Source organism: Psittacula echo, assembly GCF_963264785.1.
Source record: "Psittacula echo genome assembly, chromosome: 17".
Lineage (NCBI taxonomy): Eukaryota > Metazoa > Chordata > Aves > Psittaciformes > Psittacidae > Psittacula > Psittacula echo.
The window spans coordinates 8,271,763-8,415,264 of record NC_137753.1 but is presented as its reverse complement, the minus strand read 5'-3'; the positions used below and the strand labels follow the sequence as shown (position 1 = coordinate 8,415,264).

Below are 143,502 nucleotides of genomic sequence, written 5' to 3'. Positions count from 1 at the left end.
GCTGGGTGGGAGCATCCCTGCTCCGGGAGGGTGGGAAAGATGAACACACACACACACACTGTTGTCTGTGGGACCAGTCTTCTGCTTGTCTAGCATCGCATCTGCAGCACAGTGAGGGTGCAACAATGCAAGCAAAGCTGGTCCCAGCCTGATGCCTACCTAAAAGCCCGTGGTGGGGTCTGGGGGCTGGTAGGCAACAGGATTTGTTTGATTTTGGGTTCCCAGATTTGCTGCGTCAAAATGTTCCTGAGCTTCAGAGGGTGCAGCCTGGTTCTTAGGCCATGGCTGGTGCTCTGATGAGGTCTCTCATCAGGCTGGATGCAGTGAATGCATCTATAGCTGGTTCCATATTCCCTTCCTGCAGGGAATCTCTTCTCACACAGGGATGTGTGGGCATAGAATCCCAGCCTGGTTTGTGTTGAAGGGACCTTAAAGCTCCTCCAGCTCCAACCCCTGCCACAGGCAGGGACCCCTTCCACTAGAGCAGCTTGCTCCAAGCCCCTGTGTCCAACCTGGCCTTGAACACTGCCAGGGATGGGGCAGCCACAGCTTCTCTGGGCACCCTGGGCCAGCACCTCAGCACCCTCACAGGGAAGAGCTTCTGCCTAAGAGCTCATCTCAGTCTCCCCTCTGGCAGGTTAAAGCCATCCCCCCTTGGTGCATGGCAGTGTTGCCATCCCATTTAGTGAATGGGGACGCTGAGGCACAGCATCAAGAAACAACAAAGCAGCAGCAGGCTTCCCACTTGCCTGCTCCCACCATCGGCCAGTGTTAGGCATGTGAGAGGACCCTGAGAAGGGAGCAAAAGCGAAAAAGCTGGGGTGCGATAGCACTGATGGCACCCTCCCTTCCCGCTTGCATGTCCCTGTGTCTGCACCCCCTGCTCCTCTGCACCCAGACAAACTCCTCTTGGTCCCATAGTGGAGCAAGTTCAGGGGGCCATGGTGTTGGTTGCGGGGGGCACATGGCTTCAACCCCGCACATCAACCCACAGGGGATGCAGAGGCAGGAGAGCAGCGCCGCACTGACGCCCGTCCCCTGGAATGCGGGTCCCCCCCCGCTCCTCCCATCCTGCCTGGCCCTAATCCAGAGGTGGCAGCGGGATGCCTGGAGACAGCTGTGTCTGCCCCCCTGCCCTGACATCACCCACTGGCTATGGAGCCGCTTGCCTTGGCCAAGGGCTCCTTCTCCAAGTGTTTGCAGGAGAAGGGGGGGTAAGAGACCCCCGTGCGCCCCTTAACCCTCTGCTTGCAGAGTGGATCCAGGCAGTGCTTGGCTCCCAAGAAGAAAAGATTTCACAAGTGTGCAAAGCAGGGAGGCTCCTGCATGCAAATCACTGCTGGGACAGAGGCAGTATGACACCAGGCTGCTGCAAACACCCAGTGCTGCTGCATCCACCCAGTGCTGCTGCAACCACCCAGTGCTGCTGCATCCACCCAGTGCTGCTGCAACCACCCAGCGCTGCTGCAACCACCCAGCGCTGCCGCATCCATCCAGTGCTGCTGCCACCATCCATCCAGTGCTGCTGCATCCACCCAGTGCTGCTGCATCCACCCAGTGCTGCTGCAACCACCCAGCGCTGCTGCATCCATCCAGTGCTGCTGCCACCATCCAGTGCTGCTGCCACCATCCAGTGCTGCTGCAACCACCCAGTGGTGTCATCTCTACACACACACAAAGAAAAGGCCTCAACCTACTGGTATCATGGAGTAGCCCCAATGTTCCCCCCACTGAATCCAGCTGTGAGCTTTGTTTCCTCAGCCCCAAGTCCCTGCTGCTGGTGCCTCAAAGCAGGGAACTGAACTAAACTAGCCTGAAGGAGGGGAGGGTGCAAGCAAGGTCCTGCACCAGAGCAAGACCCAGAAATGGGCCTGCTCCCCCTGTCTCTGTTTCCTTTGCAGCTCTTACCTCTGTGGTTGCTGCTGCTTCGGGGTTATGCATCAATATTGTATGGTGAAATGAGGCCAGGGTGGTCTGGCTATGCGTAAAAAGGATGCTGGCAGCAAGGGAGGTGTGCTAGCATCCTCTGCTTCATCTAACAGCTAACTCCCCTGCTCCTGGTAACTCATAGAGGCTTCTATGTCAGCATCTCTGCAGCGGGTTACCTTCAGCTTTTTCCTGTGCACTGGATGGGTTTGCTAGAAAGGGCTTTTTTAGACTACACACCACAGTGCAGCTACCCAGAGAGATACTAGGAACACCACTGAGATGGTCCTGGGGTTAAACAGGAAGGCAGCTTTCCATAGCAGGCTGACTGGCACCCTGAATTTGCTGCAGTGTAAGGAGGTTTCCTTTAGTATTTCCTATGAGCCAGGGCTGGAACAGCACAAAACCTGCCCCTAAGCTGCTGGCTCGAGGCTGACCAGAAGAAGAGACCCACCCGGGCATGGTCTTCAAACGCTAGAGAGATGCTGTTTTGTCCTGTCCCTGACTGGGTAACAAGTGGGGCAACACAACTGGTCCCAGCTTGCTGCTGGGCCTGCAAAGAGGGATATAGGATGTCAGGCGGCTGCGCCCTTGAGAACGTGATCCCCTCTGGGCCGATCTGCCTGATGTGTTCACTGGAACCATCAATCAGTGCAGGAGACACGATCATATTTTATAGCCAGGATTGCTTGTGAAACTCAAGCTCACCATGGCAGCCACTGCTCTGCTTGCTCGGAAGGGGAAGACGAAGCCTGGACCCAGCTTTAACCCCTTGTGATGGGTCCTTTGAGCTCAGCTCTGCAGCAGCCTCAGCTATTCTGCTTGTGCGGCTCTTTCCATCCTCTATCCTCAGCATCTGGTGCTGCAGATGCAGCTCGGGGTGTTAATGAGACTGCAACCTCTCTTTATGCTCCTGAGAAGCTCTGCACAAGCAGGAGACACGCAGAGAATCACAGATGCACAGATATCCTCCTTCCCACACTATTTACAGCTACACATGCCCCCAGACTTGCTAAAACCAGATAACAGCATAAAACACAAGCAGGTCTGCGTGTTCTCCTCAACTCCCACAATACCCCGCCCTGCTTCAGGTCCCAGGATATTCCCAATGCATTTACAGACTTGCAGCTAGACTAGATATTGCACAAGTTGCTCCTTCTTTGTGCACAAACACAAGCAAATCTCTACCCTGGAAATGCTGCTCTGTGAAATCCCTATCAGGAATGCTGCTGGTATTGAGCTCAAATCAAAGCAACGCTCTGGTTGTACAGCCCTGGCTGTACTGGAAGTTTATCCCGGGGTCCCAAACCCTTTGTTTCCCCTCTCCTTGAGGAGCTTGTTCCTGGCCATGGTCCCACTGTGCAATGCTGTTCTCTGGGAACTGCTCTGGTGGCTTCGGTTACGCTTGCCCAGGAACAAAGCGGCTCTCCCCGACGGGCAAGCATCCTCCCCGCAGGGCAAGAGGAGCCTTGCTATTGAGACAGGGCCATTGGAGAGGCCTCGAGGATGTTTTTACAGACCAGCCATGCCAGGCTGATGGATTGCTGTTTGGAAATTACATTTCCAAAGCTGGAAGCAGTCATAAGGGCTGGAGAAACGACGGCTCCCACAGGGAATGAATGCAGCAAGGGCAGGACGTGGCTGAGGTGGAGACACGTTGCTGGGAATGACCTGGGGCAGGCACATGCGGAGATGCTGCATGGTGCAGGGTCTCTGCATCCCGGAGGCAGAGGGATACAATACGTGATTGCTTGATGTTCCACCCAGGACACTGTCTGTTTAGTGCAAGAACACAGAGCAGCTACAGTGACCTTAAAGCAGAGCCCAAAGCATACACATCTGGAGAAGAGAAGGCTCCTGAAGGGGAGACCTGAGAGCAGCTCCAGTGCCTAAAGGGGCTGCAGGAAACCTGGAGAGGGGCTTGGGACAAGGGCCTGTAGGGACAGGCCAAGGGGAATGGCTTGAACCTGCCCGAGGGGAGACTGAGATGAGCTCTTAGGCAGAAGCTCTTCCCTGTGAGGGTGCTGAGGCGCTGGCACAGGGTGCCCAGAGAAGCTGTGGCTGCCCCATCCCTGGCAGTGTTCAAGGCCAGGTTGGACACAGGGGCTTGGAGCAAGCTGCTCTAGTGGAAGGTGTCCCTGCCCGTGGCAGGGGTTGGAGCTGGAGGAGCTTTAAGGTCCCTTCAACACAAACCAGGCTGGGGTTCTGGGATCCTATGAAATACCCTCCCTGTAGCAGGAAAAGCCACTTTTGGCTGTATTCATCATGAGCTCTCCCCAGCAAATGGTGGATTAGAACTGAATACATCTGTCAGAGGCAGCAGTGGAACGCACACCGCAGGGCTGAGCTGGAAGCGGTTTCCACGCTCTCAAAAATAGGAACTGATTAAATCAGGTCTGATTCCCAAGAAGCTGACTCCAGGACCCTGCAGCCTCGTGCCCAAACCTGCCATGGCCTTGCAAAGTCACAAGCTTGTGGCTTGAGTTGCTGAGGGGAGAAGTGGTTGGGAACCAGCTAAAGGATGGGGAAGCAGCTAAAACCCCAACACCAACCAGTGCTGGCCCAGAGGAGCTGAGAACCAAGGGGTTTGGTTTACACCTACAGTAAAATATTGTCACCTACATCCAAACTGCTGCTCTCTGCCTGCTCCATAGCCTTTGGGTGCCATCCTGCTTGTTGTGCTACCTCCCACAGGGCTGAAGGGAAGGGTTTAACATCAAGTGCGATGGTGCTTGGAGCAGGATTTCTTGTTCCCTGTTCAGGGTGAAAGACTAACTGAATATGGAAGGGGAAAAGAGGGAAGAAGGAGGCAAAATCATTGTCTTTTCCTTCTGCTTTGGTTACTAAAATGGGACCTGGCTGGCTGTTTTTCCACAGCTGGTGTGTTTTGAGCCTCTCAAAGGACATCAGTGCCCACCAAGCCCTTGAATCCCAACTAGGATGTGATCTACGTCAAGCACCGCAGCTTGGGATCTGCTTCTTAAGCCCATTCCTGGATCTGCTGGCTCCGAGCATCCTCATCCCTTAACGACGTGGTAGCAAGGCTGATTTACTACTGCGGGGAAGGCGCTAAGTCCTGGGGCACACCTGCATTTACAGCCCGGGGCTGCCTCCCTCCCTTGTCAGCTCCTTTTAACCGCAGATGATAACTTGTCAGAGGCTCCTGCCGTTGTGCTCTCCCCCGGCTGGGCAATGTGAGGAGCAGCTGCCCGCGGGGAAGGGTCTCATCTTTCTGCTGGGATGCCGTAACCTCCGTACCTCCCGTTTCCATTAGGAGCGCTAAGACTTTGGCACCGCTTCAGACCCTCCCTCCTGCCCCGGGTGAGGGGAAGGCAGCTGCGATGCCTCCTCGCAGCCTGGGAAAATAGTTGAGGGCTCTGCTTTTCCCCGAGAGCCCTGAAATCCAAGCGGCCCCCTCGCTCCTTTGCTTTTCCCTCCCCTCTCCGCACCCTGACCTACACAGCCCTTGTTTCAAATCAAGTACTCTTTCTCCCTCATTACGGGCAGATCAGGCCACCCGTCCCATCCCCTACAAGGACCCTCAGTGCCCATCCATCACACACCCATTTTCCCCAGAAATATTAACCCATTCCTTCCCCTTCCCTATATTTGGGGATGGGAATTCCAGTCATTCCAAGATAGATGTTAATTATACTCTCCTTTTCCCTCTCACTGCAACCATTACCTGTATGATGAGGTTGAGGACATCACTGCTGCTGGGCGTATGTTTCTATACCTCTTAGGGGTTGCAGCTCCCAGACAAAGACCCCACATCTGTGAGCCTCCGGGACCTCCCTGTTAAGCGTTAAGTCTATCAGTGCATCTCAGTCTTAAGTATTACCATGCTGTTGCCCCATGACAGATGAAAGTTGGATTTATCCCTGTTTTATAGATAAGGAATTGAGGAGCAAAGGGATTTCACAGGTTCTCAGTACAATAGAGTAGGGCCACTGGCCATGATCCTCATTCCTACAGCTACCCAGGACTGCTATTTCAGTAAGCTTATCCCTGATTTGCTACTGAGGAACTCTACCAAAGCATCACAGACAGTGATTCCTGTAGTTCGGGTGTGAAACCATGGTGCAAAGCCACCTATTTCCTGAAAGGGGAGCCAAGGGACAGCCAGAGCTGCTGGTTTCAAACTGGATTCCCCAGTTCTGCAGATGTTTGGATGCTTGTGGCCAAAATAGGTCCTGCAAATGGACTGTGCACACAGTAAAGACCTTTGGAATATCTGTCAGCACCTCCAGTCAATGCCCTTCTTTGTGTGGAATAATACTTTAATGCTACTTGGCAAACAAAGCCCCAGCTCTCTCCCAAGGCTATTGATACTCCTGCAGAATGCCACCGGATCGGGGTTTAATGGTTTAGGCTCATTTTGTACTACAGAAAGCTGCAGCACAAGATGCAGCCAATAACCAGTGTATGGAAATGGAGCCTCTACATGCAGACACCACAGTAATTCCTGTCCAGGGTGCACTTAACATCAAGAAAGAAGGGTGGCTGCATCCCACCAGTGCAGGCAGTTGGAACAGTGTACAGCTCGGGAAGGAAACACGAGTGTTAACACACGCTTTACCAAGATAACCCACCTCTTCCTCATCCTGTGGTCCCCTTTTCTGTTCTACAAGAGGGAAATAGCTGCTTGGGAGGCCAGAGGATCTCTCCAGGTCTGAACAAAGGTCAGCCCAGCAGGGACTGCTGGTGGAAGCTTTGGATCCCAATCCTATGCAGTGGATGATTTGGATTAGTGATTTGTCACAACCCCCTCAACTCATCGGGTTTCAAGGATGGGAAAGGCACACAGATGTAAAGTCTCACTGGTCTGGCTTTGATTCGAGGTTGGATTGACAACCGCATGGAGCCTGGGGTTTGACTCAGGTTTAGACACAGCTGAGAGCTGTTATCCCAGAATTGGGACCCACACAATCAATACGTTTGGTGGTGGGGACAGAAACGGGCAGAAAGGTTTTCAGCCCAGGAAATCCAAAAGTCAGGACAAAGCCTGAGCTCCTTGGGAAGCCCCATCTTCATTTGCCAACCATTACTGAGACCAAAGTCACCTGAAGTTTGGCCAAGAGAGATGCTTGCAAGAGGCACGGTACAGATGTTGCAGTGAAGCTGGTTTCTGTTCTCTCCCCTGCCTGCACTCACAGGAGCTTCAGGGATCTGGGGAATCTTGTACCTTTTCCTCCAAAGGGAGGATGCCAACGCTTCCAAAGCCCCCACCTGGGATGGATGCCTCCTTCTCCCACCTCCTGGCAGGGCAGCAGGGGTGGTCGCTCGCCGGGATTCTGCCTCATCACTGCAGTAGGAGGAGGCAGCTTTTGGCAGCTGTGGAATGCTGCAGGGATGGGAGCAGTGATGCTCTCACCAGCTCCCTTCTTCCACCCTGACACAAGTCACTGATTTATTCACTTCTCCCCTCACCTTCCTTCTGTCCGGTGCCAGGGAGAGGCAGAAAGGGGATGAGACCAAGGGGGTTGGATGCCACCAAACCACCCCAGGAAGGAGGAATCCACTTGCAATGTTTGCCATGTGCAACACACAAAACCCATCTGATCCAGTTTATCCCCTCCTTTCCCTTCCACAACTTACTGTCTAGGGAGGCACAGAGAAGGTAGCAGGATGCTGTGAAGGCTGAGCTTGGCTTGGGAAAGGTGGGTTGGAGAAGGTTACAATACACACCATTTCATTTAATTGCATTCACATCACAGCAGCAGCAGAGATGGAAGCAGCTGATGGTGATCGGAAGCCCATCCCCTGCTCTTGTTAGAGAAGTCTTTACACTGGGCACAGGGAGAAGGGATGGTTTTCCCAGAGGGGTCCTCAGTGGTGGAGATGATTTTTTCCCTCCCTTCTCCCTGCAGACAAGGGAGAGATGTTGGGTTAGAAAAGGGAAATATCCAGTTTGGGGAGGTAGAACCAAAGGGTCACGCTTGTGACTTGCAAAGAGTCTTAGAGCAAATGTCCCTGTTTCTCAGAAGGTCTGATTGGAAGGGGTGTCCAGACCCTTCATTCAGCCAATGGCTTTCCCCAGCTGAGTCCTGGTTGCTCACATTGAGGAGCACCCAGCTGCTCATTTTGGGTTGACCTGCCAGACATGGAGGGACACAAACAGGGGGCTTAGCTCCCACGGCGACCCTATGAACATGGGGCAAGTTTGCTTTTAACAGTGAGACCTTGGGGTCCCATATTCCCCTCTTTTACACCCATTTCATTTCAGGCCCACTCCATCGCTATTACACGTTAACCTCAAGGGAGACAGAAATCAGGCCATCCTGCAGCCCTCTCCCTGTGTACCTGGGTGCAGCTTGGTCTCCCCATCCCAAGCAGTGCTTTCCCAGCCCTGTGCACCTGGAACAGCGAGGATGGAGTTAGGAGGCGATGGGAAAGATGACAAACAAAGCAGAACAGCACATCTGACACCCTGTGAATTAATCAGAGCAGGGCCAGCATGCTGGGCAAACAAGACCTGGAATTGCATCTCTAACCTTGATTAAATTAGAAAGCTCTCCAACTAATACAAACGCCCCTCGGTAAACAAGGGAACGGGGGCTAATGAAGTGGATAAGAAGCAACTTGACAAGTGACGGGGCTGATGAGGCAGAGGCAGGGAGGGAATAAGGCAGGGCCAGAGATTTAGAGAGGAGAAAAGGGAGGAGGAGGTACAGAGAGCCAGAAATGGGCAGAAGGGAGGGATGGAGAGGAAAAAGGGAAGGTGATTTCCTCCAAAACCATTTTCCTAAGCCACAAAGAATGTGTCTGTTTTCTGTTAGAGAGATGCAGACACTGAAGAGTCAAAATCCACCAGCAAAGGCACAGGATTATGGCACTACCAGAGCCCCTTCCCCCTGTAATAACACCCATTTAAAGGAGCAAGAAAGCCTCAGGTCTGTGATACAGTCAGAATCCAAACCAGCTCTAGACTGACCTTCGTTTTAGCAGGGTCTAAGCCAGCATCAACAAACTGCACTTGACTGAGATGCTGATTCAACCTCAGGAGCTGCAATGGTGCAAACAGGCAGGTGGTTTTGTCCTGCCAATGCCAGGCTCCCCCCCATTGCACACCCCATTGACAGACTCCTGCCACCCCATCCCTTATATCTATACCCTCCTTACCCCCTCTTCAAACTGTGCATCTCATTCAGTTCATTCATATGAAAATCATGGGACCAGCTCTGGGATACCTCAGGAATGACCTGACTGAAGGCACTGGAGATGCAGCAGCACCAAGGGATGCCAGAACAGAACCCAAGAAGCCCCTTCACCTTCCATTTGGGAGCATTCACCCTCCACACCCAGACTTAAGGAATAATGCAATCACTGCGGAGACCCTTGTCCCTCCCCACACCTCCCCCGGGGACCAGCTCAACCCATGGCTGAACAAGTACCATGCAGCTATGATGAAACCTTGCAGAAAGCCCCAGAGAGAGCTGGGAGCGGGAAAAGGAGCAGCCGGGCTGGGGAAAGAAGAGGCAAAGTAGTTTGGGGTTAGCTTGGGTCAAGTTTAGCTCCGTGCTGGGTGCATGGCAGAGGTCGGCTGAAGGGATGAGGAGTTTTCTATGGGTGATGCTGAAGCACGATGGCTCCAAATACACATCACCAGCCACAGAGCACAGCCAATGCTGAGCAGGCATCCCATAAACTGGCTGGGAAAGGGATCTGGGGCAAGATAAGAGAAAGCAGTTTCTTTCCTAACACCTTGTCTAGCGCCAGGAGAGCCGGGGCAGAGACAACATCCACCAAGGGCTGTGAACCGATGCAGAACTGTGTCCGCTCGCATTTATCCCTGTCTTCCACCCCTTCCCGCTCCCGCATCCTCCACCTTTCCCTGCTGGCTGCTTGAAGAGAGTTCAGCCTTGGGGGTTTTCCATTCTTTTCCTTCTTTCTTTCCCTCTTCCTTCAGTGGCAAAGCAGGAGGCAGAGCGAGGCGATTCCCACCCCTCCCCACCTCCACTATGGCAGCGAATTCCCAATTTTCAGCTAATCTCAAGGTCGCGACAAGCAGCGCAGAGGCCCTGGTAGGACATAATGGCAGAAGAATTGTAAATGTTGCTTTTAGTGAATGCAGAATGAGGAAGGGCCAAGGAGGGGAAATTTTCCATTCAGCGCCGGCCTCGGAGCAGCGAATACATTTTCTCCTCCAGTGTGTCACATTAGATTTCCAGAGGTGCTCGGCACCAGGTACATGTCATTAGTAACAGTTTGCGTGGTAATGAATCCTTTTATTTCTCTTCCACACAGCTCATGAATACATAAAGAGGTTGGGTTTAGGCGCATCTGGTTCAGCTGCAGGAGCCTCACATAACTTAATTTCGCAGGCTCTTCAGGGCGGTTGCAAACCCAGCTGGGGCCAGCCTTAAAGGCACAGGGAGGATTTCCAAAAACCCAAGTGAAAATCTGGGCTCGGAGGTGAGGGTTTGCTCGGAGATGCCTCAAAGCTTGCTCTGGTCCCTGGTGGCCTTCCTAGAGATGGAGCATCCTTTGTTTTAACAGAGAGGAAGGGATGAGCTTGAGTTTGGCTGAAAGTTTGCCTGCTTGGGGACATCATAGAAAGGTTTGGGATGAAGGGACCTTAAAGCTCCTCCAGCTCCAACCCCTGCCACGGGCAGGGACACCTTCCACTGGAGCAGCTTGCTCCAAGCCCCTGTGTCCAACCTGGCCTTGAACACTGCCAGGGATGGGGCAGCCACAGCTTCTCTGGGCACCCTGGGCCAGCGCCTCAGCACCCTCACAGGGAAGAGCTTCTGCCTTATCTCCAACCTGAACTTCCCCTGTTTCAGTCTGAGCCCATCACCCCTTGTCCTATCACTACAGTCCCTGATGAAGAGCCCCTCTCCAGCATCCTTGTAGCCCCTTCAGACACTGGAAGCTGCTCTGAGGTCTCCATGCAGCTTCTCTTCTCCAGGCTGAACAGCCCCAATGTTCTCAGCCTGTCTCCATACAGGAGCTGCTCCAGCCCCTGATCAAGAAGGGACGGAGGAGTTGCCATCACTGCAGGTAGCTGGGTCCTTCCTGAAGTTAAGACTTGCAGCCAGGAATTACAGCAGCAGTAACACCCTTGTTCTGCAGGCAAGGAGCTGCTGCCAGCACCCATCAGCGTCACTGCTGTGCTTCCCCTTCTGGAGCGCTATCATTCTTAATTACCATTAATTGCTATGCCATTTTAATAAGAACAATAATAAACCCCTCTTGCCTTTGGCTCCTTGTACCCTCCAGGGCCACGCTGCCGGAGCTGCTGGCGGTGGCAGCAAGAAGTGGCTGCAAGGGAAGGATTCCCCTGCCAAGCAAAGGTGCCTGTGGAGCATGGCTGGAGAACAAATGGAGCCCAAAGCCCCTCAAGCACCCAGCAAACCCCATCGAGGCCAGACCTGCCCCATGTCTCACTCACAAAGAACCTCACTCACCTTCCGCCAGGCCCAGATGATAACAGGGCTCAAGAGCATTGCTTCTGAGCTATTGGAGCCATCTGGTCTAGGGAAAGGTGTCCCTGTCTTTGGCTTGGGGCTGGAACTGGAGGAGCTTTACTCTGTACCAAGAAAACTACTTTATATGTATGTTTTCCATTGCTTTTCAGCCCAAATGAAGCCAACACATGTCTATGGATAGACATCCTGGGAAGCCAATGGGCACCTGGTGATGAGGGTGCAGGAAAAGCAGGTCCACATCCAGCTCCAGATGCTGGCAGAAGCAGTCATTCATCACCAGAGATGTCATCGTCCAGCCAGATTTTCACACACCCAACCTGCGTCTTGGCCCTACCCTGCCACAGGAAGCTGACACCTCTTCAGAGCTCAGCTCTTGGTTTAAAGGCAACTTCCCAGCCCAGCATCGGAGCTGCTCTCAGCTCACCCTTCAGCTCACTCCTGTTGTAGGTTCCTGGACATCTGGATGTCCAATCTCACCCCAGCATCTTATTTCTAGCTAGAGTGCACCCACACTGCAGGCAGAACCTTGTGAGAGAAACAGGATCAGCTTCCCAGCTTTCCTGCTCGTTTCCACTGAAGTCAGGTATAGAACGGTTTGGTTTTACCTGGAAAGTCCATAGGAGCTCAGAGCCTGCCTGTTCCTCATACATGAGGTGACAGACAAGGGGATATTGTGGCTGGGACACAGTGGAGATGAGCTGCAGGCACACAAACTCAGTTCAGTGGTGATCTCAGCAGGACAAACCCCAGCCCATAGGAGCTACTGCAAATGATGTCCTCAGTGTAAAACAACCAGGTCTAACTACTGTTAAAACACTTTTCCTCACCTAATTTAGAATCATTTCTCAGCTGAAGTTATTGATGACGCTAAAACCAGTGCTCAGCACTTTTCTGCTTGGGGTAACAGCTTGTGATTCGGCCTTGGGCAGCGTGGTCTAGTGGTGGGCATCCCTGCCCATGGAGGGGGTTGGAGCTGGATGATCTGAAGGTCCTTTCCAACCCTAACTATTGTATGATTCTATAATGGAGGCAGGGAATTATTTCCTGGCCAATTCTAGTGTCACCACATTGCTCCTGCCAGATGTAACTGGGCAACAAGAACTCACAGTTCTCCACGTCTCCTTATTCATGAGCACCCAAAACACCAAATACCCTGATTTCCTCATGGATAACTTAGATGATTCCAAACTTGCCCAAATACCCCACTTGGATAATTCAGGAGCTGTTGGCAGTCTCAGATTGCCCAAGCCCCCCATGGTAGGACATGAGAAGCTACAGAGGATGCTCACCTCTGCCATCTGTGGCACTTGGAGACATGGTTTAGTGTTGGATTTGGCAGTGCTAGGTTAATGGTTGCACTTGATGATCTTAAAGGTCATTTCCAACCTAAAGATTCTATGATTCTTTGCCATAAAATCATCTGAATTTACCAACTGATAGGAGATTATTGGACATTATTCCCAGCTCCTTCCTTCCTGACACACCATTGTGCTGAACACGGACCACAGAGTGGGAATGTTCAATAAGAAACTGTGGTGCTTGTGAATTTGGGATTAAAAATAGCTCAGAAACACGAATCAAGGTCAATAAACCTTGGAGCATCAAAGGCTGGAACTACGGCAGCAGGATCCCCATTGCCTATAGAGGTGCTACAGCAGAGACACAGTTGTGGAGAGAGGAAGGGGTGGATATCACAAATGAAAGTTACTCTGTTAAACCCAAAGCAATAGTTATGGGCTGCAGAGTGATCAGGAAGAAACCTGCCTGCACCAGAGCCTGGCTATGGAATGCTGCTGGGACTGACCAGGGGAGGGCTGAGGAGGAAGGACTGGAGCCAGGCTGAGAGAGCTGGGCTGGGTCAGCCTGGACAAGAGAAGGCTCCTGAAGGGGAGACCTGAGAGCAGCTCCAGTGCCTAAAGGGGCTGCAGGAAACCTGGAGAGGGGCTTGGGACAAGGGCCTGTAGGGACAGGCCAAGGGGAATGGCTTGAACCTGCCCGAGGGGAGACTGAGATGAGCTCTTAGGCAGAAGCTCTTCCCTGTGAGGGTGCTGAGGCGCTGGCCCAGGGTGCCCAGAGAAGCTGTGGCTGCCCCATCCCTGGCAGTGTTCAAGGCCAGGTTGGACACAGGGGCTTGGAGCAAGCTGCTCTAGTGGAAGGTGTCCCTGCCCGTGGCAGGGGTTGGAGCTGGAGGAGCTTTAAGGTCCTTTCAACCCAAACCGTGCTGGGATTCTGTGATGAAATTCTACCCCAAGTGTTTGCTTTACGCTTTCAGAACCACGCGCCCAGGTCCTGCTTGGTCCTCACAGGAGGTTTCCTTGCCTGGAGGGTGGGAAGAAGAAATCCCAGCATCACCTTGGCACAGCAAGTGGGTAAATCCAGCTGAAGCAAAGCAGCAGAGCTCCTCTGCACCCGAGCAGCCACCCAGCTCCTGCCGACTTCCCTGTTCTTGTTCCTTCCCTTCTGCCTCCCCTTCCTGCCGTGGGTCACCATTTCTCTGAGTTTTGCAGCTCCCGCTATAAAAAAAAGAGAAAATAATGGCAAAACAATTAAAAAAATAAAAGAAAGGAATAAACCCCCCATCATTTTAAGGGAGAAGGGGGGGGAGGCGCTGGCAGATAACCAGCAGATGTGATTTTTGCAGATAAGCGTAGTAATTTAGATAAATCTGGAGGCTTTGGAGCCTTTCGCTTGCATCCCTTTTCTTTCTCTCTGATTCTTCTTTCAATTTTATCTCATGAGTCAAGAGCAAGGCGGGGGGGGGGGGAGGGAAGCTTCATCTTTGTGTACTTTCTCTTCTCTTTTTCATGCGTTTTTCCCCAGAAGGTGGGGATGCAGCTGCCCCCCCAACACCAGCGCGCGCGGAGGAGCCGGGTTTGTGTATTTGAAAAGCAGCGGCCCCAAAATCAAAATATTTGAAAATGTATTTCATGGTAATTATGTCATATTTCATGGCCCGATGCCACTACTGAAAGAGCGCCTCAATGCCTTAATTTGTATAGAAATTGTAATCATTTGTTCATTTCAAGGTGAAAATTGCATTTTTTAATTTAAATTGTATCCTGCGTGATAGTCTATTATCTAGTAAAATTGTCTCCATGTCTGAATGCCTCCTCTGCAGCTGCAATGCTTGTTACAAATCCACTTAGACTCATAAAAGCTTTGCTGATGTCTCGGGAAATGGGAACACTTTCTGTGGGCTCCTTCTCGCTCTTTTCTCCCTTTTCCCCCCTCTTCCCTCCCATTCCCGTCCTCCCTCCCCTTCCCCCTCACTCTTTTCTTTGCTTCCCAGTTGAAATAAACCCAGATCTGCCATTAATAATAATTAGCCTGGGTAGATACAAAAGACGTGCAGAAAGCAGTCAGGAGTCCGCCTTCTTTATGTCTTCGGGAGCGAGCCACCTCGAGGTTGCTTATTGCTGGGGAATAAAGGATGAAGGAAGGGAAAGGACAAGATAAAGGAAGGGAGAGGTTTTGAGCTGCAGCTCCTGTAAATAAACCTCATCCCAAAGGATGGCGCGGGCAGGGATGAGGACAGACTGGCACTGACTGAGATTTAAGGCACCGAGTGTCAGAGATTTGAGGAAGGGAGGTACAAGGTCACTTTGCTTCCACCCCCTGGTTTTGGGATGTCTTATCCGACAGGGAGTCGCAGTCTTGTCTCTTCTGGCATCTGCTTTGATCCCTGGTGTGATTTAGGGATGCCCAGGGTCTGCAGGAGGGGAAATTGAGTCCAAGGAAGTAAGTGTGGAGTCCAAGGTCTGGGAACAGCCCAGATCTCCTCATTTCCTGTCTTTTCCTGTGCTCACTCTATATGCGAGCCCCCTTTGCAAGAGGGAACTTGGATGGAGGGAATCACAGCCACCCTCTGGGCCACTCAGCTGCATCACACAGCCCTCCATGGCCAGCGATCCTTCCCCCTTGGGCTGCCTTTTCCTGGGAAGGCACAGATGGAAGTGCCCGCATCCAGCCTCCTCGCCTTCCACTCCTGCTTCAGCCCCAGAGCTGAGGACACTGCCAGCACCCAGCTTTTGTGGGAAAACAGCCCCCAGAAAGTCGGCTCGGAGGAGAAACGCTGGGAATACTGACCCAAGGATGCGCAGCGTGAAGGGAGGGCTGTCAGGAATGCTGCAGGAATGCGGGATGAGCTCAGTGCTCAGCGTAAATCAGCACAAGCAGTTAACATTCCAGGCTGGTTCGCACCGGGTGAGGACGTGGCCTGCCCGGGACAGGATATTAATTATATTAATCCTTAAAAAAGAAAGAAATCGGCCTCCGAAGGAAATCCTTTTTTAGTCATTTAATTCCCTTTCATACACCTCTCCCTGCTCAGAATACCCTGATTTGATGCAGGTCCACAGCCCATTACCATAAACTTCTCTACACCTATTCTGAAAAGCAATTGCTCATGAAATGCTGTGAAGCTGAAGGCTGCTGAGCCAAATTCACCAGCACAGCCACTGCCTGGCAGGAGCTGTGACCACTGAGATGAGCAACAAGGGATCTAAACACAGCTCATGGGGTGGGTCCGGCCTCTCAGCCAAGCAAACACCCCCCAAGGGCTAAGACTTGGGAATGGGGGGAGCAGAACGCTGTTGGCATGGAAGGGCTGCACGTGTGGGTATTGCAGGCTCTCTGCAGCTGCCTTTGTAATCTCTCTGGTGCATCAGAGGGATTTGGTAGGTGTGAATACCTGAAATACCTGGGAATTCAATAGCTGGGATACAAGGTGAACCCTGCATCCCAAGGGACATTGCAGGGCAGAAGGTACTGCTTGTGATAAGGGATGGAACTGGGAAGAAGCGAGTACAACACAGAGCATGGAGGAACTGTCCTCCCGAAAGAGATGTGTCAATGCACCCATAGCCCCTCCGCCTTGCTGTCCAACAGCTTGCCTCTGCTATGAACAGGAATTCATTTCACCAGGGACTTGGATTTGGAAGGGAAAGGCTGAGATTTCCCAGTGATCCGGATTCCTGCTGTAAGCAGGACCCAACGTGCACAGGATGATGCCAACCAGAGCTGAGCGAAAACCACGAGCAGGTTTTAGAGGTCTTGGTGTGATGCTTAAAGAGCAGGGACTGGTGCCTGGGAATATCTTCCAGCTTTCCCCTGGGACTCTCCCAAAGTAGGCCTCACCTGCACACTTCCATGGTCCCAGGATCATCCTTGCAATGTGTTTTCAGCATCAATACAAACCAGAGTGGTAAACCCCAGGGAAAGCTCTCCCAGCATTGCCACCTTGCAGGGCTCTTCTCTCACCTTTAGCACACCCCAGTTTCTGTAAAAGGCACATTTCCCAATTATTGTAATTATTCCATTTCTAATAAAGAGAAAGGAAGAAAATTTGCAGTTTCTTTCGTTTCAGCTAAATAAAAAGGGTTTAAATCTCTGTTTAGAAAGGCAAAACCGTTTTGGTTTGCATCCAGGTTGATCTCTTCTCCTTCACGCTTTGAAAATGAAAAAGGGAAAAGCAGAAACAACCCCAACAGTTAAAACGTTTGGATCTATTCCTCGTATTTCCTCTGTGCAAAATATTGATGGGAAAGTCTGGAAAATACTGTAAATCCATCCAACTTCTTCTTTTTGGAGTAATTCAGAAGAAAAGGATCAGTTACCCTGAGAGGTGCTTCTGCTCTCCAAACCCACAGAGCACTGAGATGTACAGATACAGATGTATCTATCAATGGATACAGGTTTTATAGATATGTATTATATAGATATAGATATATATTCTATATAGATTGTATAGAGATGTAAATTATATTATATTTATATTGTATCTATATCTAGATTTAGATTTATATCTATATTTAGATTTATAGATATAAATATGTAGGTATATAGATATATGGATATGTGGATATATGGATATATAGATATGTGGATATACAGATATAGATGAAGATGTAGATATATAGAGATAGAGCAGGGATGGAGACAGAGGATAGAGACAGAGATAGAGATAGAGATAGAGATAGAGATAGAGATAGATACAGACACATGCTCTGTGTCTCTGCTCACTTGGAGTCACACTGTCCTGTGCTTTCTCCAGCAGCTAACTGCAGAGCCCCAGAGGAAGATGCAGTGGGGGGCTCAGGGGGGCTGCAGTAAGAGCATGGGTTATGGTTTAGATGGCATTGGGCTATGAGGGGTTTGCTGGAAGCCAGAGGGAGTAGGTGTGAAACCACAGTTAAAGAAATAAACCCCAAAGTGAAGAGCAGAGATGGAACCGTGCACATTAAGCCCCACTGGGATGGAGGAGCAGCCGCTTCCTGCCAAGTGCAGGAGGCCGTATGCACCACCTCAGGTCAAGTCCAATGACATGGGACCAGCACGGATGTGATGCAGCGAGCGAGGTCAGCCCCAGCATGCAGGATGCAGAAGTTAGCAGCTGGTGTCAGATTGACTTGAATTTGATTTATCACGTTCTTATCAGCAGATTAAAGTTGATGACAGCTTAGAGCCATAATTGACCAGTGATGCTTGTAGCAGGAGCTCTAGCAGGCTGAGCAGCTCCCTCGTGGGCTTGCTTGCGCCCTTGATGTCTTTCAGAGGGCAACGGACCGGCTCTGGCAAGGCCTGGGAAATATCCTGCGCTCCTCAGATAAGGTTTGAGCCGTTAGGAGGGAGGACGAGGAGCTCAGGGAACGGTTGAGGGCAGTGTTGAAGCGCTTGCAACTGCAGGGCTGGCAGCGCGGAGCCGGGCCGTGACCACTGCTGGAGCAAAGTCATTGCGGGCAGGGCTGGTGGGGAAGCACGAAGCCGGTACCTTCCATAAGCGGGTTAGGACGCGTTTAAAAGCAGGGATGTGATGGGAATGACGTTGTCCTGGTTTAGTGCTCCTGGAAAGTGATGGTCCCTTCCTCTAGAACCCCTCCAGGTGTGAGCACGCTGCGGCTTGGCCACGACCAAACACACCGGCTCTGGGGTGAAAATGCGGTGCTGCTGCTGAGTGCAGAACCAAGGTGGGATTGGGGGCTTCCGCGTGGGTTAAATTTGCAGGTGCCAAATGTAATTCCCTCGGGACACAGCGAAGAAGCTGGGCTAACGCTCCTGCTCTGAGGGCTGAAGTTGGTTACAGCTCCTACACGAAGAGAGATTCCCCATTCCATAACTATCACCAAGAAAGGGGGTTCTGACAGCACAGCGCCCTCGGCACGGTGCGGGAGCTGAGCTTCCCAGCCTTTCCCTGATGCAGGAGCTGAGCTTCCCAGCCTTTCCCTGATGCAGGAGCTGTGCTTCCCAGCCTTTCCCTGATGCAGGAGCTGAGCTTCCCAACCTTTCCCTGATGCAGGAGCTGAGCTTCCCAACCTTTCCCTGATGCAGGAGCTGAGCTTCCCAGCCTTTCTCTGATGCAGGAGCTGCGCTTCCCAGCCTTTTCCTGATGCAGGACCTCCGCTTCCCAGCCTTTCCCTACCTGGAGACCTGGAACATTTCCTAAGGATACCCCTCAGAGCAATCAAAGCTTCTGCCTGGGCAGCCCCTGCATGCCCAGCACTGCCCCAGCCCCGAGCCAGGCACCCGCAGCACCCGGCTCTGGGTTTCTATATCCCACCCAACCTGAAGGCAGCTTTGCTGGGCACTAAGAACGGCTTCTGAGTCCTGCTGGGCCCAGGGGACTGCAGAGGACACTGCACAACTTCCAGTGAAGGTCCCTGCCTAAACCCAGGGCTCCAGGCACTGGCTCAGGATTGCTTCAAAGTCATAGAGCCAAGGGGAGCAGGGCAAACGTGGCAGACTGGGAACACTGGGGCTGTTGAGCCTGGGGAAGAGAAGCTGCGTGGAGACCTCAGAGCAGCTTCCAGTGTCTGAAAGGGACTACAAGGATGCTGCAGAGGGACTCTTCATCAGGGACTGTAGTGATAGGACAAGGGGTGATGGGTTCAAACTGAAACAGGGGAAGTTCAGGTTGGAGATAAGGCAGAAGCTCTTCCCTGTGAGGGTGCTGAGGCGCTGGCCCAGGGTGCCCAGAGAAGCTGTGGCTGCCCCATCCCTGGCAGTGTTCAAGGCCAGGTCGGACACAGGGGCTTGGAGCAAGCTGCTCTAGTGGAAGGTGTCCCTGCCCGTGGCAGGGGTTGGAACTGTGTGATCTTAAGGTGCTTTCCAACCCAAACCATTCTATGATTCTATGAAAGATCTCAGCCAGTGCTTGATAAAGGCCTAACTCTGAAGCTCACCATGGCCAGCGGAGTGCACGTGACGTGCAGGACACTGGAATGAGCAGAGTTTGCAATACCAAAGCCCCTATACCCCGCTGAGCCTTCTTGTGCTGGTGGGATCCTCCAGGCAGGCAGGACGCTGCCTCCTCTGCAGCAATGGGACATCATCTCACTGTGTGTCTTATCTAAGGGTGATCTCAGCTGGGTCTGGGCAGCCGGTTAGCTCCCATGGACCGGTCCCTCTGCTCAGAGGCAACCAGAAAACAAAACCCCAGCATCTAATTAGTTTCTGCATGCGGATATTCATCCAGCACGACTTGGCTGAAGATCAACTTATTTTACAGAGAGCCAAAATGTCTTCAGATGGGAACTTCAGCTTTTGAATTCAGGGCTTTGTTTCAAGGCAGAATGCTTTATTCCCGATCCCTGGAGCCCGGAGCCATGTATTCCTCTGTGGAGTTTCAAACCAGTTTGCCGCGCTCTGGCGTGTAACGAAAGCCAGGTGCCCACCGAGCTGGAGTTACCGTGCGGTACCAGCCCGGCCCATGCATAAAGAACCAGTTGTGCTTGGAACAGGCCAGGAGATTGTTCTCCCCTTGTCAAAAGTCACAGGGAAATTGAATGTTGGGTTTATTTATGTGGCTTTTCCACGTTTTTGGTCAGGATTGGAGCATGCAGATTTGCTTCTTTAGCAAAACCATCTGGTGTTTGTATGTGCGTGTGAACAGTTTGGATTCCCCGGCTTCCTCCTGTGCTCTTGGCACGCTGCAGAGCGAGTTAAAGCAAGCAAAGCACCCAAAGGCACTTTTAAGCCTTTTTTTTTTCTTCTCTTTTAATGTATAACAGTTATGCCTGAGTTACAGAGAGACACCTACAGGCAGCAGGTAGTTAAAGCAAAACCAGTTTCTCTTCCTACTAAGACTACTCCATATAGCTGAATAAATTATGGTGCGATTATATATATACACACGCACGCACGCAGGCACACACACACAGGCTCACACACAGGCATACACATGGAGCAAAATGGCTATGAGTCAAACACAGAAGCAACATATCCGCAGTTACTAGGAATAAGGAATGTCCTATAGTGCTATGTAGATACTCCCCAGGTGGGTATATGGAGGTGTTAGGGATGACGAGTTAGAAGCATTAAATACACAAAGTCTCTGAGCGACAGGAGCCAATCTGCTGAGTTACTGGACACAGTGAGGAGACGTCCGTTGGGAGGCCTCAGGATGGTGCTGAGAGGTGAGGGCAGGGGCACGGGGAGGTAAAAGGAACACACTCGGAGCTCTTCCTGTCCCCCAGGGATGCCAGTTCTCATCTGCAGGCATGGAAGAAATGTCAACCTGAGAGAAGGTCTCTGGAGCACGTCCCTTCCCTTGGTGGTTCTTTTGGATGAGGTCCAGAAGGATTGCAGGGTTCCCAGGCACCCTTCGAGCCACCAGTAGTTATCTGCTCAGTCCCCATTTGGTCTGCTTTGCATCCACATGTTCTTCAGGGTCCTGCTGTCCAACACTTGTCCACTGCTGACTGTTTCACCTTCAAGGCACCTCCCTCTGTTCTGTCCCCCCTCTCCCCACCCCACCCTACCCCCCAAGTTTGTCTCTTGTCAGCAGAGCCGAGGCTGGCAATCCATAAACCAAACCAAACCCACTCGAAAAATACTTTGACTTTCATACATGAACATCCCTTAAAACCAAACAAAGAAACAACCAAAGAATCCTCAAATCAAACCCATCCCACCCCAAAGACTCTGGAATGTATTTTGAAAACACACGATAGGCAAATGTCTACAGTTCCTCCCCTCCCTCCCCCTTATTTTTGTATCTTTTTTTATAACTAGCACGGCACTCACTGTGGGTTTTAGTATAAAAAATGTCAACTTCCTATAAACATACAGCACATGACCAAAGTTCCAACTAATGTACAAAGTGCGATCACGAGGGAAAGGTCAGAGAACAGCTATTTGCGCTAGCACGGGGCAGTTTCCATAGTCCTCTAAGAACTCTATTTACAGCAGTGCCTGGGTGGTCACGGACTTCCTGGTGAAGGTAATTGGCAAACAGGTTTCTACAGAGCTCCCTCTTTTTAATGCTTTTTCACTTTTGGGGTCCTGCACTCAGCGCTGAGCTCAGCTCAAGTTCTCCTCGATAACGCGCTCACGGTGCGGACCAGGTATCCACTGTTGAGGGATGCTTGGGAGATGTGCGTGCACACAGAGGAGGATGGATGAGAGTGATATCAGCACGGAGAAGGGAGCAGGTGCAGCAGATAAGCAGTTCTCAAGACAAACTGAGCTTTCCTTCTAGTTCAGCAGGCAGCTAGGAATGCATTTGGTCAGAAGTTTCAGTATGAAGAAGAAAAGATTGCAACTGTCTGGGGTAGATACGGGGTCAACACTCACCATCTACCACCTCCCTCTTCCAGTGGTAAGGGGAATGTAGATCTGAAGGTGCTCCCAGATGGGGTGATTATGGGCATTTGGCCTCTTAAATACTATTAAAAGTGGCACACAAGAAAATTGTGTGCTGCAGAATGAGATTGAGAGACAGGAGCAAATTCAAACAGGTACTTCAGTCATTAACCCTTAATTTCACCCTCGATCCCTCAGTTCAGGTGTGGCTGAAGGTTACTGGTATTGGGAATGACATTTAAGCCAGTACTGGAATTCAACAGCAATTTCTTCCTTAGATCAGCTCTTGCTTGCTGCGATCTCAAACTGGCACAAAGCAGGGAGAGCGCTTCACGGAATGTGACCGGTCTGAGACATTTCAGCTCTTCCGCCACCTCAGCAAACCAGTACCTTCGGCCTCACCCAGCTGTAGGTGCTACATATTGCCCTGAGAAAGGATGTGAAGAATCCAAGCTTCAAGTGCTCCAAAAGCTTCATGGTCCAAGAAAAGTCTCACAACTAAGAAGGAAGCTGTATGTGTGATAGAGCTGGGCAAGCAGAGGCTGAACTGGGATCTCTGGGGCATAAAGGATGGCAATACAGCCTCTAGATGCCCACATTGCCCTGCACAGAGCTCCTGCACAGAAACATGTGAGAGGCCAAGCTGGTGTATTAACATGCTTTAGGAATGTCGAGCAGGCTCTGTCACAGCCATAAAGCACAGCTGATGGAAGCCAGATGTGTCTCTGTTTGAATGCTGAGCTACGTAAGCAGCAAACCTCTGCTTTGGTCAGAACAGGTACTTGCCCATATGGCTCAAGAGAAAGTGGCTTGGCAGCTCATGATAAATGCTGTTGGGGAAAGGCAGGGGAGAGTTCCCCAGAAAAATGTTGTTTCAGCTGCAAAACCAAGAGGAGATTGTATGAGAGGAACAGAAGAAGAAGCAGCAACAGAAGAGAGCACAAGGGAAGCGTCTCCTTTAACAACCCAGGAGCATACTCTAGACCATAACACGTGGTCCCCCATTATCACCAGTAGACAAAAGTAGACATTCATTATCCTAAAGCAGACATATAAAATAAGTGTAGTATAAACCCTTACAGTCTGTAGATGACTTTAAGTACTGCCTGTTGACATTGGACTTCACACATCAGCTCCTGGCTGGCACAGATTCTCTGCATCAGGCTGTCACATCAGGGGCAGCTTTCTTTGCCTTCTCCAGGTCACATTTTAGCATGTTCTTGAAGTCTCTCAACACAGGAAGGTGAGGAGGGAAAAGTCTGTATTAGACATCATCTGCTCAAGAATCATCAAGGATCATCACCACATGCAAAAGGGAAGCTATTTCGAAACTCATGTGGGTCAGGCCTTAGCAATAACCTCTTATTGTTGGCTGCTTTTATCTGAGCACTGTGCTGAGCAGATTTGTGAGGCGATACAAAAGCGAGAGCACCGGCTGCTACAGGGAAGTGGGGTGATAAATCCAGAGAATAAGATCTGGCTTAGAGAGAGAGAAATGCTCCACCACCCAAGTGAAAAGCAGAAGGAAGGGAGAGACTGAGTTGTATGGAACAGTACACGGAATGAGAGTGGCAGGGGAAGAGCTGGGAGGATGGACAGGGGCACACATTTCTCCTGCTGTTGGTACAGTAAATCCTTCCCTGTAGTACAGATAGAGGCAATGCTGCAGCTGAGAGCACCTTTCCCTCCTAGCTTGTGTTAGAAAGACTTTTCAGACATCTCCTCTCTGACTCCACAGTCACATTCATCCCTCAGTGAGAGGCAGCTGTGCGAAAGCACCTCCAGAATAAGCCCCATTTTCTTTCGGGTGGCCCTTTACTTGTAGAAGAACCTGGCACTGTGCACTGACCCCTCCAAGCAGGCAGCTAACAAACACCTCTGACTCTTCCCTCATCTTTGTTCTCATGGCCAGCTTCTCTCCTGCTGAGTGAAGGAAGGGTCACTGACAGTCCTCGCCCTTCTCAACTGGATGGGCAGAAGCTCCAATGTGATCGGGTGTATCTGATGCCCTTCCTCTGTGTGTGCAAGGCCAGTGTTCACTATCGCATCCCCTGCTGCTGTCTGATGCCAGTGTCTTTTCAGTGATAGTCATAAATTGGTCCCTAAGAAGAAAAGTAAATGTCATCTCATGCCTGTGCCCATAATCTCCAGTCCTCATGCAGCAATTTACATTTACACTTTCCAAAGGTCCCAGGCTGGACGGACTTACACCCTGCCCCTGCGTAGCAGCAATATGGCCTTGTTTAGCCCTGCTTTGGGAAGCCATCAGTGAGAACAGAAGGGTAGCGGTGGAGGGGGGGAATTTGCTGTCACTTTAACATATGTTTTATGGTTTTCATTTGTCTTTATGGTGTCTTGTTTTGTTTTTAAACAAGTTCTTATGTTTGGTCCATTGGTCTTCTGTGGTCCCGAATTACATCACCCTTAGTGATCAGCTTGGTTATTCTTTCCTATACAACATTCACCAAATTTACAGCAATGGAAAGAAAAGGAAACAAAAGGAAACATTTCATTTTTACAAAGAAAAAAAGATCATTTTGGCTTTGACTATGCCAACTACCTAGATCAATGGAAAGTCCTTAAGCGTGGGCAAAATGCCATGGCCAGATAGGTTAGAGGGAGGGCATGAGCTTGGGGTTAATAAATGTACCCAACCCATTGTCTCTGGCCATGGAGGAGTCAGGTCACAGAGGCCACGCTTGCCTCTGGAATGAGGAGGAGCTGGAGACTTGGAGAGCCTTTCCCCTCTTTCCCGTCTCCTTCACAGCTCAAGTTGGTGCAAGGTGGAAGGGAATTGGGAAGGAGCAGGGTCTGGGTACAGGTAGATCCCTGGAAGGCTGGTGGTGTTTCTCCAGTGCTACCAAGTTGCTGGAGTGGGTTGTTGGCACAGTCGGACTCTTCAGTAAGCTTGGCCTGTCTCTACTGGTAGGAGGCCCAGAACGGCTGAATGTTCTCCCAGCTTCATCCTGCGCTGTGTGGACAGACTCACGTTCTTGGCCAAATAATCAACAGCAGCTGAAGAGGAGGGGAAAGAAGAGGAGGGTGAGAAAACAGCACAACGTTAGCATGCGGTGGAAGGAGGTTTTCAGCATCAAACGGTGTGTAACCAACAGAGCTTGCAAATAGATTCATACTAAGAGGCTCAGTGCACTGGTTATCACAGACATGAGGGTCCTGCAAATGGGTGATGACCCTGCCAGAAATACCGGATGGGACAGATGCTGCTGGGGTTAAGCTGATGTGCAGAATGCCCTCTGTGTGTGCTGCTGCAGCCCCTCGAATCTCTCCGTGAAAAGAGCTAAAACTCTACTTCTGCCATTGAAAATGGTGTTTCCAAGGGAGCTGCCTGAAGATGAGCCTGAGCAGAAAGCCAGTGGGATAAGCCTTCCAACCTCACCTCCCTGTATCATCTCACAGTGGCAAAGCCAACTCCTGCGCTAGGTGTAAATGACTCCAGAGATTCCAATGGAAGCTCAGAAAGGCTGGACAGGGCTTGAATCTGACTCGCTGCTTCGTGCTGACTCATCTCTGCAAGCTCTGCTGCTTGCCTCCATCCACCCTTCCTAAGGGAAAGCGCTTTGCTTGTCTGCATCTGGGTGAGAAACAGCAGCCATAACTCCTGAGTTGCTGCTTAACCTGTACCCCAGCTCACCTGATTGCCCCATGGTCTGAGGGGCAAGAGGACCAGGGGCAGGATGGTGACATTGCTCATTAGCTGAGCTTCAGTCAAAGTCTTTCCCTTTCACTAGCTTTAATGTCTCAAATTAGATTAATAAGGAGCTGGCAGGAGATGTACAATCGGTGCCAATGAGTAAACAAATTTCAGCCATCAACGTCTTGTCAGGCGCCTGCCCCAGAGGAGGTCCCTTCCAGGCACAAATTCTTATTAGAGTTGTCATATCTATTAGAATTCCTTTCACGCTTCTGCGTTCCATCACCGGCATCATTAACACAGCTCCGGCCTTTGGGAACTGAGAGGACCACATTAATCTGGCATCCCTGCTCCTCACCGGCTGGGACAGCGCAGGCTTGGCTCAGGTTGAGTTCTGTGGGGCTGAAGGGAGGTGGGCTGGGGAGTTTCTGCAGGCAGCAGGGTCTGAAGGAGCTCAGTGAGGCAAGTGGAGCTGGTTCTTCCCATGGACCAGGGTCCTGGGGCAGCTCAACTCGGGTGCTGGGCTCTGTAATGTTGTGTTATGGTGCCTCCAGTTTCAAGGGTGGGGTGTACACAGGATTAGACCCCAAGCTATGGCTCTCATCCAGACCTTGGTCCCCTGATATGTCAGGTAACCACATTAAATGTCTTTGAGAGGGTGCAGGTGAAGAGGAAATTCACTCCTCGGCCACACTGTGGGTGGGGTTTGGCCTCTGTTGCTGTTGTCACCTGTGCTCTGGGTTGAATTCAGATGGGTGTTTGGGAAGAGAAGGACATAAACAGCCAGAGCTCTGGGGAAAATGGGAATTTGATGGCAATCCCACCCTTCTATAACAAACCTGCTAACCTCCCAATAATTGCTTTTTGTGAGAAGAGCTGAAAGGCACCAGGGTATCCCCCACCAGAAGTCAAAATACAGTTTGTTGGTTTAATACAGTGGAAGCCAAAATAAAACCAGAAACCCACCAGAAGTACTCTGGGTGTTTATTTGCTTATGTGAGAGAGAAAGTGTGTCTGGGTTCGGGTTTCTAAAACAGAGAATGAGGCGAGAAGTGGGGGGAGAGACTCCCTGCAGGTCAGTTCCAAAGCCTATCAAAGCTACAGAGCTCTTATTTACCAGACCTGGTTACGTCCTCTGTCATACAGAGCCTACCCCCAAATTATAGCACACCCCCCCCGTTTTTATTGTATCAGTGTCCATTAAAAAGAGTTCTGATACTTGTTTGCTGCATCATAAAAGGAAGAAACGTATGATTTGAACTGAACATCAATAATGGTCTTGTGGAGGTCATCTCCCATGGATCAGCATTGAAACAGCATTTGAAAAGAAGCAGAGAAGAATCAAAAAGCAGGAAGAATTGAAGTATCTGCTGAACACAACATGCACCAAGACAAGGAAAAGTGTTGTTATATCAAGGGCATCTTCATGTAAGTGATTGCTCTGACAGGACTCATTACCAATGAAAACTGTTTCCACGCACAGAGATTATTGTAAATGGGACTCATTATAAGAAAGTTTATAGGAGCAGACTTACCTATTGCCCTTGCAGAGCTGTAAATGCAAATATCTATAGGCAGATGTGCTCACGTGTGGGATTTCACAATAATCTAGTTCTCACCTCAGAACAGCCACTGCTGGTTTGTGCTGCACCTGCAGTGCAGTGTGGCTCTGGCTTTGGCCACTGTGCTGGGGGGGACCCCAGCTCCTGGCACTGGGAAGCAGTGGCACCATGGATGGTGTGTGATGGTTTCTCACCTACCTTCCTTGCCCCAGCAGGAAGAACTCCATCACTTGTGACCTGCATGTCTCTAAGCACGGGACATGGCTGGACTAACACTGTCAACCACACAAGGCTTGCTGCTGGGCTCTCCTGCCTATTAATAGGAAAACATTCTTGTTCCAGACTGAGCCCAGTGGGTTCTGAACTGGACTGGCAAATAGAATGGTGTCCAGCAGATAAAAGGGAGTGCTGGGACAGCAATCAGGCAAGTGGGGCAAATAACACCGTAAATAGGGCTGCTGAGCAGTTGTTCATCAGCACAAGGAGAGGCCCAAGTGAAAATTCCTGCAGCAAAGCAAGACAAACCCTTCTTTCTCTTTCCTCCTCCTTTGCTGGAGAAGGAAAACGTCGCTTGTCCTCCTTACTTTATTTTTTACACACATGGGTGTGACTAACGTCTTGCCCAGGGGAATCTTTATTGGAAATCCATGGTATTGGAATTTGTTTAAGATTTTTATCAATAGCACGTGTGTCCAGCCTCACATCCAGAAGCGAGGGGAAGGTCAAGGGGTCACAGATCAAACTCCCGAAAACCAAAAAGAGGGGGGCTGTGGGGAAGCAGCTATTGATCCCGTCTGCTGCCACAGCCGGTTCTCATTTAGCTGGAGAAGTTAAAGACATTAAAGGGCTGTGACGGAGAGGGGAATAAAAAGCCACAGCCAAATGGAAGGAAAGGTCACTGAGGACAAGCTATGGGCAAAGCAGGAGTGCTCCCGGAGGAAGAGGATGCACCTTTAACCCTCCATGGATCACTCTCTCACACCACCACACTTATTATTAGTTTAACACCAGCAGGTGAGCCCTTTGCCAGGCTCGCTGGTGTTTGCATGACCCAAGCATTCAGGAGCAGAAACAGACCCTCCCCGGGTCTCTCTGCCTTTCAGGGCTGAGGTTTAGCTTCAGGATTACAATTCCAGGCTCACTTCAGCTTTTGCAGAAGCACAGCCCATTGACAGGCATTGCCTTGATGTGTTTTGGAGCAAAACCTTGAGGTACGGGCAGGGGAGGAAGAGATACATACACTAAGGGATGGCATTAAAATCCCAGCGTTCCTTTGGCTGAGCAGGGTAAACACATTGTAGGGCTTTTGGAGAAGCAAGAATTGGAGATGGAAGGAGACAGGTCTGGAAGTTGTCTTTTTCTAATAGAAATGTTGTACCTTAAATATTTCAGTGAGGACTTTTGAATCGGACTGTGAGGGTGTTGGGGAGGCTCTGTGGAGCAATCTCTATCTGTGTCTGATGAGCACATTCCCTTTTTCTCTCTAGATTAACAGATTTCTTTACTGGTCTTTACCGTGAGGGTGGGGAGGCACTGGAACAGGCTGCCCAAAGAAGTGGTAAATGCTCCATCCCTGGCAGTGTTCAAGGCCAGGTTGGACAGGTCTAGTCTGAGATGCCCCTGTCCATGGCAGGGGGTTGGAACTAGATGATCTTAAGGTCCTTTCCAAACCAAACCATTCTATGATTTCTATAGAAAACCCTTCCAATACAATATCTATACCTTCTTACATTCCCCACGTCTCTTCTCCTGCTCCTGTGCAGGGGGAATGAAATCACAGCACTTACTTTGTCCATACTGTCCATACTGGTAGCCAGCCACTGGATCCACGCTGTAACTGGTGGTGCTGTAGGTGGGAGGACAGTAGGACTGGGAAGTTGGGAGGCTGTCCACGGACTTGATGGAGTCGCTTCGCTGGCTGCAGCTGGCAGAGATGGAGTTGGTGGTGTCCAAGCCACCGTGAAGGGGAGAGATGGAGAAGTCAGCCTGCGGTTGTGGAGGAACCCCGCTGGGGTTGCTCAGGATGCTCATCACCTGCAGAAACACAGGAGACAACATGTCAGTGTCTGGAGGAGAAAGGGGGGTTGTGCAGCTGCCTTCATGCATACTAGGGAGCAAGAGTGCACATACGATGGTGCTCTATCATTATAAGAGACAGTATCAAAATAGGTTTGGCCAGGCTTCAGAATGAAGGTCTGCTTCCATCAAAACCAACACACAGACCCCAGAGCTGGCTCTAATGCTTAGTCCTTAGGACTAATGAAAGTCCTTAACAGGGATAACTGAGAAGCTCCTTCAAGGCACACTCAATCTTTGGTCTTTGCTCACCTGCCAACAATGTTAGCTGTTGTGTTAGTCCTTTTACAGTGTTAGTGCTGTTCAGAATGAACACCAGAGAAAGGAAGAAACTTGGGCCAAACCTGTTTAGCACATACTGCCATGAACTGAGGACAAGCATCCCCTCCCTTCCTAAGCACTGCCCTGAGGGACACAGAAGACAGGGAGCAAAAATCCCTATTTTCCAAAAGGGACACTGAAGACAGCTCCTTTCTTTGGAAGTCTTTGGGGCTTGGTTTGCAAAGGTCCCCAACCAAACCAGATGCAACCCCTTTCTGGCTTTGATGCAGATTCAGCTTCAGGAACTAAAAAGTCAAAGTTCTCTTTCCCCTCCAATGTTTAAGGATAACAGGTCCTGGTTCGGCTCATTTCAGTGGAGTGCTTGCTTGGGAAATGTAATTAAATTTGCACACAAACGCTCTTCCTGCTTTGAGACCTGAAAACAGATGAACTTTTTTCCTCTTTTGCAACAAAAAATGCCAGATTTGTTCCTGCAGGTGACTTTGGGGTAAGCTGCTGCCCACTGGCCTTCACACAAGGACCCTGATCCGCCAGCGCTCTAATGCAATTGCCTTCTGCAATCAGCCAAATTACCCCCGGGCTGCCAAGTTAAAAGTGGAAAGAGTTTGCAGGAGCGGGGCTGTGGCGAGGGGAGGAAGGGAATTCCTGGTGCCTCTTGGTTGATCTTGCTGGAGTTGTGCTGGGGAAGGAGGGGGGGAGCAGGGACAGGCCCTCACCTCAGGGGGCCAGGCCCGCGCTCAGATGCCGAGCGGCTGAACCCCTCCGAATTGAGCATAACCTTATTGACATCAATTAAAGTGGCAAATTGGAAATATTTGGAGCCTGGCAAGTGGTAAAAAGAGCCCTTTATCCCCCACCAGAGGCCTGGTGAGCTATTGTGCAGAGGATACATTCTCTGGAAGGACACAAGCGGGGTTGTATAGAGCCGCGTCTCCCCTTCCTGCTCACCCCGACACCTTCCCCATTCCCTCCTCCCTTACCTTCCTGCCAGAGCTGGGGCTTAGCCTGAATAACCAGCTACGTGCTGGCCTTTGCTTTCTAAAGCTTCTCCTCCCCCCGGAAGGACTCAGGAGTCCTGCAAAGATGCTTTCCCTTGATGTGATGCCACCTCCCGACTTGGCCGGCCTGAGATCCTTCTCAGGCATTTGTCTGGGAGGGGAATTGGGGAGCAGGGGTGGCTGGATCCCCATGGAGGGGGAGGCAGTGAGGAGGTTCTGGGGAGGGCGTTAGTTGAAAAGCCTGGAAAATCAATCTAACGCTGACCACTGGGGTTGTCTGCAACGTGGTACAGAGACAAGGAACAAGCTTGGCACCAGCAGCGCAGTGCCAGCAGTGGGAAGCTCAGAGGGCTCATTTCACCTCTCCTCCTTCAGGGTTTTCAGCCTGCATTGAGCTCAGAGTTTGTTGATGGTCCCCAGAAGTTACAACTGGCTGAGCTGCCTCTACCCTGCAGGGCAGATACGTTCCAGATACAGCCTAAGCTACTTCCAGCTCTCCAGGCCCTCTGGCACAGCTTCTCAATCACAGTGACTAAGCCTGGAGGTATCTAATGAGGCTGTTTAGCCATAGCACTGTGCAAAACATGCCCATGGAACTCCCTGCCCCATGAGAGCCCAAAGACTGGAAGGGGTGAAGAAAGGACATTGCATTTAAATATGTAAGACAGAGTGGATTAATATGAGAATAGGGCTGTCCTGCTCTTCTGTGGGGATGTAAGGCAAACCTCCCTGCCCCAAGGCTTCTGCAGCAGGGCAACCATGCGAGTGCAGCCTGAAGTGGGGGGTTCCAGCTGCAGAGTTATTTGTAGCCTTCCACTCAAGCCAGGTCATGGACTTTGATCTGGGTCCACCATGAATCCCCTCGAATGCCCCTCAATCCCACTGGCTGCAGACCTCAAAGCTTCAGCATCGCCTCAGCTGTAGGTGCTACACTCTGCACTGCTTTTCCTGATGGACAACCAGGACACTCACACATACAGGAGCCACGGACATTATTGGATTTTGTTCACAAGCAGAATCAGATGTTTAAAACAATAAACATCCTTCTGGAAAACACAGACATACAAATGATGTGTTATTGTTGGAAAGGTCCAGCTTGGGAAGCACAAAGGTTTCTCCTCCCTTCCAGAGCTGTCCAGGTCTGGCAGTGCTGCCTGACTGCGGATGTGCTGAAAGAAATCCTGCTCCATCAAATGAAGGGCAACTGGAACCATTCACAGAGCAGAGGGGTTTCTAGTACTCTCCCTTCTGGCTGTCTCCCCAGAAGAGTCAGCTGCTTTATATTACTCAGGGAAAAGAAAAGGCTCTTAAAGCAAGCAGAAGTCGTATTAACACTTCCGCTACGGCCCTGCTAAAAAGAACAGAGGATGTAAAGCAACGCTGGTAAATGAAACCCAGATTCACACGCTGCAGATTCAGACAAGACACTTGCACAAATCCTACTAAAGACAGTAATTGGCTTTAATCAGTCAGAATCAGGACTGATTTCTAATCCCAGCTCTGCCACTGACTCACCAGGGCTTGTGCAAGTCCCTTAAGCTAGGACTCAACTCAACTAACCTTAGCCATGGGAAGTTAAGTTTCTGGTCAGTGCTAATCCTTTAGAATCCCTCTACAGAGAGACTGACACCTCTGAAGGACTATTCAACCCATCCTAAGACCCCTTTCTGGACAAGACAGGCTGAATTTCCCTCTGGGAATCCATGGTGAAATACAAGGATGTCAATCTTTCATCATGGCGATGCCATGGTGGGGAATGGATACGTAACTGTATGGAGGCTGGAGAGGGGAGATGCTGGAAGGTGACTACAAGAGGAACACCCCTGCTGGATGCTCCCACGGAAGTAAGGTGGAGGAGTCTTGCAGAGGAATCCTGAGGGTGGCTGTGGGGTTCCAAAATCACCATTCCCTCCAGCAACACTGACCACGGGAATGCCTTTTCCAGGCAATGTAAGGCTGAGCCCTCCTGAGATGCTGTTTGCACAGGTTTATCAGAGGACAACATCTGATTTTCCCCACCTCAGGACACGAAGGTGTTAGAAATAACAAGTGGGAACCAGAGATTTCTATCCCCTCTTCACTACTCAGCCACCCAGCACAGATAACCCTCCATGAGCCCTCCAGCCTCAGCAGGCCCCTGGTATCTGACTTCTTCTTTCAGCTGGATAAACTCATTTTCCAGGCAACTTCTGAACTTAGGAAAGGCTGGGGCATCTGGAGAAAGCCCTTCCTCAAGAATGCAAAGTCCTTTTACCTTTTCTTTTTGACCTTGCTTGCTTATAATTTATTACTTCTTGGTGCATTATCATCACTAACTAAAAATCAATAACCTCTTCACATCTGTAAGGTTTTATCTGGAGGGAAATCTGCTCCCTGTCCATCACAGTGATTGACAGCCTTCCCTTTCCCCTCCTTCTCATCACTTGTCTCTCTCCCTTTCCCCATCTCCTTTCCCTTCGCTGCTGTCCCAAATCAGTCACAGGCATGGCGTGGGCTTGCACTTTGGGCTAAGTCAATAACAGCCACGGTGCTGGAAGGAGCCTTTGGCCTTGTTTCTACCCTTTCCAGAGGTCATTTGTCATGGGGGAGAGGTCCTGGTGTGTTGGGGAGACCAAGGTTAATGCACAAAGACCCTCCTGGATGAAAGAGCCACCCCTCCTCACCTCCTGCTGCTGCCTCCCTCCTCACCCTCATGGCTGCAGCTCCCCCCTGTGCCCCCCCGGGACGTTTCATCACTCTCTCCCATACTTTAAAAGAAGGGGAGTTAAAAAAATGTAATTAATTCCCTCCATTTCTGAGCTGGCCTCAGGGCCTCTGGCCATGGAAGCTGCAGCAGGGGAAATGTGCACCCTTTATGATAAACCAATGCGGCTTTGGGAAGGGAAGTGCAATTAGGGCCTTCAATGTGGGCAATCAGGCCGTCACATTTTCGGGTTGGGGGGGTGGTTGGGGGGGTCCGGAGGGGCTCAAGGGGCAGGCAAATGATAGGGAGAGATATTGTAAGCTAGAGGTAAGGTTTGTGACAGCACTGGTCTTTGTGGTCAGGAGCTCTATGGGAGATACCAGAGCAGCCCAGACCATGCCATGGTCTCCTCAGAGTCCCTCCACCTCCTGTCCATATTATCAGCTTGCTTTAGGCTTCCTAATATATGGAGCTGATAGAGACATCAGGCCCTGGCCACAGCAGGCTTCATACCTACACTCAGTGATGCTCCAGGAGGACACTGAGGTGTTACAAGGAGATCAAACTCCAGCAAACAAAGCCATGGGGAGGCAGAAACCTATGGATGGCATTTTCCAGAGTGACCCCTGCCTCCGTGGTGCCTCCAATTGTGGACACTTGATTCGACACAGCACAAAGCATCCAAAATCAGAGGCTGCCTTAGAGAAATGCTGCATTTAGAAACTGCTGAGCCTGGCTAAGTCCCGAATTGAGGGAAGGGGGAATGATCTGCAGTAGCTGAAGGGTGTTAACTCCAGAGAAGCTGCTGGGTGGTTCCCAAAGAATGCAAAGGAAGGGTCTCCTGGCAGCAAGGAGTGTTTCTGAGGCTGTGGTCCTGCTTTCCTAGGAATGGGTAGAGATCCTCTCGCTTTGGGAAAGGCTGGAAATGTGATCAGCTGGAATATTTGATACTGCATCAGGCAAAAAGCACTAGGAAATTGTGTGTGAAGAGCATCTGTAGGGTGTTAACAATTACACTGCTTCCTACGGAATAGAAAGTCTGCCAGGGGCCTGATGGCCCTGCTGGGAAACATGCTGGATCTTATGGATTTATTAACAGCATGGACCAAGTTAGTGATTCCCTCCGAGTTCCTCCATGAGGACTTGGTCTCTGCCATTTGTGGTTGATTCAGCTTCATGCTCTGGCCTCCAAGACTTTTCCTACCTACTTGGTAGGGGGACACAGCTTAATCTTTTCCATCTTTATTGTGCAGCCTGTTCAGCTAATCTTTCACACAGTATCACAGTATCCTTTCTCTCTTGCAGAAGGCAACCCTTCCTTATGTTAATGCTTTTTGATCTCTGTGGATTCATCTTCACTTGGTGGGAAGTGTCGATTATTCTATACATACATTAAATGGAAACAAAATGAAGAGGTGACTGTAGGACTACTGAAAGCCAAAGAGAGTTAGGAGGAGATAAATACGGCTTCCCCAAAGATCTTCACTTGAAAGGAGGATAAATATATGCAAATATGCCCCTAGGTAGGACTAAAGTGACTTATGTAGCAATCACTAACACTGCACTCCCAAAACCAAGCAATTAATTTTGAATATGTTCTAAATCATTCCATCCAGCTGAGTTGCATCCCAATATGCCAACATGCAACCCAATGCAGTACATACACCCATTCAACCTGATCCTGCAATCAGGCCAAGGATCCAGACAGTGCTTCACACCTCTTGCACACTTCTGAGCCAGGTAACAGCAGTTCCTCCCATCTAATTTCATTTCCAACTACATTTTGGGGCCCAGGGAGCAAACTTCACATTAGCTTTCCATAAGGGTAACTTCCCTGACTCCCAGCACAGTCTGAATTCACACTGGCATAAATGAGTATGTGACTTAACTCTCTACTTCTATTTTGTAGTGGATTGGAGTTGAAGAAACCTGATGTTCCACTGCCTCATCCAGCCAGGTATTTATATTCCATCCACCCATAATGTGTTAGAAATCATAGAACGGTTTGGACCTTAAAACTCACCCAGCTCCAACCCCTGCCACGGGCAGGGATACCTTCCACTAGAGCAGCTTGCTCCAAGCCCCTGTGTCCGACCTGGCCTTGAACACTGCCAGGGATGGGGCAGCCACAGCTTCTCTGGGCACCCTGGGCCAGCGCCTCAGCACCCTCCCAGGGAAGAGCTTCTGCCTTATCTCCAACCTGAATTTCCCCTGTTTCACTTTGAACCCATCACCCCTTGTCCTATCGCTACAGTCCTTGATGAAGAGCCCCTCTTCAGCAACCTTGCAGCTCCCTTCAGACACTGGAAGCTGCTCTGAGGTCTCCACGCAGCTCCTCTTCCCTGAACAACCCCAATGTTCTCAGCCTGTCTTTTTATGAGAGCTGCTTCAGCCTCTGATCATCCTCGTGGCCTCCTCTGACTTGTTCCAACACTTCCAGGAGCTATATGAGCTAACACAGTCTCTTCCTCAGCAGGAAGGACTCCAGGGCTGACGTGGCTGCTGCTCCATTGCAGTAAGGTCTCATTTTCCTGACCTTCACCATTTCCTGGGAAAATACGTGGATGCCAGTGAAGAGCCTTTCCAAAGTGTGTCAGAAGCACAGCTGGGAGCAGAACACCATGTGTCTGAATCCCTTCAGGTTTGTGTGGGACAGATCATACGAGATCCCTTCAAAGTGGTCACAGTTACTGTAGGCCTGTGCTTGAACAGCTTGACAGTCACCAATCAACACAGAAATATCATCAATGCCTTTCAGTGACTTCAAACACCTGAAGGATGTTTCAGTGTCATAGGGAAGTGGTCTAGGACACAGCAGGTGAAATGGAGGTGAGCATCTGTATCCTATAATGAACCTGTTCACTTAATAAATGAGAAACTGCCACACACTCATGATGGAGAGGGCTTGGGGAGGTGCTGGGAATGCGATGGAGCTGGGGATGCGATGGTGAGTTGCAGCAAAGCAGACCAATGCAGGCTGCACAAGGGGAGGATTAGCAAAAAAGGCGATGGGAAGTTATTACCTGATTGTTCAAGGCTATGGTGAGGTTCCACCTGGAGCACTGCATCTTGTTTTGGGCACCCTGCTTCTGTAGAGATGTACAAATTATAGAGAAGGTCTAAAGAAAAGTTTCTAAGCTATACAAAAGAATGGGAAGGTCTTAGCTATAAGGGTAAGAGAAATCGCTTAAATCTGGATAGTCTGGGAGAGAGGTGTGGGCTCTTCTTGCAGTGGAAATACATCAGGAAATCAAAAGCACCACAGGGTTACACATCCAATAAGGGCTATGAGATATCCCGCAGGAGACGTGTAATTTGGAGGGGAAGGGCAGAGGCATCACTGGGCATGGGAATTACTACATTAAAAGCTGCTTGATGTAGAAACACGAGCTACCACCCCCGGCATTAGGGCACCCAACTCTACTGCCACTTAGATAAAAGCAGATGGCAAAGGTTTTAACAGCCTGGATAACTAGAGAGGAAACCAAAAGACATGCTGTGCTAGTATGGGCTGCTAGAGGCAAAGGGGGGCCCAGTTCTATAGGCACCAGTTTCACCCACAAGCAAAATCAAGAGCCAGAATGGGAGAGACTCAAGCCAAAAGACTAACTAGCCATCCAAACTGTCCAAAGGGGCAGATTTTCATGCACTGCTGAGTATCTCTCCTCTGAAAACAGACAGTTTGTGCTTTACTAACCATCAATATTGTTATTCATCCTGTGTTAAGCAAGCCTGAAGTGTTTTTTCCTGATTAAATTGGAATTGCTAAGACATTTTGTATAGAATAGCCAAAAGAAGGCCAATGCTTCCCAAACGTGCTGGTCAGCAAACTGAGCCACCCCCTCCTCCTTATTTCTAGGCAGTAGTCTGCCTTAACAGAAGCCACTACAAGCAAACCCTATCCTGATGCTGTTTTCCCTCTGAATATGCTTCTCTGTGAAAGTCAAGTGAATACATTGGAAAGGGAACTCTCCAAGGGAAAATCCTTTTGTGGAGATACGAAGCATCTCTGAGCAACTGTACACCTAATTGCAGGAATATGCATCTTGCTTGTGGCATTTTGGAACTCCCAAAGTCACCTGGGATGAGCAAGCAGAAAGGCACAACCATGGAAAACTGGAATTCCTAAACATTTCAAACCGGCAGAAGGACTCAGGTTAGGTCTGGCTTTGGGAATGGGCTGGGCTTGTATCTTCTACACCTACTTGGTCATTGTTGGGTAAGCTCAGACATGCTAATGGCCAGCAGGGAACAAAAAGCTTTTGGGGCTTGGTGAGAGATTGAGAATACCAAAAAAGAAACAAACCCATGCTCAATCGGCCCTAAATCTATCACTGTGCATCTGCCTGATGTGGATAATGGCAGAGTGGGGCGATCACGCAGCAAAACCAAGTCCCAGCGAATTCAAACTGGTTGATAAACTTGTGTTATTCCTCTCTCCAACAGCCTCCCACTGACAGAGGCTAACAAAGACAACTCCAAATTCACAGGAAGGCCTTTCCTTCCCCTCCTCCCCTTCCATTTCTCTCTCTCATTTGATTATTTCTCTCTTTTTTCCCCATTTCTCAGCTAAGCTGCTCTGTGCTCGCTCACTATCACAACCCCCCGTGATCACTGGTAATGGAGTGCGAGTGCTGACTTACTGCTTCCAAACAAGATTTCCTGAGATCCTTTGAGTCTGCTCCATGCCCCCCCTTCTCCTGCTTTTCTCTCTGTGTCTCTCTCTTTTTGGAGAGTGGAGGGGAGCCTCTATAAATGTGAAAGGAGCTGCACTACAAAGAGTCCCCCAAGTGGCATATCCCAGCCCCAGGCGAAGCTGCTTGGTGCACTGATAGTCCTGGATCTGCTCTGGGACTCCTCTTTCTCTTCCCCTCCCTCTTTGCTCTGATCAATCAAGGGCTGTAATCAGTTAAGGTCCAGCTTAACTGCAGTATAAGATACACCAGTTAAGCAAAGCCAATGCCTCCAGGGTTCCCATGGTAAATACAGAGAGGTCATGGGGAGACGAAATAACCCTGATAAGCTCAGCAAGTGCAGGGCTGGCTGGGCTCGCACCAAACACTTCATAACTTGGGCTGGCAAACGAATGGAAGAAAGGGAAAAGCAGAAGCATTTCCCATTGCCAGCTCCTCTGCTGCTTGTTTCCCTGCTCCCTCAGTTCCCTGCGCTCCTGGGGGGAGCTTGGAGCATTCTTTAAGGTGAGGGTTTCTCTTTGCAGCTCATCCTAATAAATGAACAACGCAGACCCTGGTCCTGTCTGGATCCTGTTTGGATCTTCTGAGGCTACCACAGAGATGAATTTTAAAGTCAGGATCTCTTTTTCCCTCACCCAAAGGAAAATTGCAGCTCCTGAATCCCAGGAAATGCCTTTCGCAGCCCTACAAAGCACCATGTGCTCTTCCTTCGGACTTCTCTTTGCTGCTAGGGAGCACTGTGGTATTTTCAAAGACAGGGAGCTGCTTGCTTTGAAGCAAAACCCTCACAGGCTCTGAACTCAGGAATGAGGGAGCTGCATCCACCCAGGTGCAGCGTCCATTTAAACAAATAGTAGTAAAGAGAAGAGAAGAAAGTGTGGAGCTGTGCTGAATACACATTACCCTTACAGCTGAGGTGTTCTGGCTCAGCAGCCTCTGCCCCTGCTTTTCCACAGTAAAGCTTTGCCTCTCTCTCCAGAAATGTCCATTCTCAGAGATGGTCCAGGGAAAAATGAGCCTTTTGGGGTCATTATTTGTGATCATCTTTACACTGAGTTCATGCTGTGCTGGACCCAAACAGATCACTTGCAGTTTCACAATGCACTTCTCGAAGAGAAGGCTTGGGACTGTCGAGGGGACTTTCATGTGCAGGACAAGCTCTTGTCTACTGCCATTCCTGAAACCCCAGAGCTCCTTTCTGCCCTTCAGAGGTTAGAACTCGGGCAGGATTTGGTCTCCTTAAATCCATCCCCAAATTCTACCCAGTCTTAATCCCAAACTCCTGATCCTAACCGAACACAAGGTAAGGTTGGGATTCAAGCATCACTGCATCGGCTTTTTCCTAATTGGACACTGGCCCATTAGACATTAGAGATGGGGGAAAAACATACAGGATTCATTAAAAATGATGGAGACACATAAAGAGCAGCACAAAATCTTTCACCAGAAGTGATAAGAAAGCCTTAAAGGATTTGAGTTTCCCTCTTAGAGTCCTCCAGCTCTTTAAAAGCTATTTGGAGTGGAGATACCCTGTGGTGCAATAGATGCTTACTTAAGCAGGGGATAATGTGAATTCTTCCCTGGGTATTTTGGCACTCCTGAACCTGGGGTGTGCTGAGGAACCTCAGTAGGTTTGTGGTGATGATCTGAGTGGACAACACAAATAGGTGAAGTCTTTGGACAGTGAAGTGTAGAAATAGAAGCTCCAGGGCTACCACACCATTAACGGTCCTTCCTTCTTACTTGTCCAGCACAGTTTGATTGTGGCTATGCCTGAAGGTAAAACACTTTCTAGATATATCATATGAAGCCACCAAGAAGTGATCTCGAGCATAGGAGTAACAAATGGCATGGGTTTAAAACCTTGCTTTCTTATGAACATCATTTACTGCCTTGAACTAAGTGATTTTTAAGAGGAATAAGATACACTGATGAAAGGGAACTGTCTGCTGGCAAAGCCGTGTCTGTGCCAAAGGGAAGGGTCTTACCTCATTCAATTCCCAAGGGACACAGCACTACATTTACTAAGTGGGGATGGAAACCAACACATGGCTGTACAAATGCAAGCAGAGAACTTTAGCCATTAACCTCACAACTCCTGGCTGAGCTACAAGCTCTCTTTTATGAAGATACCTTCAAATCCTCTAACTTGCTGTGTAGAGTTGTACCCCTCACCTATCCCCCTCGCTGCAATGTGAAGGTGTCATCACACCCCTGTAGGACTCAAGCAGAGTTTTTACAGCATCTCCTGCATGGAAGAAGTTTAAAAGCATACAAGTCACTGCTGATCCCGAGATAACTGGCGGAAAAGGGATTAGAGCTCCTTAGCAGAGGAGAGGGAAGGCTCAGGAAGGGCTGATCTTTTCAAGATATGACTATTTAAAGATAATGATTGCATAAATTTAATTAATGCATTTTCATGCTGCAAATGGCCGTTTTGTAATTAATGTATCTGGCCTCGCTAAGCATGGGAGATCACATCTCCCAGCCCCCCCTGCCTCCTCAATCCCCCCCCCACCTCTCCTTTAATGAAAGACAGAAAGCAGATGACAGAAACAATTTGTCACCAGTACGGGTGTCAGATGCCTAATTGGTTGCGCTGAGTTAGTGGAAAGTAAAAGGGGGAGAGGGTCGAGGCTGGGGGGGCTCTTCCCTCTTTATCCCAGGCTGCAGGGTGGGTGTCTGTATTGGGAAGGGGGGGTGAAAGTGTTTCTTGTTAATTGATGGAGATTAGGACACAGATTGGCTGTGGCAGGGACTGGGCAGTGACAAGAAGGGGACAGGAGAGGCTGGTTAACACCCGTGCAAACAAGCTGCCATATCTCACAATCTGTTAAGTCCCGGCAGCATTGACAACAGCAATGGTTATCTCCTGCACACTCCCCCTGCTCCCACTGCACTCCAGCACCCCCAGACAGGACTGCTGGGGGAAGAGCTCAGTGCGTGGATCTGCAGCCCTGGGCACAGATCTCTTCCATTGGGTTTGCACCCTCCAGCTTAGAGAGGAACTGGGACCTCGGTTTAAAGCTTGGGACCCTTGGGACCCAGGGTGCTGGGCTGAGGCCATTCATGGGCAAAGCAGAAAGGCTGAAGTCCCAACCCAAGAACACTGCCTGGGTCTTACATGCCCTAAGCCTTGTCCTGCGTTTAGAGCAGTACTTCAGTGTTAGCACCTAAGAGATCCTTCTTAAATCTGCACATCCACTACAACGCTGTCTTAAGAACTGCAAGATGGAGCAAAACTGGAGTTAATGTACGTACCAGCTGGTCCCTGAGCTTTGGGGTGCATTTGGGTCACTGGTAATAAAGCCCCCATCTGATTAATTCTCCCCTGGTCATTATATGGAGAAGAAAACCTCCTGTCCATGCAAAAAAGGCCTGGGAGTCTGGAGCTTTCTGTATCAGGGAGCCAACCCCCTGAACTCCAGCAAAAGTTGAGCATCCCAACCTTCCAGAGACCCCTCAAGGAAGCAGCAGGACAGAGCATGTGCATCCCAAAGTCCCACCTATGTAAAAAGCACAAAGCTGCCTCATTCCTGCAATGTTCTTCTTTCCAAGCTTTCTGTGCTCTGCTCTAATGTATTTATCATCAGCTCTAGGCAGAGCAGCGCTGCCACCTCTCACCTTACAAGTGGAAAACTGAGCCCTATAAAGGTTTACACTCAAGATGGTGCCAAAGTTTATGGGGGAGCAGGAATTTGACCATCCCAAAGCCAAGGTCGATGTCCTCATTCCAGACATTAAGCACAGCAATAAGGGGAACTTCAAAACATCAGTGCTCTATGATGCTGTTTAATGTATATAAGCATATCTCTGGAAGATGTAAGTTTTACAAAGGTGGGAACAGTTTTATCAGCTCTGTTTCACTGCCACACACACAAAAAGGTGATGGGGAGAGAAGCATGGGGGGAAAGAGCTCTAAGAATAGAAACTGCTGAGTTTCCATGCTGGGCTCTGATCACATCTAGACATGCAGCCTGCAGTAATGAAAATACCACTGAGCTGTTGCATTGTGTTACAGGTCCCTCTCAAAAAGGTTTACAAAGGTGATGTGTAACTGGTATGAAAAGAGAAACAACATTTCCTCTTAGAAAGAAAGCTTTCCTAACAGGGTAAATGCAAAACTGGAAGGAAATGGGTGAGGGATGCAAGTGTAAATACAACCTCCTGAGTGAAAGATCAAAATGAGGTAAAAACCTGCTATTTGTGACAAAAAGGTATTGAAACCATTTTGCTTTTCCCAAAATAACCCAGCAACCTGTCCCCTCATCCATAGTGATCTCAGTTGTCCCTTCCACATCTGATGGATAATGAAGCTGTTCCTATCGCTCTTTATTTGTGTCACAATGATACAGAAGTGCTGCAGTCAAGGAGAGTGTCCCACTGCATGAGACCCTGCACCAAGAAAAGTAACACAATCCAAAAGGCCCCAAACACTGGGTATTTCAGACTTGGGGGCTGGTTGTCTTCCTTTGGGCCTGACTCTTTCTACTCCCATCCCAAGAAAGCAAACCAGGGCAAAGCAAGAGGGGGAAAACACCAGATTCCCAAATCTCTTCCTGTGCAAAGTGAAGAGAGTAGAAGTCAAGCCTGGTCCAACTCTAAGAATGAAGACAAGGGCTGAGGGTGCTGCAGATAAAATGGAGGAATGGGAATTACTATTTCATTCCTTCCAAAAATTCACCATGCACAGGCACTGAAGATGAGCTTTAAGGTCCCTTCCCAAGCCAAACCTTGGCAGGTTCTATGAACCATATGGTTCTATGGCTGACTCCTTCCATAAACACAACCCCGTGGCATACTCCTTCAGACTCTCATACCCACCTCACCTTCTCCTTCTGCTTTTGGAAACCCAACTGTGCGTCACTGAGTGGTAGAGCTTTGCCAGGAGGAATATGGTCCATTGTGGAGTAAACAAATGCTAAATGATGACAAGCACCATATTGGCTGAGGAGCAAAGCAGGCTGCGGTGAGCTGTGCCTGTCACATCACTGCTCCTGCTTGGCAAATAAGTTCTAATGCACAATTGGTATTTATTAAATGACATACACCAACTGTCTCATTAAATCAGGGCTTGAGCATAGGCCGGAAGTCTTAATCTAAAGTGTCACCAGCTATTGAAATCAGATGGTTTAGGCAGGAGCAGAGTGAAGGGAGAGAAAAAAATAGGGCCTAAAGCAGTAGGAAAGTCACTGGTCCCAATCCACCTTTTGGGTTGTGATTTTGATGCTGGTGTGGGCACTGCTTTGAAAACTATTGTTCTGCATTTGCTTTCTGTGTGTGCACTTTGCAACTCTCCCCCTAATAAACGGTTGGGCAGGTTTCAGTGTGTTTGAAATGCAGCGTCGAAAGCAAAGGTTAATGCTGGAGATTGCATTGAATTGAAAACGCGGCCACCGGTAAATTTGGTTTGTTTAGAGTGGAAATGCTTCAACTGCTGGTAGATGGGCGGTGGGGCTGAGAGCATGGGGAGAGGGGAGGTGGGAGCTGCTCCTCTCTGCCCACAATGAGATTTCCAAGTTTAATGAGTTAGGAAGGGCGCTGGATTAAAAAGCCCAAAGTGAAGCAGTGAGATGGAGAGAGAAGGGGAAAAAAATCCCACCAAAGCCCAACCGTCAGGGAGCAGAGCAAGTGAAAAATGTCAGGGCAAATTGCTCTTGACAGTGTTAATATCTGCACCTCATAGCAATAATTACATGTAAATAAATAGTGAAATAGCTCTCAGCTGGAGTCTGCACTCTGAGTGCAGATGCCACTAACAGCCAGCTGGGGACCTTTCGCTCTTCCACTGCCGCTTTCCCCCCTTGCTTCCCTTCCTCCCCCCTGTTTCATCTATGCCAGAGCTGAACAGCAATTGCTGGAGACTGCAGACCTGTTCCCAGCCCTCCCCCCGTCCTCATGGCACCACGTTTGCTCCCTCTTCACATCACCCTCCCAGCCAGCGACTGCTCTCAGGGTGCTTTTAGCCCCTTGCCAGGGGAAAACAAGCTTTACTGGAGTCTAATGTGGCTGTTGCATGAGTAAAGCTGAGGGGATGGGAATGGCGTGGCTGACCGTCCTTCCGGCTCTGTGGGCTCCTAACAAATGTCAGGAGGGATGGAGCTATCTCTTTCAAGCACTGGGATTATGTTCTTCTTATCACCAAGGTTGTCTGTATTTCAAAAGGACACCCGAGAACATATGGGTTGGCATCAGGATGCAAAATGCTTCATTTCCACAGGAGACACGTCTCCCACTGCATCCACAGAGGTTTATAAGCCTGGAGCAGTGCCTCCAATCCTTGCCCAAGTACAAAATGCACTTCTACAAACCCACATCATTCCTTCCAAGGGTATCACTACAACACAACTGCTCTGGCCCAAGCATGGTGGGCAAAAAAGCCACCTCACCAGCAGCGTTGCTGGTGAAGGTGGGCTGGAATCCATCAGCACCCCTCCTGGTTCCCCAGGCAGTGGGGATTTGATGGCAGTCTAACAAATCACAGATAACATGGAGGGGGTGAATGTTAACTGACTATTCCCCATCACTTCCAGAAGGAGGCGTTGGATGGGATGAAATAGGAAGCAATGAAGCAGTGCTTCACTCCATGGAGTCAACTTGTGGGACTCCTTGCCACAAGAAGCAGTGGATGTGAAGCTCTGTGGATGGAAGAGGAGCCTGGATAAGTATTTGGAAGAAATATCCACTGAGGATTACCGGACAAACCACCTTTTCTTAAGGAGATCCTCTGAGCTGAAAATAGGAGAGCGCCGTGTTCTTGATCCTCATGAGGGGCCTGCCTATGGTCACTACTGGAGACCATAAGCTCAACCACAACCACTGTCATTGTCACCAAGCTCCCTGCAGCTCCAAGGGAAAAATTGTCTCCCAGGCACTTTGCTGATATGGCAAAGGGAGGACTCTAAAGGACTGATATGAGCATACAATGCACAGAAATAGAGAGTTACCGAGTAAGAAGCACTGTTACAGAGAAGGCATTTGGGGCCAGCAAAGAACCTCAGCAAAGCCTCAGGTTCCTACCTTACATTTAAGCAGAATAAAATGTCTGTGCCTCCATTCTTGGCCTTGGAGATAACAAACTTCCCCGTGGTACCGTGAGGAGAAACACATCCTAGGATGAGGAGATGCTCAGATACAACGATGAAAGTCTTAGATAAAGTTAAGCTCATTATTTCAGCCCTCTTCTCTTCCACTGGCTCAACTGATCTCTGTGTGCCCTCAGTTTAGCTCCCAGCCCTACAAGTCCAGGCCTAACTGTGAGCCATGGGGCTCTGCTAGAAGTCTAGCTGACATATGATGCTTAATCCTGAAGGAAGCTGGTGGCTACCCAGCCCCACTGCCAAAAGATGCCATGCTCACGCTGACACATTAGCCACTGCCTAATCTGTATCACTCCTTGGCCAAACTATTAGAATAAAAATAATGATAATAATGATAATAATAATGATGATGATGATGAATTATAATGATGATTATGATGATGATAATAATAATAGCAACAACAAAAACAACCTGCCACTAATAGGAGGGAGATGTTCCTACTGAACCCCAGCCTTATATAAGGGAGAAAAGCTTTGAGGCCTTTCCTTTTGGCTAATGAAATGCACAACAACACCCCACACTGCACTGAGCAACAAACACAGCTCCATTCTTTGGAAAACAAATATGTTCTTTAGAGCTTCCTAGTTGTCAAACACCTTTTTGTTTAGCTCAACAACTAATCCACTTATCGGAGGATAAAGCTGCCAGTGAATCACCACGATGATAAAAGCATGCACAAAATTAGCAAGAATTTGCCTATGGCTCCTGCACATTTAACAAACAGCAGCTAAGAGAAAAAATGATTCCTTTTTTTTTTTAATAACTGAGATCCCCAGGAGAGATCCTGTCAGATAACAGCTTTTATTTGGCTTGCAGGTTTTTATTCCACTCTCTCTTCCCACATAACCCAAGCACTGAGGCTGCGAGATGCTGGGAGCTGATATGAAGCCACGGAAATTGGCACTGTTTGAATAAGCAAGAGATGGAACCAGGCAACATTTTAATAAGTTGGGGGGGGTGTTAAGGAAGAAAAAGCAGTGTTGAGGCATTGGCTGCTTCCTGAGGAGCTCAGCACTGCCGATGCTTTGCTGCTCGTGAGCTTGTAACACCTGAAGTGTCCTGGATTTGTCCTTCCCTGCTCTTCAGTGTGTTTTGCAGCTCTTTGTCACTGTAGGCACTCTGCATTCCTGCATGGAGGATCCATGCTAACCCTGCCTGTTCCAAGGACAGGAAAACCACAGAAGACAAAAGTAGTTGCCAGGGTTGGGCAACCAAGTTAACAGCAGGGGACATGAGTCTCACAACTTCTGGTTCTCTGCTACCCCAAGCAGAGAATCAGAGACTGGTTTGTGTTGGAAAAGACCTTAACAATGAAACATGCTGGACTGCTAATCAGCACACACTGATGTATCAAATATATCTCACCCAATGCAAACCCCATCCAGGGAATATATAGAAAGTCATGGAAACACAGAATGGTTTGGGTTGGAAAGGACCTCAAGATCATTCAGTTCCAACCCCCTGCCACAGGCAGGGACACCTTCCACTAGAGCAGCTTGCTCCAAGCCCCTGTGTCCAACCTGGCCTTGAACAGTGCCAGGGATTAAATCACTTTCCTTCTCCTGAGCTCTTCCACTGACACCTTTGGCACGTCCTTGCAGCATTAACTGGGTAAATGGGATTTACCTACTATCTGAAATTCACTCAGCCATTTAAACCTTGGGAATTTGCCCAGCGTGGATGTTTGCAGAGATGTTCTGGTGAGATTTCTGGACACAGCTACACACCTGCGTGTGTGGAAGAGGGAATGAGGAAGAGGGAAAGAGAACTCCTTGGATCTGGAATCTAGCAAAAGACTTGTTCCAAGAAGGACTAAATAAATCTCTCCATGGTCCATGGTGTTAACAGCGAGTGATTCAGTTTGATTGAGGCCTGTCTCTGCACTCGTCATATGGAGCATGTCATATGACTGAGCTCCTAATGGAATGGATTTGGGTGATGTTCTCTCTTTAAAAGACAACAGTCTGAAATGCAGAATCACCACAGTGTGACTGTGCTGCCTTGAGGATTACCAATATCATGCTATGCTACCATAGCTGTTACTGGTCAGGAACCAGCACAAGCTGACTGAGGCACTTGGCGGCAGCCAGACCTTACACCACACAGAGCTCACAAACCTCTTCAGAGCCCACCTCAAAAGGCTCAGTTCAGCTCAGATGATGAGGAAGCTCCCTTGATCCTTATTTTCCTGGACCATATCAACCTTAGCTGGACATTTAGCTGTAGATTAGCAAGAAGAGACAGCTCAGAACCACACCATAGCAGCCAAACTGGGAGAACTGGGGACTTTGAAGGTTTCTGGCTGTACTTTCCAGGCACACATCTTCACTCAAAAGTACTGTCAGCACAATGAGTGCTGGAGGTGAAGATCTGCAACTGTTTCAGGCCACGCTCTCATTGCAAGAGAATGGAGAGAACTGAATGCCTTCCACTCTTCTCCTTTTTCCTCCCTTAACTGTGCCTAGGCTTGAACAGGACCACAACACATGATGGTGGGAGCATTTAGGGGAGCTGGGAATTAATCAAGAGGCACCCACCTGTCAGGCTGGTATCTGGAACTAAATGGAAACACTTGCTAGTGCTTGACCTCTCGCCCTCCAGACAAGCCTGCAGCTCTCGAGTGGTTTGAGAAAGCCTCTTGCACGGACCGCAGCTCAGAGACCCCGGGTGGAATAAAGCACAGGCAGGGAGAGCCACAGGAGCTGGGTTAGGAGGGGAAGGAGGAAGAGGCTGTAGCTGGTGGGGTTGGTGGCAGGGTTGGCAGAAGGTGGTTGGAGAGCTGGTGTCGTGTCATGACATGGATGTGATGGGAAACAGACCAAGAGCAAGAGCTGGCTGAGGCTCAGTGCTGCAGGGAGAAGAGGCTGGATAGCAAAAGACACTGAAGATATTTAGAGGTAAATATCTGGTACAGGTTGCCCAAAGAAGTGGTGAATGCCCCATCTCTGGCAGGGTTCAAGGCCAGGTTGGACAGAGCCTTGGGCAACATGGTCTAGTGTGAGGCATCCCAGCCCATGGCAGGGGGTTGGAACTGGATGATCTTGAGGTCCTTTAAAACCCAAACCATTCTGTGTTTCCATGACTTTCTATATATTCCCTGGATGGGGTTTGCATTGGGTGAGATATATTTGATACATCAGTGTGTGCTGATTAGCAGTCCAGCACGTTTCAGTGTTAAATCAGCCTTTCTTGTTGTCAATGGAGGCCAAAACTCTGTGCTGATGCCTGCTCAAAAAGTGAAACCTGAGGCAGTGCTCACTCTGCTGAACAGCACATGAAAGCCCTGCATGCATGCCAAGGGATTTTGAAATACCAATCTCAAAGGATGGGATTAATATCTTAATTTGTAAAGAGATGTGGGGCACTTCTCTTTAAAATGCATGAACAGGTTCTCAGGTGATGGAAAATGGCTCAGCCACTCTAATAGCACTGACCTCAGACCCAGCTGATGTGACCAGAAAGATGCCACCCTAATTCTGACTTTCATATGTTCAGATTCAGGACTTTTGGGGTGTCTGTGTAAGAAGGTAAAGGACAAATACGTCAGGAAAACCGGCCCTCTCCACCTGCCTGGATACTGAAAATGGTACAGAACAAGATCTGAACCGACAGTGTAAACAGGCTGGGACATCCTATGCCAGCAGCAGCGTGCTCTAAGTTCCCGTATTTAACAAGTGAAAGTCAGTTTGCCCATAGGAAAGACTCTGATGTTTCCAACAGGTATCTGTAACCCCTGCTTCCTCCTCATCTGAACTAGAACCCTCTCCTTTCCTTGGCACCAGAAGTCACTCAAGCATTGAGGTTACTGAGAGCCATAAGTGCTGCCTGTGAGAAAGCTAAATACTGGGGGTTCAGTTCCACCAATGGCCCTGGATCTATAAGGTATGCATTTTACCCTAGACACCTGCTGAAGCTAACCAGACCCTAAAATTCTTTGCATGAAAGACGTCACTTTATAGATGGGTGTAGAAATGAGGTAGAGAAAGGGGAATGGGCATTCATGGGAGCTGGGCAAAGGCTGAGAGCTAAGGAAGCAGCTCAGAGTGAGGAATTTGATTGCTGTCTGTGTTTTGAGCCTGTGGCCTCTCGATGGGACACAAGTGGTTGCACAGAACCTAAGCAAACATTTTCTGCACCTAGTCCCTGCTTTTTCTTCTTCACTGCTCCAAGCAGCAATGACTGAAAGCCCCAGGGAGAGCTCAAAGCCTCTGGTGCTGTACAAAAATGGGGCTGAACCACATTCCCTTGGGCTAAAAACCTGGTGCTACAGATTGTGCAGTAAGCAATGCTTTATGGAGTCTTATGTAGGGAACAGAGCACGGATCTAGCCAAGGATGCAAAAATGTCTGGGACACAGCAGGTAGCTAAGCTGAATGCCTGAGGAATACTCACCCTGTCTGGCACTGAAACCACCTTGCTCTTGGGAGAGCAGGAAGCACTATGAAACCACATCATGAACCAAGACATGGTTCCTTCCTTTAGAAGCAGGTAGAACCACGTCCCTTTTCCACTGCAGGATGAGCGACCATCTCCAGCTTCTCTCTGCTGCACCCCTGACCTACTCTCCCCACTGCTGCTCAGTCTCAGGGTGCCCTGTGCTCCCTCAAAGAGTGGTTCAGCCTCAGCACCAACTCCTTGCTGCAGCATGAGTCCCATGGCAGGAGTTGATGCCCACCAGGGTGGCTCCTGCCCTGGAGCAAGGCACAGGGATGCTATTAGCAGTGTGCATGGCACAGAGCTTCATTAGAGCTGATGGACCTACGCTCCCGACAGAGCTGCTGAATCAAGTGTTGGCTTTTAGGGTCAGGAAGACCTCATGTGGCTCCTAATTCGAGGCTGGATTTGTGCTCAGCTGCACACTCTAATCGCTAATGAAAGGTTTTGCCATCATCCTCCAGCAGCTGTTGGTGTCCTACAGGTCCGTCCCCAAAGCAACACTGTGCTGAGGCAGAGCTGCCGCTTGGAAAGTCCATTGGATGGGCAGCATCCAACCCCCTCCCCAATACACCCGGGGGTTTCTTTCCTCCTCAACAGCACACAAAGCTCTGCTTTGCACCACCTCTTCTTCTCCCCTCCTTGCAGTCAGCCCCTAAAGACTGGGGGCTTTTTTTTGCCTTTTCTCCTCTTTTTGCTTGCTTTTCTTCCTTTCTGTTAAACAAAACCCTGTGATTCCATGCCTCCTGAGCCTCGGCGCCTGGGCTCGGCGTCGGGATCAGCTGGAGCAGCTTAGGAGCCTCGTCTCCTCGGATTTAGACTGAAATTTTGATTTTCTGCCCTGCTCAGATAATGTGGAAATCCTGTTCCCCGATATTTACTGTTTATCAGCGCAGCACAGCGCGGTTCTGGGGGGGAAGGGAATCTCTCCCTCTCCCTGGGTCCCCCCTCGATCCTTTCCACCCCCCCAGCCTGCATGCTAATGGAGGTGGATTTGGGAGCAAAGCCACCACAATAGCCTAATTACAGGGAGTGGAGGGAAGAACAACAACTTGGCAAAGAGGCTGGGATGAACTCTGATCCCTGTCCTCATCACCTGGGCCAGACAGAGCACAGGCCTGCTCCCTCCACCAACCCCTCTCTAGACCCACTCCTAAGCCAAGCTTTGTCACCACAGGCAGACCCCAAGACCCTCCACCTTTATAAAGCTAAGGATGGGAAAGTGCAGGAGCACACTGAGCCATGCCACATCTGCCCTCCCCCAGCTCCTCACCTGAATGAAGTGGTCCAGGTATCTCCAAGCCAGGCTGCCCTCAGCATCACAGTCTATGAGGCCACCTCCCTGTCCCTTTTGCATTGTCCTGTTTGTGTCTGGGGACCCTCCTGATAGCTCAGCTGCAAACACAGTCCCCTTCCAAGGTGTGTATCCTGCTCCTCCATGTGCCAACGCGCACACCAAGTCCTGCCTCCTCCAGTGAGGATTAGCGTCACTGAGCCCTTGCAAACTCATTCCCGCAAGCAACCCAAAGGCAAGAAGGGAAGGAGGGGGAACACTTCCCTCTGTGACATGAACTAGGCAAGAGAAATAAAACAATAATAAGACAATCTGGGGCTCAGCAGCAGGGGAACAGCTCTAAGGACCACGTAAGTGCATAATGCCCTGCTATTAATGAAGCCTGCTGCAAGGATTGGTTATTGTCAGATAACACATGGGGCTTTCTCTCCCCACCAGCCCCTCGTGGGGATGGAAGGCATCTCCCTGTGGTTGGGATTGAGCTGAATAATGTCCCAGGCACCTGCAAATGCACCAGGCTTTCTCTGCAACTGCATAATTCGAGGCAGCGCTGGGGTAAGGTGGCAGCATGGAGAGAGGAGGGAAACGAAAATGGGGAAAAGATGGCTTTTAGGGCAAAAAGAGGGGGGAGAGGAATGGAAAGGGAGACAGGAAACATGATAAAGCTCAGGCAGGCACTCTCTGCTCGGCTGTTCTCTGTGCAGCTTGGCTGTTGGCTGGCTCCTCTGGTTTAAAGTGACTCGGCTTCTTATGGAAACGGAGAGGCGGTATTAAAAAGGGGAAAAAAAAAGAAAACCAAGACACAGAGCGCTTCCTTATCTCATGGAGACAGTTGTCAGGAATCACTTTGACTGAGTCGTTTTGTCTCCATGCTTTTTTTCGCTGTCAAGCAGGCCTCAGGACATGGATCAAAGGAGAGGCGCCGAGCGCTCGCTGCAACTTCTGATCCCTTCTCGGTACAGACGCGCGAGTGGCAGACAGCTCTCCTCCACATCAAATGGAAGGAGAGAGGAGAGGGAGAAAGAAGGGAAGGGAGAGGGAGAAGCAAAGCTGGGAGGGACACACAGAGAGAGGAGCTCTTGCTGCTGCTCCACATCTCAGAGGAGAGACAGACACCAGCAGCTTTTACTCTCCCTCTTCCCCAGTCCCCATCAGGAGCATCCCCACAAAGGGAGGTGTGGGGCATGCAGCAGTGCAGGTATCTCCCCCAGTCTTGCAGGTGAGCTCCCCACAGGGCCTGCCTCAGCCCAGGCTTGGCCCCACACCTCAGTGGGTCCCAGACCAAGCAGTGCACTGAAGCAATGGTCATGGTGAGAGCTCCCACTGTGTGGGCCACTCTGACACCCCTGTTTTAGCTCTGCACTGCCTTGGTGGGTAAATTTCACTCCAAATCCTTCCATGTCAGTCTTGCCTCTTCCCCTTCAATCTCTCAAAGCAGCCCTTGTGATTTTCCTGTGTGTGCTTGGCAAGCAGCTCCCCACCCTTTCCCCGATGTGGCTCACGACTCCCTTTCAGGTACTTATTCCCTGAAATAAGATCCCCCTCATCTCCAAACTGGATAGGCTTAAGGGCTGACTCCAGCTTACTGCGGAGAGCTAAGACCCTCTGCACCTTTGATCAATTTACTGCTCACCCAGCCCAGACCTTGCCAGGATTTCTGATCTTCAGCCCCTGCTGTAAATTGATCTCGTGCACGCCTGTCTGATGGAGGCACGCACCAGCACCCTGCAGCAGGAGGAACCTCACCGTGCGAGGTGGAAACCCCCACACGGCGTGCACCCCACAACCTGACAGCCCCCCATTATTCATCTGTTGCACACACAGCTCTATCTCCTATTCTTTGTGCTTTCCACTCTCCCTGTACACTACAGAAGCCCCTGCACAGCTCTGTAACCCCGATCTGCTAAAGCACCTATAGTAAAGTCATGTACTGCTCCCCCTCTCACACCTAGACAGCCGTCAAGATGATCGCTCTGCAAGCTGATGCAATACCCCAACACCTATCTCACACATCTCTTTAGGGTATGTCTCCCCCATAAGCCTCTCCTGGTGTTTCAGGACCTAAAAGACCTCGTGGGCAGCCCTCCATGATGCTCCACAGCCCCGAACGTCCTCCTTGTCCTCTCAGCCCCAAACACCCTGCTTGCAACCTTTGCCCCAAGATGCTGCAACCCATCTGCCAGTAATCCCAGTGGCTGGGTGGCTTTGGGATGGGAGCAGTGTGGGTTTCCTGCATTGTTAGCACCCATAGATGGTAAAAGCAAACAGAAAATAACCCATACTAAATAATGACCCCTTTCAAAATTGTATCTGTCAGCTCTGAAGGTCACAGCATATCCCCCTGGCATGGCTCTAACACACAATCCTGCATCTATCTTCAGTACATAGCATTTCCTGAGCTGGGACAGGCTTGAGGCTCATGAGGAGACCAGTGGACCTGTGTACACCTGCAATATATAGTCCCACCTGCTGTCCCAGCATAGTATTTCTGCTGTTCTGTCGCACCCACTGAAGTGAGCACTCATTCCACAACCCTTCTTTGTGGAACAAAAGAGGGGGATAGGTTTGGGTTAGTGCCTGATCCACCGCCAAGTATGTTGCTGTAGATTTTTCCTATCAGAGATGGCTTTTCCCAGCCAGGGCACAGCTGGAGCACAGCTGTTCCACCCTTGCTAGATGTTAATAGGCACACACAATGCATGGGCACACATGCTGGTGTGCACACACAGAACGTGCACGCAGGGCACCAATGCCCTTGTGCACACAGGCGTGTGAGAGCACGCGTGCATGCCCCTGCCTCTGAGTCCTAATTATTCCTTTCATTGCATTCCTTCCTTTTAAGCTTCCCCTCATTCCACATCCCTCATTCCAGGGCTTTCCCTGCTGTGGTCCCTTGATTCCTCTTGCAGCTCAGCACCAGATCCCTGGGTTATTGCAGCTCCTCAAGCCAGGCAGCGGAACACTGAATGCCAGTGGTGGCTCAGCAGTGCCCGTTGCCAGGCTGGCTGCTGGCTCCCCTCTGCTCTATCTGCCCTGCCTGCCTTGTCTCGAGTTCCCTTCTTAATCATAAAGCATTTGAAATCGTGCATTTGAATTCTCCAAATCTCCTGGCCAAGTCCTCACCCTCCCTGGTGTGGAAAAGAGACAGGACCCAGGGGAGAGGTGTTTCAGCAAAGCTGAAAGCTGCACCAGTCCTGTCTGGATTTCCATAGGGAAGACATTCCCTGCCATGCCTGTTCCACCCACCCTGCTTTGGCTGTGCTCTCACCACTCTGTGAGCAAGTAGTGGGGTCTTGGAAGGGATATTTGAAGATTTATGGGTACAGATTTCCATGTCTTAGCCCTGGGTGTCTTAAATACCTGCTCCCTGCCCCGATGTCTGGGGGCTTATCAGGCACTCTCACACCTCCCTGCATTTCTTCTTCCTGCTGTCATTGGTTTTGTCATTCTCCTTAGCTTTTTGCCTCTATATCTTCTCCTACTTTCTCTTTATTCGCTTTTCCTCCCAGTACTTCTGATACCTGAGTTTACAAACAGCCACAGTTTACAGTGCCACAGGGGCTGATCCTGGACCCACTGAAGGTGATGACAAAGTTCCTATCGAATTCTATGCTCAGGAACCAACTCTTTGCTTTGAAATCCTTCAGGGTTTCTAATATTTTAATGCACACAGAGAAGAATGTGTGGAGTGGAAATCATGTGGGAATCAACACAATCAGTGCCACCCAGAGCATTAGAGTTCGGGTTAAAGCAGTAAGATGCTCCCTTGTTGGCTTCTAATCAGCCTTCAGTGGGACCAGGGCATCCAAGTCAATCAAGGAAGCTCATGAAACCTCAAGAATGACATCAAGTGAGGTGGCCCCTCAGATATGAATTTCCCCCTTCCCACCCTATAGAACAGAAACCATCATTAGGAATAAGGCAAATAAATATGTATCTCTTTTCACACGAGAAAAATGCTCTGTTCTCTGCTTTTCCCCTTGCTGGGAGCAGAGGCGTGTAACTGACAAGAGCAGATGGGCTTTGTTTGGTTAAATAGGGGGAAAAAAAGGAAGAAATTTAGTGGAAAAAAACTACCAGCTTTCCTGGGACACACGTAGGTTAAAAGTTGAGAGACACGGAGCTGCATTTGACACCAAGCTAAGGGAAAACGCCAACGCAGCCCCAGCAGAGCCAGTTGCTCCCGGAGAGAAACCTGGAGCTCCCATGCCCCCATTCCATCCCCCTGGCAAAGAAAGGGCATGGATTTTAGCATGTGTTTACCTCCTTCTCCAAAAATCCTGCCTGGAATCTGCCCCAAGGTCATGGGGAGGCTGAAGAGGAAAGGAACAGGGATAAATGTGACTTGGAAAAGGGACATCAGCCGCTTTCTGAAGGGCAGACACTTCAGTTGAGGGAATCGTGGTCCTCTAGAGAGATGGGGCTGCAGGGAGAATGTGGAGGAGGCAGCAGTGGGGGAAGAGGGCAGAGACCACATGGAAAAAACCTGGAGTGGAAAAGGAGGGTAGGAGAAAGGGGAAGGAGTGATGGAAAAGGGAGGAAGAAGAACCCAGGAGACAAGGTTAAAGAAAACCCCTCGTGTGAAGTGGCACCCGGGAGCATCAGAGGTTAAAGAACATTAGAAGAACATGCTCCTACGCAAAGATAAGCCAGAGAAATGAATCCTTATCCATCCAAACCCAACCCTTTCGAATCCGAGGGAGAAAAGGGTCTCCTTTCAGGGAAAGAGGGAATCCTTAATGCTTCCTCCCTCAGCAACTGTAATGCCAGGATGTTCCCAATCTGCTTTGAGGGATGGAAAGATTAAGAATAATAAAAAAATTGCAATAAAATATGTGTGAACGAGGGGGTAATTGTGGACAAATGCAGCATTCAAATTCATTTTTCAGCTCTTTTACACACCATTTCAATCTTATTTTCTGCTTGTTAATGAGATCTTGTTGGTTGGGGTGGGCACGGCTGCCCAGTATCGCTTGGGTAATTGCACATAATTTTCTCTCTACTAGTGATTTGCATCAGATTCCTTTTTTTTTTCCCTAATTCTTTGCTATTTAAACCCCCTCCTCCTTTTCTCCCTCCTTTCCCCCCACCCCCCAAATCTCATCCTCTCTCTCCTCCCCCTTTCTTCCCCTCCCCTTCTCCTGGCCCAGCAAGACTCATTTTGAATGCTTATTATAGGCACAGTGTCTCCAATGAGAAAAAAAGAAGGCAAGAAAAGGAAGCAGACAGAAGGGATCCATGTCACTGACGGAGGAAGCGCGGTCTCACTGGAGCCAGGCACCGGGATACTGCTCCCCTCTCGCCAGCTAACATCGTGTCCTTCCCAAGTGCCAGCTTTCCCCCCCAAAACCAGGGCTCAGCTGGCTCTTCTGCTTCTGCCAGGATCAGTGTGCTCCTGACAGGGATTCAGATGATCTCTAATCCCAGCCCAATGAGGCTGAGGAAAACATTAGCCTGGACTAGTGGAGGGATGATGTCAGGAGAAGCAAAACTGTGCTGTGGCTATGGAGACTATGAAGGTCCCCGAGTTTAGAGTGGGAATTTGTGGGCATAGCCTGGCCTGCGCCTCAAGTGTTGCTCCAGGAACATGATCAAGAAATGGTGATAAACCCAGAGATTGTTTAAAATCTGACCTCAGATACTGCCATTACACTGGGAATGAATTTGCTAAAGGAGCAAAAAAAGCCACCAAAAGCCCTAAAAAGATTAAAGCAACAAATATGAGATGGTGAACAAGTTTCTCTTGGCTTTTCCTATTCCTGGACTTGTCTTAATCTCTGGGTGATCCTGTGGGTTTGTTAAAAGATTCAGAAGTTTCAGAAATAACATGTTCAGAGAGTACAGGAAACCCCTGACTCTTAACTATACCTCAATGTGTTCTCCAGCCACACAGGGGCCATCTGCAACAAAATAAGGATGTTTTCCTTTTGAATGACCCCCTGCAAGACCCCAACCTGCTGCAGTGAATGGTCAGGTATGTTCAGATACAAAAACAGTGAACAACATCCTAAGAACATGAAGACATTTTAAAAGGCAGAAGAGATGTGCTTAGAGAGGAAAGCAGAACGCACTGTCGCCCTACTTCTTTCCTATTTGGAAAGCACCCAGGGAATCTCCCATCATTATAATGGCAGAGAAGCAGTCATATGTGGCCCTCACTTACTGTTTAATTTCCTCCCACCTCATCCCATGCTGTAGCATCTGCATTCCAAGCATATATCCTAGAATACATATCAAGCCCAGTGATATCTTGATCAGCATCTACATTCCTTGAAGGAATGTCAGATGCTGATCAAGATGTCACTGGGCTTGATACTGAGTTTACCATTACACTGAGCTATTTGTCACCAGCCTTATCCCAGCCATGGTGAAGGGTGATACTCAGCTAGCACAGGTCTGAACTTCATAAATGGATGCAGACTTTGCTCTCTCTGCTAGTGGGAAGCATGACCTGGCTAAGGACATCTTGGTGCCTGGCCTTGTTCTAGTTGAGGTTGATAGGTATTCTCAGATAAACGGAAGATGATTCCTCTGTAGGATGAAAATGACTTGAAAACATTTACAACGGATTTATGAAATCCCACACTCTTGGGTTATAACCCACTCTTGTGAGAAACGATGAGACAGAAGTTCCAGGGCCAGAAATCACACTCTGTATGACTGCTAACTGGTTACTCACTCTTCAGATTTAACTTCACTTTGGGTCTCTATATCCTTGCTAAGTCTTGGCACAGGCTTTAACACCAGTCTGGAGGCAGTTACAAGCCACTGAGTCAGCCCAGCTGAATCTGTGACAGCTGCTGCTAACCCACACAGCCTTGGGGAGCGACGGGGACCTCGCTGCTGCATGTTCTGGTACCAACCCACTTGCTGATGATCCGTGACTGCTGCAGCCACCCAGAGCATCCTGACAGATGGAAGGTGACTCATCTGGCTGCAGCTGGCCGGCCTGGGAAGCTGGCTGTCTCCAACAGGCAAAGCTTAGAGCAAGATCTCTATCTTACAAAGGCTGTCCCAGCACAAAACCAGCACAAATCACTGTTCGGGTCACCCTGAGGGCTCTCACTGAGGTCTAGGAAGGAGTATGACATGAGAGATCATGCTTGATACTGGTTTAAGCACATAGGACTATCCTTTGCGTAGCCAAGTCGGTGTTTTCATATGAAGCATCACAAAAACCGTCATCATGGGATGAAGCAGCTGAGGACAAAAGCTTCCAGATTCCCTCTCCCTCCTTGACAGTCTCAGGTCTGGAACAGAGGCAGAATGGCCTCTACACTAGGTAAACTGCATGGGAATTGCTCTGGGGACCCAGCAGCAGAGCTGGACAGGCACAAGGCTTTGTGTGCTCCAGGCTGGAACCCAAGCAAGAAATGTGGCCCTCTCCCACGTGAAGGCTGGGCACAACTTGCAGGAATCTGTCGGGGGGGGGGGGGCACTAACGTGTGTGTGTGTGTGTGCGTGGGGGGATGGAGCCCACAGTGACCAAACGTAATCCTCTTCCCTCTGTTGTGAGAATGGAAATACCACGCTTCTCCTCTAGAATTTCAGCTGCCAGCACCAAGCCCGCCTGGTGCATTCTGGCTGGGACACCCAATCCGCGGTAACTGGATAGCAAGCGGCAGCAAATGCTGGGAGCTCTGGGCCAGGCTGGCCCCCACCTCCTTGTCTAAACTGCAAAGAAATGTCCCTCCTGCTGCTGCTGAGGCCTGAAACCAGAGAACTGTCTGTTTGCAGCTCAGACAAACTGCCATCATTTTAAGTTGCCAATTGTTTTCCATCTCCTGAACTCCCTCCTTCCCTGTAGTCAACATTTACCCCTTCAGAGAGCAACCAGATGCCACCGATAGCTGCACAGGAGGATGAGAGGGTTGAGGCACAATAGGGTTTACCTGTAATACTGTGGGATAGCTGAATTATGCACAGAGCAATTTGCTCTAGTGGAAGGTGTCCCTTCCCATGGCAGGGGTTGGAACTGGATGAGCTTTAAGGTCCCTTCCAACCCAAACCAGTCTGGGATTCTATGATAAATCACACAGAGCATCCCATATTGAGACCTCCCTACGCTTTTACCGACCCTGCTCCATGTAAGATGACATTTCTATGAGTTCTCATTCATGCTGTTTGAAATTATTTCTTGCATCCTTCCACTAGGAACAGCAGAGGACTTAGGCAGGAAGAGAGCAGATAAGTAAATATAAAGCAGTCATAAAATAACCTGGGTTAACCTTTCTATGCACAAAAGAAACGGAAGAATTTATATGCTGATGTCTTGGCCCTCACATGATTAAGTGCATTAGGAAAATGGGAATCTCCTCTTCTTGGGGGTGCAAAGCTTTCTTTTCTTCAGGACTGCCAGATAATGTATCCTCTCTTTCCCATACAAAGGGCTTATTGGCTCAGGACTCATCTTCCCCTAGCCTAAGCCTTGGGCAGGGTAATTTGGGATACGGATAAGCATAGATACAGCATTGGTTTGGCCATTTCAATGAGCCTCTGATTTAGTGAGCAGGACTAGTAAGAAGATGATGAAGCTACAGAAATGGAAATTGCATGATGGACCTGTATATGTTCAGTGCTTGTGCAGCTTATCACGTGGATCTCATCGTTATTCTGTGGTGCTAAACTCACTTGTGATAATCTGAATTAATCACATGCCCTTGACCATCTTAACCTGCAGCCTGCCTTTGAATTCCATACTGTCTGCTCCTCTCCTCAACCCAGTGCTATTAGAAAGCCCTTGTTAGAAAGATGTCCCCCTATTTCCCACACAAATGATGCTGGTTGAGGCAACATTCAGCCTCATGCCAGTCACCCTTTTACATTTTCCATCTCATGAGCATTCAAAGATAAAAGTGAGGGGTTTATACCATTTCAGAGAAGCTGCAAAATTTCCCTCTTTCCATTGACACTCAATGTCTGTTTTCACACTCAAGAGATTACAAGTTATTGGACCTTAAAATCTATCTACCTCTCTGATGTCCCCATTTATTGGACTCCACTCTCTGCAGTCGTAGGCTTTTCATTTCAGATGTCTACCTAATTTCTCCTTGTAGTTTCATATTATTTTGTCCTTCCTGTCTTAAACAGTGTTACTGGCCACATGCCTCTGTATTTCACAAGTGACTGAGGGCAGAAGTGAAATGTATTTGGTACCTCTCCAGGATGGCGGGCACCACATGAATGCAAGTCCTGGCTGTTAATTTTCAGGATACAGATTACAGCAAGTAAACCAAAGAGAAGGGTAAAGGCTCTATCTAATGAGGTAACAGAAAACTGTTATATCATGGGATCTCCACTGACTTCAGTGCAGCTCACAAGCTGAGAACAGAAGACTACTTCCACAGCACACACATAGCACAAGCTCTGCTCTCTCTACACCAGCTGATGACGGAGGCTTTAACCTTTCTACACTGCTGAGGTTTGCTTCTCTGTCACACCAGCTCTGAAAAGCCACAGAGATACCTGGCAGAAGTTGGATCAAACCTGTGACTGGGCACTTCAAGAGGTGGCTGCACTGAGGCTTGGAGCACAGAGCCCAGAGGCAGCTCATGGATGCTCCATTCTGAGCTCAGGCAGGGGTTTTAAAATCAAGGATGTGCTTTATCTTTCTGCTTTAAAGCTTACCTACACCTCTTCTGTGATGACCTTGTGGAAAGCATTAGCAGTTAGTTCCTCAAGGCTAAATCCCAGATCTACATCCCTGTGTTTTGAGGAAGCTCAGATCCATAGAGCTTCCATGTTCCAACCAGACTTGGACAAGCTGGCTTCAGCTAATCTCTAAATCAGTCACCCACAAATCATGGACTACTTCTAAAGAGAGCCTGAAGAAAGCAACTAAGAACAGCAAGGCTAAAACCCCACCATGGAAGGGCCCACACCTGCACTGGAATTTTTCCGGAACACCAATCAATGCTCTTGGTCCTGGTGTTTGTGATTCCAGTGTGCTAACTTGAATATGGGAGCTAACAGGACACAAGTGCTCTGGCAGTGCAGTGCTGAGCTCAGGATAGAGACACTGCAACAAACAAACTCCCTGCTTTAACCAGGCTGCCTCCATGAGTTCATGACAATAACTCCCTTGTTAATCATAATACACTGTGATAGCCTGAAGCCTGTCCTGCTCTCAGAGGATCTGAACCAGCCAAATACTGTCAGCCAAAGAAGAGAATGGAAGCGGGTCACATACCTGTGGAGAGAGGCCATTGCTAACAGGATTCATGTGGTTGGCAGGAGCTGCAGCATTCATGAAGCTGTCTGAGTAGCTGGAGAAGCTGTGTCGGGCCCCATAGGCAGAGCCGGTGTCGGCAGCAGCGGCGGCTGCAGCAAGTCCTCCCTGGTGCATGGTGGATGGTGGCAGGGGCTGGGGTCTGTGTACTGTGCTTCCCCCATCTGCAGAGAGAACGGGGGAAGAAGCTGTAAATTCTTTTACAAAGGCCAAAGCCAACTGGAATCAGCAATTCTCCTTCCACTGAATCGCAGTATGGAGAATTACCCAGAACGAGGGACTGCCTCTATGATACTTTCTAGTGATGTGCTCATCATTTCAAAGCTGAGCAGAACAACTACAGTCATGAGCCACATTGATACAGCGGAAAGGACCATGAGGTAGAGGAGAAAACTGTTGACTTGAGGAAAACCACCTGTGTATTACAAGAGCCTCAATGGGATGCCATGAATCAGGGAAGGGATGATGGGATGATCTAGGGCTAGAGAAGAGGAGCAGCGCAGGTGAATGGGTGCTCACCTTGGGAAATGGTGGTTGTTGGGTAGGTGGAGTCTGGCAGCTGGTACGGAGGGAGGGTCGGCATTCCTGTTGGTGGGAATCCCCCTGGCAGGAGGTGGTTGAAAGCTGCAAGTTGGTTTGCTCCCGCCTGCTTGCGCCATCTCGCTCTTCGGTTGCTGAACCACACCTGATGGGGAGAGGAAAGGCCCCGTGTGACTCGCTCTGAGCTGCTGTCCCACCTCACCTGGCTGCTGATGGAAACACAGCCTGAGTTACAGCACTGGCCAAAACCAGCTTCAAGTTCCTGCCTGACAGAGATGTGAGACTTCATCTCTGATCCTCAGCTTCCTTTCTCCCAGATGAAGGCTGAGAACACTGGGGCTGCTCAGCCTGGAGAAGAGAAGCTATGTGGAGACCTCAGGGCAGCTTCCAGTGTCTGAAGGGGGCTACAAGGATGCTGGAAAGGGACTCTTCATCAGGGACTGGAGCAATAGGACAAGGGGTGATGGGTTCAAAGTGAAACAGGGGAAGTTCAGGTTGGAGATAAGGCAGAAGCTCTTCCCTGTGAGGGTGCTGAGACACTGGCACAGAGTACCCAGAGAAGCTGTGGCTGCCCCATCCCTGGCAGTGTTCAAGGCCAGGCTGGACACAGGGGCTTGGAGCAAGCTGCTCTAGTGGAAGGTGTCCCTGCCTGTGGCAGGGGGTTGGAACTGGATGATCTTAAGGTCTCTTCCAACCCAAACCATTCTATGATTCTATGACAATACTACCACCACCCTGTCTCCTCGGTGAGGATACTTGCATTTAGAATTGTTAAAGATACTCCTCAGAGCGTGGAAGCATGTATAAGCAGCAGGGTGAGATGAAGAGGAATAATTTAGCTTGTGTATTATTCCAAGAGAGTCCATAGCAAATAGATGCATTGCTACCACCTGGCCATTCTGCCTTGTTATCTGACAGCTATGTGAATTATGCTGAAGGATTAAGTACCATAATAACAACACGGCTGCTCTGTTAGAAGGGATAAATAGACAGATTAGCATCATGGTTTCAGTGTTAGACAAGCTAAATAGATAGAACCAGACCGGAGGGAATACAGGGGTTTCTCAGCTTCTCTGTACTGCAAGCAAATCACTGTTGTCTGTATGCTAAGACATGCTCTCCTTGCAAGAGGCACTGTAGTGTGCGCTAGGATTGTACTGCAGCCAAATTCAATCTGTGTGCATTAAAATAAACCCAGTATTAACGCATAATAAACCCAGGATTAATGCATAAGAAACCCAGTATTAATGCACATGCAAAGCTGGGTTCACGTTTCCTACAGTGCTAGTTTACCTGGAAAACTCAAGGGGAGATTTTCCTAAATGCATTTGTCTGCCCTGATGTGTTTTATCATGGGCAATCTGCCTTCTGCATCGTGGAAAGGGCTTCTCAAGCTGTCTCTTGGCCTTGGTTTACTTCATTTAATCAGAGAGGCTCTCAGGCCCCATCCCTGTTTGGGGTTCAGAAGTATGCGGATAAGCTTTCAAGCCAGATGAGAATGCAGCTGCTGGACTTTGTGAGGCCTAAAGGTCTAGAAAACACGATTAAATTTCACAGCAACAAGAAAAAATGGAGCAAAAATCAAGAGTGTAAAGCATTCGGGGGGGAAAATCCTCCATCAGGCTTCCAAGCTGTTCAATGTCAGATCAGAAGCTGGGGTTACAAGGGTTTGAGCCCAAACTGCCCCCACATCTTGTGAACCAAAGCAAAGCTCTGTTCCCTAGATAGAGCAGAACCTTAGTCCAATGTGCCTTGCACTTCAGACGTGATCGCAGTCTCAAAGTGGGTATCTCTGACCTTTAAATTGAGTCCCCCTGCAGATGTCACTTATTGGTTTGCCTTTTCCTTACTGGCACTTGTCGGTACATCTAATTCACAAGGCAGCATGTTTTCATTGAAAGCTACTTATTTAACTGAGTGTTGGCTCTTGGTCCACATGCACTGCAGTGGTTCTTGCTGCAAAACCAAACAGACACTGAGTCCACACACAGATTTCTGTGAGGCTCTTAAGATCAGTCTATTATTGCTCTTTCTCCTCATCTACATGGAAACAGTTTGATTAAAAGCTGCTAATCATAGCTGTGTGTGAGCTGGTGCTGGCTAGGAAGGACCTAGTCCTTCACTTCATGCTGTTATTTACACCCATTGTACAGTGAAAACCCAGTTTTCTTTGGAAGAGTTGGTCTAAAATAAGCCCCCTGAAATGTAGACAGTGCTGATGTCAGGTCCTTGGCACCAAATGTGTCGTTTTACAGACCTGTTCCTATTGCAGTGCACTACTGGCTGAAGCAGCAGAACCTCTTAGCACCTTCCAAAAGGTTGACAGAAATGGGTCAGCTTACATCCGATCTGCATTGATCAACAAAGTCCATGCAGGTCAGAATCCCTGTGTCCATTTTTGGCACCAGAAGTCGCTAGCAAAATCTAGGACAGAGTTAAGGGGAGAGAAATGAATGAACATTAAGGGCTGTAGCACTTCACAACCCTTTTATAGAGTCCAATCCGTGGCACAGTGTCTAGGAGTAATACAAATAGATAAATAACCTTTTGTTTGCCCTGGTCATGCAAACAGGAGCTGTCTTTTCCTCCTGCATGTATGTGTAATCCACGTCTTGAATTAAGGGCATGGAACATGGCTCCTCTTTGCTTCCACTTTTGCAGATAGGGGTGTAAACCCCTAAAATTGCTGTTAGCTGAACATAAGGAGAGAAATAAACCTTCTCTCTGCAGAGAAAGAGGCCTGGTCCCAGGCTGCAAAAGCCTCCACTCCAAAAAAGAGATCTCAGTGCTGAGAATAGCCTCGAAAAAACAAAATACCTGAAGGCCAAACATAAGCAAGCAGCTCTGAATGCAGGCAGGGAAAGGGAAACTCAACTCCACGAATGTAAAAGCCACTCAGTGATTTCTGACACTTACCCAACATCACAAAGGGTGGGAAAGTTCTTTTTTTATAACCAAGAGCCAGATGCTGGCAAATCCGCTCGGGATTAGAAGTTCAGAAGCAGCATGTGGAGTGAGATGGACACGTTTCTCTGACACCATCCCCACCATGCCTGTGGTGGTTTGTCAGTTGGCTTGGCTAACACATGATCAAAACACAGCTTGGCAAAGGTTTGTGCTATCTTATGTTACACCACGTGAGGTTATTGATGTCCATGCACCAACACACGTGTTTGCAGCCGCTGGTCAGAACCTGTGTGTACAACTCCTCCCGTCTTGCTTCTCCACAGCCAGTGAGGGGGATGTAGTTCCTCTGGTTTTTAAAGGGATACTCTGGATCCTTTTACAACAGGGTAGAGTCAACAAAAGAGGCCTGTGAATGGGCTGGTTTTGGGGTGTCTTGCTTACTTTGGTCTACAATGGGCTTTGAAGAAAGCTAACTTTCAGAAGAATGGACTATCAACAGACAAAGTCAGCTCTTACCTATGCTACAGGCTCCTTCTAGGACTTGGGGATTGCTTTTCTCATTTGAAATCAGTGGAAACATTGCTGCATTCAACACATTTGGGTCCTTAAACAAGCCACACATCAGATCACCACCTCTAAACTGAGGATAAAACCTGTATTTTCTTAACATCTCAGTTAATTTCAACAGCCACCTGAAATAGAGGCTCTTTCTAACTGCCAGTAGGCAACCATACGTGGCACAGCAAGAACTCCTTAGCGGAAGCACCAGAGCAAAACAAATAAGAAATGATAATAATAGTAAATACACATGCACCAAATGGGATTCCCAACTACATGCTTGAAAGTAGTGCTTCCTACCAGAGCTGCCTGAAGAATCCAGCCACAAATACACTGAAACCTTCCACAAAGCAATTGATAGGATTTCTCTTCCCATGCAGAGGAAGGGACATTTCATGGCCCAAACAGGTTGATTCTGCCCCTTATTTCTAACCCACAGAAAAAAATAGATGATCCATTGCAGTAAATGACGTTAGCAATTCTTTCCCTTTCCCTGCCTTAAAGGTGGCTCAGGCCTTTATGCTTACAAATCATTTTATTGGTAGTTAAAATAGAGAGGCTGGAGCACGGAGCTGAAACGTGAGGTGCACTTCAAAGGGAACCTGCTTTCATTTCCCAACAGTTAAGGTTTTATCAGCCACTAAAGATTCCCCCTGCCAGAGGATCCTGTTACACCATGTTAAGCCTGGAGTGAAGGCTACGGCCGCTAAACCCACACTGGTGGGAAGAAGAAGAGGAAGAGGAGGAAGATCTGAAGCTGCTGGTCTGTCTGTGGAGACACACTAGAGGCTGCTGGGGCTGGACTGCACAACTGGACTTCTACGCTGGGACAAATGTAGGGAAAAGGGTTGCGTGATGAATCCAAGAGCATTAAAAACAACATGTCAGAAACCTGTTTCCTCCCAGAAAGACAAGTTCTTGGTGATCATTTGTACATTGCAAAGAGCTCCTGCACTGTGTGAACATGCTGCTTTCCAAGGGCATGGAAGTATAATGTAAGCCACTGAAGACAACAGTTAGTACCTGCTACAGACATTTGGGGCTTTTGTCCCTCTGAATCATCTTCCAAAGGATGTACTCATTAGACAGGAAATGCTACAGAAACTGCTTCAGGGGAAGCAGAGAGATACAGAAATGTCCTCATGGAAAATAACTTGAAAGATGTCCAAGCAGGGTGTTCATGTCATGCCCAAGGTCCAGGTAAGATCAGAGTCCCTTGCTGTGCAATATGCACCTTGTGCAGTAAGTGAATATGCTGCTCCTGAATGCTAGATGCTCACTGCAGAGTATCACTCAATCTGTTACCTTCACAGATGGGAGAGGAAGGCACAGCAGGACTAAGAAACCTCTCCAATCCATCACTGTCTGCTTTGCAGAACCAGCTGATCTCACAAGAGCCCATCATCCCAGCCAGATTGGGTCTGGGGCAAAGGTTAGAACTGGTTCTTATTTAACCTGAACGCCGGCACCCAACCCTGCCAGGCCCGAGATGTCCCAACCACTTGTCAACCAGTGGAGAAAGGTTGCAAAGGCAGCTGCCTGCCAGGATGAGGCTGGACTGAATTATCCCTGCAGCCGCTCAGATATGGGTCAGCTCCCACAATTTGTCAGACAAGGAGAGGAAAGGAAGGTCAAAAGAGGCTCCTGTGGGAAAGAAAGCCTGTTGTGTTCCTGCTCAGCCCAATCAGGACTTGATGTTGGAGAAAGATAGATGCGATAAATGAGCTCCTAAATGGAAACAGGGATGGAAAAGCCAAGTTGTGCCTTTGCTGTCCAGTAGAATGGAAGAGATGCAGCATGTGTTTGCTTTCACAGGCCCAAGAGGTTACAGGAACCAGGTGGAAAAGTGTTATGTGGGCATTTATGGCCCAAGCACACCAACAAAATTCCACCAACATCAGATGAGGTCTCTTTCCAGGTTGCACAGAGGTGACTCTGCTGGACCTGGTCCTCCTCTGAACAGGCGCAGATCCCTGCAGTGCCTTGCCTTGCCCAAAGCTTCTCAAGGCACTCTGTGCCACGGCATCAACACTCTCACAGGGAAGAACTTCTTCCTTATCTCCAACCTGAACTTCCCCTGTTTCAGTTGAAACCCATCACTCCTTGTCCTATTGCTACAATCCCTGATGAAGAGGCATCATTGAGGCTACTGAGATAATTCTTTACAGAACAACCATAAAAGCCCAGGAGAATGCAGAGATTTTAGGCACACAGATTTTTGTCTGTGTGTACGGCTGCAGCTGTATCTAGTGACACCTTGGTTCAGTGCCTAAAAAGCTGAGCCTCTGTCACTTGTGGACAAGATGGTTAAGATAAATATTAAACAAGGTTAGTGGAGCAGAACAAATAACTTCACATATGAGATTATACAATGAATTTAGCCTATATTTTTCCTGGCATAGCCCAGTTCCTGAAGGTGTTAGCTATTTATAACAATCTATTTAGGTTGGAGATAAGGCAGAAGCTCTTCCCTGTGAGGGTGCTGAGGCGCTAGCACAGGGTGCCCAGAGGAGCTGTGGCTGCCCCATCCCTGGCAGTGTTCAAGGCCAGGTTGGACACAGGGGCTTGGAGCAAGCTGCTCTAGTGGAAGGTGTCCGTGCCTGTGGCAGGGGTTGGAGCTGGATGAGCTGTAAGGTCTCTTCCAACCCAAACCAGGCTGGGATTCTATTGAAGAATTTCAATAAACAGTTTGTGGTATGTGGATTTTTTATACAAAAAAAATCTTTTGTTTTTAAAGAAACCCTTGCTAGCGCTGAAAGATTCCCTTGTGACATTGATTACTTTACTCTTGCAATATTCCTTCTAATCTTGGCATTAATGCCACAAACACTTCCTCAACCAAAAGGTCATCTCTATCTTTAAGCGCTCATCACAGCATGAACGCTTTGTTACTATGAATTTTATATTCTGGTCAGCAAAGCAGGAGAAATGGGATAGATCTGTCCACTGTCACACTGAGACATCCGAAGCCCAGCTTTGACCTCACGGCTTCACAGCTCCAAGCCCAACTCTGCCCAGTGATGCAGCTTCTCCTCTTACTGTAAGATCAGTAAATAATACCTATAAATTAAAAATTATTATCACTGATTGAAATTACTGTTGATACTGAATGACTGCTTGCAAATGTTGTGTTTTCCAGCTCTACATTTTGCAAACTGTGTTTCTCAGTGATTCTTTGAGTTGTCAGAGGATAAATTCTGTTAAACTCAAATTTAAAACAAACCCTCTGTTTTATTTATCTGTATAGCTCTTTGTACACCCTGTGTCTGAGGATGAGTGAGGCCTGTGGAAGCTGAAGGACATGAGGATCTGTTCACTGCTGTCAGAAAGCAGCTGTATTTTATGAAGTGCCTTCTCTCCACTTAAACATTTGCTTTTTAGAGGCCAAATCTTAATGGTGTTCGAGTTGCATTTAAACATCTCAGAACAGGCTTTGATGTTCACACCTCATGGAGGTGAATGAGATGCTGGAGTAGGTTTCCTGCCACTATTGTTTAGCTAGAGATAGGCTAGGCTTAAGAGCAAATCAGCAGCACATGATTCCCACTATCAAGATTTTCTTTGCAAAAGTAAAAGCTGTGAGCTTTTAAAAACAGCTTACGCACTATGGGAAGTGGCTCAAAGATTAAAACACCCTGGTAAACCCTCCTCCTGGTTCTTATAAATCTTTTCCATTGTTGGCCAAACAGAATCTCTTTAATTGGTGTCCCAGTAAACAGAAAGCCTCCTTAACTGGGGAGATGGAGAACAGGTCAGTGCCACAGGTGCTGGCTGCTCACTTACTGGGCACACACAGAAGCAGAGGTTCAGCACAGGGCATGTGAGCAAAGTGTATGAGAAATATTTAAGTCCATATCCTTGCTGGACTGGAAATTTTGTGATAAAGGTTCTCCTCATAAAGCCCTTGGGAGGCCCTGTTTGTTTTGAATACAATGGGACAGACATTGCGCTGCTATAAATCAGTGCAACTTCACTGACTTCCATTTAGGCCAGCTGAGTGTGCAGTGTTCCACACAAGTGCTCCAGCCCAGGAGCTGGGATCTGGTTCATTGCTTTGGCCTCTAGGCCCCTTATCCTTTGTAAGGAAATCCAATCGTTAGCACATTGTTTAGGGGATGCCTTTTTCAGGCTGCGAGCATGAGGCTGCAGTTCTGCTCCTGGTTCCAAAGCAGAATATGACACATAATCAAAAGTCAGTTCCAGGGTTTGCATTTCAACACAAAAATCCACAATTTTAACTTAAAATCAGGGCTTACTGAGCAGAAAGGATTCCTCCAGTTGCAGAAGCCAACAAGTTGGAAGGAGCACTCTCTGCCATGAATTTTTCCCTTTGTTTCATACCGATTCCCTGCCCTACACACACAAACCAAGCTGCTCTTGTCAAATTATGCTGCATGTTCTGAAGTTGATATTCATTCCTGTTGATTTGCACCAATGCTTTGCCAGAAGGACTGCAGGATTAGGCTTATCATTTTCATCTGCACTGAAGTATAATATACTTAACCGAATAGCGCTGACTCTCTCCAGCAGGATGCCCTCAGGCTTACAGAGCTGGGACTGTGTCCTCTGTCAGTGGGACATTTCTATTTCCAACGGGGCTGGTTACTGTAATTCTAACACGAATACCAAAAGTGCTGATGCTTTTCTAAACCAACCCTTCAATACAGACATAGGACGTGCTTGCAATTTTGAGAGATCATCTCTGTCTTTTCCAAAGTTCAGGTGGAAAAAGACTTGCTGCTATAGTTTGGATACCTGATGATTTGCTTTACAGTTTGGTTTTGTTAATTTTTATGTGACTTGTAGGTGGAATGAGGGCTTATTTAGACCATATTAGTTGGGGTATTGTTTGCTTGTGTGAGAACCTGTATCCAAGGTCTATTTGTGGTGTGCAAATGTCTCAGTGATTTGAGACTGTGGTGCTGCCCTGAGGATAGTCTGGGTGTATGCACTGCTTTGTTTTACCTTATATTCCTTTGTGTTGGTATTGCTCAAGTAAAAAGCAGAAACTCTTTAATCCAACTGCATTTCTGTTTCTAAATCAGGCTGGAGAGAAGTGAAAGAACAGCAGCAACGCCGTGAAGACATCGAGCATTCACTAAGCAAACAAAGTAACGTTACAAGATCTCACTCATTAGCACCCTTCTCCAGTCAGATCTCCATGAGACATAGGGGGAAGCAGCTGGACCCTCCTCACCCCCTCGGCTGCATTCAGCCCTCGCTGGCATTACCTTGCAGCGCCGCTTCTTTAAAGCCGGCTGGAACAGCGCACTACCCCCGGCCCGGCCTCTGCCGAGAGCCGGCCGCTGCTCGGCCCCGCACCGCGGCTATCCCGACGTGCCCAGGCACACGGAGCGGCAGCACCGCGGCAGTTCTCACGGGCTGGCTGTGCCAGGGGCTGTTCTTGCCTTGGGCTCTCTATGTGCAGGCTCCGGTGTGCGAGAGCGCGGCTGGCCCCGCGCCGTGGAACACCGGCGTGCCAAACGAGGCTCTGCCAACGGGAGCCCCGGCTCCTCCGCACAGCCCCTCGGTGCTGCCAGAACCCCAGGGCAGCTGTTGTGTCCTAACCTCCTCGCAGCCCTCTGCACAGGAAATGTAAACTAGTGGGACCCTCGGGAAGAAAGAAAACATTCTCAGTTGACCTCTAAGGGAGGGAGATTGCCTCAGAAAAGCCACTTTGGATACACCTCAAAGAGTCTGTGAAGCAGAACACCGAGCAAACAGCATCGGGTTCCAGCAGCTTTGCATGGCTCCAGTTAATGCCCGGAGCTGGGGAGACCGGCTAACCACTGCATTGTCCCTCCCTATAATACCTTCAACAAGCACCGTATCAGGGAACGGGATAGAGCTTTGAGCACAGTGACACAGGCCCCCACTAGCACACAGCACAGAGCGGAGAAGTTCCTGAGAAATCCATGTGTTCCTGGAACCTAGAGTGCAGAGTGCTGCTGTAAACGGTGCTTTTCAGCTGCTTTGCACTGAGAACAGAATTACTTTGTGAAAAATCTCAAGGAAAATGGAATGGAATTTCTTTGCTGGCGCTCCATTTGGCATGTCTGATCTAGAATATGGCTGTTTGTTTACTACAGCTTGAAACTGTGTCAGAAAATACAGATTATCTGAGGAGCCTAGAAATGCACCGAGATTTCAGAGCCAGAATTGCTCTGAGGCTTTTTATTAAATGAAACAGCCATTTTCTCCCAGGCAGAAATCACAATGGTATCCATCATAAAAATGATCAATAAAGCACTGGCTTGCGACTCCTGCTGTCTGGTTTAATTCTGTTATTGAAATAAAGGTTTCTCAGTGCACGGAATTTCCTGGGGATTAATAATAACAGACATCAGCATCACAACACACCCACCTCTCTGAGCTTCTGATTTCTTTCCATAGAGCACCCACTGCCCAGGCCATAGGAACCAGGATTAATGTACTTGCTGGTGGTACTCAACGCCCATGGTACGACCATCTGAATCACCTCTAAGTGATGCTGAGAAGCAAAAGCTGCCATCTCTTTTTTGGGAATGACTTTGGTGCGTTTCTAGGAAAGCTTTTTGAGATAATACTTTGGAGCCTGTCACATCTGACTCATTACAGTAGCAGGAAAAAGGGAGATTGGCTGCTCAACCTGTGACTAAGGTCTATTTATGGTGTGCAAATGTCTCAGTGATTTGAGATTGTGGTGCCGACCTGAGAATAGTTTGGGTGTATGCACTGCTCTGTTTTACCTTCTGTTTCTTTCTCTTAGCATTGTTCAAGTAAAAATCACGAATAAGCACATAGGTTTGTTGTATCTAGCCTTAACAATGCAACACATTTGGGCAAACAGATCCACAAATGGGCTTGTTTAGGAAAAGGGTTAGTTCTGACTCCCTAAACCCCCGACCGATGTACCTGGTGTCTCTTTTGACATTAGCATTGCTTTGAGAACTAATTTCTACACCTAGACAAGAGTTTCCAGGCAAAATTATACCGTTATTGAAAAACACTGTACTGACAAAGCTAAACTGATTGCGAGAAAAGGGTTGTTCTGGAAAACATCTCTTCTCAAGGAATGCCAGGGAGGAAAGGCAGAATTATCACAGAATCCCACTTAAGGGTATTTTCCCATATCAAAATTTTGACATCATCAGTTAGATAATTGTAAAACCTGGTGTAAAACCCCAAAATACATTCAAGATCAAAGGCAAAACTTCCACTAAATTAGCTGAGTGAATTGTTTAGCTGTTCGACTTCATTTTTAAATCCATGCACACTTGGCATTCAGCAGCTTGTTTTCTGAGAGGGTGGAAAAGGGAACTTGTGGATGGGCAAGAATTTGTTCAGTGCTGGACAATTAGTGTGGACACATGAGTCAAGACATTGCCTTGCACAAAAACAAGGCAGTGGGAATTTCCACCTGTGGCCTCTCTGGGCATGGGTTTGGCACCACAATCCTGATCCATCCGGAAACCTCGGCCCTGTTTATGCTCAATTTGGGATTAACCTTTTCAAGCTCATACCTCTGGGTGTGTTGAAGTCTGAATGCTGGAATCCTGTGTCGCAACCACACAACCACTGCAATGACCTTGCAAAAATACTGTTCACCATCCTGTGATCTTCCTAGTAGATGAGAAAGTGGAGCCTGGAGCTGCTTCCCACCACCACCCCTTCTTGTTCTGCAGCTTGGGAATTTTATTAGCTGTCAACGTGTCAAACTTCCACTTAGCTGGGCAGCTGCATGAGCAGCCAGCCTCTGAGGCCTGCCAGTAAAGTTTAACAGAGCTATCAGCCTTTCACATGGAAGTGATTATGGTACGTGAATGTTCAGGTATCAGAGAGAACGAATGAGACTGAGGTAAATTCACCTTTCACGTGGTAGAGCAAAGAGAGGTGAGGAGAATAAAAAAGCAAAGAGATAGCCAGGCCTGTTTGGTTTTGTTCAGTGTTTGTACAGTGATTATCAAAATGGGATTCAAGTGCAGGGATGCTGTGTATATACGATCATAGAATCATAGATTGGTTTGGGTTGGAAAGGACCGTAAGATAATCTATTTCCATCCTCCTGCCATAGGCAGGGACACCTCACCCTAGACCACATCACCCAAGGCTCTGTCCGACGGTCCCTTGAACACTGCCAGGGATGGAGCATTTACCATTCCTCTGGGCAACCTGTTCCAGTGCCTTACCACCCTATATAGTAAGAAAGGATACAGTGAGATAGCCCAATAGCAACACCTGAACTGTGATTTGGAGACCTGGATGTGATCTGGGGATTGTCCAGCCATGGCTGCACAGCAGAGAGGGTGCACTGAAATCCAGAAGCTGGATGAAGTAATGACCAGACACTGAGGGTTGCTCTTGACTCTCTTTTGTAACACTTCTCATGTGTCTGCCTCCCATTTTACATGTTAACATGATAAGCTTTTGAGGATGGGATAGATGGGGAGATGCTGGCATGGCCCTTAACACCCAGACACATCTCAGCTGGCCCTACTGTTATTACAGCCATCCTTAATCCAAAGCACGTCTCTTGGCCTTAAAAACTCCGCTGAGACATGAGGAAGACTATAAGGTGGTAGAAGATTCTCTGCTGGATGGCTACATGTGTGGATGTGTGTGTGGGGAGGCCTTTTTCTCTTTTTCCACAAGGACTTGATTGACTAATGTCTGTAGATCCCGAGAGCCAGTAAAAGATCTGCTCTGATAGCCAGAAAATTTTACAAGGGGCGGCAGGCTTAAAAGTGGTGGGAAGAAGCTGACTCTGCCAGGATGTTGGAATGAGAAAGCCATCAGGAATGTGCCTCGGAGAACAGCTGCTACTAGAGCCCTGGCAGGAACCTCCACGCAAGCTGCCTGGGAGCAAGTAGCTGGATTCAAGGATCACAGCTTGAGACAAGGGAAAGGTTCTCTTTATTTATTGATTTAGTTTTCCCTTGCTCTGCTTTCACCTCCCTCCTTTCTCCCAGCCTTGTCACAGTGAGGTCAGAGTGCCCTGGAACAGAGAACCTGCCTCTGGTTTGTGCATAGCCTGGCACTTCAGGGCTTTTCCCTCCTCCCCAGCATGCCCTCATCAATGCAGGTTTCTCTCACCCCATAGAAAGGTCTTACCTAAACTCTGTTCTCCTTTGGAAACTCCTTATTTGTTTTGTTTGCCACAGAAACATCTACCTTTATCCTTCCTCCTTAACATCTTATGTCCATCTACACAAGTAAGAGCAATTAGAAACAGAATACGCAAACAAAAATGGGGGAATTCACACATTCCAACTTTTGGTAACTTAGTCACCTCAATTAGTTCCTTTCCCAGGCTCCATTTTTCTATGGACCTCCCTGGCTAGCAAATCAATACTCTTAGTGCTGATCACTCTGACATGGTCTTTTGGCTGAGATCAAAACTAGAATCAGTTTAAAGTCTGCCAGATTTCCTTTTGGTAGTCTCAACAGCCAAATCTTGAGGGATGCTGGAGTCAGGCAAATCCAGTACCTCTCAAAAGAAAGCTGGAGGGAGGTGAGTGAGCACCCACTGCAGTGCTGTGACTTCTTTGGGAAAGAAGGCTAATGGGAAAAGCCTTTAACCAGTGAACATCCCAGGTGTGGAGAGGGAAATGGCCATTCCCGAACAGCAGGGGGAAAAGAGCAGCCACTTTTGGTGGCTTTGGAGTGAGCACATCAAGCTCATTAGCTTGAGAAGCACAGAAGGAAAACCAGCCTGCTTTGTTTTGCAGGAGCTGGTTAGTGACCGGCTGTTGTCCTCTCCCAAACCTCTTTCTCTCCTCTCCCAGTGCTCACTGTTCAACCCTCTGCTGCCTGCACAGAGACCCTGTCCTTAGCCTGAAACCCAATCACTCTGGCCACAGGGAGGATGGACTGCTGGGGTCTCCGTTTCACTTCTTTAACCCAGCACAATCCCCAGTCCCTCCCCCTTTCCTTCCCTTTCCCCAAGGGACTCTATTATACCCCCCGATCTGTTCACACTACTTATCCCTCTGCGTGTTTGCACACACTGCTGACCCAGCCTTTATCTGGAAGACATAAGGGTCTCTGTGTGGAGTTCCCACAAGGGCTATTAATCGTGTAGATGTCAGAGTCCCCCGGCTCCAAACCCTCCCTTCCTGCTCCTCCCCTCTTCTTCCCTCTCTCCCCCTACCCTTTTTGTGCTCTCTGGAGATCAAGGAGGGGGGAAAGAAGGTTGATGAAAATTCACATACACAACTTGCAAACTTTGCAAAATCTGAGCTGCTCCCCTGGGCAAGGCTGGAAAATGGTGTGATTTCTCCTAAAACACCAAACATTCACACACACTGCTTCCTCCTAGGCAAATGGAGAGATTTCCTCCAACAAAAAACAGAGAGCTCAACACCTTGCCAAGCAAGGGAAAGTTTGGCTCCTGGTCCCAACCTGGATGGAAACCCTCCAGCTGGTATCTCTGCAACAGGCCAAATCCAAATGGCATATCTGCAAGTCCATGGGAACGTGGGAATGTGCAGAACTGGATTTAAGTCTCAGATCTTTGTGGACATGGCTCTAGAGAAGAAGTGTGTCCACGTTACCACCTTTCAATACCCTCAGCACTACCATCTCCTTCCCTATGGTAAACAAGAAGCTGTGCCACCAGGCAGACTTGCTCTAGGCCTTACCTGAACTCGGGCCTCAGTGAGCTTGGTTCTCTGAGCTAGCTCCTCCCGTGTGTAGATGTCTGGGTAGTGGGTTCTCTCAAAGGCCTTCTCCAGCTCCTCCAGCTGCTCAGCGGTGAAAGTGGTTCGGCTGCGGCGTTGCTTGCGCTTCAAAGGCAGGTCTGGTTCGGATTCAACATCAGAGCCTTCATCCAGCCTGTTACCTGGGGTGGGAAAGGAGCAGGAGATGAGGCTTGCATGCTTAAAAGCCATGTGGACAAAGGCTGTTGGAAGAGCTAACCAGCCCAGCAAAGTAATCTCAGTTCTACTGTGGCGGTGTCCATCAAAGCAAATCCTCTGCCCTGTGCAACACATCTAAAAGCTTTATGCTATTTCCGTAGGTTCCTACTATTATTTTTCCCCTACATTGTAAAAAGACAACCTATGAAAATCAGAATGGAATAGCTATAGCTAGGATAAGTAAGCCCAGTTTTGCTCTATTTTTGCTTGTTTCTGGAGGTAAAGGCACCCCATTGGTATTCACCAAGTCTACAGTCAGATCCAGTGGATTTGAGAGAGGCCACACGAGATCAGTGTTAGCTGGGACTCCAGTGTTTGCAAGGGGCCTCTCATGGAGCAAAGCTTGGGTTTCAAAGATGCGAGGCTCTTGGCTTCCTGCTGTGCAGATGTTGATCTATGGAGGATCTCAGCCAGGCCAAAACTTTATGTCTGCCTTAAGGACAGTGAAAAATGTGCCACCAGTTCATGGCAGAGAAGGAAGAATGTGATACATGAAGCTTTTCAGCTAGGTGAGACATGTGGCCTCAGTCACCTTTTCCTTCTCTCTCATGAAAATAGGAGACTCATTAAATGTGCACTTACTTCGTTTCCCTACCAGGCTTGACTGTGTCTTTCAGAGGCAGATCGAGAGCTAAACACTGTGCTCACAGAGAAGTCAGTTTTCCTTTGGGGTAAACCTTTGCTAATTCAGGCTCAAAGCCAGGTTTGTAAGCTCTCCTCGATGAACAACTTTCCTAAAGTTACTAATAGTGTTTTCAGTCCTCTCCTTTGTCTTTCTCTATACTATCATCATCCAAAAATCTGCCTTTCTCTCTTCAGAGCTGGGAACAGCAGCTGTGATTTCCCCAACAGCTGCTCCGGAGCACCAGCAGTTTGAGGAGGCTGAGGCAAATATCCCATCGGAGCTCACTTGTTTATCTTGAGATCCCCACAAAATGCCATCACCTTCAGCTCACTGCAGCACAAAAATGCTTTTATGGCTTGGGGCTTCATGGGGAGGATGCAGTGGCAGGATTCTGATAACTACAGTAGAGCTAGAGACAGAGAAACTGCTGCGGAGTTGCTTGTTTTGGGAGGAAACACATCATCTTAAGAGGTTTTTCCTTCTACCTCTGGCTTAACAATACACAGGGTCTTTACACACGTTCATCTTTTCAGATGAAGAACCTTTTCTCTCTCACTGAAGTCAGTGAGAAAGTCACTGTTGACTTCAAAGAAGTATCATCTGTCCCATGGTTTAAAAACAGGTTCACTCCACGTAGCAGAAATTTGTTCCTACACCAGCTTTTGGGTCACGTCCATTTTCAGGGAAGGTTCAGAGTCCCAAGTAGTGTAAAAGGAACATCTGCACTTGAAAACATCAGCCCTTCACATCTGGGTTCCAGATGATTCAGGGCAGGTAGAAGCCCATCTGGACCTTCGAGTCCCATGCTGTGCAAAAGCACATCTGGAAACCTATAGCATACAGTAAATTTCTTTAAGTTAATAACTTCAGTCACTATTAGTGGTTTAATTACTATTTTGTCTGAAAATATTTGATATGAAAAGAAGTAAGGAGAGCAGTGGGTTCAGGTCAGGATGGGAAAAGGCTGGTGTGAGGAAGGGGAAGGAAAATACACTAAGTTAAACTACAGCTGAGCATGTTTCTTTACGGGTAACACACATTTCCTGTAGTTAGTATGCATGCTTAGTAGCAACTCTCAGCCTGTGAGCTCCTTAGCACAGGAACTGTCCTTTATGGCATGTTTCACACCTCATATAAAAAGGTCCCAAACTGCTTGGCAAGTCCCATCATGACAGTGATGTCAAAATGACCCAGATCTCACCCTTCTGGCCACCTGATAGCAATGATGTACCATCTACCTCTCTGCTCATCTGCTCCTTTGGTCCAACTGCTCACAGAGCAAGCCTGAGATCCACTATCTCCCCAGGTGAAGAAAAGAAGTCTAGATAAGGATCTGTAACATGTTTTATCTCCCATACTTCACTTCTTTGCTGCAAAGGTCTGGAAGGGAAAACAGCCAAACTTTCTGCAGTAACTTTATGCTCCTAACTAAAGATCCCTGATTTGGCCACAAAGTTCTGGGAGAAGACAACTGATTGCCATGAGCAACAACCCGTCCTACCCACAGCAGCACTGGTAACTGTGCTGGCTACAGGGTTAAAAGGGTAGAGAGCCAAAGCTTGCAATGGAAACTTCTCTATCCAGACAGCTCCCGACTGGCATTATCTCCATTTCACAACCGTGGCAGGGATGGAGGAAGTCACCCACCTACGGTCACCCTGTGAGTCAGGAGCAAAGCTGGGAAAAGCAGCCACGGCTCCTCGTGCCAAGTCCGAGGCTCCAAGAACCCGACTACAAAGATGAAACCAAGAGAGCAAGCAAAATCCCAGGGTATGTGTGGACCCAGCTGGTCTCAGTACAGTGCAGCTGCTGCTGTCAGACACAGATTCATTAAATAGAGAAAGTCTTTCAGCTGAGACACGCTGAAGTATGAGCCCATTATCTAACACATCCCCTACTATCAGGGGACAGTCTCTCTTACCTACCTATGATGCAACTCAAGGATCTAACAGGTCTTTTCCATCCCTAAGCAGCTGAAATGTGCTGCACAAACCATTGCCATCATCACCACAGAGTTTCTGTGCAATTAGAAGGTTCACAAAGCTGCAGCAGTAACTCAAGGAGACTCCTTCACTAGGCAAATCCAGAGGGATTCATCCACTTCAGTTTTTGCCACATATCCCTGTGTGAAAAACGGCCCTCAGCATGAGCAAGGGGTGAATCCCAGTCTGGAGCCTCCAGCACAACAGGGCTATTTGCCATAGAAATAATCATTAGCATGAGCTGGTAGCATTTTACACTGACTCAGCATGGACAGCAATGAACACCCTGTAAATAGGAAGGTAAAGACATAGCTAGCAGCAGCTTCTTGTGTGGCTTACCAACCCCTAGTTGTGATGAAGGATGGGAAACAGCTCCCCTAGGATATGATACTGGCTAATGACTGACAGAAAAGAACAGAATGGAGAGGTGAATGGAAGGGAAAATCTCACAGCAGGACAAGAAGGGGGAAAGGAAAAACTAAGAGAAAAGTGTATGTATTACAGGGCATGTGCACTGATCTCACTACATTTTGTTTCTTTTAGAGCAATTCAGTCTTTATTATTTAGTGTAACTGCTCTGTAGCTCAGAAAGCAACCCCCAAAGTGCTCAGATCTCTTTGCAATACTCTTAAAAAAGAGATGAAAGCTTCATTATGGGAATGAAAGCAAAGCTGCCAATGTGAAAATCCATAAGCTCTTCCCTCTGTTCAGGAGGGGCTATTCAAATGTACAGGCACCTTCTTGGAGCAGAGATAACAGTGCAGCTTGTGCAAGGGGTAAGAGACAACGGTGTGAAGAGACTTGCCGAAGGTTTGCATGGATCAGTGTTAAGTCCCACATCTTCAGTGAGGATGCGCTGGGGAAAACTGAATAAAGCAAAATGTTTCTTTTTTCCCCATGGAAACGAGTGCAGGCAGAGCACGTGTGCAGGATGGCACAGGAGAGGTGACAACTGTGAGCCCAGGCTTGTCCTGGGACCCATTCTAGCATGAGGAAATGTGTAAATTATGGCCCACAAACTCACATTCCTGGATAATGCTCCAGTTCAGATGGGGGTACAATTAGCAAGATCTGGGCAGAGCTGTCTGGAGGGGTTTGAAAGAAATAGAAGTAGACTGGAGCTTGAGGAAAGGACAAGAAAAACTCTCCCTAATTATGGCCTGGACGTGTCGTGCCTCTCCTCATTCCCTTCACTCCTCTATCTTCCTTCCTCCCCCTCTGCCTTTCTCCTCTTCACCTCCATTCAGTGCTTCTGGGTGCCTCTTAGCCCTGGAGTTAAATTAATCAACAGGATTAGGTGGAATTGGCCACAAGAAGACCCTCCAGGCTCAGACTGAGCCCTTGATGCTCTACAAGGACCTGCTGCCTTGTCTTGAAGCACCTTGGTGCTGTCTGGAAGGATTGGCAGACAGGACCAGACATGAAAACGCATTCATTAAAGTGGGGCTCGGATTTTGTTAGAGGTTAAAGGGGAGCTTCATGTTCTCTCCTTCAGTATTTCTCATCTCATTTCCTCTCTCTCTTTCTCTCTTGCTTCCAGCTGCACCATCCTAAAAATTAAATGTGTGTTGGAGGGGAGAGATGAAGAGGGGGAAGGGAATAGTTTTGAGAACGGCTTTGACAGAAGTGCACCTTTTGTGCTGCAACTGGCTCTAGCAAACTTACCCATATACTGCTGGAGCAACAGAAACCAGATCTGGAGGTGACTGGTTGGGGAGTTAATACAGCCCCAGGGGAACTTGGATTTAATGGCATGAGAGAAGTTAGACTCACTTTGAAGGTACCAGCAAGATCTGAGCACCCCCATGGTACAGCCCCACACCAGGTCCTTCCTGCTTTACAACACTCTCCATCTACCAAAGCTGTCCTGCTTCATGGCCCCAACATGCACATATGTGAGCATGTTTTGCCAGTCCCGTGTGTACATGAACTTCACGTAGACAAAATAACTTAGGTTGGTTTATGCTGAAGGAAAATTAAAGATCTTGAAAAGGGCAGATTTCACCTGCCATGGGATGCTTCTGCTGCCTGACATTGCCTTAATAAATGGAGCCACATTGCATGAGGCAGTGAGGAAGTACCCATCTTGCAGGGGAAAATATTTCCTGACTGTGGGTACCTTAGAAGATAGTAACATCTATTAGAGGTGAGATCCTTGCCATGGGACTCAGCTATAGTACATGTCTCCTTCTCTGGAGACATTCAAAACCCGCCTGGACACATTCCTATGTAACCTTATTTAGGTGTTCCTGCTCTGGCAGGGGGATTGGACTAGATGATCTTTTGAGGTCCCTTCCAATCTCTAACATACTGTGATACTGTGATACTGTGATGTGTGGAGCAGGAAGGGTGGGACTGCACACCTCACACTTCCTGCTCCCTTGGAAGGATGCGAGATGAACAAGGATCACCAAGACACAGCCATTTATTCATAGAGCATGTCTCCTGTGCTGGACCTGCAGTCAGCAGCTTCAGAAGCAAAAGCTGAAACACTCCCTCACTTAGTATGTGCCTTTCCCTCTGGCAGAGAGCAAACAAAACCCATCAAAATGCAGACAAGACTATGTGAGAAGAGTGACTTGGTGGCAGCGTTGCAGGCACAGAATTGCATTGCCTTGATTTTGCTTCCCACCAGGAAAACCAGAACACTCTTTTCTCTCTCTTTTTGGAAAAGGATGAAGCCCTGAGTTCACAATGAGAGAAAAGTGCAAGGGTGTGTGCAGAATAACCCCTGCTCCCCACCAACCTATTCAATAGCAGGTAGGCCTGCAAAGGGGAACAAGTGTTTCAGATTCATCTTGTGTCCCCTTCCCCCCACCATTCAAGCACATTCCCAGCCACAAGAAAACCAATAATCGACCCAGCACATAGCATAAAGCTTGCACTTCCCCCTCCCTCCCCTTTCCAACCTGTAAACTCCCCATTCTCCAGCATTTGCTCGTGCCTGCGCAGCTGTATTACAGTTTAACATAGTTTAGAGGGCCGTGGTGTGGAGCAGCAGCAGAAAACCAATCCCATAATAGTTGATATGCGTTTTAATCAAGTAATTCGGGCCAAGCAGAATGATAGTGCCTGTTGGTGGGGTGCCCTTGAATACCAAACAGACCAGGGAGCAGGCCTAGGAAAATGAAAAAGTCATTTACAGCTCAGCTGGGGTCTGCAGTGTTCAGCAAAGCATTAGTGTGGGGCCTTCCAAGAGAAAGGTTTTGGGGGGGGTTCTATTGTATTTGGTTTCATTCAGGCACTGAACTGGCCAGCTGTAACCAAAGCACTGGCTGAGGTAATGTCCATTATGGGCTGTACAACCTGGGAATAACACTCACAGTGGATCTGATGCTTTTGAGCAGAGAGGCAGTGATAGTGTGTCTAGGGTGTGTCTGGGGTGGATACAGAAAGGGAGGGGGGGTCAAAGAGAAGTGTTTCACAGCTGGGTAATTCCCTCATGGCAAGATCCTTCCCAAATGAGCAAGATCATATGTGGAAGGAGAAGCTGTAGGAGGGGGGGGAGAAAGGAAAGTCGTAAGTTTAAGGGATGAAAAGGGAGTGAATGCAAAAGGTATTCAAGCATGTGTGATGGGACATGGCTGGCTGACAGGACAACCACAGTGAGAACCACTCAACCTGTTCTAGCTTGGAATGAGGAAGCCAGTGATTTCTCCATGTCTGAATTCCAAAGGTTGACCCAGGAGGGGCCCACCTTCACATGCTGGGCTTGAAGATTCAAAGGTGGTGCAACATGTTAGGTTTCACCTGCTTCTGATTGTCGTACTTCTCTGAGTGCTCACCTGAAACCTTCCCTCCCAGCTCTGCCAGAATTTGCTTCTTAACTCATGGACTGGGTTGGGGCTTTTAAGAATACTCTTATACAGGAGTATCTCACCTGGCACTTGGCCATGAAATGCATATATATGCCTCTAAACAAAAGAGTATCAATTCCTTTTTGGTTTGAGTGCCAGTTTGGATGCACAGAGGTCCAAAATTCTCCTCCATTTTCCACTATAAAGATCTCTACATCTTCTTGAACAAGTATTTTACCCTTTTGGGCTCAGGTCTCACCAGGCCCATAGGCATAACCACAAGTGGAGCACTGCAAGATTTTGGAAAGAAAAAGGTAGAGAGACCCTGTTTTCCTTGGAACAGTCATCGGTCAGCAGAAGCCTCTTGCCAATGTGAGGACTTGCACTGAGTGAAGACATATCCAACAGAACGCTCTGCATTCCTCTCTATATCAACTGCAGCCATTCCAGCTAACTCTGTTCAGGTTGGGAACATACCTCTGCCTTGAAGCTGAAAGCTAAATGAGATGAAGGCTTTTCCAAACCCACAAAGAAGGAGGAATTGCATCCTTAACCAGATGCTCTTTCATAATCCATGCATATAGACCAAGGAAACTCCTTTGCTGACACACAACAGTGTAGGTCTGGTAAAAGCCAAGAAGCTGGACTCATTTATCTTGGTGGAGGGATCTGGCCCCGGAGGCTCCATCTACTCTGCATGTGAAAGTAGTACGAGACATCAGGGCCCCAGCAAATCCTAACGCAAATCAGAGCCTGGCAGTGTAGGTACCAGCTGCAGTGCCCCCACGCAAAGACACATGGTCACAAAAAACACAACATATTCTGTTCCTTGCGAGGAGTGAACAAAACCAAATGATCCAGAACATTTGGAGGAAGATAGGGAGGGAGGGAGGGCAAAAGAGAGCCTATGTCTCCAACAGCCTTTGTTAATTCCCAGCACTGGCCTGAACATAAACAGATGGAATATCCATCAACTCCAGTCCTCTTTTCTTTTCTTTCAACTTTTTTCTAGTTCTCGCCTCCCTGCCCCCTCCACCCCTCACACTCTTTCTTCTGGCTTTTGTTTGGCCTTTTAAAGAACCCCGAGGTAATGAGGCCTGCCCCAACTCCCCAGCACATCTGTGAAGTCCATAAAAGGCCCCTTTTTCACTTCAATATTCATAGCTGCGTGCTTGTGGCAGGCGCAGGATCCAGCAGAGGCCTGCACAAGAGGGACTGCAGGGGCTTGCTGGCTCCTCTACTTGAATGGAAATGATGGTGTTAGAGGCATCAATAGTGCTCCCAAAACTGGGAAGCAAAGGGAGACCAGCTGGGATACACAGGGGGATAAAGATGCAGGGAGAAGGTCTGTTTACTTTCCCTTTTTTGCTTTCTACCCTTTTCAGCTTCACCTCTCCAGTTCCCTTAAAGAGATTTCTCATGGACATAAGAAAGTTGATGGAGCAACACAAACTCGTCCCACTCAAGGGTCTGAGCTGTGCAGGAGAACTGGGCATAACTATATACAGTAGAGTATATATGTAAGTATAATATGCAGGATGCTGGAAGCCTGCTGGCATTAAAGGTGGGGAATCTCATCCTTTGGTAACCTCCTTGATTGAAAAGTTAAAGAAGCAGCTAAAGCCAAGCCAGATTTCCTGGCCTACAATGTACAGAGCCAGGCCTTTATCCAGGTAAGAAGAAGTGGGGGCTGGAAAAAACAGTTGGTGACTGACCAAAGGGAAAAATTAAATGTACATGTTTAGCTCTGTGTTTTGTTTCAGCACTGTTCCTGGCAGAGGTACTTAGCACTTGCCTGAAGCAGTGATAAGGCACAGCCCAAACCCAGCAAGCAGCCTCTCAGCTCAAGTCCCTGACACTCACCCACTGAGTTCATGCCATTCATTGATCAGGTTGAAGCTCCAGCTGTGGGCCAAGGAGGTGCAAGGAAACCCTGGTGATGCCTAGCTTGCTGCAATCCCACTCTGTGCTTCAGCCATGCCCATTTTCCCCCAGCACAAGAGTACAAAACATCATAGTACGGCTGCTATAGTAAGGGGTGAACCTCCAGGAGCCTGTTACACCAGTTTGTCTCCTCATTCTGAGCACAATACAATATCTAACTGCTCCCCATGTGAGTTACGACCACCCTCTGAGGGTGCCTGGAGGTACCAGTACCATAATAGGAAAGACATTGTGCTATTCACACACCTTTATGAAAATAACACTCAAATCCACAAGAGAGATGCTTGGAACTTTCTCTGGCCAGGTTACAGGCACCTCTGGGCAGTTTTATCCTTATACATCAGTTCCCGTCCTGAGAAACATGTTGGCTTCTATCCCAGACCCAATCCTCCATCCCTAATCTAGTCCAGTACTTCTTACTTACTAATTTTCCCAAAGCTGACTGAGCAGAAGCACCATAGCTGTGTTTCAGATGCTAGTGATACCTAAGCAAAAGTTACCTTTCTCCAGATCCGGGCGGGAATTCACTCGGTGCACCGTGTTCCTTGGCACATCATGTGTGCACAGACATGCCACCTCAGATGTCTAGCATCCTAGCAAGGTACACAAATCCAGGTTTCACAGTTTCTCATTGTGACAACCTCTGCTCCCTCTGGCTTTGTCCCAGCATGGCTCTACTCATGTACTTGGAAGTACTGCCACCCCTTCTGTTCCAGTTCTGGGCCCCATGCGCTCTGCCAGCACATCTCAATCTTGGCCACTAGCTACCCTGGGGTCCCTGCACAGCTCTATCACTGCTCCTCCATCCCAATTTGCAACACCCTCTTTTATTTTCATCCTAAACCCCTATACAGCTCTGCCAATGGCCCTTAATCTTGTCCTGTAGCTCCTCTGCTGTTCCAGCCCAGGGCCTCCCTGGCTGGATACATCAAGCTAAAGACCTTTCAATATAAGACTCTTTCAGAAAAGATAAACAAATTTAACCTCATAAACCTTTCCCAATCCTGCAAAACCAGCCCGTGAGAATGAGGCACCAGAGACCACTTAACCACACATGAGAAACACATTCCTCCTGCTGTTTGCAAGCCCTGCTTCATTTATCTGAATGTCAAACCGACCGCCTGAAGCCGAGAGGTGTGTAAGAGTGGGCACGAGCAGATACTGCTTCCTTCACTTTGTCCTCTACCACGTGTGTGAAAACAGAGGGACGCAGCAAAAGACATTAAGGCAGTTGCCCCTGGAGAACATCTGATTCTTTTCCTCTCTTCTGCTTCCTTCATTTTCCTGTTTATGCTTTTTTACTTATGTGTATACACACACACTATATGTGTATAGACACAATCCCCTTCTGCTTCACTGCTACTTCCACTTGTTTTCCTGCTCTACTGCCCTTCTGCCAGCTCCTCCAACTTTCTCTTCCTATTTACACCCCTCTCCTATGTACTTTTTTCCCCAACACACTCACAGCTTTACGTTCATTTCAGCCCACAGAGAAAACACCGAAGTGCGTGACTGTAAACAGCTCTAGGAGAAAGGACGCACAAGCAGAGAGTGCCCCTCATCAAGCTGGCCAACACCAACTCTGGCTGCAGCTGAAAATGCGTTGAGAAGCTGGACTGTGACATTCGCCTGCAATTGAACCCCTCTGCTTGTCTCTGCTGCTCTCTGCTAACCGAGCCGGGAGAAGAAAGAGAAGAAAGAAAAGTATAGGGAGGAGAGAATGCAAGTGACAGAAAGAAGGATTGAATGAAGGAGTGAAAAGAAAGAAAGATATCCCTGCGCCGCTTGGTCCTTTATCAGCCCTGTCATCTGGTGCAGAGCCCTGTTCGCATTGTCTCACCTTGGACAAAACAAAAAGGCGTTTTTGTGCAGATTCCTTTAGAGCTGCCAGAGCCTGCACCTTAGGGGGTCGCTCCAGGCTGAATGTGCAGCTGACAGCCCTCCGCAGCCCGATGTGATATCAATAAACTCCGACATGTCAACTCTTCAGCACAGCTCATGTGGAAGGTACGGCTTGAATATTAAAACCTCCAGCAGCCAGGGAATAAGCTGGGGCTGGAGAGGGGGGAGGAGGTGGCTCAGAGCAAGATGAGGTCGACGGGCGAGGGGGCCGCGCGAACACAAGCGAGGGGCAAAGCAGCCAAAACACGAGCCACCATTACGGATCTGCTACCTGCTGTCTCAGTAACTGTTCAGTGCCCTTTTGCTTTTACTCTTGACCACCAGCAAGGACAAGAAGCATACAGGTTTATGTGACAGCTTCCGCTACAGGGCCTGGGATACCTGCGCGGTATTCCATTCTGCCTCCTGCTTGACGGACATAGTGTATGTGCAAGTGAGCAAATAGACCACCTCTTCACATACTACTGTTCATTATATGATAGTGCTCAAAGGTGTCCACCAGTGACAGAGCCTCAGCTGTGCTGCCAGCAAAACTTCCAGGCCAGGCGGACAAGCCAGGCACCAGAAGTGCCTCCTCTGCTGATGGGACACTGAAGCCCAGTAGCAATTTCTCTGTCACTTCAGACACTCTAACAAGGTGCTTTCCCAGAGGAGTAAGCACAGCATCGTGACAAGCACTGGTCATCTTCCATGCCTGTTAGCATTGGCTACAACTTGTTTTCCTCTGCTGACGCCTTCCATCACTAGGTTCCAGAGTGAACTTGCCCAGCTGAAATAGAAGAGGCAGCTCACTCCATGATAGCTGAGCTGTGTTAAGCTCGGATCCAAGCTAAGGCTCTGTGAAGGCTACATGCTCTCCTTAGCCTCCATTTCCACTCAGATCACAGCTCTGAAGGATTATTTTTCTGGTAAAGATTAGAACCTATTTTGTTCAAATGAAATACTTGGGAGTCTCAGATGCCAATTCCTCTGAAGGGGCAGCGTGGAACAATGCCACCACCAGAACAGAAGTGCTGAATATGTTCTTCATCCTGATTAAGGCAGGACACAAGTGTCCCGTGAAGCCACAATCAGGACAGAAGTAAGCCTCAAAGTCTCCAGCCCTGTAGAGGAGTTTTTCAGGAGGTGGACAGCTATAGATTCATGATAGTCTGTGGGATTATGTGCCAAGTGTTTCTCAGGACACATGACTTCATCCTTTAGGTACTTTACAGTGTAACAAGGGATCTTTCAGGAGGTTGTGATGATCTCTTTCCCTCTTGGATTGTGATCCTATGAGGCAACTGTGCCTGGACAGACACACAGTAGAAGCTGAAACGTTTCACAACTACTTCTTGCTTAGGAATTCAAGATGAGGAGCAAAGTCAACAACACTTCCCACCATCGTTCAACTAGAAGGATGTGTGAAGCAGAGCTCTGCTTCACAGATGAACAGACTGAATATGTGGAGAATAATGTTTTAGCTTGTCAGTCACAGGCAGGAACACGTACTTCTGCCACTCGATCTACAGTGGTTAGAAATGTGCATATCTTGAGTTTTCCAGTTTGAACCCCAGATCCCCCAGATGCAGGGAGGTGAGAGCGTTTCAAGATAATCCTAAATAATTTCTGTTTGACTGGAGTGTTTCATTGAGGCCTTTTTAACAGAGAATCAAAAGATTTTAATCTAAGGGAGTAGAAACATTTCACTGACCTGAAAAGAAATTGTTTTGTTTTCATATTATTTCATTAGATTTTCTTCCTCCATTAGGAAGTAGCTTCATTTCAACATGAAATTGTGATTTGAGAAGACACTGAAAACCCCTTGTGTTTTCTGGCTCTCCTTCAAAGGCCCTGGGATCCTTGCTGAGGCCTCTCTCTTGCTCTAGTTCAGTTTTGATCACACACCCTTTGGCAGTTGCAGAAACCAAGAGAGTGAGGAGTTGGTACAGTGGTGCTTGCTTAGGGACGTGATGTCTCTAACATCAAGCTGTTGCTTCCCAACAACTACTGCAGTGCAAAATGGAGAGGATTTGTGTGCCTGGCTCTGGGACCTGCAGACACACGCAAGCTTCTGTGGCATGAGCTCATTTCTGGCAGGCAGGCCAGCAAGGTGGCAAGCACTTGAAATCTATCCAACACATAGAACTGACATTGGCAAGTAACAAAACCAGGTTCTGAGCAAAATCAGCAAGTAAAATAGGTATCAATGACTCTCATTCAAATAAGAAAGGGCAGAAACCCAAAGAAAACAACCTGAAAACCAAGCAGTGAAGTATTACAAGGTGAAAATTCTCACCCTCAGCTTGAACAGACAGAACAAGTGCACAAAGTGTCACAGGAAAAATATTTTTCCAGCTACTGATGAGCCCACATGAGAATCCCTCACCCTTCAAGGGGCCCGGTAATATGGAAGTTAGTTCCACACCACATCCAGTTTTGAAAGCTGAGCACTGACCATGCAAAAGCCTAACCCCTTTCATCCACCCCTTATTCCCCACCAAATTTTACAGACCAGAGAAAATTAGCTGGAATGTTTAATGAACCTTTTGATATTCATACTTCTTCAACTGGTAAATAATTTCATTCTGCACGCTGAGGACATTCAGGGTGCAAGCATGGAGATTTTCCTCTTGGGAGAGGGGAAGCTGGTTTAGCTAAATTAAGAAACTACCCCCCCCTGAAATTTGAAACACTTCAAAAATGCAGTTGTCTGAATTGTCCAAATTCTCTGTGTTTCAGAGTGTGAAACAGTGTTAACTGTTATTTGTATTTCTGTAGTTCCTATAGACCATAACTAGGGTTAGGTGGGGGGTTTGCACTGTATGAAGGCAAACATGGATGAATGATGGCAGGAGGAACTAGATGATGGAAATTCACTTTTACTGGTGTGAGTCAATACTGGAAATCAAATGTGGATGTCCTGACTCCCAGGTGCCTGCTGGGTCACTGCTTGATTCCTTTTTAGATTATAATGCCAAAAGTAAATCATGACTTGGTCTGGCTCCTTGCACCTTATCAGATGTACTGCATGTACTGCATAACTCCTGTGTCAAGTCCCAAACTCCAGGCTAGGTGAAAACGTATCTTTTGCAAGACACCACACTGCTGAGTATCACCTGCAGCTCTAACACATTATTCAGGTAATTGATTAGCCTGCTCTTCTTACTCCAACACTTTCCTCCATGCCTAAAGATTCCCATTTCATGCTTCAAAAATCCCAGAGAGAACAAGCTCTTGTGTTGTATGAATCTGCTGGACAATGTTGGAGCTGTTAGCCGCAGTACAAGGCAGACTCCTCTACTAACCAGCAAGCATTCAGATGCCACCTAGCAAATCCAACAGGTCAGCAAAAGCTTGAAATGGAAGGTACCCTTTCCAAACTAGTGTGTTTATTTGTTCTAATGGATGTTTCCTAATAGCAGAACAGACAAGCCAACACCAGAACAACCTGCTCCACAATACAAAATAAACCCTGCATTGGGACACTCAACAGAGTAAGCAGCAGACCCAGACTTGAAACCTCAGCAAAACCCAAGCCGAAGAGCTGGATGTGCTCCTTGGATATTAATTTTAACCCTGCGTGCGCTGTGGTCTCCGTGGGGAGAAACCCCACCGGGATATTCAAGCATTGGGCTCCAGTTGGCTCAGCAGCAACTGAGCCCCTTTCTGGGAATGGCAGGGCTGCCCCAGGTCACGTAGCCACCATTCCACTCCCCACTGTGAGGGGCCCCAGCGCTGGATATTTGCAACCGGCTTTAGCGTCACAGTGGGAGCTGGAGAGGACTTACCAGCCCTTTGTGCTGGATACGCTTTTCGGTCCAATGCTGCCAGCGCTATCGCTATTAGAAATGCCACCAGAATACAGGCTAGATTTTCCACTCCCTTCTCATCCATTATCTTATCTGTCTGTATTGTCCCCTGTTTGGTATTGGGCTCGGGGACAGCTGACACACACAGACACAACTCAAGAAGTTCCAGTAAGCCTTGAACCTTGTCGTGCAGGCCACAACTGGGTCTTTTAAAGGCTGCTTTGCACACTGTGTCTCTGCGATCTGGGGGAAATGCTGATAGTTCTGGGAAAAACTGCATGCCCTGCACCTACTTAGCATTAGGTGGAGGTACCCATCTCAAACCAGAGGAGATCCAGGGCTCCCTTTGTACCCCTTGCCTTGATTATTAAAGATTTTCCCTCGCGCCGCTGCCTCCATGGAGCTTTGTCACAGTAGGTGCTGTACAGAGCCCTGAAAACACGCATAGTACCTGGTCCACCAGCAAAGAGCAGCAAAATCCAGTGTTACACATTTCAACAGCTGGGACAAAAATGTTCACACTTAGTTTTAGTTAAGTTCATAACAAGCATCCATATGGGTCTTAAAAAACCCATAGGAATGGCACAGATGTTTCCTGACAATCTAACGTTTGTATGATTTTATATTCTTGCAGAATTTCACTTGGATCAATTTCATTCCCAGAGGGCAGAAGAGTTTCTCTTCCAAAACCCCTGAAATTTCCATCACAAACATTTACAAACTTCTATCAGGTGCATCATTTTAGATATTAAAATAATTAAATAGGATTTCTAAAACAAAATAAATTAGGCACTAATTCTATTTAGATATAAAATACTTCCTTAGCCCATAGCAATGGTACATTAAAATAATTCCTTATAACGCGCCACCAATTTTCACAAAATCTCACTTACTCATTTTAAATTTTAATCCATTCTAAACAGTGGGACTCCCAAGTTTTTGTTGATGGCACTCCAGATACTTCCCAAACCTGCACAATGTCACCCTCTGCTGACGCACTCAAAGAGAAGTTTTTATAACAAAAGAGATAAACGGTCAATTTAATCCAGTCTCCTGCCCCTGACAGCTTCCAATGCTGGATCCTTCCCAACGGAGCCACTGGCGGCTCTGTAATTCTCTCCTGCACCATTACTTCTGTTGAGTGCAGAGTAATCTTCCCCATGCCATTAATTCATGGCTGACTTGCGCAAAAACATGGGTTCCTTTTTACATTACAAATAGTTATTCAGTACATAGGATCAAACTGGGGCAGTACTTAAAAGTTCTGCTTCTATCTAAGACAACCTGAGCCTGGAGAAAGTCTCCCAAGAACACAGAGAAATCAATATTTGCAAGACACTGACATAAATAAAGAGATGGGGACACCCCACAAACAGTTCATTACTTGCCAGCAAACTCTGCTATGAAACCTGAAAACCTGAGAGGAGTTAGAGGCTATCTAAGTAAGGTCATGAAGAGCCATTCTTTATTAGAAGACCTTTTATATTCATGAAACAAGGCCTGAGTCTCTCTACTGATCTTCATCCCTGGTCACTCACTGTGTGAAGATGCTCACTGAACTGTTCTGTCTTTAAAAGTCACTGTTTTAGCACTAGTTCCTAAGCCTTGTTTCATAAGCATTAATTTGAGATGTGTCATGGTTTAACACAGGATAAGATAGAAATTGTATTCAAAAGCTTTCATTTTGTACTCAGTGAGTCCAAATAGACAGGTAAATTGAAATATAGCAATACATATGTCTTACTGGCAAAGACATACACCTAAAGATGGTGAAAAGCACGGTAAAGGCTAATGAACTATATACAAAGAATACATGCACCTTCTTATGTGCTTACATATTCTGTGTGTGGTACCTAAAGATCTGGCAACACAGAGAACAGAAACAGGACTGGGGTAAGTAACAAAAGGGATAAATCAAAATAGCACATTTATTTTTGTGCCTCTTGTGACTTCTAAGTGCCATTGACAGTGGCATTTATAGCATTCATCTTGTGTCCTGCTATAGCACTGAGCCAGCGGGCTCTGCTGATGTCTAGTAACAAGTGGGATTTATCCTAGTAAATGTTCAGGAGTTAGAAAGCCTTGCTCCAAGGTAGCTGTCACTTATCAGGTGTGAGTGTAGGCAGAAAGAGAGACACAGGGGACTGCATGCCTGGTGGGTTGAGAAACGCTGGGCGAGTTTCCTTCTTAACCTAAAAAATCGTCACTAGATGGTGAAGAGAAAAAGTGGGAATGACTAAAGGCAAGAAGTGTACTTTCAGCAGTATGCTAGGACCTTGAAATGAAACAGGAGGGGAAAAAACAGGGCGAAAAGAAAAGGCAAGAAAAATCTGAAAGTCCTTGGGGATGAGAACATCTGTCAGCACAGGCCAGCAGAGCCATTGTGAAATAACTGATCTGGATTGTCTGCAAGGGTGACTACACGTCAGTGACACTGATCCACATGTCCATCTGGATGAAAACCTGTTTGTGGGCAGACCCTTCCCCAAGTGAAAAGTGCATCCTATGGCTCCTTCTGCCCATCAGTCAGAGATGAAGAAGTTACAGAGCTCAATAAGAAGGGGTTGTTTTTCCTTACCCTTCAGCTTCCTCTGAAACAAACCCAGCAACAACCCAGCTGCTCTTCTACTATTTTTGTTGGATGGACTATCCCAGCCTCTCCCTCCCCATGGATCTGCTGCTGGTAAGAGCCATGTAAGTTTGTTGTGCACCTGCCAAATTTTGGTATGGGACCAGGACCCAGCTCATGTGGTGGCTGCTTCTCCTGGACAAGAAGGCCTACAAGGATAAGCAGCAATGTGGTGGTACCTGAATGCTGGTGCTGGAAAACAGACCAATAGCTGCCCTGCCCCACTATGGTGGGAGAGGGAGTGGGAATAAAAGGGATGGAGAAGGATGGAAGAGCACATGAATATCAGCACTCAGTGAGGCATGCCCTTGGAGAGCATTAAAAAGCAAACCCAGTCCCTGTGATGTCCTTTGGGGACAGAAGTAGAGGATGAACCCAATGTAGGATTTACTGTGCACTGCTTTTATTGCAAAGCACAAATGTTGGGCTGCAGTAGTGCCTGGGGCTGTATAGATATGTGAGCACAGCAGCACATGAAGAGAAGGACAGAAAGGGCTAAACCAACACACCAACAAACTCAGGCACCTCAGGGAGCACTGCCTGGAGGCAGGCAGCTATTTCAGTACAGACTGCAAAGCAGGGCTCTGACCTTGGCGAGGCTGTAGCAGGTCGCTGGGTCCCCACAGGCCGCTGGAGTACCACCACACTGTATCTCATCTGCTTTGCTGTCCTCGCCACTGGACCACACCGCTCTGTGTGAGCTGACCACAAGGACTCACACCACCACAGCCACCCTGACTGCCCACACTAGGGCTGCCCTGACTGATTCATCAGAGCTAACTCTAACACATTAATAACCATCACCAGCCTACCTCAGGCCATGTCTACACACAAACTACCCCTGGCACGCAGCTCCTCACCTGAGGTGTAAGTAACTCTGCTGCCATTGGCTCCCTTCCCAGCCGGCCCGCCTCCTGCTGGTATCCCAGCCAATCAGGGCCCAGAAAGCACTTGGGTGTGGTGGAAGGTGCCAGAAGCAGGGGTACCAGAGGTGCCCGGCAGCCATGTTCACAGTGCCTGTTGCCGCAGGCAGGTGTGCCTAGAGTGGCCTGGGGAGGGGATGAGGTGGTAGAAAAAAGTCCATTTCTCCTCAGCCGAAAGAAGGTGGGGCTCTGCCCTAGCTTCCCTCCAGCCCAAAAGCAGAAAGGGGATGGGAGTGCCTAAGTTGTCCGTTTGCTGTGAGGGAGCAGAGCAAGCAGCCCCCTGAGTGTACCTCACCTGGAGGGTGATGGTGAAGGGGCCCTGGCAGATTGATTAAACCCACATTATATCATCATATATGCGCTGTTTCACTGAGGGGAAGTTTGGCTTCTGTACATAAACCTCTGGCTGCTGCACGCATTGCAGTGGGATCAGGGGATGCAGGCAGCCAGGAGCTGATGGCAGCTTGAGGGGGCCACTCCAGATAAAAACAAGAAGAGTTTTGGGGATTAAACTCTGAGATTTGGGAAATGGTTCACAAGGGGTGAAAGAAGAGAGGAAAGAAGGGTGAAAAAGGCTGCGGGTGCAGGAGCAAGGACAAGCGGTTCTGATCGGTGTAGATTACACAGCTCCTTATGCAGGAAGAGCAGGATTCTGATGTGTCCCTGAAGGGAGAGATGCTCGCTTGAGGAGAAGGTGGGTTTTAGCAGAATAACTTCGAATAACCAAGAAGCCAAGGAAGGAGAAAACAGCAAATAAAACCCAGACTTAGTAGGTCACCTCCTGCACATGTCAGTCAGCACAAGGCTGTTCTTGCCAGTAGGAATTTTTCCTTCTCAAGTCGATAGTTCAGTTTAAGTCCTGACGCTTTCTCCAGTGTCCAAATGCCACAAGAGAGGGAAATCCGACTTCACCAACCACTAAGTCTTAAAATCTTCTTTCTTTCCTCCCCCTCCCTATTGCTTTTGATTCAGACAAAACTCCCTCTGAAGTCGAGGGGACCAAATACGAGGGCATTTGCTCAAAGCTCAATTCAGATGTCACTGGGGGTAAATCTCCATCATGCCAGCTGGCGCTTGCTTGAGTGAGCAGTCATTACTCTCTAAGCTGACTGCCCAGTAAAACCTGAACCTGGCCCGCAGGAGATGCAGTGGTAAAGGGGCAAGCCTGATACTGAGGAAAATAGATCTCTATTTAATTAAAGAACTGTTTAGCATCTGTGTTTGGGAGCATGGATAGCAGCTGAATCCCCAGGGAAAGGCAGTTTGCAGATAGTGCAGAAATAAGGCCAGGCAAGCAGCTTTCTCCATAAATTATACCAACGAAGACAACTCAGTTCATGTCTCAGCATCCCGATCTGCTCCGTTGAGTTGTCTGCAGAGAGCTTTAATTGTAATTTATGGAGGCTAAGTGCCTAATAGTGAACGGGTTTAAAAATCACTGTGGAAATGAGCGGTCCACTGGTTTAGAATGGTTAAAAATATGTCTCGCAGCCTGCTAGGAACTGAGTGAGATGTCCTTGATCTTTTTTTTTCTCCCACTCTGCAGGCAGGACCTCGTGGTTATTCCTTCCAGCTTAAACAGTATAGGACACATTAAAACAGAACAAAACAAAAAAGCCTGAACTGAAAACCTCGATGGTAGGAGGGGAGGAAAAGTTAGCGAGAACTCAATGAAGGCAACAGCCGTTTCTTCCCGCCTCAGGTCTGATTCAATCAGGTCTTTCAAAAGAAACTCCTGTCACCACAAACTGCCTTTTCATGCCAGATTCCTCCGGCTCCCCCTCTTTGCCCCATCCCAGAGACTTCCAACAGCACCGATCAATCTCCAAGCGACACCCTGCTCCCCCCTCTCCCAGCTGCCTCCAGCCACCGCCGTTCCCAAGCAAAAGGCAGCTTCACCCAGGAAGGTGGTGGAAAAAATGTGGACAAATTTCTGATTTGCAACACTCTGGGAATGGGTTTATTGCCATTGTTTGAGTGCAAATGTATAAATAAAGCAAAACGAAGATTCCAGGGTGAGTCCGATGAAAAGCAGAAAACAAGAAATTTTATGGCCATAAGTGGCGTGGGCTAATGGTGATTTTTGAGGCACTGGACCATGGTAGTTACTTAGCTAAATGATTGCTGTGAAACCGGGCAAGAGGCTTATTTCTTAATTACTGTTACATATTATGTCAAGCTGACACTTCAAGGCGTGCTCGGGCACTGATAAAGTTAGCCAACAAAAAAAAAAACAGCCAACCCAACCAAAGCACCCTTACTGTTCTGAGAGGCTGTATTTAAAGCGTGCTATTGGGGGTCATGGCTGGCATTGGGAAAAGGCAAGGCTGGCCCCCAAAAAGGGGTGCAGTGGGTTCATGCTCTCCTTACCTCTAGATCTGGAATAAATCCCTGGGAGCCTTCCAGCTGGCTGAGCAGGAAAGCTATAGGGGACTGGAAGGAGCTGAGAGGACCAATGGCACTAGGACAGTGGGATGGGAGAGTCCCTGCTGTCTGGCTGTCTGGAAAGAGCAAGAGCTGGATTTTCCTATTAGCCTCACTGAGCCAGACCACTGTTTTCAGAGCCAAAGGTTATACCTGGGAGCAGAATTCAGCTCCAACAAGGGATGTACATGGGTAGATGATGGAGTACAGGAAAGCAACATATCGTCCCTGTCTCAGCACAGCTCCTCTGATTCCTAGTGGCTCCAGAGCTGACCTGGCTTATATGCAAAGCTGTTCAGAGTCCTGCCAGGACACCAATCCCTCCTTCCTCTGCAGGTCCAGGGATCTGAATTTCATTTCCCTGGGGCCACCTCTCTGCTGCTGCGCCCTGAGAGCAGTTGCTGGCAGCCGCTTCTCTTTCGATCGCTTTGCCCTGACATAACATTGTAGGTAAGGTGGGGCATGAGCAATCAACCTGCTAATTCCCTACTCCCAAATCTATATGTCTAGCCATCATCAATTATATTATATGTATGCTTTGATCATGTGTAGTCCATATGTAAAAATCTCACTTGGAGGTATCTCAGATGTACAGTTCCTTATACACTCCATAGCCTCAGAGTCCCACAGGTTGTAGTTTTGTTACTTTACGTAATATATGTGTGTAGATTTGCCAAGATACGATCCTCTCCCTTGCTCTCTGCCCAGAGCTGTGCAAGTCCTAACCCAAAGCATGATATCTGCACTAAAATCTTACAACCTGAGCACATAGGTTTTTTGGTGTATTTTCTTCCCAGTCTAAACCAGTGCACTCCAGTAGAAGAGAGACAAATTACACATTTGCAAAGTCTCAAAAGAATTGGCTCACCACTGTCATGAGCTGGATATAAAAACACATTGGAGATACTGAGCAAGGAGAGATGGACAGAGCAGCATGACACTGTCCTACATGATAACTAGTTTTAATTTGATTTCATTGGCCAAATCAACACCTCTGTGTCCATATGACCCTTCAAAGTGTGGCATGCAAAATCCACATACTAGATTTACAGCCTGGTCAGTTTTACCCTATGTAAGCTGATTATACCCTACATTGTAAAAATAAACCAACAGACCTCCCTGTGCAGGAATGCTAATGGCAAAAGATATTCAGAGCTTATTTAATAACCCAAACTGCATCATTGCAACTAGTAAGCTCATCCCCAAGTGCTTAACTTAGCTTTTGTGAGCAGAAACCTCTTCTCCCTGAAAAAAGAAAAGAATGGAAAATTGCAAGTCCTCAATGAGACTCCTCCTCAGAGTGCGAGATTTCATTCCCAGAATCAGTTTCTGTCTTCAAAACTCCTCTGAAAAATGTCATTATTTGTAAATCATGGGGTTTGTTTCTCAGCTCGCTCTCCATGCTCCCGAAAAGGCACTGAATGCCCATTGATGGGGGAGAACAAATAAGGGCACTTTATCAAAACTTTGGGAAAAGGAAAGGAACAAAAAAACAAATACAAAAAGTCAAGCTTCTTTTTTTCTGCTTTTCCTTTCAGCTCTTTGGAATAATTTGCCTTCAAGAAGCCTGGATTTGCTCCAGTGTTTTTGAGGTAGGAAACATGCAGAGCTTTAATTCTTTATTGACTCCATCAGGTTCAGGTTACATGTCAGGGGATGAAATTATAAACAAATGGACGGCATTTCCATTTCTGAAGTGTTTCCAGTCCCTTCACCCTCTTGCCCCTCTGAAAGGGACATCACAGGCAGTGCCGCCTGGGTAAAGGGAGCCAGGTGGCTTCTCCAATACACAAGACATCCTTTCTACTGCCCTCTTCCTAGCAGTGAGCTGCTCTCTGCCTCGGGTCCCTGGCTCAGCTCCAAACTGAAATCCTGCGTGCACCGAGCAGGTCAGGCTCAGGTGAGACCTGAGGAAATCCGACTTATGTCCTGAACCCAGAGGTCTGAGCAATTATCATTCTGTAGTCCCGGTAATGTGGAGAATAAGCTGTAAGTTCCCTGTTTTCATGGGCAGCTCTGCCTTAATCAGGATCAAAGAGAAGGTGTCAAAGAAATGGGACAGGTGTATGCCCATCAATTTTTACTGCAGCTCCCTTGTGCCACAGCATTTTCCGGGGGAACATGGACTCAAATCAGTTTGGCCAACAGCGCCAGAAGTGTTTTCTCCCTCTGTGGAATCGCCATCACTTGCTCTGTTGTCACATTTGTGACTGGGAAGTGAGGAAATGGAAATTGTAAAGTCACACAACTCTAATCGAGGCTTACAGTTCCCGGAGAGAGGAGGGACAAAGTGACACCGGTGCCAAATGATGTCACTTTTTGTTCTAATGCGTTTCAAGTAGACAATCCTGCCCAACCCTCCAAGCCCCCTGCAAAGATCAGAGACTTGAATGGCAAGAACACGCAGGCAACTGGAGGGAATGCTGGAATCAAAGCCAGCCAAGCCCCCTACAAATCACTGACAGCCCATGTTTTCCCTTGATACCACTGTTTGTTGTCATTAGTCAGAAATGAAGCACTTTTCACTGCAACACATAACCTTGATCATGAAACACTAACACAACTTCACAATGAATATCAACACACTCCTTGCACATCACCAAGTTGTACATCACCTTCTGAGTTGTAGCAAGGGCTCATTTGCAGATCCCAACTGCCAGGTAACTAATGCAAGAAGCAAGAAAAGGAGTCTGACTGCAGTAGGGCAGCTTCCCATGAGGAAGACTCTTCAACACCCAGAATGGCAAAGACTAAATCTTCTAAGTAGACCTAAGGGAGCCATAATTATTAAGGATGATCTCCTTAAAGCCTTGACATGTACATCTTCACTATGATGAAGACATGATGAAGAAGTGCTAGTCCAGAGCTGGTTCACATTGACCTACTGAATTATCAACAGCAGCTCTTGCAGCACTTAGAGATTTCTTAGACATCCTCCAGCTTCAGGAGATATTTAGCTAAACCAGAGCAACAATGTTCTGTGTTATTATCTCAAGAATGGGACAGCTTGGTCATTTTGGTTCCCCATTGTGCTAGAAATTGAATGAATGCACAATAAGAGACCACCCTTGGTCAGATGAGAGGGGTGGGGACAGAAAGAGAGCCATGGAGAGGTGAAGCACCTCAGTCAAAGGCAAAGCAATCCAGTGGCAGAGCCAGATTTTAAGTCTTCAGCGCCATGGTTCAGTTCCATAGTCTTTCAACAAAACCAACAGCACATGCAAAGCAGGACCAGGTCACGTATCTGCACATCAACTAACTTGGGGGTGGTGAAATACAAATCAGATTTGTTCTTAAATCAGTATCTAGAATTAACAAATGAAGTTCCTTATTTGGTACAAGCTAAAGTAGGGCCATCAAATTCACTGGTTTACACTGGTTTATGGTAGAATCTCTCCCTTAAACCTTGTGTGTGAGCACAACTCTGCTACAGCGAGTATATAGGGAGATTGATGTTCCAAGGAACACTTACTGCTGAGTGAAGATCCCTTCTTTAGCTGTTCACTTTTATAGGAGGTGGTAGTGGAAGTATCTTCTTAATCGTGTCAGTATTTCATGCCATGAGGGTACACACATGTATAAGATTAAATATAGACATAAGTAATTGCAGATTTGGGACATGAGACAATAAGGACTGAATTTTCAGTGGCTAAGCCTAGGCCTCCAAAACTGCATGCCTTAAATTGGGAGATGCGGTTATGAGTGATCACATTTTCATATGCCCCAGAGCTGTGAAATACATACAAACCTATTTTTCATGCACCAACCTCAGTTCAGAGCAATGAAACCCAGACCAAAAAAACGTATGGATTTGGAGGGGGAGGGGGGAAGGAGCCAATCTGTTCTCTGGTCCAAATAGGGAATCTCCGATCCAAATGAGGAATCTCCTATGAATTACCCTGTTTTCTTTGCACATCAGAACATATTTCCAGATCAGTCCTGGTGAGATTTCTCAGATGCATCGGAGTGGATGATTCTTACCAACACAATTGGGCAGAGGGGGGAATCATTTGCCACATAATCAAAATGCTACACCTGGAAGTGTATTACAAAACAGGAGATTCAGCACTTGTGGATCCCAGACCCCAGACACCAAAAACCCCTCCTCAAATCCAAACCTCCATGAAGTGAAGCCATTTGAGAACCGGACCCATGAGTGGGCTGAGCCTCAGCATGGAGATGATTTGTGAAGATGGAGGAGGAAGTTTCACAAGACACAGTTCTGTTCCTTCTTTAACTCTAAATTCCCATCAAGTGACATACCTATCCAGCCTGCACTTTAATTTCCTTACCTATCAAAACACAACGACATTGCCCTTCTTCTAGAGTATGGTGACCCAAATTCCAGTAATGATGCACCAGTGGGTATACAACTTATGTATTCCCAGATAGATTTTCCAGCTGGTCACATTTCACTGTGACCTTTTAAAGCATATTTCTTGCTGCTTCAAAATACAAAATGCTTGTTACTGAGTGGAATAAACCAGCAAACATCTCTTCAGTGCTTGCTTAGAAATGAAAATAAAAGCAGCCACAACATCCAGAAGAGAGACAAGTGCTCACAGGAGTCTTTAAATATATATATATATATTTGGTTAACTGTGATGTTGCCTGTAGCTCTTTATGGCACTTTTAAAGCATCAAAGCTCCAGTTTGTTATATTGAACCTGGAAAGCTTCAAAAAGTTTGTGTAAATTAAATTATTTTCTTAAAAAAAAAAAAGAGAGAAGATACCAAAAGCTGTGAAGTGGGATTTTGCAGATGGGAATGTGCTTTGATTTCAGTGGTTCATGCAAATAATACTCTTTCCTCCTCCTCTTTCTCCCTGCACCCCCAACAGAGTTTTCAGGGCTGCAGACAGAAGGTGGGGAAAAACAAATATGACATAAATTGTCTTGGTAAACAAGTAAATAGTGTCACTTAACTCTTCCCCCTAGGACTCCTTGCTGGAACTGGGAATTAGTTTATGGCAGGGCTCTGTCAAAAGGCCCCCCTCCCTGGAAACAGAGGTGACACCTCCAAAGCCATTGTCTCTTTAGTTAATTAATTAAGGTAATATTGAGGAGAGCTTTGCTTCTAAGTTCAAGGAACCCAGCTGGGGGCAGCAGCCTCTTGTTTGATGCCATGAATACGAAGGAATGAGCTCCAGGCCCTGCATTAAAATCCAAAATCGTTTAAAACACACTGGGGAGGAGAGGATGGGGGCAAGGACCTGCTGGGGTGAGCTCAGTTTAGGGAGCTTTACAGCAGGGTCCAGCCTTCTTCAAACAACTACAGGGAGTCACTTTGCATTTTACACCACTGCCAGAGGAGTGGTGACTGGTTCCTTGGTTCATGGCTCTTCTCTTTCAGGCAGAAGATGGGAGGAGGCTGCTGAAGTTTTGCAGAGCTGATTTCTTTCCCCGCACAGCCTCCTTCAGCTGGAGAATGCTTCTTACTGGTGCCCGGCCCAATCCCTATAAATGTCATATTGGTCAATTTTGCTTACACAGGGAATCCTCTCACAGACATGGGATGGGATGACTCATTTGGATAAAGTCGCCCACAAACGTAAGCCTTTGCAGGCCTAAGCTGGAAATGTGTTTTATTTCCAAGGAGCATCTGCTTGTTTGCTCTGTTGAGCTGATTTGCCTCTTAAGAAAAAGCAAAAAGAAAAAGCCAAATCTCCAGGTCCATATTCAATCTTTGGGTAAAACTCCTGCAGATACTAGGGGAATATTCCTGCATAAACCCACTAAGTTTTGAAGAAAAAACGCTCTGGATGGGGCTCTGCTTAGTAATTTTTACACCAGGTTCCAGTCTCGGATTTGCCACTGATAGACCTGGGCAAGCTGCTTCACTTCAGTTATCCCTGGCTCTTTCCTGCGCCGCGAGCTGGCTCTGGCTACACATCCCTACACCCCTGAACACGCACTGCAAACCTCAGCACTGACCCGTAAAGCAAGTAACAGTCATCCATGATGCCCTGCCTTGGTCCCTACCCTCATGCCGCAGATTCCCTGCACATAAACACAGATCTATTCCTTTTGCTTTTCCTCTCAAACGGGAGCTAACAATCCAGCAGGTGCAGGATTTAATGCTTGGTGATTGCACGATCTTTGTGGATTTGAACCTCTCTTTTTCCCCTCATACGCTGTGTATTAATGTCTGCTGCTGTGTTAAGACTAATTTCGTTTGGTATCTTCTCAGGGGAGAGGTTGGCTCTCATCTGGACGTGGCTGCCGAGCGCCAGGCACACCAGTGCCACCGTATAAATAACAGTGGTCATAAATAGCTGACAACACCTGCTGGTTTTGAATCGGCAACAAGTGATAATCCTGCGAGCAGCTAAATGGGACTTTGGGATTGCAGGGATTGGCCTGGTTAACTGCCTCCCTGGTTTGATTATGTGTTTGTGTTTTCCCATTTCTTTTTTTGCCTTTGAAATGCCTCAAGGAGCCACTATAGGAACAGGAATGACCCAAAATCTGTTGGTCTTTCATCATGTCAGCTCCTCATCTGTTTCTTCTTTTCTTCTCCCTGGCCCCATTTGTGATGCTTTGAGGCAAATGTACCTTAGGGTGCATTTTCCAAAAGGAAGTAATCAAAATAGTCCAAAGGTGCAAAACCCAGGGCCTGTTGGTAGGTCCATTGAAGCCAACAGGGCTACTTCTGGCAGTAAAATCAAATATGTGGTTGCTTGAAGGGTCAGAGGCTTAATTCATTCTATCATGGGACCAAATTATCCTGCTTCCCTGAAAATGATGGTTTGGCAGTGGGTATATGCATAGATTGGTTCTGGAGCTGGTCTGAGGCAGTAAGATGCCATCGCTGCACCATCCCTTTGTGAAAAGCATCACTGCCACCAACAGCAGCTGGAGATGGGGATGCTCATCTGATGCTGAAGTCCTCCTTGGGTTTGCAAAGAGTTAAACCCAAGACTGCCACTAAAACCCCTGGTTGGGTTCCTACAGTCCCCTACAAACCACTGCTCTAGCTGATTAAGCAGTTATTTGCCTAACTGGGAAATCCTTCTGCTTTAGCTGTAATTTCTTCCTTTTGCTCAGTGTTTCTTCTCTCTGTTGCTGTTCTGGGGTTTGGTTTTGAGGGGTTTTTAACAGATCGGTTTTGCCCTTGTGGCTCCATCTCCATTGAAGTCACCTCTCCAGGAGCACATCTCTTTTTGGAAGGCACTAAGTACAGGTTAGGAGGGTCGTAAGTTGCATAAGCCCCCTGAGGGAAGCTTGGCTTTAGCCAGCCATGCAATAGCAACTCTTCCACTGCGGAGGGGAAGGTGAGGCTGGGGAAACGGGGGTAATTTTATTGTTATTATCGTCGCTTGACCTCCCAACCCAGTGCTAGGAACTGTCTCTTGTTAACGAGTGTGCAGACAGGCTCTGCAAGCACCAGGGATCAGCTAGACATGAGTTATCAGCCCCCAAAATGCCCTCACAGCCACTGCAGCAGCCAGGCTGAGACACTCCCACCTCGGAAGGATCCCCTTCATGTGACAACAGAGACAGTGGGGACCCATGAACACTCAGGGCTGGGATATGAAGGCAAGGACCGAGGTGTTTAGGTGGGCTGGAAAAACCTCTGCATTCAAATTCACACCCTGCTTGGGGTATTTGTTGCAGTCTGCACCTCTAGAAGTTATTTCAACGACAAAGGGAAGAGAAACTCACTTCTTTCCCTATTTTTCTCACTGTCCAGGCAACAAAATTCCCCAAGATCTCAAACCTAAAATGCCATCAACTGCAAACGCACATTTAAGCCCTTCTCCCCTTCCAAGGCTTTGCAAAACTTCTCTGAATTAACCTTAACCAAGGTCAAAAACATCTGAAAGAGGCAAAGGGGGGGAACCAGGCGCTCATACACCTCCCTGATTCCATAGGAGAAACCAAAGCTGGTTGGTATTACCCAAGTTTACCCAAACACTGCAAACCCCGTCGCCTTCTGGAGTTTGGAGCCATTGGTGAAAGTGAGGGGATCACAGCATTCATTTGGAGACTTTGCCAGGCACGCGTTGCCAGGTTGGCCATCCCAGTCCCTCTCCATAAGATGCTCGGGATGTTGCTCCCTAGCACCGTATCCTGATAGCACAAGGCTGATATCCCAGAGAAAGGGAAAATAAAATCAAATAAATCCATCAAAACCTATTAGTTAAATTGCTCTGTGCAAACCTAATTGACCACGAGGGATCTCTTAGACAAGCAGGGCCGTAAATCGCGATTTGAACAGCGGCAGGGGGAAGGAAAGAGGAGATAAAAGGGGAGGAAGAGAGAAAGAGGGAAGAAAGTTTGCGATTGCTGGGGATCATTTTAGGCGACTGCCTGGCTGGAGGCTGCGGAGAAAGCCCTGATCTGCAGCATATGGTGCAAAGAGCCGGTGCTGGGGGTGGAAGAATAAAAACCCCGAAGGCCGCAGATCCTAAGGAGCTATTTATTCCTCCCCCTGCAGATGTACATTAATGCAGGAGGAGTAGGGGGAGCAGATCTTTGGGTTGGAGAAAGAGAAACAGCGCTCCTTCCTTTTAACATGCTGTTGTCTGGCTTGATCTTGTCACTCCAAAGGGACCCATTCAGAGGTATTCATGCATCTGCCTCAGGGGGACAATGGGACCTTAGTTTATAAACTGTCTGTCCAGTTGCCTGCGGCCTTTAGTCCTTTTGTTTTCGCTTCTCTTAATAAACTTTTTGGGGGAGTTCATCAATACGCTTGAATAGCTGATGTTCTCATTCTCAGAGAGGGGAATAACAGAAGGTCTCGAAGGGGTTTTTTTGTTTTGTTTTTGTTTTTTAATAGGGGTGGGGTTTTCCCCCTTAAAGGCGAACCAAGACTTGAAAAGCATCAGAATAAACCCCTAAAAGAAATCTGAATCAACCCTAAACAGAACCTCTATTCAATAGAGACGGGGAAATGTGCAACGTTTAATTGCCCCACACACCCCTCCGAAAGCAATTTTCGTCTTGACGACAGAATTAAGACGATCTCCGACTAATTTTACAGCTCTCAAAATATTTGGGGTAGGGGGATTGGGAAGGAATTTCGGAGACGAGGCTCATTTCCAGGGGATTTAGGGCTGAAAGCTGGCTCTAACCTTTCCCCCTCCCTTCCCCCCCATTGCCCCTTCCCTCGGCAATTGCTGAAATCACAGCCCAGCAGATATATTTCCCCACACACACTCTCAAATCCCAGGGAAGCGTCCCCAAGCCGGAGGCTCTGGCCCGGCCCCCCCCCGCAGCCCACCGAACCCTCCCCTGCCCCGGCGCCTCTTTTGTAGCCGAGCCCGGAGGCGGGGGGGTACAGAGATGCCCCTATTTCCAAGACACAGCCCCCTCCCCGTGCCGGCTCCCTCTCTCCTCCCTTGATTTCTCTTTTAAGGCGTTTATTTTCCTGGCAGCAGCCCCTTCCTCCCGCCCCGCAAAGCCGGGGGAGCCCGGCACAGAGGCGATGCTGGGCTGCTTCCCCCCCACCTCTCCTCTCCTTCCCGAGGCAGCCCCCCACCAACCGCTCTCCCCAGTGACTCCAGTTCAGCGTTTTAAGGCCCTAATGAGTGTTGACAAGTTTAATGAGTTTGTTTTAAAGAGGAAAAAACTGGTCAAGTCGAGATTTCCGAGTCAAATCCATTAGGGGATCCCATTCAACCCTCTCCTGACAGCTCAGCCGCTCTCACACTTCACCAGCCAGCGCAGGGCCGGGCTGCTATGTGAGCCCGACCCCCTGCCCCACAGCAGGACCCCCCCTTGGTCCCCTAACAGGAATGCGGGGAGCCGAGAGGGCGGTTTTCCTGGGGAGAGCAGCCCATCCCCGGCACCTCTTGCAGGGACGAAACTCGGGATGGAGGATCGGGCCTCCCCGAGGAAGGGGCGAACCTCGGAGCTGCCCGCTAAAGAGGATGGCCGGGGCTCACTCCCCCCGGTGGGTAAGGAGCCCCTGAAACCCACCGTATGGGACAAAGACCTAGAACACCCGGCGGCCAAAGGGTAACGTCCAGCCACGCCACGACCTCGCGGTTCTGTAGGAAATTTCATTACACTGCCAGTTATTCCCCTTTTTTTACCCTCTATTTCCCCCCCTTTCCCTCTTTCTGCCTCCCCACGACCTTCATATAAGCAAACAGGCCCGCGAAGCCGAGGTGGAGGTCACGTTAAGTCATGCCGTCTGACTTGGTGAACTTTGAGCTGGGTGATTAGGAGGGGGGTTCTCCTTTTTCAATTTCTCCACTTCCTAGGTCTCTCCATTGTTCCAATTCCAAACAGCTGCTGGTGCTAATCTTTCGGTTATTTGCAATCAGGAGGAAGAAATACCCACACCCTAGAGTGCTCCGATATTAGCCCTAAAGACAGCCCTGGAAGCTGGGGAGATGGAGGAAAACAAAACAGACTCAAGTTATTGAACTCAGTTTGACTCTGAGCCTTTCAGGTACCTCTCAATCCCAAATCCGCCGGCAGAAAGCCATGGAAATCAGGCTTACAGGTACCACCGCATCACTTAAAGCCAGATCTCATTTTATTTGTAGTTTTTCCAAAGGTTAAACTCCTCCAGCCACTCAAGGTCTGGCCAGGGCTAGAAGGGAGGGAGGACAAATACCAACCGAGGGCGAGCTGGGAGGAAAAGAAACGGCGACAAAAGCCCAGTTGGAGGCAAACCTGGAGAGCTACGCCCAGGAGGGTTTTGGTTGAGCTGGCTCTGAAGGACTGTAATTTTTTCCCTAAGCTAGTATTAAGAAGGGATGGAGAAACTAAAGGGTTGAAGGAACCTGGAGTTTCCCTTGTGTAAAGGAAACCGTCCTGCTTACACGTGTGGAAGTGGTGATAGACAGGAGTGCTCTGCCCCGCGCGGGTGGGTAGGAGATCCCATTTAATTCATGTATTCCCCTAATAAATAGGGGGAATAGATGAGGAAATGGGAAAAAATAGATGGATGCCGGGTAAGGAGAGGTGCGGTTAAGGATGGGTGTCTACCCTGAGGCATCCCGAAGGAGAGAAAGGAATCACCCCTCGCTTCCCAGGCAGCAGAAACATCACTAACGATTCAAACCTGTGCCAAAAGCCTTAAAAACCGGGCTCCTACACTTGCTGGGGTGCCCCCCGAGGTGTCCCCAGTGTTTCTGGGGAGGGGAGGAACATAACACATTAGACCTCGATAGTCTTACACAGCCCTGGCGCCCTCTCAACCAGCAACGCGGAGCTTTATTGGTTTACTTGAGTGTTAATCCCTTAACAATCAAGTTGTCTGACCACCGAGCCCCGTCTCTATTCTTGTTTACATCTAATTAGGGGGCTGAAATGCCACTTCCCTTCCCACCCCACACCCCCCCCTCAAGCCTTCATCCCAACTTTCATTTCACCACTTTTAGACAGGTAAAGCCCCTTCTCCCGGGGAAGCGATTGAAGATAATTACAGCGGTGGCTCGGCAGCAGCTTGTCGGGGCCCAGATGGATGGGAAAAAGAGAGCTTGGAAGAGTCTGGGCACCAAAACCCCTGTTATTCCCACTCCAGCTCACCTTTGGAGATGGTGTGGCCCTTCTTTCCTGCACCCACTACCCCCGGCGGGGGGAGTAGGGAGGTGGTCCACTCCCTGAGATGTGTGAATGAAAGGAAGCGCTCTCCCATCCCTCTGTCCCGAGCATCTCAGAGCTTCTCTTAATTCAATTAAAGCTCGGAACTCCAGGAAACCAGCGGAGATCCACCCAAGCAAGCCAGCAGCAGGGCCTAACAAAGGATCTTTCTTTCCAGAGGCCGTGGGGACCCCGGTGGCCCCTTGGCCACCCGAACCGGGCATTCCGGGGTTAACGGCGGCGAGCTGGGACTGCCGCCTGGCTCGGAGCGCGCCTGGGGCCAGTCCTGGAAATCAATTTTCAAAACAATCAGTTTAGGGGCTTTTAATTAAGCTTTAAACCAGTGGTTAAAAATAGCAGTTTACTTCTTTGGGATGCAAACTAGGCTAGCGTCAAAATAAATCACACAGACGGGCCCGCTGCCTTTTGGGATTCAGGCAGACGTAGATTATATACGTCCCAAGATTACGAGGATTTTTTTCTTTCTTTCTTCTAACACTTATTCTCTCCCTCAGCAGCTGCTCTTTCCCTGCCAGGCACTGAACTGTCCATAGGACCGCAAAGCCGTGCAGCTTTCCCAAAGCAAAGCAACGTACCGGCGAGGAAATCTCAGCATCCCGGCCCTAGGTCAGCATCCCGCTGCCAACAGCAGGCTCACCGCCTGCCTTTAGATATCAGAAAGACGGGGAACAAGAAAAATAACCTCAAATAAACTATTCGGCTGGGTTTATTGCAAGGAGAAAAAAAAAAACATTCCGGGGCTTGGAGTGCCGCAAACCCATACCGTTGTCCCCAAAGATGAATTTTGCTCCAAAGCTGAATTCAGGCTCCTTTTGTGCCTTTGTAAACTACAAAGCGGATCCTCCAGGTCCTTCCCACCTCCCCGCCGCCCTCTTCCTTTGTTTAATACTTCTGTGCACACAGCAAAAGGGATGTTCTTAGGGCCCAGCCCGAAACGTATGCTCCGCACCTTTAAACCCCTTAAACTGGAGCCGGATTTTGGCTCCTCGGCCGGGAAGCAGATGCTTAACCGCAGCTCTTGCACCCAAAGCAGCTCTTTAAAGGCACTGCAGTGTTAGGTTGATTAAGGAGTAATTAAGGGCGGTGGAACTCCTTTGGTACCGCTTCTAAGACTCCCCTCACCCGGAGGATTCCTCCCTAAGTGTCCCAGATAAATTACAGATAGGGCTGGCATAACTTTTGTCCACGACGGGCCGGGAGGAGCCTGGACCGCAAACCCCGCTCAGCAGTGGCTGCTGCGGCAGTTCATGCGAACCGCGGGCAGCCAAGCCTGGAAAGCAGCGATGAGAACGGGGGAAGATACACGGACGCGACACTTCTCCCCCCTGCCAGAGCCGGGAGGGCTTGCCAGGCAGTTTATTTGCCTTCCTTCCCATCCCTCGCAGCCCCTAATTCTCAGCTCTTCCGCGGGGCCGAGCCCGGGGATCAACGCGGCTCCTCGGCCAAACGCGCAGCCGAGAACTTGACCCAGTTTATTCCCAGTTTGGGAAGAAAAGCAGACTTCAGCCGCCGCTTCCGAGGGGAGCGGGAGGGGTTTCCTCATGCCCCCCAGATTCGGGGGGGACAGGATATCGGGGTACAGCTAACCCGGGAAGGATGCGCAGTTCGGCTGCTTGGGCTGCTTGGGGACCCGGCACCCTCCATTCCTACCCCCCAGAAGCAGGACTTGGGGTTACCTCCTTTTTTTCCTCTCTCAGCGAAAGGAAAGACCTCAATTCCCCATGGGAATGGTGGAGAAGAGCTTTAAAAAGGAATTAAATCTCACCACGAGGGAAGACAAGGGCGGGTGTGGGACCAACGGGGTCGGAATGGGAGCTTTCCCCGATCAACCTGCTCTTGTGTCGAGGGGGGAGCAAAACCTTTCCACAACTGGATTAATCCCCCCCAAAACTCTCTCCTTCCCCTTCCGCGCTACTTTCAAGGACTTGCTGTTGCTGCTTTCCCTCCACTCCTTCCCTGAGCATCTCCCCCCCTCCCAGCGGCTTCCCCCCTTTTAGATCTCAGCGTGTTTGCTCTTGACTTCATCCACTAAGTCAATAGTTTGGAGATGCCCTCATCCTCAGAGGCCCGAGCCCCCTTGTCCCCTCCCTGTTTTCTCCTGCGGATAATGGCAGCCTTTTGTCGTGTAATCAAGCTCCCGAGGGGTTGGGAGACAGATATAGATTCTTGGCATTTGTCGGTGAAAATGAAAGCTGGATTAGGCAGAGGCGGCTGCACACTCCATGGTAAAGGACAACAACTATTCCCCCATTGAAAGTCCCATTCTGGTTTGGTTATTTTATCTTTAAAAGTTGTTTGTATTTCTAAAGTGGCTATTGATGCACTTAGAAAGTGTAGCAAGCTGTAAAGCCTCGCTTCAAATGAAAGGCGGACAAAAAAAAAAGGGGAGGGGGAAGAAGAGGGGAAAAAAAAGGGAGGTTAAGGGGAGAAAACAGAGCAAGGCAAAAAAATACCGGCAGAAAAGGAGGGGGAAAACGAGAAGGGGGTGGCAAAAGAATCAAAAAAGATCAAATTCAGCCTGGGTAAAGTTTAAAATCCGAGCGAAAACTCGCAAATCACAGCAGCCGGGCGGGGAGCGGGAGGTTCGGCTCCGCTTTTCCCCTTCCCTGCCTCGCAAGCGGAAAAATCCTGCCACTATTCAGGTTTTCCTGCTGCCGGGGGTAGTTTTTGCTCCGCGGGGGACACTTGACTCTTTGCAAGTGAACTCTCAACCCACCCAGCTTTCTGCTCCGCGCTGGAGTTAGTTGATTCCTCAGCCATGGATCACAACCACCACCTTATTTTGCTCCTTGACGGAGATTTGCTCTTGCCAAGCAGAACAGGGAAGATTGTCCATCTCTGCACTATTAACCCCTTAGCATTTTCCCTTGAGGAGCACGGAAATTTTGGCTTTATATATCTAATTTCCCCCCTAAACATCACTTGGATTTAATCATCCTGGTTCCCCTCGTCCTTCAGATGCGTCTTAATCTGGGGTTGTAGCGTCTTTCCCTCTTGACACCCCCCTCTCCAATAAAGAGAGGGTAGCAAGAACTGTGTTATTTTGTTTGTTTAAAAATAAAGCCCATTTGTTTCCCCCCCCCCCCAAAAAAAAAAAAAAAAAAAAGAGGAAAACTTTCCCCCTCCTTTTGCTGGACTTTCAGGAATGGAAATCGCAGTTTACCCGCTGCGAGCACATTCAGCCGCACGCACATGGAAGTTTGTGGCTGGAAGGAGATTAAGGGGAAAACTCCAGGAAAAAAGAAACAAGAGCAACAAGGTACAACCCGAATATTCCCATTCTCAAAAAACAACCACCAAAAGAAGAGGCTTCAAAAGCTCAATTTGCTGCTATTTAGCATCAGATAGGCATCTTCCTGAGAAGTGGGGGATGAATTTCAAAATCATTAAGTTACTGAACAGGAAAAGAGCGAATCCCACTGGAAAATGCAAGCTTTTTGCTAAAGGCGCAGGTCTATGTGGGTATATATGTGTTTATATATACATATACTCCTTTAAAATCCCCAGCTCCGGCTCTGTGCCCTCTCCTGGATAATTTCCCCCATACAAAGGCTGGGCCTATTAATCCCGTCCCCCCCAGCCCCCATTCCTATTCATGTCAATGTTTCTTTCTCTTTTTTTTCCTGAGCAATCAAATATCCCTGAGACAGTTGTAGCGAATTTAAACATGACTGTCCCCTGAATATCCCTTGACATCGCAGTGTCCTTTGTACCTTCACCCTCTCCTTTTAAAGACGGTTATACATTTAAAAATTCAAAATAAAGCAGCCGGTGGATGTTTATTAAAGCATATAAAGCAAGGCGAGGCTCTGCTTGGGCTGATTCTTACAAGGAAAAAGAACCCATCATCGTCTTTACGGAGCTGTTTAACAGTGGGAAGTTTCACGGGCAATTTAAAGCCCCTTCGAACTTTAAGGAAGGCGAAAAGCACCCGGGTATTTATAACTCGACTTGAAGGGGAGTTGCTCGAAAGCAGCAATCCTGTCGAGTCAACTTTCCTCGCTCGCCTTTAATTCCCAATAAGAATGCAAATCAATTTCGTCCCTATAATGGGAACGAAAGAAAAATTGTATATGTACTGTGTGTATATATACACACACATATATACATATTAGAGGCTTGCTGTCGCTCCGGACATTCTCCTCCAGTCCAGATCTGGACACCGAGGGAAATGGCAGCGGAGCAGGGGCAGATTTTCCCCCTTCCCTTGAGAAATAGGAAAATAACACTTTTTCGGCCTTCCCCTCTTCCTTCCCTTGGATTTGGGCAGTTTCCTAACTTCCTCCCCCCCCCGTCCTCCTTGCCCTCTTTTAAAGATGCCACCAGGTCACTTTGATCCGCGGGCTTTAGGGTCTCCGGACAAAGGCAGCACTGAAGGCTGCGGGGTGTCCCCCCCTTCTCCTGCCCGCAGCCCTCCGGGGGGGGGTCTCGCCGCGGCCCTGCCCTCGCCCCCTCCCCAGGGTCAGGCAGAGTGCTGCCTTCCAATTTTAGCAACAACCAAAAAAACCCACCTAAAAACAACCAGCAAGAGCCGAGTGAAAACCAAGAAGGGTTTTTCCTCCCTCTTCCAAAGAGAAGGAGCGAGCCCAGGGCAAGGACAGTCACCCTGAAGGGGACAGCGGGTGTAAAAATAGTTCGTGCTTCCCCTGACTCCTCTGAGCTCCCCCCGCCCCGGGGTGCGAGCATCCTTCTCGGGGTGCAGAGCATCCTCCATGGGGTGCGAGTATCCTCCATGGAGTGCAGAGCGTCCTCCGTGCCCTCCCGTGCCCCCCAGCCCACCTCCAACGGGACAGGGCAGCCGGGGAGGGGGGCACCAGCCATAGGAAAGGCAATTCCCCCTTTGAACCCCAGCTTTTTTCTTCCCAAAAAAGACTTCTTCCCCCTTTTCCACATTGGCAGGTGGAGGTGAGAGGGGAGCATCCCGCGGGATGCTGAGGGAAGGGAAACCCTCCTCTTCCAGCGCGACCTCCTCGCCTCATTCGCCCTCTCGTTAGGAAGACTTGGCTGGTCATTTTTCCTTCTTTTTTGACTCTATTTCCCCTCGTTTCAAGCGCAAACCCCTCTGGGAACTCTCGAACAGCGCAACCAGGCCGGGACCCGCAGCCATGCACAAAATGGATGAGCTAAAATGTGTCCTCAGCTGCAGTCTTCATGAATGAAAAACCCCTTCCCCCCTCCCCCCCCCCCCCCCATCTCCGGCTATAGATTGATAGATATAGATATATTTCATGAATGAAGCGAGGGTCCTCCCCGCCTCCCCCCTGCCTCGGCTGTCCCTGCAGAGCCTATAAACAGCACCGGCCCTTCACAACAATTCATCACAGGACCCAGAGCCATCCAAGCAAGTAATGTGTAGCCTCAGATCTGGTATGTCCCACAAGACAGAGCGCCTGCTAATTAATAGACAGTGATTCCTGCAAGCAGCCCTAGAAGTCTGTAATATGATGAACTTCCTTTGTACCGGTGTCACCACAAATGTTTCTGATAAGGAAAAGCATCCAAGGATCAAAGACTATAAGCTTCTCAATTTCCTCAAGCTGCCTCTACTTTTCCTCACCTACTTTTTCTTTCTCTCTCCCCTTTTTTTCTCCCCTCCTTCTCGCTTTCCCAGCCCCTCCAAGGAGTCGCAATCCCCCTCCAAGGAGTTGTAATCCCCCGTTCTCCCTTCCGACAGCCCTGAGGTCCGCTCAAGTGCAAGGGTCAGTCCCACACCGTGCCCCCAAAATATCATCATCACTTGCATCTTCATATTCTGCCTTGAGAACAGCTCCATTCTCCCCCCCCTCAGCTCTTCCCCACTTCTCTCCCAACTCCACATGACAAATGTCTTTATAAACAGGCATTAGCTGACATCTAATTTCTTTTGTGGCAAGATGATGCCAAGTGCGAGCCCTCCCCAGTGGGTACCAGCCCCGGGTGGGGATGAGCTAGGAAAGAGGAGGTTTTTTTGGAAGATGGGGAGATGCCGGGAGTGGGGAGGGATGCAGCAAACCTCCCACCCCCGGGAACGCCGCAAAGCCGTGTCCTCATCCCAACCTCTCCTCCCTCCGTGAGCTGCACCTGCGCTTTCCAACCCCTTAATTCCTATTTTTCCTCGGTTGATAGAGGAGATGGGGACAAGGAGCCCCCCGAAATCCAGACCCCGAGGGCTCCGGATGCTCCATCTGCATCTTCAGCGCTAGGGAGGTGAAAGCGGTGCCCGGGGGGCAGGAGCAGCTCCCACCCGGCAACGCGGGGCTCCTTCTTCCCATCCCCATCCGCTGCTTCCCTGCCTGGGACCCCCCGCCCCCCGCATCTTCTCTCCCCCAGTAAAACCCCAGCAGAGCCTAAATCAGATTGAAGTTCCGGTTAAATAATAACCATTTTAAAAGGCAAAACCCGCTGGTGACGAGAAGTAATGTGGCAGTGAAATGGGCTTTTTCTTCTCCTTTTTTATAGGCTCTATAAATATATAATATTTGCAAAGCTCAGGTCTTAAGAGGGTCCCTTATTTGCTTATTTCTTTTGTAGCAAACGTAATTTTTAGAAAGATACTTCTTCCCCCTCCCCCCCCCCCGCTTTACCCTAATGCTCGAGTAAGAACCTTACAGCTTTAAGGCCAGTGTTATATGTGCTTTAAAATCCTGCCATGTAAATTCCCCTGAAAAATTTGGAAAGCTTCTTGGAATGGGGGGGGGGGGGGGGGGGGGCTTTGGGATGGGGGGCTAAGGAACTGGGAGAGGGGGAGGGGGAGAAAGGGGAGGTTAATCCGGGTTTAATGCTATGATGCAGTCACAGGACCAGGGCTAGGCTGATTGTGTTATCTCTTCCCAACATTTGGGTCTCCCATATTTCACCCAGCCAAATAGCTGCGAGAAAAAAGTGCGTATGGAGGCACTCCTGACGCCTCAGGAAAATATGTTATTAATATCTAAATAACTTCCCAATACTGTCTCTAAATCTCCCCTTCACCACTCCAGATGATGAATTCGTTTGAAGTGTTCTCCCGTCTCATCTTTTCAGTGTCTCTCTCTCTCTCTCCCCCTTCTTTTTTATAACCAGGCTTATTTCAAACTGGTAAATATCTAATTCCTTTAACCACACTGCAGACACGTCTCTCCCCTCTTATATACAATTCTCATTTGGAGAGAGCCATATATACATGGCTTTATAAAAGAGAATAAGCCCCAACACAGCCTTAAACTATTTCTTTACATTATTTGGGGGTTAAGAGAGGAGTACTTTGGGGGGGGGGGAGGGGGGATCTGTTTGTTTCCGAATAACCCCCGCGCACACCTGGATCACACGTTCCCCTCACAGCCTTTCCTGCCGCTTAATTCAATCTCTGCCTTCTCTCTCCTACCCAATTACGGGCGAAACCTCGGATTAGAACTAGACCTTTACGGCTTCTTTCCTCTGCGCCCCTATCACTGCATCCATCTCTCCAGCATCGCCAAATATCTGCTTCCTACCCCTCCCAGGGCAATGTAATCTACCGTCCACCTTCAAATTAGAGATTATAACGTCTCGAACGTATTTCCTTTCCCATCCGAGCTGAACCCCGGGCACCCCACTTGCCAGCCAGCGCTTCCGATACCAGCATTCCGCTTTCGTATTCCTCGGTCTATGATTGAACCGATTCTTCTCCCCCAAAGCAAAGAGGGGGAATGATGTAGGAAAAGAAAAAAAACCTCAAACAAACCCTGGATCACAAACATCTCCCTTATATTATTTCACTCCCTACTGTATAATTGAACCTCTCTCCCCGCATCCTTGTCTCAAGTTTGTTTTTTAAAACGTCTTGTATTAGATTATACTCGTTTATTCCCCCTTCCAACCTTATCTCTCCTCCTCTCTTCTCTCCTTCCCGTCACACTTGATTTAGGAAGGAGTTTATCTTGCAAACATTTGCCTACTTTGTTTATGTAGACCAGGTTCTGCAGCTACTTGTTCCCAAAAGCCACTGTTTGCCTTTGTAATTGTTATCTGTGTTTATTGTTGTACCTCATTTGTCTCAGCTTTTTTTGTGCCATGTAAGCTCCGTGTGTGCTCACATCCACCCCCCTTCCTTCTGTCTCTCCCTGCCTCTTTTTTTCCCTTTTTTTCCCCTCCTTTTCCCTCTTCTCCCTGAAATATGCACAGAATAACTCAGCCTAAAGCCAATGAATTGCTTGACACTACCCTATCTCTTTCCTGCCCCCCATTATTAGAGCTGATCCCACTCGCAACACTCACAAATCCCGCCTGGGCTCTGTTTGATTAGATTGCCAACCTTTCGTAATCCCTTGATTTGATGAAGTGTCTCTTTCCCCCCCCGCCCGCCCCCCCCAGATCCCTTCTAAACATACATTTACAGAGACAGCGCTTGTTGGTTTTAAATCAATGCAGATTGTTTGCTGATAAATTGACTCCACATCTCCCCCCATCCCAGCTTGGGAAGCAAAACGCCTTTCCGGGGGAGGATGTTCCCCACTTTCTCCCTTTCCCCCCTAATTCAATTTGTAGGACCTTGTAAAGCCAGTCCAGCCTCCTTCTGTTTCCACTCCCCCCCCCAATAAGTATCAATGACCGCTACTAAATTAAATTATCACCTCCAAATGTCCAAATATCGCTCCCTTCAAGTTGTTGTTCACACTTGGACGCCATTCCCATCCTCAATAAAAAACCCCCCTCCCGGTTTTCCCACTCGGGTTTCCCCATCCCGGGAATGGGGAACGAAGCAACGATCGGTGGAAACAACTCGGCGTCGGAAAGCGGAGTTTGGCGAAATGGAGAAGGAAATGAATGAAAACTCCCTGAATTCAGCCCAGGTATCACCCAACGGGCCCCCCCCCGCACCCTGCGAGCACCGCCGGAACCCTCAGCATCCTCCGCGGGCATCGTACCCCGCATCCCGCCGCGGTACAGGGGGACCAAGACAGGCTGCCCCACGCGTGACCGTGGGGTGACACATCTGGGGGGAGGACACGGCACACTTCTGAGCTTCCCTCTCCTCCCGCATAACCCCAGCTCCCCCCTTTCAACCGCGTATGGTTGCAATTAATACCCCGCCAGGATGAGCCCCCTCCTTGCTCCTCCCGCACTGAAGGCTGAGCACCTTCCCCAGCACCCCGTGAGATTTGGAAGTGCCCAAATTCCCCCCTTTTTCTCCTCCATTCCCATCGAGCAGCACGGAAGAGCAGCGCATCACCCACGCGTGACCCTCCCTAATAAACCCCACCAGTCATAATAAATAACAACAGCCCCAAATAATAATAACTCGGTTTTAACAAGGATATAGGGGAAAAAAATAAATAAATAATAAAATAAGGGAAAAAAAATAAAGTGAAGCCTCATGAATATATGCCCAGGGCGAGCTGGAGTGAGCCGTTTAAAGATGAAAGTGCAAAGAAATAAAGGCTCAATTTAATCTGCCTTAAAACCCTTCAACTTAACGTTTGTGCTGGGAACTCAGAGAGTGAGTACTGATTGGGGATAAATACATTTCTTAGCATGCCTTGGAGCTATTACACCCTTCTCCAACACAGCTCCCTATTCAACAGCCACAGTTTTCATTACCAGCTCTAATAAGTCTTAACATTATTAAATGCCAAGCAGACGATAGAAAGAAACAGGCGCAGGGTGGAAGCTTTCTTTAACACTTAAAAAGAGAGAGCATTTAGGGCTGTCTTCCTCCGGCTCCCCGCAAGGAGAACCCGCAAATGGAGCAAAGGCGTTTGTCAAGAGGAAAAAGGCCAAAACAAAGTTTCCCCCCTCACCCCCCATATACGAGAATAATACAAATGCGTTTAACTCCCCTGCAAACCCAACCCAAAGCCGCGCAGGAAAAGCGGAGCTGGAGAACAAGTGGCAGGAGCGCGGTTGTGTTTTTATTTTCCCAAGGAAAATGGATGGGGAGGGACCCACATCTCTAAAGAATATGATTCTTTTCGAGCCAAAAATAAAAGTCAAACCCGAGCCTACATTCACCGCCCCTGTTTGACAAGTTAAATCACCCATTCGCCTAATCGGGGGCCATTGCAACTTTTCCGGACGTGAAAACACACATTGACGGCGGTAAATTCGAGTTTAGTTTTCATTATTATCTGTTTCTAAGGGTTAGTTTTTAATCGCGTTGGATCTTGCTGAGATCGCGTCAGCGTTCGGCCGCCGCCGGCTCCATCCCGCTGCCGCGGTTGATGCTCCCACCCCCCGTGACCCCAAACCGGAACTGTTTTGGGGTAAATTTCCCATAAGAAGAGTCAGGACGCGATGGCAAAGGAGGGAAAACAGGACTGAAAATATTAGGGATAAAGCGGGGTTTATCGGAAGGGCCGCGAGGGGAGCGCGGCTGCGGAGGTACCGCGGCGCTCCGCGGGCTCCGGCATCAGGAATTTGCCGTGGATTCAAACCGAGCTGGTTTCACACAGAACTGGGGGACCGTGATTTATTTGTCCGCGATATTACCCATGAAGGAAGAAGAGAGCGTTTCGTTTTGCTTATTGACACGCACTTCTGCCTGGTCTTAGGGAATCAAAAGCTCCCAGCTCCATTCCTCCGCGTTTGATTTTTGGGGGTGGTGATGGGCAAAACGCGCACGGACAAGAAAGCAAATCAATGATCTTAAAAATGGTATTTTTTTTCAAGTGATGAGTCTCGAATAAAATTCATCTCGAACCCCAAAATCCCTCCCTCTCCCTATATAAAGTGACCCCGAAGTGATGGGGGGGGCTTTTAGCGGACACAATAGCCCCGATTTGCAAATGAGTATCGCCTGTTTCCAAATCACAAGCAACATTTTGCAGCGTCCAACGGCTCCCTTTTTCCAACAGACGGTCCTATAATATTACAAAACTATCTAACAGCAGGGAGTTTTGAATAATTTATCTCCCTTTCTTCCCTTCCTCGGCCCTTTGTCCAAACTTTTTCTCCTCCTTGCCGAATTTTGAATGAGAATAGACAAGCCCTCCCTCCCCCATCCCTTTACTCCCGTTTTAAGGCAGCCCAGGGTTTTCCCCCTTTTCCCCCTCCCCTTCCCCCCCCCTTTTTCTCTTCTTCTACTGTTTGCTTTTGTGGTCAGGAATCTTTTACTTATAAAGCTTCAATAGACTTGAAGGTCTTTGTAAGTGAAGTTCATCTTCAAGGTTGGAAAAAAAAGGGGGATCGGATCCTTAAATAAACCCCTTTTGTGCACCTTCATTTAAAACTCTCAGGAACGTTTGATGGTAACATGGAGAAGCTTTATTTTGTGCCCTCCCGATATTTCCCCACTCATTCGCATTGTCCCAAAATAGGGAAAACTTTGTGGCTAGGGAGAAACTTTGGAAGCAATTCCCCGGCTGCTTCCCACACCCGGATTGGGGATGTGGAAAATACGGAACTCCGACTGCCATCGCTATTTTACCATCAATTTGGGAGGAAAGCAGCCAACCCCAATTTCCTGAAGCTCATCCCCAAGACTTGGATTATTGCTGTTTCCCCCCCCAAAAAAGCGGTGAGCTCTGCGACACAAGGAAATCATTTTCTGCTTAAACCGATACTCAAGCTCCTCTCTCCCGCTGCTTCAAACTTCCCTCATCGGTAAACCTCAGTGATGCTCCCTAAACCCAACACCTTTCCCTCTTTTTTGGGGGGCGAAGGGGAGTCATCACCCCCACCGAGCTCGCCAAAAAAACAAATGACAAGTGCCACGTTGCCGCGCCTCATCCCTCACATTTACAGCCTTTAAAGAGTTTCGTTTTTCCTCCCACAAGGTAAGTGCCAAACATGGGAGGTGACAACAGCGAGATTTCCCATCACACCAGCCTGGCCTCATGCCTTTCATCAGGAACGCCACATTTATTGCCCCTGATTGGATTTAGGGGTTCAGACCCCCGGTTCCCCCCTATCCGAGGACTCCCCATGTCCCCTCCGCGCTTTCCCAGCGCCGGCGGCTCTGCGGCAGCACCGATCCCGGCTCCTCTAATTGATATTGATTGGCCAAATCGGTCAACTGTCAGTTGGAGTTTCAGGGGACCACTTAGAGAGCAGGAGAGAAATCTGTTTAACAAATTCATTTAGGAATCAGAGATGGCTCCCACCCCCCCCCAGCCATCTCCTTTCCCTTCTTATATATAATTAATCCAGAGCAAACCACCGACAACTCTTCCTCCTGGGGAAGCATCCGCAGCCCGAGGAGCTGGGTACCACGATCCCCTCCAGGGCCCTACGTCGCACCCTCGACTCCGCTTGCAGAGAGGACAAATAGAAGAGGCTCTGAAGCCATCATCCCGTCTTGCTTTTGATAAGGGGGGACATGTCCCCTCTCCTCAATGTCCCCTCCAAGCCAAGCCCTGGGACACTCGCGGCCGCCTTTACCTTTGTCGCCCAGGATGCCGTCTATGCTGTGCTTGGCCTTCTTTTCCCCGTCTTCCTCCTTCTTGTCGCAGTCCTCCTCTTCCTCTTTCTTCCCGAATTTGATGCGTAGCACACGGCTAATCGAACTCACTAAACCTCAGACAGTCAAAGACAAAAAGGCAAGTATAAGCTGCCTGGGAAGGTGAGGTGGGAGCCGGCTGGGAAAACCCAAGCTGGGACTGCAGGGCTTGGGCAGGAGGCCTTGTGCACACACGAAGGGCATCCGCACCCCCTTTTCCCAGGGGTACACACATGCCTGGTCTTCTGTGCCCTCTGAAACACTCCTGAGGTCACCGAGCTGCTAAAGTGGACACCCAAAGTTGGATGCACTCATCACTGTCCTCCTGAGACACCCAGCCTGAGCAGCACCTACTTGTGCATGACACCCCCCAGAGCATCACAGCCAGTGCAATACCCTGAGGCACGCACCCCCTGGACTACAACCTACCTTGTGACAGGGAAAAGGCCCCCAATACCCAGCTTCCACCCCAGCCCCAAACAGGACCCTGAAAGCTGGGGTCAGACCTGGGCCCTGTCCTGCTTTGGGGGAGATGTGCCCTACAGAGAAGGCTCACCCCCCCAAAAAATAGAGGTGAGCTCACAGAAGGGACCTAAAGAGCTCATCAGACCCCAAGCACATCCCTGCAGGCCAGATATTGGGATACAAGGTCACTTTCCGTGGGCGATGGGGATCCCTGGCTGATGGAGATGCTGCTCTGCAACCCCTACTGAGCAAGCAGATCCCAACAGGACAACCGGGGTCCTTGTAACCCTGGATTTGGGGGCTGCATCCAGGCAGGCTCCCTCTGCACCGGGACATCCCTCCCTGCTTTCATGGCAGTTGGGATAAGTTGGGAAAACCGCTGTGTTTGTGTTTGTTTTCCCAGCAGACCGCAGCGTGGCAGGGGCACAACCCCCCTGATGTTTATTTGCTGCTGTGGCTTTGCTTAAGGTGATTTATTTTCCCCTCTCCTCTATCAAAGCAAAGGCCGAGAAGATGTTTATAGCCCCTGGAAACATTTTGTGGTGGCAATCCTCAATTTCCTCCATCTTCCTATGGGAATCGGGCTGTCCTTCTTGCCAAGCTGCCTTCTCACCTGAGGGCACAGTGCTCCGGTCGCAGTGCCCGTCCTTCAGGAGCCTGTCTCGGATCTCCCAGCTAAACATCCCGGGGTTTTCCCGTTTGTATTCCTCGATTTTCTTCTCCACGTCAGGAGTTGCAACCTGCTTTTGTGATCAAGGGACACCGGTGCGTGCCCGCATGTGCAGAGAGAGGGAAAGGGGAGAGAAAAAGCGCTTTTAATTGAAAAGAAAAGCTGTTCAGCTCGGTTCAACCCTCTTTACCCTGGCTGCTAGTTCGGGGGGCTGAAAATAAGGATTTGAATGGGGGAAAGGAGGGAAAGAAGGCGGGGAAAAGGCCAAATGTTGGCACCCTAAAAGTAGAGTCCCTGGGGAGCACAGAGACCAGCCAGGATGGGTTTATCCTGAGCCTTATGGGAGAAGGAGGCAGGGATGGAGTGCAGGGCATGCTTCATGTACACCCAGCGATTTATTATTCCCTAAAACATCAGCTCTCCTCCTGCCCACAACCCCGGGGCCGAAACAAATGCTTGAACTCACACCACTTGTTGCACATGGAGGGGGATAGGGAATCACTTTAAATTATTCATAGCCTTCAACTCGGCACCGGTTTCTACCCATCGGAGCCTGCAAACTGCAGCTTTATTAAAGCCCTTTCCTCTCCTCCCTCTTTTCCCCGCCTATCCACCTGAAAAACTTCTATCCCCCTGAAGAAATCTTCATTGTAACCTAAGGCGAGCGGTTCAGCTCGGCCCCAGCATTACACTCACCCTGGGCTTGCTGCCTCCGATGGCTCCGGGACGGATGGAGCCCGTCTCCTGGTACCTACAGAGGATTTTGGAGACGCAGCCGTGGGAGACCCGCAGCTGCCGGGAGATCACGCAGGGCCGGATCCCGTGATGGGCCATCTCCACGATTTTATGACGGATGTGGTTGGGCAGCGGTCGGCCGTTGATGAACACTCCTCCGAGCTGGTTCACCCGGCCCTGGCCCAGCGGGGTGGAAACTGGAGAGCAAAAGCGGGGGGGAAAACCATCCCAACAATTGGGAGGGAAAAAGTTAGAAGAGGGGAAAGTCCAGCAAAATGGGGCACATCCCTCCCCGCACCTTCAGCTTCTCTCGTGGTGGTTGAAGCTTGCAAAGAAGGGAGAAACCTCTCGCCCATCCCCTGGCCTCCGCATTTATCATGGGGAAGGACTTTTCCCGTTGATAGAGGGGAAATTAAACCAGCCCGTAGCCCATCACGCCGCTGTGCCCGTGTCTCCCTCTCTATATAATTCCTGTCATTCCACATCTCTGATTTAAACGCTTTAACGTTTGAAATAAGGAACGATTGAAACCCGCATAGCAACCCCCTAAAGAAACTTCCCATTCCCCCCCAAAACCCACCCCACTTTCTGCTCCGAATTGCAGCTGCTTCCAAACAAACTTTTGGGAAATAACCTCTGGAAACACCCTCGAGGGGCTTTTCTCCCTTTTGATTTTTCCCGTGGTTTTAGGGGGGGAGTTTGGTTAAGGCGGAACAAGCGTGGTACAAGCGCGGCTCCCCGACACCTTGTCCAGCGCATCCCCATCCGGAGCGGCGGCTCCTTAATCCCTCTCCCCAATGTATTTAATATCTCGCAATGGAGATCTTGCAGATTAAGACGATTTCACAGGCTGGAAAATAAGGGAGGGGAAAAAAAGAAGAAGGAAAACATAGGGAAAAAAAGGGGGAGCGAACTCAGCTGGGTAATTTGCGAGAAGGCTGGAGGGGGCGAAAGACTGTTCTTTATACAAAGAAAAGTCGATTCCAGAAATTGCCTCGCGATTTAACAAGAATCATGCACCACTAATTCCAAGTCACTCGGCCAGCACTCCCTGGATATATCATTATCGACAGATAACACTCGAGTGGCCAATTTTACATTCAAGAGGTACTAAAACCGCCGGCCGCTCTCTCTTTTCATTATTCCCAGTCATGTTGTGCAAATATTGTTGTAATCCTTTGATCCTTTCCCTTGCCGTCTGTTTTACTTCATTTGCTACAGAAAAGCACTTCACCAAATCCCCTCAGCTTGTGTGTTTTGCAGCCTGCGTGGTTTTGCCCAGGTTTGAGTTTCGCCACTTGATCACGGTCAGGAGGAAATTTCCCTGTTTAATAAATGCGAGGAGAAGGGTCCCGCTTGGATTTTGCCCTTTTTTTAGATATGTGTAATTCCCGGCGTATGCCTAGAAATAATAACCCATAACGCAGGGAAAATAATAAAGGAAAGCAAACGATGAGGAAGTGGATGCGCTGCGAGATTGGGATGACACTTGGCGAGGTGACAGCTACAAAGTCCCCCCCCGTCCCCTCGCCAGCCCCGGCCAAGGAGAGACAGTGGCTACGATATAATTTAAGAGTGGGTTTTTCCGCCCTTATTTTCCCCTTGGAAAAGTGGAACACGACCAGTTTGGTTGGTTTTCCCAATCTTTGCGGGATGGTGGAAGCGTTGGGACATCTGCGGGTTGAAAGGGAAAAAGGAGGAAAGAGAGGGGAAAAAAGAAGGAAAGAAAAAATAAGGGGGGAAAGGAAGGGAAAAAGAAGAAGAAAAAAGAAAAGGAAAAACTAACCCGTGAGAACTTGGCCCCTAAATCTGCCCGATGCCTGAAACTCCTATATAAATAGGGTGGGTGGGGGGAAATAAAGCAAATCCCGATAATTTCGCAGGGACGGAGCATTTACAGCGGGAAGGAGCTGAATATTGGGGAGAAGTTGGATGCTGAGGCCGGGACCCCCCCCTTTCTCCCTGGTCCCCCCGAGGTGCTGGGGAAGGAGCAGTTCAGGGAGGCTCTTTCCCGGACCTACCTTCCAGCGGGAAGCCCGTCCGAGGGTAGTTTTGCCCTGGAGCCGGGCGCATCATCCGAGGCACCGTCCCGGGCAGAGCTGCCATGGTGTGGGGGGGGGGATCGGGGCGGCGGAGAGGGTCCGGTTCAAACCGGGGAGGGGAGAGGGAAAAGGGGGGGTACCCCTGAGCCCCGGGAGAGCAGAGAGAGCCGGGACGGGGGGGGATGCGGGGATGCGTCTCCTCGGAGCCGAAGTGCTTCTCTTCCAGCCCGCGGCTGCAAAACAAGGGAGAAATCTTTGCTCCAAAAGGGGGTCCAAAATGAAAAATATATGGAATAACGGGGGGTGAGGGGGTGGGGGAAGGGGGGGGCACCCACCAGAGAGTCTTCGTAAAGTTTTAGGGCTATGTCACGCCCGGCCTGAGCGGGCGCTCCGCAGGAATGTAAACCCGACTGCCGGGAGAGGCAGGCGCGGCCCAAGTTGCCTCGGAGCTGGGCTGGGCTTAGGGGGGGGGGAGGAAGGGGGGAGCGAGTCCCCCCTTATTTTGTTGTTGGCTTCTTTTTTCCTTAAGTGGTTGGTGCTGTCGCTTAAAGGATGCTGGTATTGGGGGGGGGTGGGGGGGTGGGGAAGGGAGGGGGGAGGAGGAGGAGGAGGAAGAGCGGAGGGAGAATGTCAGATGGAGGGTTTGGAAGTTGTTAAAGCGCCGAAGTTGGGGCGGTGAAGAGGGGGGGGGAGCGGGCGGCGATAGGCTCCGGCTCCTTTCCTTTATCCACGGCCGGGGAAGGGGGTACCAATAAGAGGCAGGAGCTTCCCAGCGCGCAGGGAAAGCCACGGGCTCGCCTTCGGTTGGGTCTCTTTATTTATTAGCATAACTTTTAAAGATATCGTTATGTATAACTAGGCTCGGCTTCCCTTGGGTGGAAAGCTAGGGGGGTGCTCCTCCGGTTTGGAAATATATTGGGGTGAAAGAAGCGAGGAGAAAGTTTCGGGAAGTGTGTGTGTGTGTGTGTTCATTTTGCTATTTTATTCTATTCATTTCTTTCCATAAATTAATTTTTTTGTGCCTAAAAAAGTTGAACATTAGTGCGAGTCCCAGCGGGGTGAGACCGGCAGGGGGGAGGGGTGGATTATAATATCATATATAATAGCATGGATAATAATAATAAATCTATAAATATTAAATCAAAACCCATAAAGAACAAATAAAAAATGTAAATAAATAAAATACTAAAATTTAATACAATAAAATACCTCCCCCCCAGCTTTCTCCCCGAGCCCGGCACCCATCACCTCGCAGCCCGCTCCCCACTAGGGGATATGGGACCCGCTTCCACCTCATTCCCGGCCGTGGTTTGGAAGCCGGCTCGTCCTGTCCCTCTCCAGCCCGGGCTCGGAGCATCTTCTCCCCCCAACCCCCCCGGCCGGGTCCGGGAGCAGCCCCTCCACCTCCTCCGGCCAGCCCCAGGTATCTCCCTGAGCGGCTCCTTCATTAACATCCCATCTTTAATTAAGAGACAGGCTCCGAGCTGCTCAGCTGGTACCACTGGGGGGGGCTTTGGGGGGGGGGCAGCTCCGGTGCTCCCCGCGGTTCTCCCGCGAACTGCCCGCTCTCTCGCCGGGCCGGGCTGAACAAATAGCCAATGTTTTCCCCCCAAAACAGGAGCGGGGCAGGAATCCTCCTCGCAGCGGGGCATGACGCCAGGGCTCACGGCCCCTTTTGTTTGCAGCTGTAAAAGGACTCGCCGTGCAAACCGCTGGAAACTTCCCCCCCCCCGTTCCTTTAAAACCATCCCGGGGGATAAAGGGAGGGGAGGGGGATAAAGCAGCCACCGAAGCTTCTGACCCGGCTGGACCCAAAATGCGGTTCCTAAACCCCCACCCTGTCCCCCCTCGAGGGCATCGCCACCCCTAATCCCCCTCTCCCTTCACCAGGGCTGGGTTTCGCTTTGAAATTAAAGCCCTGCCTGGACCCCTCCCAGTCCGGCCACATCTTCATCCCTCACCCTCTTCCTCCGCCGCCGCCAAGCTCAGCCTAACCCCGGCTGCGTGGCCCCGAGTTGGTTTTCTCCCGTTTCTATGCCTAAAATTCATCCAAACTCCCCCCCAAAAAAACCGGACGGGACAGAGGGAAAACAACCTCAAATCCCGGCAATGCTGGAATTCTTTCCAAGGTGTCAAGTTGCTCCCAAAGTCTCCGCAGCCCCGGAGCTGCCCTGACTTCGGGGCTCCGGCAAACGAAAAGAACGCCTCTCTCCTCCCCAAAACCTCGGCATTCCCGAAGTTTTCGGCACGAAAATCGCGGGTGGAGCCGCGCGGGACCGTAGCGGAGCCCCTCGGCCGGCGCCTTCCTCCAGGGCCGCCGTAATTCAATTATTTGCTCGGATGAAGCGGGGGAAAAAGCCTGGGAATAAAGTTGGAAATTAAACGTTTGTGCTCTCCCAGCACCGGGGCAAGATTAAACCGCAGAAGCCGGGGCCAGTCCCCGCCTTCCCCCATCAAACAGAGCAGTTGTTTCCCTCCCCAAACTAGGGTAAGATTTGACACTTTCAGGCAAAACCCTTCACTTTCTCCTCCAGCCTCTACGCAAAGAGCTACTTTGATTTTTGTCATTTCTTTGGTGTTGCTTTGAATTCCAGGGATGCGCTGGCGTGTGGCAACAGCCCCGAATGTGGCTTCGGGGGGCATCGGGGGGTGACAGGGGCTGTCAAGGAGGGGGACGGAGGGAACGCACGCACCCTCCTGCTGGAAAGCAATTTCACAAATCATTTTTCTAACAATTAAGGAGTGTGCAGGGGTGAAATGGCGATTTCACATGCGGATCGGGGGGCCGGTGGTACCTGCGCACCCAAGCAGCCAGCAGAGAAACAGGGAACCCCCTCTTTTAGCTTATCTTTAACATTCCCCCTCTTTTTTCCCTTTCCCCCCGTGCTCTGCTTCATTACCCATGTTCACAAAAGAGAGACCCCTTCTTTTCTCTCCTGGGAGCAGCGAGCAATAGATTAAAACAAGCATCAATCAGGAAAGGAGCAAGTAACTGCTTAAAGGAACAGGGGCAGAATTCCTCCCCGCTTTCCTCCTTTCCCTGCACATCTCCATGGTTTCCTAAGGTATGTTTCTGGTTGATAAATGCCGTACATCGCTATTCCCTTTGGAGAAACGGCTTGTAAAGCAGCCGCTGAAAGCCCGCTCATAAACAGAAGGGAATGGGCTTGGCTTGATTTTTTAGAGCATCTCTCACCCCAGCATCCATCCCCTGCATCCTCCGCGGGAGGAAGGGGCTCCTCACGTTGGATACCTCCTCTGAGGGGGCTGACAGCACCAGGCTGGGGGGAAAAAGGGGCTCTATGGGCAATTTTCGTCTTGAGAAAGATACACACAGGTTGGCTAAACCTGCCCTAAAATCACCGGAGCATCAGCGCTGTGCCGGCGGCGAGCAGCCCCAACCACCCATTACTGTTCATCCTCATTCTCCTCAAGAGAAAGTCCCACTCTTCTGTTTTCGGGATGCCATCCCATTTCCAGAGCCGTACGGATCCAGGAATATGAAATCTCCTTAGAAGTCAAACGCGTCTCATCTGGGCGACTAAAACCTGCAGGTTTTGATCCCGATTTTCCTCTCCTCCCCTCCACAAGTAGGATGCAAAAGGAAAACCTCCCGGGGATGAATGATTTAATGAAAAGTTGCTACTTTCTGCAATTACAAGCAGATTACTAATGTGGGAAGGTTTTCCATTTGAGATCCCGGAGTAATAAGCATTATTTTTTTAAGCGATTATCCAATAAATCTCTCTTTAAAGGGCGATAAATCCACCTTGAAAACCCTGGATTTAAAAAAAATATCTATTTAGGATAATATTTAGGAGGGAATTCTGCATTTTTTTTAGATGACCATTGAACAGATCGTGAAAGGAGAAGCACCACACTGAGCCTCAAGTGTTTGGGGATTCTTTTCAGGAAACCCACAAAGGAGCAAAGGAATATTTGCAGGCTCAGGAAAAACGGGCTGCTTGGTTAAAAAGGTGGCTCCAGGACCAGGGAAGCCAAATCCAAAGGAATGAATTTTCCTCCTTCCCATTAAAGCCCAGACACAAAGCAGATGGGATCTGGGTGCAGACAGTTGGTGCCTGATCCCACTCAAGCCTCGCAGCATCGCCGATCCGCTGCTGCAGACGAGCCCTCCCATGCTCCGGGTCCCAGAAGACCCCAGATGTGTCCTGGGGTAAAACCGAACCACGTTCATCACCAAGATCTGCTGTTGGTTGCAGGTGGGCTCGAAGAAGCAAAGACGAGGAAGGGAGATTTAAGGTCTTTGCCTGGATCCCCAGCTCCAAGCACGGCCCTCAGGTGCTCGTCTGCAATTCTCCTCCTTCCTCCTCTTCCTTAGGGGAACAAGGCTCTGCTTATTTGCCAGAGATGCTCTTAACTTCATTGCTGAAGGAGGAAAAAAGTCCCCTTCTGAAGCCCTGGAGCAGGAACAAAACAGTTTCCACTTCCAGGACTATTTCCAAAGGAAAAGTTTGTTATTCTCCCCCAATGCAGGGTGCTCCTGCATCATCAACACTGATCCTACAACTCCACAAGGATCTGGGTTAACCCTGCTCTTAATTTGTGCACATAACAGGAATTCAGGTCTCTTTTATCCAGGGAAGGCAAGACCCAAACCCAAGACTAAAACTCCCCCAAGCCCGCTCCCCATCAGGGTGCTGAACAAAAGGCTGAGTGTCACAACACCACCGAGCTCCATGGATCTGCCTCTCCACTGGGTCAGGTTTAATTTGCCCAGGGTGCAGCATTACTAGGATGTAAGCTGCACCCTTGAACAATTACCTTATCAAAGCATAACATCTATGGAATGAGCAGAGTATTTTCATTAAACAAATCAAAATAATCAGGCTGGCAATGGCCTTGTTCCTTCTTTGAACCTCTAAGTGGCTTTAGAGATATTCAACAGTCCCGCACCAACTTCTGTTCCACTGGTAGTCCCTGCTTAGTTTCTCTAAAGAAGATTAGCTGCTCCTTGCTAAAAGGCTCAGTTCTACTTTTGTCAGGGTGCACTCACTGATTGGGTTTTCCCTGCATACAACGGGATTCCTATGCTCCTGCTCCCGGCCTCGCTTCCCATTCCATGTGGGTTTTCAAGACAGGGGGAACACTTCTTTCCATGCATTTGATTTGCTCATCGTTAGAAATAACACCCTGGAATAGGACCTGGCCACAATGATCGCTGCCACTGGGGCAGAATGAGGATGCAAAAGGGGATTTGCAAATGATGTATTTCAAGGGAATGGGCTGTTGGAAGAGGTGGGAAGGACACAGCTCATCCCAGAGGGAAAAAACTGACCCTGGGCACCCAGGGACCAACATGCTGTAAGAGGAAAGAGGACAGGATGGGAATAAGGGGGTGTCATGATTTTAGGGTGCCTTTCAAAACCCCCAGCTTCAGGCATACTAAAGATGGATTGACAAAGGAGAGCAGAGCACCTGCCCTCAAATAACTCAAGCTGCCTCCACACTGGATATGCAGCCAAATCCCTTGTTATCTGGCTCATAACTCACCTGTTCCTGGATTAGTCCCACTCCAGTACTAAGGGCCAGAACATTTCTCACCCCCATAAAGACATCACTCTTCCTTCCTTGCACTGGGGGGTAAGGAAAGCACACAGAGATGCCTGGATCTAACAGCACAGCTACTCTCAGTGCTTCCACAGCTGTCTAGCTTTTCTGGGAGCTGAATCTACTGTGAAGTTAGTCCCTTATGTAGGAAAGCAGGACATCAAGCTTGGAGAACCAGGTTAACCAGAACCCAGGGCTTGTATCTCACAGCCTCATCTGGCCCCTGGATGCTGCCATTGCAGCAGCAAGAAGTCCTTGGAAGAAGTGGAGAGCACAGAGGGGAGAAAACACAAAGGGTTTGGTTTGGTCTTTCCTGAAGTGGAAGGAATCAGATGGAGCCAAGCTGCATATTTGTCTGGGTGAATTAAAAGCACAATCCTCTCTTCCCAGAGGGAGCAGTTGCTTCATATTTATACATTCAGTTTTACAGGTGTAAAATAGCTTCCCTTTATGCCTATATAATAATTTTTTTCATTTGAATTTCAAGCCTTTATTCCCTTCTTTGGATTCCGGTCTCCTACCTGAGCCTGATTCTCCGTATTGCCATTAATTCCTTCATCACAGCAATGAATTCCATTTAATTCTCTATAGCAGTTGTTAAGGTAGATCAAAAAGTGCATTTGCAAAGGTTTCTTCCCCTTCTCCCTTATGGTTTCCAGCTCACCTGTGTCCTGAAAGGACTTGGATTGGAAGCCACTGCACTATTCACCACCAGCTCCTCTCGCTGCAGAGGAGAAAGGGATGGGCAGGAGAAACCCTTTTTGTCGCACTCCAGTTCACAGCTAAGGTATTTCACCCTGACGAAGATCAATAAGGTTAAGTATTGATCCGAGCTGCAGATACAATTCACCTCTTTCACCAGGTGATGTATAATCAGGTAAGACCTGGCCTCTATTGCACTGGAAAGCTGAGACAGCAGCAGAACCCTGGATTTCCATGAGGAAGGCAAAGAAATGGCAAGATTTAAAGGCATAGCTTCACTAAACATATAGATTTTAGCAACACGAGTTGCTCAGAGGCACCAGACTTCCTTGAATGTGTCAGATGCTTCCCTTTCTGGTGCAAAAAGGCTTTCCTTAAAAGGAGTTAATACACAGACAGGTAGTGAATAAAGGAAGCAGTTTAGGGCTGCGTTTTCTCACATCTCTATATAACGCAGAAGGTGATTATAACCATGTGGTACTCTGAAACCAGCCCATCTTTACCCAATGCTCTATGGAAACAGCAGGAACAACTCGACTAACCCACATGTTGATAGAAATCAAGCAATAACAATAACACAGGACTCACACAGACCATATCAGCCTTCAGGAAACATTACATGATTCTATCAGGCTTGCTGCTTGCTGGGTTGTAACCCTAACGTTATTCAGACTGCTTAGAACCTTCTCATTTAAAGCCTTTCATTTAAAAGCATTTCATATCCAAGGGCAAAACCTGCTTTTTCTTCCTATTTCAGTTGAGGTCAGGTATTTAGCTCTGGTATTGCTTAAGTGGAGCTGCTTTGTTGCCAACTATAACATTACATAAATGCATCGTTATAGCAATATAAAGGAAAAAATAAGAGAGCTGGAAACGTTTTCCTAGTGCTTAATTATAGCACTAAGAATTAAAATCCCCATAATATACCTTCACTATAGGCAAAACCCCTTTGGATTACATAGCAACCCAACAGAGTAATATTGTTTTACTTAAATAGCTGAGGTTAGAGAAAAAAAGCACATACCAGGGACTACTGGCCAGGATGCTTCCCAGGAATAAAGAAGGGAAATTGAGGAACCATTGACTTTTATAAGGCTGGAGCCTTCGCTGGATCCCATCTTATAGGAGGGGGCACAACACATTTTGGCTGTGTGAGCTCCATGTGGGATTACTCATGGAGCTGATTAGAGAGGGGCTCAGTTGCTTTGGCCTTCATAAGGAGCACAAGTAGGTGAAGAAAGCTTTTAGAAAGTGCTAATATAGTCCTTAAATTTAGTTGTAAAGCTGTTGGAAAGCTTAAAGCAAGGTGTATGTAAAGGAATAGAAGGGATCAATTCTCACAAGTTCTGGAAAGATTCATTTTGGTTTTGCATTGGCTTTTTCAGCATCAAGGTAGGTGTTATGTAGTTTGTTGTAGCGGGTTATGAGAAGGATGGTGGGAGGTTAGTGCTGGTAGGGCAGCAGAGGTGAAGGAATCTGCTGTATGAAGTGACTTGACAGTGAGTAAGGCAGTAGTAAGGTTAAGTCTCTACAGGTGGATTTAGGGAGGCTGAAAGGGCTTTTTCTGCTCTGAGCCCTGTGCTAGGGGGGAATATGGGATGTTCTGTCAGCACTGCAGATAAAGATGTGGATGCAGGAACAGACTGAGCTCCTTGAGGATGTTTCTTACATCAGTTGTATATTAACCAAAACATCCTGGGTGAGGAGTGTGAGCCTGAAACAAGGTGGTTTTAAACCAATGCAAGCTGTTGTTATTAAGCATGATTTACTTCTAAGGAGGTTGGTTTGCAAACTTCAGTTGCAGTGGTAGATGGTGAACTCCTGGTTGAATGACTTAGACTTAAAATAACTGGTTTAATTCTTACTTTTCCTCTCTTAATTTAACTTTGGTGGGACCTTTTAATAGAAGTAGAGTGATAATTCTGTTCTCTCCTTGCTGTCTTGGGCACAAGCTCTGTAGGATGTTGATGGTTCTGTGATTTCCCTGCTGTGATTTGCACGAGGTTGATGCATCTCTTCCTGAAAGCCAGTTTCCATGTGGGATGCTTCCAGTGCTAAGGAAGAGAGAAACAGCAAGCCCAGGAGAAGAAAAGGTTAAATCCCACTGAGCAAGCCTCCAATTCCCCCCTTTCATTCCCACCAGGTAGCTTCTAATTACTCCAAGAGGAAAAAGGTCAGGAGGTGGGAGGAGGTTGCCACAATAGGGTGGAAAATGTTTGATTAGCTACTAAGTTAAGGGCTGCCACCCCCTGCCCAGGCTACCCCTGCACCCTGCTACTCTCTACAGGCTTAAGACTCTCAGCAATGCTGAGCTGTTCCTTGTAGGTGATACCTTTGATGGCCAGGTATTATCTTAAAGTGGAGAAAAAGTCCCCATATTAGTTTGGTTTATAGGGCTTTAATGCGAGGTTGTGATTTCCATTTCAATTCAGATCAATGCGATGCCATGAGCTTGGGTGATGCTCTGTGGAGAGGAGCAGATCTCTACTTTAGAGCTCTTGGAGCTGTGTTTGGTTGTATTGTTGGTGTACATGATGCCTGAAAACTGTCTCCATCTCTGCCCAGAAGTGCTTGGGATGAGGGATTATTTTCTTCCCATACTTCCTGCTTCTGTAAGATGCTTTCTCTGAATACTATAGTAAGGCATTGCTAAATTGAGATGGAGCTGTTTCTTTTCTAATGTGAGACTCTGGTGGTTTGTCTTCCTTTTAATATGTACTTTTCCAGCCATTTTTTCCCTCGTCCTGTAATAGTGGTTACATCAATTCACAGTGAGACAAAACATCAAAAGGGGGGAGGAAAAATCCCTGCTCTGAGAAATGCATATTCCCTGGGTGGGTTTTCCCCATCCCTGATGCAAAAACCTGGATCTGGAGCCCTGGTGAGGCTTGCATTGGTGTGAGCTCTGCAGCTCCATAGGAGCAATCTGTAGGATAAATCCTCTTGATCCAGATGGAGCCCATATATCTCAGGGATTTGCTTGTGTGTAGCCAAACGTGGATGCCAGGTCTCTGAACTGTGTTTTGCTGCTGTACCAAAGCACATATAAGATACTCTTGACTTCATTGAGTTTGGTGGTGAGATATCAACTGTGTACAAAGCCCACGAGGCCCTTTGCAGACTGGTTTAAACCTGAAGAAGTGTTGTGTTTATTGTATTGTATTGATTATTTATTGCATTTAACACTAAGGAAGCAGAGGATGGATGCTGGCTCAGAGGAGCCCCTTTGCTGTGCGGCCTGTGGGGGCTTGCTTGAAATTGATGCTGACTTCTAAACATGATTTCTTTTAGTCAAGACCAGTTCAGGGGCCTGAAATGAAAGGCAATCTGGCCACTAATGCCCTGTAAAGGAGGGGGGAAATATCCCCTGACAAACCCAGTAAAAGAGGCAGGAGGGTATTTCTTTCCAAGAGTCAATTCTCATTTCCTGAATTTCCTTTAGGAAGGAGGGGAGAGGTTTTCTTCTTCCCTCTTAGTTCCTCTCCATAATCAATTGTTTTGCTTTAATACTTGACATAGGTGACAAGCTGTTGAAAGAAGGTAATTTAACTGTTTTGTTTTCAATCTGCTCAAGTATTTGAGGAGTGGTCTCCTGTTTCTGGCACTGTTGCAGCCTGTGATGTCCATTGCTACAATGGGAGAAGGGGTGTGCCCATGTAAAAGAGGGCATGGCGATGGTAATACCTGACTCCTTGGGCAGCAGTGGGGCAGGATCAGGTCCCCATAACATAAACACAGGAGGAGATTTTGATCTGAATTATTTTGGCCCAAATCCAAAGTAACCCATTGACTTCAGTGCAGGTACTGGGGCTGGATGGATGCCCTGTGTAATGGAAAGCAGGGTTGAGGGCCCTTTCCTAAAAGCAGATATTTAACATTCACAACTTCTCAACATTAGGGAAAACAAATTAACATCCCTTCAAAGGGCTTTTTTCTCCCGGAATGGTGAAATTGCTATTTCTTTCCACTTTTTGTCCCTTAAAACTAAAATCGTTCTGTCTTCAGGACACTTCTTTTCAGAGGACTTGGATTTTCTTGAAGCCATTACCTGGCCAATTTTTTAAGCCCATGGTTACATTAGCCTTGGATGATGCAGTATCTGTAAAAGAAAGGTCTTTTGCTCTAACGTGCTGGCTGCACTTGACTGTTTCCTATTGATAGGAGATAGAGCAGCATGGAAAATAGCCTGCGCCAGGCTGGGTAAAGGGAGGGAAGTTCCAAGGCTGCTCAGCATAGAAAACCACCCATTCCCTTATCATAATCCATGGCCTCGCTTTCCTAACATCACCTCTGCTCTTGTGGGCAGAGGCAGAGCTATCTTGCCAGGCTGGAGAGAGCCAGATAGTCGCGGAGCCACACACTTATCGCCCGGCGCAGCGGGCGTAATGGGAACTGCAAATTGCTCTAAACTGAAGTTGCTGGGGAATTAACTTCTAAAGGGTGGAAATCCTCGGAGGAGAAGGCTTCGGGATCTGCACAGAATGGAAATCAGCCTCGTGCTTGGTCTTGTTCTGCTCCTGGGGGGATTGAAAGCCTCAGGTTGGCCAAGTTGTCTCCCCTTCCCTCAAGACTTAAAGCTCTGATGGATCAGACCCTAGAAACACGCTGCAAATGAAGGTGGGAAAGGTGGTGCAAATCTGTATCATAACCCCTGGCTGCTTAGAAAATGTCTTTGGGCTGACCTTGATGGGTTGTGCCACTGCAATAAGCACCCAGCACCTTGCTGTGCTCCCTTTACTGTAGAGCAAGGCTGAATCCAGGGTGCAGCTTTAAGCTGAGCCTTCTGAAACTGGCTTCTGGGCTTTGCTGAACCCACATAGACCTTGCATGGGCACCGGAGACCTCTGCCCAGAGCCCTGCCTTCTCCCAGTGCTGGCCCAGCAGAACACTGGGTCTCTGTCCTGGCTCGCTCAGCAGCTGTGGATGCCTCCAGGGTGTCCTCTGAAATCCAGGGGGATTTAAGCTGTGCTTAAAGCCGTTGGAACCCAGCAGTGGAGGGAGCCCGCTGGAGGTAGGGATGTTGTGGCTGCAGGGCATGAAGGACAGTGAAGGGAGGGCAGCCATGGAGGCAGGCATGGCATCCCACTGCTCCATGTAAATCCATTTGTTTCCCAAGTTTTTAGATCTAGAAGGCAGGATTGCTTTGTTTTGGCTCTATTGCAGTCAGAAGGTGACTTACCCCAGCATTTCATCCGCTCTTCTTCCCAACATCAAGATTGGAGAATACATGTAGGAAAGCACCCTGAAATGAAGGCTTAATTCACCCAACCTCCCTGGAAAGAGGCTTTCCCGAATGGGACAAGGCCTATTGGGTCAAAGACCAACATTGAGCAAAAGAAGTGTATTTGCTATATTGGAAACCTGCACTTGGAAGTGTATTTACTATATTGCAACCAAAAAGGTCTGTGGATAGAGCTGGTTTCGGCCTGGGAGTGGCTGCAATGCTCCTTTCCCCTATGTCAGGATTCGCTCAGTCCCAGTGAAGCCAAAAGAGATTATTATAAGCAATGCATTGAGAGTGGAATAGGAAATCAATTGCTAATAAAACACTCTAGGGGATGCCATGGGAATGGGGCCTGGCATCTGTTCTTACGGACTTTCAGTAGCATTGCACCATGTTGTCCTCACACTTGCTTTTGGTGATAAATCACAGTGCATTTCTGACAGGGTGGAATGATTAAGCTCAGATGTGTTATTAAGATCTCTCCTTTCCCAAATGTCACTTTGCCTTGATGTTTAAAGGTCTCCATTGTGCAATGAGCACAGCATTGTGGTGAGCAGCAGGCAGGATCCGTGTGGTCCTGCTGGGAAGCATGCGGAGGGGGAGGATTGGCAGCTCCCCTCTTGCTCTTGCCTGGGGGGAGTCCCAGCCCGCTGGTATCCTCAAGGAGAGGGGTGATGGGATGAGCAATGGGGTGAAATCTGCTGGTCCATCCAGCTGTCTCCTGTGCCAACTCAACCACCTTCAAGTACATGCACCGACCTCCTCAGTGGTGGTTTGCAGCCCCTCATTGACTGTGCACCTCATCTCCTGCCTGATGTCCTTTCACTGTCCCATACTGCTGCCTGAGGGATGCACATACCTGGAGCTGTGGCTCACATAGGATCAACAAGTGGTCTGAGAGCTGTGAGCTTGGGCACAGCTCTTTATCAAGGGATGGAGGAGTGTTTGAGAGCCTCCTGCCCCTAAGGCCGCCCCCTTGGGGTGCCTGGTACAACTGTAGGCTGCCATATCCTTGCTGCTCCTCATGGACCACTGAAGATGGGGCTCCAGTTCAAGTCCCTCTGTAGCATTAAGAGTAGAGCAGTGACCTTTTAATGGTACAATCATGTGGTGAAGCATCTGGGTACAGCAGGAGGATGGCAGCAAACTATGTCCAAAAGGACCATACAGGGAGCAGAGGAGATGGGTGGCTTGGTGCCCTCCTGCAGCAGGATGAGGTTTGGGAGCCCTTAGAGGGAGAAAGGGGGTTGTCACATGGGTGTCACTAATGTGGTCCCTTCATCCTGCAAGAGCGACCAGCCTTGCCTTGGCACCGCTGGACCTGCTTTGGGATGCTTGGCTTCCCCTTGGGGAAGGGCCTTCACTGTCCTCTGCCCGGTTTATCGGGCCAGAAGCGAGCTGCTCTTCGTTTCCCAGCTGTGGGGATGGCCGAGAGGAGCAGGGACCGCTCTCCATCAGCAGATGCCTGCTGCCACCCCGTGGCCTCTGCCGGGAAGCCTCGGGGAGAGATGCCCTTCTGCCTTCCTCCCATTCACCCTCCTCCTCCCGGCTGCACCGGGTCAGTTGTGGCCCCAGCACTGAGACCTGGAGCTCTGGGGGTGCTGGCTCTCTCCCTGTCTCCTCTTCCTTCTGTGTCTGTGTCGTGGTTTAAGCCCAGGCCGTAAATCAGAACCACGCAGTCTACTTCCCCCCCCCACCTTTCTTCCCTCCGCTTCTGGAGGGACGGGGAGGAGAATCAAAAGAATGCAACTCCCATGGGTTGAGATAAGAACAGTTTAATAACTAAGGTATAACAGAAATCACTACTGCTACCACTAATAGTAATAATGATAAAGGAAATAACAAGGAAGAGAATACAACCGCTCACCAACCGGTACCTCACCCCCACCCTGCAGTCCTCCAGCCCTTCCCGGGACTCTCAGTTCTACCTCCTGGGCATGACGTGCTGTGGTATGGAATACCCCTTTGGCTAGTTTGGGTCAGGTGTCCTGTCCCTGCTTCCTCCTGGCTTCTCCTCCTCCCTGGCAGAGCATGAGACTCACAAAGTCCTTGGTCAGTCTAAACGTCTGTGCTATCAGCTCCATTCCCAGGCCGAAAGTCAAAAACACAGTGCTGCAGCAGCTACTAAGAAGAAGAAAAAATGACTGCTGCTGCTGAACCCAGGACAGTCTGCCTTGTTTGTCTCCACTTGCAGCCTTTCCATGTATTTAATGGGTTCTTTGGGGTGACAACACATTGAGCTGCCCCTTAAGCAAGTCTTGGGGGGAAAGGGAATTTAGGCTGAATACCTGTGGGACAGGGATGCAACTGCTTTTGGGTTAGGCCATTGCAATAAAGATGTGTGGATAGCCTGGTGCCAAGGGTTCCTCCTTCCCCAAGCATTTCAGGGAAACTTTTCTGTACTGGTTTTTAATCCCAGCCTGGTTTGAGTTGAAGGGACCTTAGAGCTCATCCAGCTCCAACCCCTGCCACGGGCAGGGACACCTTCCACTAGAGCAACTTGCTCCAAGCCCCTGTGTCCAACCTGGCCTTGAGCACTGCCAGGGATGGGGCAGCCACAGCTTCTCTGGGCACCCTGGGCCAGCGCCTCAGCACCCTCACAGGGAAGAGCTTCTGCCTAAGAGCTCATCTCAGTCTCCCCTCTGGCAGGTTCAAGCCATTCCCCTTGGCCTGTCCCTACAGGCCCTTGTCCCAAGCCCCTCTCCAGGTTTCCTGCAGCCCCTTTAGGCACTGGAGCTGCTCTCAGGTCTCCCCTTCAGGAGCCTTCTCTTCTCCAGGCTGCCCCAGCCCAGCTCTCTCAGCCTGGCTCCAGAGCAGAGCGGCTCCAGAGCAGAGCTGCTCCAGCCCTCGCAGCATCTCCATGGCCCTAAAAGGGGCCTTTCAGAGGTGATGAGCACAGGTTGACTCCCAGTTTTCCTTTAAAAGCAGGTGCTTGTGTCTTGCTTAATTCCAACTTGACTTGAATTTGACAGAAGAAAAACCTGAGTTTGATGCAATGAACTCAATACAGTGCTACAGAACGGGGAATGGGAGGGCCAGGACCTTCCCTGGTCCTGATGCCTCTCCCATCACCCACCAAAATCAGCTTAGAGGGGCTCTATGTGTGCTGGGTCCTGTGGCACGGGGCTGTCGCTCTCCCCTCCACCTCAGCTCATCAATCAGGAGCGTGGTGAGCTGTGAGCTTGGCTCATGTGCTGTGGGAAGTCACTCGCTTCCTGCCCTGGGCTGGAACAGAAGCTGCTCCATTAGCCACAAAGTTGGGTCCTAACCACTGCTGTGCCTCCCCTTGTCATGGTTGGGCTCCATGGGAGTGGAAAATCAGACCCATACAATGAGTGTTTTGAGGAGCTCGTGTTAATCTTAGAGAATGAATGAATTCCCCCTCCATTGGTGATGATGCCCTCAGGAAAGGGAGAGAAAGAGGTCTCTTGGCTGTGTTTTTAAAGCCTTTTCCTCTGAAGCACTAGTGGTTTATGGAGGGAAGCTCTTGGCTCCTGGGCTGGTGCAAGAGGCTCCTGGGTGGGATGTCTGTGGCTGTCAAGGCTTTGCTTGCCCAGGGTCAGGGCCATCCAGTGGAGCCAAATGCAGGTCATTTAACCCTGCTTCATCCCTTGGCAGCCCAGAAGTGCTGTGTTTGTGAGTGGTGGGCATGCACAGGATGGTTTGGGCAAGCTTTTGGCTTGGGGTCAAGGTCAGCAATTTCCTGCACACCCTGAAGCTTGCTGGAGCCTGTGCTGTGATTCCTGTTTGGATCCCACTGGCTTTAAGCTTCTCTTTTCCCCTCTTCTGACATCTTGCAAAGTAGAAGGTGTTTTCCTTGCAGCCAGGAGCTTGTTGGCCAACCTGAGGACTCTCTGAGGTTTGTTCTGGTCTAGGAGGGAACAGATATGACTGTAACAGGGTGGATTTCCAAGGTAACTACTCAGGCTTGGCCGTTGACTTGCTTCTTACCTTATTCTTAGCCTATCTCTTGCTGCACTTGAATCTGAAGCTCTTGAAGACCAAAAGCAGGAACTGGAAGTCACTGAGGCCTTCATGGGATGGGGATGTGGGCCTTCTTGCACTTTGTCAGCTGGGTACTTCTCATTGACGGCCTGGGCTGTTAAAACACATCTCTGTTGCTCAAACCCTTCCTGCAGTGCCCCAGGAATGGATGGATTGACACCGATGTGCACTGGAGATGGGCTGGGGCTGCTCTGCAGACTGCGGGGTTAGCAATGCAGGAAGGATGGCTCTGCCCTCTCTAATATTCATTAGGGGAGTATCTGATTGCAGGACATGATGGTGAGGAAAGGTACTTGAGCATGCTTTCAATACTCTTGGTAACCATAGGTACGTGTGAAAGCCCTGAGAAGGGCGGTCTTGGGTTTAGGGCTTTGTATTTGGTGGGCGAGTGAGCCTCAGATCCTTCTCAGAGCATAAAGCTCCTGCTTTTGATGGGCTGAATGCTGCTTAAGTGTTCAGACCTTTTAGCATCCTAGCTTAGGGACCTGGCCAGTGTTTTGTGTGGTCTTGACTTGTCACCGACCCTGCGTCTAGGTCATGAAGCCTTGATATTGAAGCAGATGAGGCATCACTGGGTGCTGAGTGTGGTTGTGGCCTCTAGCAGGAGCTCCAAGCAGACCTTGAGCACACATCAGTGTCTGTACTCGCAACGCAGAAGGGAGCTGAGCCTGGAAGGACCCTGCTCTGTTAGTGAGTGATTTGGCAAAGCGGACCCAGTTCTTGCTCAGGCCCTTTGTAGAGGCAGAAGGAGGAGAAGCATGATGCACGAGCCAACTTTTATTCCCTTTTTCCCCAGCCCTCATCTTAAACCCCCTTAACCAAGTTATTTCTGGAGCTTGTGCCTCCTTTGGCTGCTCTAAAGCTTAGCTTATACGACAAGAGCAGTTAAAACAACAGTAAAACCTGCATTCATTCAAACCCCAATCATTCTGTGGAAGGCTTCGGCAGTGGTGAGAGCAGCCCTGCAGTGACTCAGAGCTGAAAACCTTTGTGCCTTGCTGCTGAAGGTGAATGAGGCAGATACAGGGAGGATGTCTCATTGCATTTCTCAGTTATTGGCTTACCCTGCCCTGGGCATGCTGCCATCCCTCCCTGCAACATCAAGCTCATGTTCCCTTTGTCTCCAGAGCCATCATGCTACTGTGGACACATCCTGCCTGCCCTTAGGTCATTCTGGGTCAGGTTTGGGTCAAGGTTATGTTTGAAACTTCCAGATTTGTGGAAGCTCTGTGAGCTCAAAGATTGCTTAAAGCAAAGTCTGGATGCTGGGAGGTGAAATGGTGCTGGCACAACGTGGACCTGCTTGAATGGGTCCAGAGGAGGCCATGGAGATGCTGCGAGGGCTGGAGCAGCTCTGCTCTGGAGCCAGGCTGAGAGAGCTGGGCTGGGGCAGCCTGGAGAAGAGAAGGCTCCTGAAGGGGAGACCTGAGAGCAGCTCCAGTGCCTAAAGGGGCTGCAGGAAACCTGGAGAGGGGCTTGGGACAAGGGCCTGTAGGGACAGGCCAAGGGGAATGGCTTTAACCTGCCAGAGGGGAGATGGCCAAGTTCTGGGTATGGTCACTTGGCTTCAGGAGGTCTCGGAGCAGGCTTTCCGGTTGTTTTAGAGGGAAATAATAGTACATAGGAAATGGGAATTCACCTCATCTGAGTGGGCCTTATCCTGTATTAAGGTACAGGAAAATTAAACAGAGCTAAAGGGGTGAAATCTTTTGCCTAAGCTCCCAATATCAGTAGCAGAGTAGGAACCATCTCATTGTGGGTAAGTGTTAAGAATGGAAACTGAATAGATGTCCATTTACTGCTTGCACTGTGGAATAGAAGCTCTAATCCAGGTAGAACTTTGGTCTGAAGGTTGGTCCATGTGAACACTCTGGGCAGTAGTTTGGGAAGAGAAATGCAAGGAATAGTAATGAGATGGGACCGACTTCCAAGGGCAAAGCTCCTTCTGAATGATGTCTTGTATGCGCATCTCCCTGCCTGCCTGGTCTTGCTAAAAGCCTTGCCTCCGAGTAGGTGCTGTGCATTCAAATGATGCCTTTGTCTTTTCAGATCATCTAAAGAAATGCCCTAAACATAGGGGAGAGCTGTCAAAGGCAGAAGTTTCACCCCACATCACTTCCCCAGACCGACTTCAAGCGCTTCTCCTCGATGGTCACAAGATGATAATTGATTTCAACCCTTCATTCCCACTTGACCTTTGAACAAAAGCCAAATCATGAGTCCCTGCAATGTGTCCATGCTTGTAGACCAACACCACCCGACCCACAAGTGCTCTGGCTCAGGAAACTCGCCTTGTGCTTGTTGCTTTCCTAAAGGCCAGATTTCAGCAGCTTTGCTGCATTTGAGATGTTTGATCTAGTGGGTCTGGGAGCTGTGTCCTTCAGGGTGCTTCTGTTGGTTTTTAAGGCGGATGGCCCTATGTGCAGTGAAGCAATAACATAGATGTTGGGAGGGAAAAAAGCCCCTCAAAGCTTGTAGCAAGCCATCTGTATTGATATACAGGTTAAAGAGGTGTAAATGAGGCAGGAGATGTAAGTGGATTGGTGGTGGTGACTGGATGTAAAAGCTGGGATGGAGGAAAGGAGCACTGGAAGTTGTGCAGTGGAGCAGGAAGGGCTTTGAGCCAAGACTGAAGAGACTGGGAGCAAGACCCCTTAGGACAGGGGCTGAGGGAAGGTGGTGGATGAGCATCCTTTGAAGTGGGCCAGGAGATGCCTTCCTGGGGCATCATCTCCACCACTTACCGGCCTTGGGGTTAGATGTTGCTGGAGATGCAGGACTTATTGCCTTGGGTAGCTCCACAAAAGAGCACTCATTGAGGTGGTTCTGGCTTTGGAGGAGACCTGGAGAGCCCTGTGTCTTCATACCAGGTAGCCCCAAATCACTGCGACGCACAAAGCCTTGATAGGCTCTGATCTACCACAGTGCTCAGCATCATCAAAGCCCCAGGAAGCTGCCCACCTCCAGAGCTGGGCTTTCATGCAGGGAGGATACTTTGTGTGCTTCTCACTGCCTGTTCCATGGGGGAAAAGCATCTGCAAGGACTCTATCTGCCGAGCTGGCACTCTTCTAGTGTTGCTCCTGCTGCATCCTGCTTGAAGTATTCCTGTGGGATGGAGAGGGGGGAAACAGTGCTGCTGGGGCAGTTATCTTTCTGCTGTGGGACAGAGGGGTTCCCTTTGGATCTCAAGTCCGAACGAGGAATGAGCAAAATCCGTCTGAGTAGCTGGAAGTGTATTTATAGCCAGCCTCAGGGTGTTTATTGCTGATGAGGTGCACACAGGGCTTCAATCATATCAAGCATGGTTTGGGTTGGGTCTGAGTCAGTGTTGGTATTCTTAGCTCAACAGATCAGTGTTTGTTGCTGTTAGTGGCATGCAAGGACTTAAACAAGGGAAAAAAAGCTCTGGGCTGCATCTTTGGAAGAGCTGGTGGCCTAAATGGACAAAAGGCTTTGAGGGGAGCAATAGAGGTGCCCAGAGGGGAAGGGACTTGATCGGGGTCATAGCAGAAGCTGGTACCGGGTGCAGGGTGGGTGCATGTGGGGGGCTGTGTTCATCATCTCCTGTCCTTGCTGTCCGAGGTGCATGGGAGGGAGCAAAGCTCAGCACCGGGGTCTCTGAGGAGGCTCATGTGGATTCAGTTAGGGGCGTGAAATAGAGATGCTGGTGAGAGCTCTCCCATGGCATCCATCACTGTCCGGATGGAGAGGGGTGGGAGATGGGTGAAGGCAGCTGACAGCGCTGCTTGGTAGCTGTAACACAGCAGTGAATAATGACAAGTGAAATCCCACCTAAGGCACAGCCCTTGCTCACCACACGCATTTCTCCACTCAATCCTGTCCTCTGCTTAGCACCTGCAACACCTCCAGCCCTGGAAACAGGAGCCGGGGGGGTTGTGAGAAATGCCCTTCATTCCTCCTCGGAGCTCCTGTTCTGGACAGAGTCATTTGTTTCTCCAAACAGAGGATTTTTTGGTAGCACTTCTGAGCCAAGTTTATGTCAAAAGGAAGGGAAAGGGAGCAGGGAAATTCGGAAGACGGATGCCTCACCTGCTATGTCATGTTAGTGTCAAGGCACAGAGATCAGTGTGAATGGATATCAAGCTGGGAAACACAAGGAGGGGGGAGAAAAATAAGGGGCAGACATCAGAAACAGGCACTGTCACACTGTCTGCTTGTTTGATGCAGAAGGCTTGGAGCTGCTCCATAGCAGCTTAGGGATGCTCCATGCTGGGCTGCTGTTTGGGTTTTTATTTAGCATGATTTAGTATAAGGGTCACTTGAAGGGAGGAAG

The 143,502-nt window shown here is 48.9% G+C and overlaps 1 protein-coding gene across 3 annotated transcripts; it reads right to left on the bottom strand.

Moving 5' to 3' along the window:
* Positions 1–24,834: 24,834 nt before the first annotated feature.
* On the bottom strand, positions 24,835–123,769 carry PAX7 (paired box 7; the record flags this gene model as incomplete). Of its 3 annotated transcripts, XM_080631348.1 has the most annotated exons (10): positions 24,835–24,950; positions 28,937–29,183; positions 36,212–36,277; positions 60,901–61,103; positions 61,459–61,624; positions 75,564–75,763; positions 119,736–119,864; positions 120,872–121,001; positions 121,625–121,860; positions 123,685–123,769. In XM_080631348.1, the coding sequence occupies 10 exons, from the start codon at positions 123,767–123,769 to the stop codon at positions 24,835–24,837; spliced, it is 1,578 nt and encodes a 525-aa protein (XP_080487474.1). The 3 variants fall into 3 exon arrangements, with proteins under 3 accessions (XP_080487474.1, XP_080487475.1, XP_080487476.1); XM_080631349.1 differs by lacking the exon at positions 36,212–36,277 and having other exon boundaries at positions 119,736–119,870; XM_080631350.1 differs by lacking the exon at positions 36,212–36,277.
* Positions 123,770–143,502: the final 19,733 nt, after the last annotated feature.